This window comes from Balearica regulorum, chromosome 6, assembly GCF_011004875.1.
Source record: "Balearica regulorum gibbericeps isolate bBalReg1 chromosome 6, bBalReg1.pri, whole genome shotgun sequence".
Classification (NCBI taxonomy): Eukaryota; Metazoa; Chordata; class Aves; order Gruiformes; family Gruidae; genus Balearica; species Balearica regulorum.
This window is the reverse complement of record NC_046189.1, coordinates 40,762,886-40,907,064: the sequence shown is the minus strand read 5'-3', so window position 1 is coordinate 40,907,064 and position 144,179 is coordinate 40,762,886. Positions and strand designations below refer to the sequence as shown.

The window sequence follows — 144,179 nt, the reverse complement described above, 5'->3', positions numbered from 1 at the left end:
GAAGCATCACAGGGGATCGTGCGGGAGTTTGTACTCCAAAAAACCCAAAAGCCCAGGTAAACGGGGATGTCCCCGTCACTGGTCTCTGGCATGACAGCGTGCGCTGATCACGTCGGTGACCGGGACGAGCTGTCTGGCACTGCCAGCACCTTCCCCATGTGCTGATGGGTGACCTGGCTCTTTCCTCATTAACCCAGAGAGCTAAATGCCTCTTCAGTGCCTCTTCTCCCCATGCAGGGAAAAAGAAACAGCTGAAAATGGTACATAACAAGATTAAAAATACTTTTATGAAAATCATCCTTAGTTTTCTGTTGTTGTTAAAAACTTTAATCAAATTAGAGGACTGGTTCATGAACCAACGGAATGGAGATAGACAGCAATTGATTTTAATCATATTTATTTTTTTATAGCTGCTTAAAACATCTTGTTGCAGTTCTGGCGTATACAAATGCATTCTTGACCTTGGAGCTAATTGCTTCGAAGCTGTGCTTGTGACTAATGCGTACGTGCCCATGTGTCTCTGCCTCTATGTCAATGCCATTATAGTCATGCACGTAGAAATACATATATAAGAGGAAGAATGACACAATACGGACTGAAATAACCACATGTAAGCTGGTGCAGCTGAAATCTTTACTAAGACACTTGTAGCAAATTATGTCATCTTTTTCTGAATTTAGGCTCTCATGCAGACAACAGTTGGACGGATAAATAACTCAGCGTCCTGTGGTTTCCCTGGCAGAAGAAAGGATGCACGAGCCGAACATGGGTCCAAGAAAATAAGAACAAAGATAAGCAAACTCAGGGAGGGACCAGGAGGAGAGTAGGGGCGAGCATGTTTTAGGAGAGGAAGCTGGAAGGCGATGGCACGCCTGGCCGGGCAGAGCAAGGCAGAGAAGGGACATGGTGCATGAACCCATCAGCAGCACTGCACCAGGGCATGGTGCTGCTTCCCCTCACAAAGGCTTCACAAGGACTGAGTCGCTCTAAGCCCTTCTGGTCTTCTGCTGAAAGACTTTGGGGATGGATACGGCGGGAGGTCGATCAGGAGAGCTCCAGTCAGCCCTCTGCAAGAGCAGGCACAGGGAGGTCTGGTGCAACATGCTGTGAGAGAGGAAGAACCAGGTTCACGTTGAATTCCTCTTAGCATATATGTGCGCATGCTAACAGTTATGAGATCTACTTAACATATTTTCTTCTTTAAAGTAGAAATGGTCAATTCTATAGCTTGGGGGAATTTAGTCAATAAGAAACAGGATATTTGTCCCCATAAAATAAAACAAATTTTCCAACACATGGGCAGAGTGATGCTCTGTGATGATCCTGAGCTTTTCATAGTCTCAATATATTTTCCTAGGACACACATACTGGTATTCATACCAACCCATTAGGCACTGCATTTCCCACACTTTTCTAGAATTGCTCTTTATTGCTGGTTTCATTTTAGTTCATCTATTAAAAAGGTGTGAGTTGAGGTGTGTTTTTTGATCTCAAAAAGCTGAAGCAAACAGTCCCCTTTTATTTCACGTCCTTGGAGAACATTTGTAGCAAGCATGAAAAGCAAGCCAGGCTCTTCAGCAGGGGACACATCTGCACGGGCAGCTTTGTAAAAGCACGGGGATTTAGCCCATTTTGCTGAAGCTACACCTAAAGAAGAATAATTACCTGGATCAGGGTAAAGCCTTCTCACTGCTGCTGGGTGCTGGTGGGTCCTATCCATCGCCCCCGGGCCGGGGAGCAGATCAGCAATAACTCGGTGTCAGCCGGAGCCCTCCTGCTTTGGATGTGGCCAAAGAAGATGCAGTAATTCCTGTCCTTAAAGCTTTGCGCAAAACTGTGCCCAAGGTACGCATGGGTCACCCGGCTGATTAACTGCTCATTAGCTGATATGGGGCTGCAGCAACATTAGCGAGTCGTGGTTGCGGCATCCCCCAAAAACCACATTTGAGGTTATACCAGAGAAATTCCTCCAGGAATTTCTTTTCTTCTTGAACCCCTCACATCTTTTGGAAATATACTTTTTACTCTATTTTCTGTAGTTTTCTCAGCAAACAGAGCAAAGACTTCATTGTACCCGCTGTAGGATTTCCAAGAGCGTGGCTGCTGCCTCGGGGTCTGCCCGGGACCACGTAAGCCCCAGGCATTCCCGGCGTGCTGGGACTGCAGCCTGTCCAGTTAACATAGCTTCACGCATTCCCCGGCATCCCACATCACCCCCCGCCGCCCCGCCAGCAGTTTCAGCTGCCTTGTGGGAGCCCCACCACCGAAGATGGCAAATCCTCTCCGCATGCAAAAAGCACATCAATCACGCGGGAAACACACAGGTAGTGGGCAGCACGGGATGGGTCCGTGGCTCCTGCCCAGCAAACTGCAAAAAAAAGAGCCATAATATTTTAACTTTCCACTCTAGATATTCTCTGCTGGGGTCTAAGGCACTAAGCATGAGTCTGTTTCTTATCTTTGCTTTTTATCTGGCAGCCATGGGGAAAGCATTTATTAATGCAACCGATGCACTCAGACAAGTTTTAAACAGACTTTCTGGCTTTCTGAGGAAAATAAAAACTGTGTCATGTGTTAGCATTAGTGATTACTGTCATTAGAAATTTTTGGACAAAGAGGAGCGTGTCTGTGGCTGGGATTTCTTGGCTGGAGCTGCACCAGAAAGCCCATGCTGCGGAAGGTGGACACCCCAGTCCATGACATATCTGGAGACTCTTGGACAAGTACAGAAAATTCCCCAAATCTTCACAGACAAAATTTCCAGGTGGAAAAGGAGACATTATTTGTCCAAGAAAACAAAAATTGATGGTAGCTTATTGTTGAATTTTATGCAAAATAAAGAAAATTTGATGGAAAAAGATCTTTCCTCTCACATCACTCCATAGTCTGTTGAAAGATGTTTTCTCTCTGAAAAAAAAATAAATTCTTATATTATATCTGGGCCTGATGTATAATTTTTACATTATGAACAGGATCTTTGAAAGATCGTCTGAAATACGGTTGCAATGTAATCTCCCGGAAAGGATGGGAGTCTGCAAGGTCAGTGCATAAATGAGATGAGAGCACATAAGCAGCTAATGAAGCAAGCAAATATTAGTGAGAAAGGGAAGAAAACAAATTCCTGAAGGACTGAAACCCGCGCGTCGCCCAGCTGCATGGGCTGTGTACAAGCAGGGAAAAAATGTGGGTACGAGGTGGACCCCCCTGAGCAAGGCACCCTCAGGCCAGGCGGAGCATCCTCCGCACCTGGGACATGCCTGTCTCTTGGAGCATCCTGGAAAACCCCATCAGCTACTTCTCAGCAGCTTTTAGACACCTTTCAAAGTGATTTCACTTCATACATGGAAAAACTGGCAAGGGGCAGCTCCTGGGCTTGTGCAGACGAGCTCCCAGGGACCCAGCCAGGGCTGGACCCGCTCGCAGGATGGATGGTTGGAAAAGACGGTGCTGCCGGAGCCAACGTGGCATTAACGACACCGAGCAGCTCCTGTGGCAGAGGCTTTACCTGACACAGTAATTAACGCAGGGCAAGCACGTTGTGTTCCTGTAGGTGCAGTCGTTCTTCAAATGAATAATTTATATGGGTATATTAAAGTATATCGCCTGTAATTTCTCACCTATCACCGCCTGAGGGGACCATATGAGCGTGGTTTACAAGGAAGCGCTACACAGACACCACGCGGTGGTCTGTGAATAACAGATTTATTTTTTTTTTAAAAGATTTTCAGTCTTTAAATAGTTCTACAAGGCAGTGAAACACCCTTGCAAACCCAAATCCCCTGTGCATCACACCCTCACAGAGCGTGGGGATACGGGAGTCCTGCTGGGAGATGTTTGGCAGCTGCTGCTGCTCGCAGGTGGTTTGCAAAACCTCCCAGATGTTTTTCTAGATGCTTACCCAGCACTGAGTGAGGACTTTGTGGATGGGTTCACGTGCACGCTGGTTGGGTTCACCCTGGCACTTTGCAGAAGTTTTATGCTCTCACGTGCATCTTCTCCCCCAGGGATGCTCCAGGAGCGCTCCTGGACCTGTTGCATCAGGCTTATCCCACACAGTTAATTCCGCATTTATTGTCTCACCTTCCAGTTGTTCTTGTGGTTGCTCAAAAAATCTGAATCTCTGGTGCGTAATGCACAAAAGTCAAATTTGATCATCAAATTTTGAACCTCAGATATAGATCAATGTCTCGTTGTGAGGCTGTGATGTACAACAGCAGCTGTGGCTACAGTGGAAGGGGACCATGAACTCATAAAGTGTCCAGAAATTAATATAATGTGACTAGTCTCAGCCCTAGAGGGTAGAAGGAGGAAAAACAAACACTATTGCAACTCTACACCCCAGGCATCCCAGTTATGGGGGGGGAGACTGCCTTTCTTGCCAGCTCAGAAGGAAAAACGAGGCAGTACAAATGCCACGGCCAAAAGCAGGAGGACATGGAGCACCCAAGTCAGAAGCCACATCACACTAACTAGTATATATGTTTAATATTACCCAGTAAAATCTGCTTGCCATCATGACAGCCTCAGAGAGGTGTTGCTGTTTTTTTATACTGATGCACACTCAGCATGAGACTAATAGAACGAAGCAAAATGTTTCTTTTGACGAGCTTTCTGCTTTTTCAACCTCTTGGGAAACACAGCAACAAAGGTCCTTTAAGATGTTGCGATTTTGCATCACGTTGAAATGTCATGGACTACCACAAGACAAATATATCTTTTGTGCAATTTAAATGGCAATCAGGGAGCTATTTTTTCTGATTAATATACAGAAAGTTGGCGGTCACAGCAGGGGACTGATGAGGCTAATCTGTCAATGTCCTTGATAGTGGTACACTTGATTGCTCCAAGCCAGTGGAAGTGAACAATGACGATAAAAACCAGGGTACGCCATCCCTCCTGCTCGAGTCATTTGGATGTTTGCACCCGAACTGATGTTACACGAGATATTTGGATGGGCTCTCAAGAGGGCATTGCTAATGAAATTAGGAGCAGGAGAGGATATCTACATTCGTGGGAGATCAGATGCAGTCCAAAAACACAAGAGACGAAATTTAGGACATTGTGTATCTTTGGCTCTCTGTATGACCCGGAGATGGACCTAAAGAACCTGAAAACATGAATAGCTCCCGGATGCACCTGTCCTTTCAGTGCTTCTGCAGCAGATACCTCCCACGGCCAAGTAACCGTAATTAAATGCATAAACAACCATCTCTGCTGTCCTTTTATCAGAGGGTTTGTACCCTCAGCAGGGAGCAGGAGAGGGGGTTTGAAGGATCGCCACTGACCACCCTTCCCTCTTACACTCTACAGCAGCAGATGCTCGTGGTCCCAGGAGGCAGCCGCACCTCTGCAGTTCGCTGGCTCAGAAACCAGCTGTGACAAGAAGAGGTTAAACACCAGTGGAGAGCCAAATCTGCATTTTCTTCTCCATCCTTGGAAGCCAGTCTCATCTCCACCTGGGTTTCTCAGTGCTCATAAAGGTATGGACAGCGTGAGCTATGGGTGTTTAATAGGCGCGGGTAGGCAGGCAGGGAGCCCGCAATGCATCACGCTGCAGTCACCCACCGCATCCGTGCTGAGAAATGAGAAATTTCATGGCTTATTGAACACTGCAAAAAGTCACAGCAGATAAAACACAGCACCAAATGATTTAATTTTTATTTTTTTTTTTTAGTTGTTACACATTAAGAAATTCCTGTTGTGCCACAGCCATACTTGCTTTCCTCCTCCCGAAAGGCAACGGGCTCGGTGCTCTGAGCTGGGTTAAAGAGCAAAGCCTCCCATGCCCACAGAGAGGACTGCAGCACAACTCTCCACCTCCAGGAACTCTCCTCGCCTTCTGAAAACCAAGGATCTCTGTGCACCGGCAGCAGTACAACAGCCCCGCGTGTGACAGCTGACCGCACACCGTTAGCGGTGGTTGGACCACTAATGGTGGCATCTTCCACCGAGAGCAGCTGGCGGAGGGTCTGCCCACTTAGCATTTCATTTGGAAAGCTCTGCACATCTCCCCAGCTCTTGCAGGCTTGTCTGCCTGCTGGGGGAGCTTCTCCGGGGATCAGAGCCAGGGTTTGCTGAAGGCAGCCTTTACTGTCACTGTACCAGCCATAGTACGATGGACACATCCGTGTTACTCCCCAGAAGGCGGAGAGAAGGAATCATAACTAAAATACAGCTCTTCCTAATTTTTGCTCTTTATGGCGTAAAACTTTCCTCACTTTTGCTTTACCTTCTGACTCCAAAGGGTGGGTCAGGCGTGTCCAGACGATGCTCTCTTTTGTGGGCTGTGTAAACTAGGGAGGAGTAGCTGGCCTTGAACCCCCATCATGGCATCTCCTCTATACATTGGTGCGACTCCTGCCCTCCTACGGGCTGTTCACCTCCGAAGTACACACATCAAAAGCTCCACCAAAGTGCTAAGGATTATTTCCCACTACATTAACTTTTATTCTAAATGCGGTAAACACTCACATGTAGAAAGTCTTAGACCTAAATAATGAACTGAAATGGCTTCATTTCTACCCAATTCTACCCAATCTACCACTATTTGAAATAATACATAGCAAGAGATAACAGTGTAACTAACACTCATGTGATTCCATCTCATTTTTTCTTCAGAAAACAAAACATTCCTGGATTCAGACATCCATCCTACTCTGGCAGCATGTGGAAGGTTGTGAAGGAGTCGCAAGTGCCCTAACGGGTACCAGAGACCCTGACACACGTTACACGGCTCGGCTGCCATTTCCAGCTAATTTTCCGGTGCTGCACCAAAACCATGCAATTTGATTCACCTTCCCAGCAACTAGATTCCAAGAATGCTCCTGAGCATCGTATCCTTTCCTCCACCTCTTAGTGGCCGTTGATCTTGCAGCGTGTTTGGTCGCAATGGCTAGCGCCAAGGAAGAGAAATGTCCCAGAAGAAGAAGAGCTGGGAAAGCCTTGGAGTGGAACAGGGTCTGCTATGCTGTGGGTGAGCAGCGCCCAGCCCCGGATGGGGCGTGCACCCAGCGCTGGTTTGCACGGGCAGGGTGGGATGCTGGCTGTAGCAGGTCTGCACAGGCAGGGCTGGCTGCAGAAGATCACTCACCATCTGCTCATTTGCTGGTGCAGAGCAATTCAAAGGGAGTCACAAATTTGTAATGGCCTGAATATTTCAATGCTGGCACATTTCTAATTAGTATGGGCTAATTTGCTTTCAGATCTTTTTCTCTCCTGTAAAGCTCAACCTGCTTTGCAAGACAAATGATAATTTTTCTGAAATACCTTTCTTCCCCTCAGATTGCAAACCAACCAGCCCTAGGGCTCAGCCTCCAGCAGACTGCAACCCTGCCACCTTAAGATAGCTTTGGAAAACTGCAGGCTTCTGCTGGCAAAACCAGCCCTGAAACCCTGGCGTGCACTCCTCCATCCTCCACCTCTCACCCTCCACCTTCCATCCTTCATCCTCCATCCTCCACCCTCCATCCTCTATCCTCAACCCTCCATCCTTCAAATTCCACCCTCCATGCTTCATCCTCCACCCTCTCGGCTTTCCTGGAGGAGGGGGGGACACCTTCACACATGTGACGTTGCACATCCTGGACCTGTTCCCTGCTGCAGATCCTGGTGCGGGGTTGCCAGACTTGGCTTTCTGCTGCTGGAGCGGGTTCTTCCCCAAAACACCCCAAACAGAAGAGTTTTGCTTAGTGCTGGAGGAGCATTCCTCCGAAATACACCCAGCCCCTGTTCCTGCACGTCTTGCAGATGACAGGCACTTTTCCTCCAGGACTATCGGTGGTGGACGTGCTCGGTGGAGGGGACCTGGTCCTTTCGGTCCCAGCCTGGTACCTGCGGTGGGTAACACCTCCTGTGACCACGCTGCAAATCAGGACTCAATGGGACAGACTCGGTGCACGCACCCGGTCAGCTCTGATGCTGGGAGAGGAAAAATGCAATCCCAGTGGCCCTTCCCCATCCCTGAGGCTGCAGGAAAACAGTCTCCCTTCAAATACTGCTGAGAGCAGATAACATGGATGGATTTTACCCTGTGTGCACTCACGGGCTGCTGCAATGGCTGAGTGGACAGTCAGAAACGTGCTCGGCCATTGTTGTTCGTGTTTGTAAGTCCTTCGATAAATTAGTGGCCCACAGCTTCATTTTATCCATCAGCTCTAATGCAGTGATCCTGATTATTGGCTGAATATCCAGCTTTATTTTCAGCTTATTTTGCAGGGGGAATAGCAGTTCAAAGACAAGAAACAGAGCAGGACACAAGTGAATGTAACCACTGCCCAGATGTTTCTCCTTGGTCAAGAGCAGGAGGGAGATGTCCCCATGGCACAGAGACCCTCGTGGCCGGTTCAGTCCTTGCTCTGAGCTTAACGTGCACGGGAATTACCGAATGTCCCCAAACCAGTCCCCAGGAGGGACCTTGGGCTGAGTGCTCAGTCTCAGAAATATTGGTATGAAAATCAGAAATGTAGTATGGGAAGGAAAGCTTTCCCCTGAAAAACCCCGCGCTCATGTCCCCGAGCAGCTCACCTCTGCAGCTGGCAGTGTCCTCAGAGTTTAAAGCTGTAATATAAGAAACAGTCATAATAGCTCTGTAGACCATAAATACGATCCTACAGAGCCACAATTAAGCATATGACTGATCAGAAAATATTTAATGCTTGCAACAGGTTTTCCATCTCAGCCCCATTAGATAAAGAGATACTGGTGGGAAAATCCAGGGAAGCTGTTGCCGTAGTTCAGCAAAAGGGCTAATGAGATGGCAAACAATGTTCCTTTTAGGCCCTGGGCTTCGGGAGTCCCAAATTCCCAACATTAGAGCTAACACATTTTAAATTACTTCCCAAGTCCCAGCCCTGAAGTATGTTTACATTTTGGCGAGCAGCCAAGAGGTAGCTTAACGTCGGTAACGAATCCGTGCTGAAACAGGACGCCTTCCCGGAGGGACTGCCCCTGGGTTATCGCTGGGGGTCCAGCCCTTGGCCCTGAGCTAGCCCGGGGACACGCTCAGCTCTTCCAACACCCGAACCTGGCCGGCTGTTCATCCCCAGCGGTGATAAATGCACGCACAGCCAAGCAGCCCGTGCCCCGGCCATGGAGCACGGTGGTAGGAAGGATGCTGGGCACAAGGAAGCAACGCAGAGAGTTCTTTAGGAGAGGACAGAGTCCTTCAGACCGAGTCAGGTACTGGGGCAAACAAGGGCTGACCAATGCCAGAGTACAGCCGTGCTCCTTGGAAGTCCCTGTCTCTGCAGGGGAAAATTTAATACGAGTTTTGGGTTGGGTTGGTTGGGTCTTTTTCCGTGAAGGTGGTGAAATTTGACTGCATTGAGAGCCGAGTCAGATGACCTTCACAATCACATCTTCTCACATAGGGAAGAGGGTGGAGATAGTTCAGAAACAGAAGAAGAGAAAATCCAATTTAAAAATAAAAACAACAAAAAACAACAGAAAAGAGCTTCACCTGTCTCACAATTCGAGCTGATGGAGTTTCTTCCAGTTCTTCCAAATTCCTTGCCCATGTTAGAGGGAGGAGAGCTGTTTCTCACAAATCTTATCAGATCCCCCAGACTTAAATAATGGTCATGAAAAAACCGTCATTTTTTCAATAGGTTTTGATGCCTCTGCAATTCATATTTCCTTCTGATATATGGAGGTTTATATGTTTTCAACAAAAAAAATATGCATTATCTTTGTGCAGAAGCAGTGCTCCAACATTTACGCACCGTGGCAATATGCAGCGTCTAACCAGTCATTCAATGTTTTCTCCTGGGACCTGGGGCTATGTTCCCCATCGTTCTTATACTCCATTGTAACTTCGGCTGACTTTGGTGCTGAAGTCTAAATATTTGCCAGTTTGTAGGAAAACTCAGAGTTTGTAGCTCTGTAGTTGCTGTGTGAGACTATGAGTTCGCATCTGTACATTCGCATGGATGTGCTACTTGTCAGGGTACTTGCAATGCAAAAAAGAGGCTTCTTCCAGACCTGGGTTACGTTTCAGCCTTTTCAATTATGTATTTTGCCTGTATTAAATCAGTAATTTATTTGCTTTTGCGAGGTGCTCTTGTCTTGCTCGTTTTTTCAACGTTGCTCTGTTTTAAGCTGTTTATAAGTGAGAGGACTAAAAGGCTTATACATTTATTGCTCAAGGTGCTCATCAAAGATGACAAGATATCCTCTTAGACATATTTTTTTTAAAAAAAAAATTGTCTATATGAAGTATATAGGTACATTTCCAGAGTCTCAGGTAGAACTTGGACAGAAAAGGGTACCTGTTAGCAGCCAAACCAAACACCACGCCGGGGCTGGACAACTCAGAGTATGATAAGATGTGGTATGAAGTACCTACCCTGGGACACAGAGTTGATACAGCAATCTGAAATCTCATACTTTAGAGAATCAGGTCACCTAATTCATCCCTGCTGTCAGTGCAGAATTGCTCTTTATATTTTTGAATGCATCCTCCAGAGTACCGTTAAATAATACAATTAATTTGGGCTGTATGCAAATATATCACGGAGGCTGTTTTGGGGACACCCAGAAGCAAGAACGTTTTCTCCCCTCCCTCATATTTAATGATAGGAGACCAGTTTCTAACCAGCAGACCGAGGGGTGCTGCCTGTCCCCCCAGCCCACCATCATCAGAGACAGACACCTTCCAGTTTGCAGCCCAGAACTGTGTTTATGCCCCAGCTCATTTCAGACGTAAGGCTTCTTTGGGGACCAAATCCTGCCAACAAGAGAAAGACTCCTGTTGTGATTCTTTCTTCCGGCATCACTTTATACCCATCCGCAACGTCTAAGATGACCTTCAGTCTCTCTGAAGTTTTCCCTGGGGAGCAAGATGGAGAGGCATTTGCATGCCCAACCCTTGTTTCCTGACATTTTCTGGCATGTAGATAGAGCTTCGTTAGTTCCACGTTATTTATTTGATCTTACGATTTTTATCCTTGGCTTTGATTGCCCAACATCACTGGAAATTATTTTGAAGGCTACAAGGGGGTTCTTCATAAATAAGAAACCTGCCACCTGACCCTCATTATCCGCCGGTTCCTTCTGCAGTACTACATTTTACATACGCAGTACATGAGCGGAAACATAAAGGGGGAAAAAACCCACAAGAAACGATGTCGGGCAGACAAATGCACGCACCCGCTTCAGCTTTCATGTACGGGAACGCCGGTAGCCCTCAGATGTCTACAGCAGCTTTGCATGCCGAGCTGTTAGAGCACGCTGGCACGATCAATAGCACCATTAATCTTTTATATGCTGCCTTCTTCCGTGCCCACTCCACAATTAAAAACTCAGAGGAAAAAAAAAAACAAAAACCTAAAAAACCCTCAACCCAGCAGTGGGTGCATTGGGAAGGTTTTGGTGGAGCTGGCAACCGCGCTGGGGATGGCACAGCCCGAGCGTGAGCGAACGACACATTAGCGTGCTAACGGCAGCAATTACCGTATATCATGCTCTTTAAGTATTATTATAAGTGTTATTTAAGAGACGTGCTGTCCTCAGATAGATCCCCATCTCCCAGAGGAGACCGCTGGAAGCTGAGGGGAAATGCACCAAGTAGAAATGACTTTATTTAATAATCCCAAGATTTAATGACAAAGCGAGGAATGTGGAAGAAGGAAGAAAAGGGCAGGGTCATGACACTAAAGCAAAAAGGATAAGAGTAAAAAAGCCTGGGAGAAACAAAGCCGAGGAAATACGGGATATTTTGATGGGAACTTTTTCCAAATCAAATAAATCAAATGCTAAGTTCTTACTTAAATGCAAACCTCTCATCTGACAACTTCCAAATCAAAAGCCAATTAGGAAATCAAATAACCCTTCATGTTTTTCAGATGGGAAGATCCCCGAGTTACAGGCTACATGGCGTGGGGCGCAGACGCTGCGAGCCCTGTCGGGCTGGCGAGCGCTCCCAGGCAGCTGAACCAGCAGGGATGCTCTAAGCGTGAGCAGCGTTTTAAACAAGTAGTAGCGAGAGAGAAAGGCAGGGTGAACGCACTTTAACTTCTGCAAAAGATTCAGAGTCTGTGAAGGCTTAAATTACAGCCGCCATAAAGCCGTGTGGGGGTAACACCTCGCGTGGAGCTGCGGCTGTGATTTACGTTCCCTGACGCTGCCCCAGATGGAGCTTTGGGAAGAGCTGGATTCTTGCTTTCCTGCTAGTCTGAAAAAATGGGAGGGAAAAATCATTTCAAGTTCATTCACTCCTTCATTGTCAATCTTTTTTTTTTTTCCCCCCATAAAAATGAAATAGTTCCATCACAGCTCCTCGTTGGCATTTTAGGATTAAAATACGCAAATGAAACGCTGTCTTGAAACCAAATATCAGAGTGATGGACTTGGGAAATGCTAGAGTGAATTTTACATGCTTTTTTTCAGCCCCCCAAAATATCTTGGTAAGTAACAGAAGACTGGGCAAATAATGTTGATGGATCTGATTTTACCTTTTCTCTGAGGAGGAAGTATTTGACCAACAAATTGCATACAGCTCCTCTTGGGAAGATGCAACGACTGTAGTTCAAAGCTGGGTGAAAGCATTCTGCTCGCCACAAAGTGGCTTCCTACACCTGCAAGGCAATAAAACGGGAAAATAAATGCCACGTACGGTGAAAACTAAACCTAACAAACACCAAAATTCAGCTTCATTTATTTTGCAGTGGAAATGGTTATGGCAATGCTACCTGAGCTGGTGGATGGATAGAAGATGTCCCTCTGGACCAGAGGAGGTCCCAGCTTGGTGTTGTCCCCCCAACACACATTGGCCTGTGCACCCCCACAACCTGCCTCCCTTCCCGAAACGCCTGCGGAGATATTCGCTTTGCATACATGCAAACAACAATTGGTATTTCCCCTGCTGGAAACACCAGCTGCCTTCCCCTTTACTGCGTTCGGCAATAAAGGTTTGCGAATAGCGGAAGCCGCAATAAAACGAACATCACACGTACAACACTTCAGAGCGAAGAATCAGGACTTTTGAGAAATTAGGATTAATTAAGTTGAAACACGGTACAAAAAGGTGTGAGCGCAGTAGGGTGCTGTGAACCAAGATGGGCTGTTTTGCAGGATGGAGTACCACCACTCACAGTAATAAGAGCAAGGCTGCTCGGGGGGGACTCGTTTACAAATATACCAAAGGTTGGAGGGATTTGCTTGGGGCTGTGATTTTACTGTCGTGCTTAGGTTAGGAAAAGACTAACCACATCCAAGGGCATCATTTCCAGCTCAGGGCTTCAGCTGAACTGCTGAAACAGGAGCAAGAGGAGCAATTTTAGCTCCTGCTAAAATTATTATTATTTGCAATTGGCTGCATTCAGCGTGGAGCTGTTAAACCCTATTTCCTATTGTTGCAAGGTCCCTGGCTGGGCTGTTTCAGACGCACGGCTGTATCGATCTGCCCGTACCAGCCCCCTCCCGCGGCTCCGCCGGACAAAAGGTCTCATTTCACACCCAGCTGGATTCGCTTTGGGAAGGATGCTCCTAAACGGGCTCCCTGGGGTCGGCCACGCACCACTCAAAATGGTATTTCTGGGAAAATAAAATAATTCACAATATATTTAGTGATTAAACCTGGGAAATAGCTATCAACTATCTATTTTATTTTAAAAGGGGGGGTTAAACAATGCTGGAAACCCTAGTGGAAATCCTACAGCAGTATTTAACAGGAGGATAACCCTGTTGAGGGGGGGCTCAGCCAGCCAGGGCAAACTGGAGGTCGAGTGGGAGAAATACGGATCCCGTTCTTTGTCCATGTGAGTCGTGCTGGGCAAGACACTTTGGAAATGATCAAATAACAAAAGTGATTTAATTCGCTTTCCTAGGAAAGCAACTAGCCCAGAGCTCACCATTCGGCATCCGGAAGGGCTCTGGCTAGCAAGGTTCGGGTGGAGCGAGCCCACCTCCCGGCGCTGCAGCCCCCAGCGCGTTATCGCCTCTTATCTTCAGCCAGGCTCGACACGCGCTGCTGGAAATTTTAACAAATTCACAGCCCTAAGGAAAGTTCTCCTGCTCGGGTGCGTCGGTTCTGCTCCAACATCTGCTGCCTCACCCACGGGGCACATGCTCAGCACCGAACCCGCCTCTCCATGCCCGCGCCGGGGCTGAAAACCCTCCTGATCGCAGAAATGCCTGTCCCCCGTGGGCAGAGGCAGCCCCGCAAAGCCCGGCTCCATCCTCACCACCTCTGTGCCCCACAGCCTTCCCAGCCAAGCCATGCCATTTTCGAAAAACAAAAGTTATGCAAAAGATCCTACAGAGGCACCAGAAATAATGTTTTCCTCTTTTCCTCTTTCTTTTTTTTTTTTTTTCTTCCCCCCCGCCAACATGCTCAAAATAAACCTGGGGAGGTGACTTGGAAATACACGGGCTGGAGTCAAGCCAACAACATCTTTGCAATAAAAATGTAGTTGTGATAAAAACGTACCCTGGCAAATGCAGGATAACGGTGGCCTCTGAAAAAAATTTTTGCATTTTTTTTTTCTTCAGACACCAAGTGCTTGTGTCAATTAAGCAAGGTTGCAAATGCCCACAGTGGACCTTTGCGGTGTCCATCCTTCGCAGCAGCACACACGGCCCCCCCCACACCCCACCGTCCAAGGTCGACTCACAGCGTACGGTCAAGCGAAATGAAAACTCTTCCTGCAAATGTCAACAGAAAAATCAAAGCGGGAAAGACGTTATCAGCGCTGGCACAAATGAGAGATTATCGCATTTCTGCGGCAATAACCTAAAGATAAAGGCAAAAATTCAAAGCAAGCTGATAGTTTATGTTGCTGTAGGAGAACCAACACTGAATAAATTCATCTTCAGCAGTGACACATGAAGCGAGGCATGACCTCCAGACTATCCGAGTGCTTACAACAACACAAGGACACTGATGAATTTGAAGCAGATGTCACTTTGACATATGAGAAAATCCAATGGATTCTGATTACAATATCCCATGAAGCCATAATTAAGGCCTTTATGGCAACAAAGAAAATTGGATTACATTATTTCGGTGCTAAACAGCCAGAAGATTGCGGGAAAGCCAAGAGTATAGAGCGTTAGAAGCCATAGACGTCTCCAACAAAAAACAAAGACATGGGCAATTGCAGGACATTTCTAAGCGGTCTTGTGTTTTCGAAATGATATCAGATCAACTCATGAGTGGCTACAGAGGAAATCATACCTTCATTTTCTCCTGGTCTCTTTGTACCCCATTTTTCATAAGTAATATGCGTCATGTAAATCAGAGGAACTCTGAATGCAAACCACATGTATTCTTGTTTCCTTCAATGCCTTTGCAGCAAGAACAAAGTTTTCCATCCCTGCTTTATTTAAATGAATACATCATCCGTACCACAATGCAGGTGAGGAATGTTGAAGATCCCCGATTCACACTGCGACTCCCCGAACTCTCCATCCTTTAAAACACCAAACCGACGCTATAAGAACCAGAATCACCTGAATTAAAATCACGAGTGAAAAGCAGGCATGGGACAGGTCTATCAAACTTTGCGTTAGTTTAAAACCCTTTCTGTTGGGTTTGTGTGACAGGGAGGAGCATTTGAGAATCTGCCCATGTCTCCTCTTTGCTGCCTTCCTCCATCAAGCACATCAGCATCTGCTCCCTCCTCTCCATTGTTTCAAAGAAGGTGGTTCCTGGTCAGCAGTTCTCATTTTTGGTTTGCAGTGGTCCAAAAGAGCAGTGATGTGGCTCTTGCCAAAATGTCCTTGTCTATGTATGTCCTTGCTCTGAATGCAAATCCAAAACTCAGAGCAGAGCTCAGCCAAAACCGCTGATTTTCCTTGGTTCTTTGTCAAAGCCTTGTCAAACTTCACCAACATTTTGTCAAATATTCCTCCCAACCCTTGTCAAAACGTTGGCTGATTTTAGCGCAAGACATCAAATTACAAAACGATCTCAAAGTAGGCAAACTGTGTAAAACTGTACCGAGGATCCCTTTTTTTACAACAACCCAACAGAGTGAGAGTCATGTTTTACGTAATATGGTGCCACCACAGTTCCAACTGCTTTTCAAAACCCCACATTTTACTTTTCCACCACAGTCCCCTGGCCCAGGTGACCGCCTTATTGTGTGGCCCCCACGCTCTGCATCCAGCTGTGCCTACAGCTGTGCCCGTTGAGGAACATGGATATCGGAGGCACTGCAATGTGTCCTCACCACAGTTCAGCTACAAATCTCAGATACCTAAAGTAAACAAAAACCATGTACTCTCAAGCCAGAGAATAAAAACCATCTTACTCTTCAGTTATACGATAGATTTGCAGTGCACTTCGTAAAACATGAATATAATTTGTTTTAATAAAAGGAATCCACCAGGGAGTTGGCTTCATCTCGGCTCTCAATTCATCGTTTGCAGGTCGTATTTTGCTAGGTTTCCCAGCTGATGTACATCAGTCACATCCCATCAGATCACAAACAACAGTGTCGGCCTTCTTTAATATTGTTTTTTCTAGCATTCTCCATCCTCTCATACTCTTTCATAAAAAATATGAATGTGTCAAATACTTTCCAGATTTATATTGATTTGTGAGAGATCATAAACATTTCATCTTCTTCACTTCTCTTCACTGAGCAAAAAGAGCTGTGAAAAATTCCTACTGTGGGTTGTTTTTTTTTTCTCAACAGAATTAGCAAATATTCAGTTTGGAAATAACATCTGAAACATTATCAAAAATACATGAATTTTATCAGATTATTTCAGTGGATGGCCTCACCACCATTCAGATTTCAAGACAGACTTAATGTTGCTGTGTTTTTCTCTTGTTTGCTTTTCTAAATGGGACTCGGATAAAGAGAGGGGTTCTATCAGTGTGGGGCAGGGGGAGAAAGTGTGCAAAACCTCTCCGAGACCCCCGAGGTGCCGTGCACCTCTCCTGTGCTCCCGCGGGACCCACCGGCATCTTGCAGCCCCTCCCCAGCGCTGCATTTCCCAGGTCTCGGCAAAAAATAACTGAAAGTCTGTTCTTCACACTTGTTTCCTTCTGAGGAGCATAAATTCAGAGATTAGTTAAAAATTAGCAGAAGAACAGTGTTTTGGGAGGAATGAAATGATATATGAATTCTGCCTGAATTTAGCAAATTAGCAAATTCAGAAATGCCAGAATGGTTCCTCCTGACGCTTCATTCGCCATAAATGGCAAAATTTATTCACTTTAAAAAGAAAAGAGGTTAAACAGCAAGATTAACTAACCTCCAAATACCTCTCAGATTTCATCTAGGATATAATGAGATGTTTTGTGTTGAACATAAAAAAAAGAAAGTATCTGATTTCACTTGAATCTACTTTTTCTCAGTTTGGCTATTAAATGTCTTTAAAAATCCATTATTCTTCCAGATTTACTTATACCCTCTGCTTTCAGTTTGAGCAAACCCAAGTTACCTGGAAATCTAATTTCTTTAAACATTCACAAGTCAAGAATTTTTATGGCATAGCAAAATTTTTTTTGGGGGGAGGTATAAACTCCTCCCAAAACCACCAGAAAAACAAAGCATAGCCAGAAGTGCTGATTTGGAAGTCAAATAACTTTGAGAAAATTGCGCATGACATCAAATCAGAAGTAATGTCAGGATATCAAATGTGTACCTCAAGCTATGCTGGAGTCAGTTAAAAAAAAAATCTACTCTGCGTTTATTGGATCGCTGAAAAATGGCAGAGATGGAGTTGCTGGGTACATACATGGTACATGTTAAAGGTTGAACAAAACGGCCTTGTGTGTTGATGGGCTGTAAAAGTTTCTTCTTTAATATGTATAAAATGAAGTAATAGGCACTTTTCTGTCTTCCTCTTCCTGTACACAGCCCGTTCAGTCCTGTCTCTGCAGACTGCGGCTCCCACCCTGCTGCCCCTGTAGCACCAGAGCATCCCACTGGGGAGCAGGGATGCAGCACCAGCTGTGGAGGCTCGTTCCCTGCACGGGCCAGGTCGGTGTCTGGGATGATAAGCAGTGACCATCAGTAGTACTTATACCCTCTCAGGGCATGGGGTTGTTGCCTAGCTCAAAGTACAAGAGCCCAAGGCGGGCAGTAGACCCTCAACCTCCAGGAAGCCACCACCAGATGCTGGGACATCCTGGGAATCCAGGACCCAAGACCACCAGAGGTTTCTTTAACACCAACTATCTCCTCCATTAGATATCTAACCTGGCCTTTAGTCCCTAAGTCAGCCCATTTTGGTTACTGATTAATGCGTTTGTTAGTGGTCACCATCATTAAGCACACCCCTCGGTGGCAGCCCCCTCCATGCTGGCCACACAGGGACCAGAAAACCTGACAAAAGAATCACAAATATCTCCTACTGCTCCGTGCTTTCATTTTCCATCCAAAGCTCATCCCTATTTCCCACCCCACCCCATTTACCCCCACCCGATCTGCCGAGCGGTGCTGCACACACAAGACCCACCTCCAGAATCGCCAGCTTCCCGCAGGACAGCCCGCCCAGCCCTGCCAAATCCCAGATAAGCATTTCCCAAGGAGAAGGAAGGTAATTGCCATTGCTTTATGATTCATTTAATTACCTTGTGTTATGAGGATGATTATATTTGATTCACACAAAAGTGACTCAGATTGCACACAAAATTATTAACTGATAAAAAGAGAATATATTCTCTGTAATTAAATTCCTTTTTTTATTTTTTTAGTTTATTATTGACCAATATTCTGCTCTCAGGAAGAACTACAACAAGCTAAATCTTAACAATAGTCATTCTGGGCAGGAAAACTGAGACTGTCCTGTTCCCTTCCACACAGACCCAAAATGAAGGTCTCTGAAATCTTGAACAACAGGGCTAGGGACGATTCAAAGCAAACAGGAGCCTTCTCCCACGTTTCCATGAAGCTTTTTGTGCAAGTGTTGAGGGGATTGCAGGGAGGAGGATGCTCAGAGAGGGGGTGGTCACGCTCTCTTGGCAAATTATTTTTCTTTTTATCCCAGAACCACTTTCAAGAATCCTTCTAGGTACAGCTGAAATCCTTTCAAGCTAGTAAAAGATTGGTTTGACTTTTATTGCTTCGATTAATCAGTGTGGTTATTCCCCATCCCAGGCTGGTATTTCTAACCTCCACGTTTCAACACTCTACAGCAGTGTTTGCCTGCACACGCGCAAGGAGCCAGCAGCCCTCCCTGCCCTGGCTGGGGGGAAGAGCACGCTACAGAATTGGCTCTTTTTCTTCTCTTCTCTTCTCTTCTCTTCTCTTCTCTTCTCTTCTCTTCTCTTCTCTTCTCTTCTCTTCTCTTCTCTTCTCTTCTCTTCTCTTCTCCCTCTCCTCTCCTCTCCTCTCCTCTCCTCTCCTCTCCTCTCCTCTCCTCTCCTCTCCTCTCCTCTCCTCTCCTCTCCTCTCCTCTCCTCTCCTCTCCTCTCCTCTCCTCTCCTCTCCTCTCCTCTCCTCTCCTCTCCTTAGTCTATCCTATCCTATCCTATCCTATCCTATCCTATCCTACCCTATCCTATCCTATCCTATCCTATCCTATCCTATCCTATCCTATCCCATCCCATCCTACCCTATCCTACCCTATCCTACCCTATCCTACCCTATCCTACCCTATCCTACCCTATCCTACCCTATCCTACCCTATCCTATCCTATCCCATCCTATCCTATCCCATCCTATCCTATCCTAATTTCCATTATTAGTTTCTCCGTGCCAAGCAGATGCCAGGTACCTGCTCACACCAGCGCACCGAGGGACGGCACACAGGCTTCAGCCGCAGTTTGCAGAGAGGAACCCTGGAACACCAGCGAGCTGAGAGCGCCGAGCGATCCTTCCAGGGATCTTGGAAAGAAAGGAGGGCTTTAGTATTTTGTAGCGAAATAGGCAGGTGGGGAGTTTCCCCTGGCAGTGGCTGTTGGGTGTGGAGCATGCCGCCGTCGCCATTAGCAAGGGTTTTCTCCAGTTTAGCTCGGATTCCTACTATATCTGCCACGTGAGTTACCTAAACCAGCTGCCCTGGCACGGCGTTGCAGGCAGTGCCAGCACCTTTCTCGGCTGGAGCTGGGAGATTTTGCCCATTACAGTGAAAAGCGTGGCCAGCCCCGAGGTGACAAGCGAGGGGGATGCTCTCAGACCTGTTCACCCCAATGACGGACGCATGAGGGAATAAGAGGGATGATAACGTGGTGCAAATTATATGCCAAAAAAGACAGAAGATGATGCAACATCAAGACTTTCAAGCCTTTTCGTAACATGGGTTACATCTTCAGAGACAGCCTATTTTATATTCCGTCCTACATCCCTCTGGCAGGTGAATAATATCCCTCCGGCAGCCGAAGTGATTGCTGCCACGGCACAGCAATATTAGGGAAGTACTGATGCGTTTCATCAACTTGCAAAAGTTTGGCCCAAGCGAGAGAAGTCGACACGAGGTGAGCAGATGCATTGCGTTAGCACTTCCACGTGACCCAGAGCCCACAGAAATCTCCTGTAAATTAAAGAAGGGGTGACCTTTTCAGTAATCCCTTTGCACCGGGTGTCAGCACCAGCTGCGTACGCACGAGAATGGACCCAAAATCTGCATTAGAGGCCACGACGTGAAAGAGGAAAAGGGTGTGATGGAATTTAACATGAGATAGCATACCTATAGCAATGGAAGAAAGTGAAGCTTGTAGATTTATTAAACTTCCCCGTGATTTTGGCCCACAAAAGCTTTTGGATTTGATTTAGAGAGGAAGCTGACGGCATTCGCTAGTGGTACAAACAACAGGACAGATTTATCCTGCTGTATTCCCACCAAACATCTACCCCACGACCGTGCATTTATACTTCGTTCCCAAATCCTGCTATACAGCGCGCGGCGATTTCTGGGCCGTGCTGCAGCACAAGCCACGGGGCAGCAACTGCGCTCCCTTAACCCGCCAAATGACAAAAGAGCTGTTCCACAAAGGCACGCTGAGAAATACGGGCAGATCATAGGCTTTAGGCAGCTACACGGGTTTAATTTGATGCACTGTTGTGCAACCAAGGTACTGGCATAAAAAGACATCTGTATCGTTCAGGTGTACCTCACTGGGAAGCAAATGACATCATTTTCTCTTCCCTGCCAGTGCACGTGCTTTGCCCAAGCATCACTTTCCTCGCTTACAGACGACAGCCACCCGCCTGTCGGCTAGAGAGGGAAAATGAGAAAATAAAGGCTGAGCAGACGTTACCTGGCGTGACAGCGGCACGCTGTACCTGCATCCCAGAGGACTGGCCACCAGACCTACGCAACCGAGCTGTGGTACGCAGCATTAAAATTCATTTTTTCTAAAAACGCAAAACCTGAAAGCCACTTAAACACTATTAAAGATATAACATTGGCGTGCTTACTAAAAAGCACAATTAATTCCAGTTTCCAAAGCCTCTATGCAGGACATCAGGCAAGAGGGCTGTGAAATTTTCCCCGACGTACATCTCCAAAGCCACGCCAGCAAGGCAGGCTGTCTGCAGGACTTAAGGCTCAGAACAAATTGAAAATCACTAATGGAATATTGTGCAGTTTGTTCATATTAGGAGCAGTCAAAAATCATACATAATGTAACAATATACACGCAACGGCAGGCTCACGCGAGATAATTTAACCATGAGGAAATGGTCTTTGAAGTGGTCCCTGATGAGATTTTGCTTGTTCCTAAGAGAATCCAGATGTATTCCAGAACAGCATTTTAAAACCACTTTCTAAAATTACACCCCCTCCCAGTCATTACGGTGCATTATGGTGACACTCCGCAGTCGGGATTTCACGGGGAAAATTACTTCCAAGTTGTATTTTTCTGTTAAATGCTCCCCCCTCCAGTACCTGGGCCCCCACTTGGACAACCGCAGGCATTTCGTTACCTGACGTACACACTCCCCGGACCTTGCACTTTGCAGCAGATACATCGTGGGCCAAATTCTGCCTTCTATTAACCCTGGGAAGCTCATTAAAGGCTATTAATCTTGACTTCATGGGGGTTATGGTACGGTCACTGAGGGTAGAAGTTGGCCTGAACAGTCACGGTTTCACCCCAAAACGTTGACTCATGGTTTTTACAGCTGCAGAGCGGACCAAACCACGGGGAACCAAGCACCCTTCCTCTCTTGCCCGCTCCATGAGAAGGGAAATTAAGTGCACGACTGAAAGGGCTCCCCGGTTTTGCACTTTGCTGGGGATCTCCCTGTGAAGCCACAGAGCAGACGGCCCAGGAGATTTGCCAGCCAGGAATACATAATTTTAATATTTGTCCTTTACGTTGCTTTGTCTCGAAGCGATAGACGCGATGCGTCGGATGCACCGGCTGGCTCCGACTGCCTAAGTCAAGGATGCTGCAGCTAAAACAGAGCCCAAACCGCTCTGCTCCAGGCTATGATTCGGTTCCTTACTGGTATTTTAAGGAAGACACAGGCTCCTTGTGTGTATAATTAAGACCTGCAACCTTGCCCTACCATGGCAGGGCTAAGAGAGAGCCTTGCTGTCACCCCCGTGACTGCAATGACAGCGGGTACCGGCGCCGCAGACCCCATCCCCACCGAAGCAGCGATGGCAGGTCCTTCCCATGGGAACGGCAAGTGAGGGGATGTGCCGGGCATCCGCATTTCCCATCAGGATAGGGGTCACAAGACCTCTTTTCTTTCTTTTTTTTTTTTTTTTTTATTTTTTAAAGATTTGACCTTCAGAAGGAAATTCATGGGCAACCCTAACAATAACCGACTTCCCCCATCTGTGTTAAGTGCTGGGGAAAGCTATCAGGCAAAGAAAATTGATTCCCTTTCAGAGACAGAAACAGACTCGGAGAGGGATTTTATTTCCCTGTAAGGTTATTATATTCAATGTTAACATTATTTAAAGGGTTTTGAATGGAGCTGTACTCTGCAACATCTCATTATGGAGTAAAATCATCTTAATGATTATGCTCTGCCAATACCCACTGCTTTATGGGGTGCTTTCATTACCCTTAGAGATGTTCTCTGCCTGGGAGTGACGTGCATCCATCACAGCAGCCTTGCGAGGATGGGAGAGAAAAGGAGGACATGGCTGTGCAATAATTGTTAGCGTTCCTGTCTGCAAAATCCCCAAAGTTGTAACGATTCAGTTCAAACACGTGGGATTTTGCATTTTCCTGCAGTGCTTTTTAGCACTAGAAGCCTTCAGAGATTTTCATACATTAAACATAGGTTCTGCGCTTAATCTATTTGTACTGGCTGTTTCCTTTCCATACGGAACCCGTCAGGAGTTTAAAATAATCTGAAATGTGGTCATTTATTTCCACACTGCATTACTAAGTGTATGAACAGCACTTATCACCCAGTAACACACCTGCAGTGCCGGCACCTTTGCATTTGTGGAACTAAACACGTTTATACAAGTGAGTAAGTAACATGGACTCATAGAGCTTTTCTTAGGCTTAGCCAGGAAAGCTGTTCCAATTTTTTTTTTTTTCCCCTCCTGAAAAAGTCTTCCAAGAAAATGAAATAACTGGATTTTATAAAAATGTTGTCTGGAAATGTTTGCGTTTTCGGTGAAAACTCCAAATCCTCTGACCAAATGATGCAAATAATAACCAAAACGTAAGAGACTAGGAAAAGATGCTTTGACAAAATGCAATATTCTTTATTAAATGTGGTGTTTGACCTAAAGCACCCGCAGCAATATGTCTCCTCGGGAGGAAGGTGTGAAGGGGTATTTACTTGAACTTTGTAAAACTGCTACAGGAGAAATTATCTCCCACTTCTGGAGCCAAGAATTCAAGGTGCTGGTAGGTTGAAAAGGCTCATGGTTCACTCAAAGAACAATGTAAACCAGTTTTATAGCAGAAGACTTGAGCTCAATAGATTAATCTTCACATGAAGGAAACAATTAACAGGTGACTTGGCCAGAATATCTAATGAATCTAATACACAGTGCTCTGCAGTCTAACAGAGGGGTGCTCTGCAGCCTGGCAGGCAACGCCATCAACAGTTGGAAGTCGAAATTCAGTCTGGTACGACCTAAATTAGATGGATTAATTTCTGAGTTTAAGTGCATTTAATAAAGGGAGCAATTTACCCAGGATTGTGGGTAACCCATGTAGCAGGTCGAGGGAGGGGATTCTGCCCCTCTACTCCACTCTGCTGAGACCCCCCTGCAGTGCTGCGTCCAGCTTGGGGGTCCCCAGGACAAGAAGGACATGGAGCTCTTGGAGAGAGTCCAGAGGAGGCCACCAAGATGATCCGAGGGCTGGAGCACCTCTGCCATGGAGACCTCAGGTTGAGAGAGTTGGGGTGGTTTCAGCCTGGAGAAGAGAAGGCTCCGGGGAGACCTTAGAGCCCCTTCCAGTCCCTGCAGGGGCTCCAGGAAAGCTGGAGAGGGGCTGGTGACAAGGGCAGGGAGTGACAGGCCAAGGGGAATGGCCTGAAGCTGCAGGAGGGGAGATGGAGATGGGATGGGAGGCAGAAATCCTTCCCTGTGAGGGTGCTGAGGCCCTGGCACAGGGTGCCCAGAGAAGCTGTGGCTGCCCCTGGCTCCCTGGCAGTGTTCAAGGCCAGGTTGGATGGGGCTTTGGGCAACCTGGGCTAGTGGAGGGTGTCCCTGCCCATGGCAGGGGTGGCACTGGACGGGCTGGGAGGTCCCTTCCCACCCAAACCAGGCTGGGGCTCTGTGATTCTATGAATCAGGCATTAGGTCTGTGTCAGCCTTCCCAAGGGCTTGTACCAGGGTCCTCATCCCTCCCCAGCCTTTCTAAAAGCAAAGTCCTGGCTTTCTAAGCTTTTTCCTATTAATTGAATCCTATTTCATGCAAGTGTGCCTCAATGAACGGGGGAAACGCTTCTGCAGAAGTGTTGGTACTTAGTGGAAATACAGATCTGTGTTGCATCGCAACTCATAACTCAAACGTGTCCCTTGCAAAGATGTTGTACTGCCCTCGGAAGGAATGAATCCGGCACAGTGTGTCCCTGCAGCACCCTTGGCAGGTCGCATCCCCCCACAGACACACAGCAGCAGGGGATCCCCAGACCCCAAAACCCAGCGCTTTCCCTCCCACCCTGGGGCTTTGTGTCCCCACTGGCAGGGAGGGAAAGAAATGCCTTCAATTCTGACGTGTTCCTACAGACAAATAGAGATTTTTGAATTCTTTTTTTCCCCCAGTCTGCTATTAGTGTGATTAATGGAAGCAGAGGAAAACTGGGTAAGGACAGGAGAGAGGCGTCCTGCTCCTCCGAGCCGCGGCCGCCCGCCCAGCAGCCCACCCCTCCGGCTCAGAGACTGATGGGGTTGCTGCGTGCCGGGAAGAGGAGCCAACGGGCCAAGCTGCAATCCCACCCCAAACCCGTGTTTAATATTTATAGCTGGGCTAGAGCACCAGGAGGCTAAATCACACACGGGTTTTGAATTACTTGCAACTTTTCCCCACTCTGTCCTCTTCACCTCCAGCAGCAGCAGCAGCAGTACCTCCATATGGAAGCACCCCAGCTACGCACCCAGCCAGCTCTGCAGACAGAAAGCAATTTGCCAGTCAACATATGCATTAACCAGAAAATCCCCCCGGGCAAAATTCCTATATGAGGCTCAATGAGCCGCAGATACCTTAACGGAGTCCGCGAGCCTTCCGACGACTGGGTTTTAATAACTTTAATAACGCCAATGCTGTTAGCTAAAGTTAAAGATTAGGTTTGTAGTTTTTATTGTACTTATTTGGGTGCGGGAGTGTTTTGAATAGCTTGCGAGCGGCTTTAGATGTTTTCTTTGTCAGCATGCTGGCCCTGGGCGTTGCAGTTTGATGCCCAACTCAATTGCTTCAGTTCAACAATTTTTCCTTCTCCTAACTGGTTTAGTTTTCCAAGCAGTCCTAAATCGCAAACTGGAAGAAAGAGAAACACGGGGGTTTTATGGGCATTTAAAGTTCACAAGGAGGGAGGTCCCCGCTAACAGACACGAGCAGGTCCGCCTGCAGGCATGAGTAGAAAGCCACTTGCAGTGTCTCCTTGCACGGCCCCGCACGGCTCCCCGTTGCCTGCTCTGAGGGAGGCGGCATCCAGACACCCGGCACTTACCAAAACCTCAGCAGAGTTTATGAACTGCTGCCAGCAGCCTCCACGCTTGTTAACGCCTCTGCATCTGCAAATCTAACAGCCGGAGAGGTCGGCCCCTCTGCGCACGGGAGACACGGGACGCTGATGGAAGGTGCCCAACCGCGCCGGCACGCAGCAGCCAGGTCGGCACCGGTATTTTGTGCTGGGGAACAGCGCGGCGTGGCCAGCCCAGGGGCTGCGGGTCACTGTCCGCAGCGGTGCTTCCTCCGGTATAGCTGCACTTCTGCAGGAAACACGTGGCTTGCAGAAGATCTTTTCTGCCCGAGCCTGTTTCTAGCACACCAGTACTGCCATTACCACTACAAATAGAGTCATCGGATGGTTTGGGGTGCAAGGGACCTTTCAAGGTCATCTAGTCCAACCCCCTGCGATGGGCAGGGACATCTTCGACTAGATCAGGTTGCTCAGAGCCCCGTCCAACCTGACCTTGAATGTTCCCAGGGATGGGGCATCTACAACCTCATCTGACCCACAAACATTACCAGCTTCAAAGGCATTATATCACACATCCATGCGGCATGCAGAAACAGGCAAAGCAAAAGTAAAACTGTAAATTATCTCTCTCCTAATGTGAACATGTTGAGTCACAAGTTAATTAACGGGAAGTCACATGAGAAAACTCCATAATGAGTCTCCAAAACTCTGAGTCAGAGGCCCACAGGTTGGAGGAGGGATGACAGAGGGGGAGAGTGGCTTGCAAAAGGATGCCCCAAGGAGCAGGACCAGGAGTAACAGCCATTCATTCGTCATACAATTCCCAAGAAAGAGTTACATAGAGCAGGATGAGAGATGTCAATGCTTAAAAAAAAAAAAAAAAAAAAAAGAGGAAAGAAAATACCAGAACTCTACAAGCAACAATTTGCCAGAAAAAGCAAAACAGCTGAGGAGGAGTAATCTGATCCACATTTTTTTCGCATTTTCTTCATTAATTTTAAATACCAAAACTTACAGGAAAGCAAGCCCTAAGGAAAAAAAAAAAATAACTCTTTCTTTTCTGCATGAATAATGCAGCATAGATTTTTCCAGTGATGTCTCCCCGTCTCCCTCACATTTGAGAGGATGGGACCAGAGACAGCAGGCTGCTGAAGAGGCAGGCACCCATGGCAAGGTGGCTGGAGCTGCAAGCTATGCCAGCTTAGATGCCGGCAGGGGCTTTAGCCCAACACAGGCACATGCCTCCGGATAGGGAAATTTGGGAAAAGCCTTAAAATCATGGGACAGTTCCGCTTTCCCTTCACAGGGTGGCTGGGAGGGCAATGGATAGCTTTCCCTCCCATCGCAGATATCGGGACCAGATGCTTCTCCTGGGATCTGTTCTTTGCCTCGGAATGCCACAGAAATGAGTAATCTTCTAAAAAGTGATTTATTCACAAGGCAACCTGTGAGGGCCTCTCCGGTGTGATCTGCCTCTGGTTTGGGATCGAGTGCAGAACCTGTCCTTCATCCGCTCACTCTTCTCCTTTCCTTTTCCCTGTCTCCTCCCTATACGTAGCCAGAGGGGTCACCACAGTTTGATGAGCAACATCCTAAATTATTGGGGTTTATTGTGTTCTGCGTTTCCAACAGGTGATGGGATAGCTGGTGCTGAAGGAATTGCCCCCTTTTGCAGCAAGACTGGTACGAAACGAGGGTGTCATCCATTAGTGGGAACACCTTGCAGTAAAGAGAAGGATACTTGGACCACAGTGGAACCTGGGACTCTGCTGTGACACCAAGCAACGGCCGTCAGGAATATCAGAAATGCCTCAAAAGCGCCAAATCCATTGGGTATGCCAAGTCCTGCAGCCTCCACCACGCAGATGGGAGCTCCAGGTCCCTCTCCGGCTAAGCAGACATGCAACATCCAGTCTACTACGTGCATCACCAAAGGGAAAAAAAATCCTGAAAATCTTATTGCCAAAAAGATGCTTCACTGGCAAGTTGTAGAGGCATTTCTCTTTCCAGATCTGACCCCAAGACACACCTCCTTACCCTGTACTTCTGCAGGAGGATGGTCACAAAGATGTAACCCAAATGTCTCCAGACAGCAGGAACCAGTTGGCTTTCATCTCCCCAACAAGCACGGGCCAGCCCTGTGTCCCAAAGCTGTTTTCATCAAAATTCTCTTTGACCTGAGTGATCCTTTTATTTCCGTAAAGGTACAGTGCTCAGAGCCTGTCTAAGCTTTTATTCCAGCTGAAACCCAAACCAGAGGTGCTCCAGGTCGGCTCGGTCAGGAGAGGTCTGGGAAACCACAGTCCTCCCCCTGCAGCCTCCTTTCCTTCCAACTGGTGGCAACGCTCTGACCAAAGCCATGGTCATTTTGCTTAAAATTCAGAAATAATTTCCTAACTAAGAACCGAAGCTTTTGGAGTCCCTGTTTCCACGTCCCTCGATCTGAAAGCGAAGTGGGGGGTGAGCCGTGAAACACCTACTCCTGGGTGCTCTGCCTTTCATTTGAAGTTACACTTTTTCCCACCAGCGAAACCATGATGAGAAAAAGGCAGGAAATAAAAATTCATGTTCAGTATCTGTTTCCATAGAAACACCGAAATTAAGAGAGAGGGAAGACTTTTAACATCACCCAGTCCACACACCTGCCAGCACAGTCCTGGAGTTTTGAGATCCATTCACACCTGAGTGACAAAGCACACCTCCGCGGGAATTCTACAGACTTACTGACAAGAGGGACTTGAGAGCTATCCCAACCAGAGTTACACGCTGCCATGATTTCATCAGGGAGCAAACGCTGCATGGGACCATCTCCCAAGGGCGGTCCTGCTGCGAGGAAGCCGTGACGGGCACAAGACACCCTCACGCTCAGCCCTTGCCTTAGGAGCTCACGTAGGTATTGAACTGACAAGACGCATAAAAATCACTCACTGAGCAATGTGAGCATGGGAATTATTTGGACAGGGTTAGCAGGTTTGCAGTATCCAGATGGAATACACAGCTCCTCCAAGAATGTGAAGATCATCTTTTTTTCCTTTTTCTTTCTTTTTTTTTCTTTTTTTTTTTTTTTTGAGCAAATTAACATGGGCCACGAGCCAGACTGTGTCAAGAGGAACACTCACATAAGGGAAGCAATCACGCTTCGGCCCTTTGTCCTAACAAACCATCTTCCTATTTCCCCTTGCTGCTGTTTTAGAGGTAGAGCAAACAGAACAAGCCGGTTCCCAGCCTGCCACCTGCCACCACGGTCCAGGGATCCCCGGGGTTGTGACAAGACATGTGCTCCATCGGAGGCTAGGAAGGAGGAATTTCATCTTCTCCTTTGCCTCCCATGTGAAGGCTTGGAAATGAAAACATACGCGCCAAGAAATCCCCGAAGCATTAATGAAAACTGCATGCTACTTCTTGTTACTTTCTAAATTTGATATATAACAGGAACACCAAAAAATGTGCAAAGGAATGTTCTTCCCCCTCTCCACTAAACGACAACAAGCTTTTCCCTGGTAGTTTGCAATGCCGTCTCTGCTCCATAAAAACACAATAAAAATCACAGTGAGAAACACTAGAAGAGATTGACAGAGTAAAACAGGAACAAAGTATAAAACTGAAAGCATCAAGAGTAAGCTCTTAAGTCTCTTCTTCCTAATCTTCCCAATGATCTTCTCCGCTGTTCTGTTTTATTACCTCTCAGAAGGGTTTTAGCTTTAATATATACTGGAATTACTGGGGAAAGGAAGCATTTTAAGCATTTAGGCACCCTAACTCTTTCAGGGCAGGTTTCTTAACCTTTAATCCTCCTTCCTCCACCCACAGGCCACGCAATTCGCACGGCAAAAGGTCACCGATGTGGACAAAGGCAATCGCCTGAGCCTAACCCACTTTTCTTCTACCCAGGCCATCTGCACTCAGTGCACAAACACACATCACTGACTTTTATTACTGCTGAGGGCCAACGCGCTCCGTTTAAGTACTGGCAAGTATTTAAAGCACCCGAGATCCGCGCACGGCCAAGCGGAAGAGCTTGTGGGCTTACCCGGGCCAGCCGACGGGAGGGAGAGCGGCGCGGCTGGCAGGCCGCAGAGCTGGGTGCTCTCCCCGAGAGCTCACAGTTTGCCAGGCAGGTCCTCAGCTGGTACAAATCGGTTCTGCTCCCTCTACCCGCACCCTGGGGTCTTTTTTGGGGTGATCAGTCTATCTATGACCCACAGATAGCTGTTGGCCGGGCTCATTAAGGGCAACGACTGTCACGAATGTTAACGATGGACGCGGGGTCTTTGCCGCCTGTCACTGCTGCGCACTGAAACGTTTCATCTGTGTTTTGGGACGGTTCCTGGCATGCATTTTCCAAAGTAAACATCAGCAGCAAAATCAGCTCCAGATCCCTAAAGGCTAGGCAGCTCAATAGAAATGCTTAGCGCTGCCACGATAAATATTCACGAGGCGCTCCAGGGAGCTGTGCTTTCATTTCCTCTGCCCTCTGGCTGATGGGGTGACCGTTCTGCCCCGCACGAGCTACAGACACTTCCCCTACATCATCGGGAAGACCGGAGGGACAGGCGAGCTCGAAGCGAGACTGCCAGGCAATAACGCACTACAAAAGAGATGTACACACACGACAGCCACCCTGCCTCGGTGACCTTTCAAAATGCATCCGCTTTATCAGTTCCACAATCTCATCCCCTCGTGCCCACGCTTACAAGAAATCTCATTTTCTCCATAAGTCACTTTGCTCCCCAAAAGCTCTCAAAGGAACCGCACAGAGGTGTGGAACAGGAGCGGCCACTGGTGTGCGCAGGGACAGAGCAGCACCAGCCACCCGCTGAAGGCAGCTTGCCAAAAGAGCTTCTTCCCGGTGAAAAAGTGAACGCAACGGAAAGGGATAAAGGTCTCGGAGAGATTCAGCCCTTCTGCTGGTTTTCCACACCAAACTGATTGACCCAACTAAATATTTGGCCCCAAAGCATTCTTCCCTCAAACTGATTCACCCTAAAACTTAACTTATCTAAGGCAGAAAGGATGGGCAAAGGCTGGCAAGTGGGAGCACAGGTCTCCTTTCTCTCGAGCTATACATTGCTATATAGGTTGAGCAGAACAGGCTGCCAGCAGCTGAGCTGGGTTTGCTCCCAGGGGCCGCTGCAGATGCGTTTCAGCATGATGAAATGATGATCTTACCATGACCTCATGGGAGTTCTTTGTCCGTCTACGGAGAAGCCTTTAACGAGCTCATAGCTCATATAGTTTATCACCATAGTTGGTGATGAGCAACTCTGGAACCATCACGGGGAGATGAATAAAGATGCGAGTTTGAATATTCAAGTACACAGAGATACGCTTGATGATGGTTTTTGTTAGACACCCCAGCCACTGATTTATACTCATTGTCAAAAGAAACCTAAAGATAGCATTGGGAAGACAGCATAAAATGTTGGGTCTGCTGTGCGGAGCTTAAATAAAACTATACGTTCAAGAAAATTGTATGCACGTTGCTGTGTCTCTGGGTTTCACATAGTTCATCTACAGGTTTGGAACAAAAATTAATTCAACTCTAGCTAAATGATACTTCAGCCAAAGCTGTGGCTGTCCAAGTTGTGCATCGACAGTGCCTTAGCCCGTTTGGGAAGTAGTTGAAGATGCAACTAAAGATTCAGCAGGGAATGATTAATACACACCAGGAATGATTAATAACTTCCAAGGTAGCACTGCCGTCTGTCCCCACTAGACCCATTTCTTCTGATCAGTATTTATCCAAGAGGAAAACAGGATCAACCGATCATTTACACCAGTGACTTTCTATATTTTTTTTCAGTAGTTTTAAAGACACTGACAAATAAAATGCAGAACGATCTGTACTAAGCAAGCTTTCGGCTGCTCTTTGCAGTCTTAAATCTGAAATGCAGCACGTGAACCCATAGCATTTTTGCCGTTTCATCACATGAGCAGGGCATTTCAGCTAACTCAAGTCTCCCTTTGATCATCTTATGTGTCTCATGTGTTCATATCAGAACTTTTGAAGAGGATGTCTGATGTTTTCTTCTGAAGTTCATGTAAGAAAGTGAAGAGCCTTTATTTTAGGTTACCTTTAGAAAGGAGGAGGCTGACACACGCAAAATATAGTTTTCAGTCATTTGTTTTAGTCATTTCAACACCAGGAAAGCAATCTGTCAGTGACAAGTTAGTAGGTTGGTTGTTGTTCCTAAACTGGTAAAAGAGAATATTAAACCTACGAGGAACGTGTTCTGGAAATGAGACTATTTCTTATTCTTTCTGAAGCATAAATAGGTGTTGTGCCATGGAATCAGGCCAAAAATGCATTAGCAAAATAGCGAAGTAGGAACAAGAGTGCGGTGACAGAAGTGTGTAATAGCACCTAACCAGATTTGTCAGCGGGAGCATTTTGCTCTCAACAATAAAGATGCTCTCCAAGTTAATAGGTTTAGCTCCAGATATATTACAAGGCAAAATGCAATAACTCGAATGATTATTAGTTCATCTCGTCGTCTCTACCCAAGGCTGCTCTATAATAACAATTTTACCCTCTAAGTACCAGAGCAGTGCTGGGGAGCCTGGGCAGAGGGACTTCACACGTGGCTTCTGTCTCAATGACTCACGAGAAGAAATACTTGGGGAATTACTAACGCGTGACATGCCTTAATGTCTCTTTTTTATTCTAATTTTCACTAAAATCATCGGAAGGTCTTCTATTGACTGTAACGGGCTCTGAATGTGCACAACGAAAATCCCGATGAGACTTTGCAAGAATGTTTTCTGGACTGATCCCTGAAATTCTGGGCTGATCCCTGAAATTCTGGGCTTTACTTACCTCCCTCTCCCCAGAACCGAGCCTTGGATTTGCTCCTAACGCACAGGACAAGAGGGCAGGATTTTAAGCGTTCCTGCCATCGCATGGCAGCGGCATGCTTCACAGTGACTGAGTCCCCCAAGCTTCCAGCCGGTAAATTTTTTGTAGAATGGCCCTCCAACTGTCCTGACTCACATGTCAAAAGAGATACTTTATCACAACATCCATCATCCATCCCATCTCCTCAAAATGGGAAGTTTTGTGATATCTGGTTTTACATACTGCCAGATGCTGGGCTCTTTCATTCACTGCCAGACAGGAACAGAGTCTCATAACTCACAGGCAACACACGATGCCATAAACCTTTTTGCGAGACATACTTCATAACCATGAGGGTTAAAAAGTATGACCCCATATATTTAAAAAACAATAAATGAGGAGTTTAGTGGAGTAAGTAGCCCATTAGGCATGGCACCATGTTTAAGCATGAATTTTGATTTCTCAGATTTTCTAAGAGAGCACTTTCCAGATGGAAAGATAAAGATTTACCAAAATAGAAACGCCCTATAAAACCACTGATTTTGATATTGTTCTGATGGGAACCTGTCTCCTTACCTGCCACCTAGCACATCTGGCACGCAGACTGAAGCCAAGTGCCTGGAAGACCACGTTTCAGAGCAGATGCATGGCTGAGGACCACCGTGGCCAAGAGCCAGGACTCGGAGAGCTTCCAGCCTGCTGAGCCCACTGTCTTTCCCACTGGGAGATCGAGGGAGAGAGCTCCATCTCCTCCTCCTCGTTCTCCTCCTTGCAGATCTCTCCAAGACCTGGGAGAGGTGGACCTCAGTCAAGCAGAACAGAAGCGCTCTGGTGTAGTCCTGATGCAAAACAGTCCCCTTTCAAGTTCAAGTTCAGTATAGAACCAATTCAGGTCACACAAAGGCTACTGCAGGCTACTTCTGACCTCCAACCTTGGTGACAGTCTCACCACTGAACACTTAATACCTAAATTCCCTATTTGCCCTCAAAAAGAGGCAGATTCAGAGCGGGAGCAACACCTCCCAGTTGCAAATGGAAATACCGCCCGAAACACCCAACCTGCGCTGGGTTCCACTTCCCAGGCAGCCTGGCCACGTTGGATGTGGCACCATCCCAGAGGCGCTGGTGGAAGCGATGCCTGGAGAGAAAGGAGACAGGAATCCCCCCTCTCCCTCCTTCAGGGGAGGGCTGAAGGCAGGAGCAGTTCATGCTGCCACCCCAACAAAAATATCCCTTTTTAATCCCTACCAAGCAGATTATAAAGCTTTTAAAGCTCAAGCTCCCCCTCTTCCACCAAACATTAAAAGCTACAATAAGAATTGAGATGAATGAACATCCGCCTCACAGTCTCAGATCCACGTGGGTAACCACACATCAGGGCTCCTCTTCGAAGGAGGTCACCACATCTGGAAACGGCACATCCCAGTTTAGTATGGTTGATAAAATTTCTCTCTCTGGTAAAAATGTAAACTGGTAGTTTACAGATACAGGGGAAGTTACGCTGGTAAAGGATTTCCAGTAAAGCTCCCTAAGCTCCGGCAGAGTTAGGCCCAGACAGTTATTGGGGAAATGCTCGCTTCCTCCGTCTGTTCATTCGGATGTACGTTCAAACGGGCAGGGGAGCTGAGCGGGACACAGAGCAACGCCCTGAGATAAAGGAGGAAATCCCTTTCAGGTCCACAGAAAGGGATCCGGGGGGGATGTCTTTCCAAAAAGAAAACAAACCACGCTAAGACTTATCTTGTGCATTTGCACCACTTACTAAAAAGCCTCTTTTCCCAGTGGTAGTGAACAAATCTCCCAGGCTAGTATCTGGAAATGCCAGAAGAAAGAGATTGTTCGTATAAACACATACATTTCCAGGGGAAGTTTACTCTTCCTATAGCCAGAGGATGTTTACTTTTGTAGAACGAGAGTATGTTAAAACCTTTCTTCCCTTCTACTTCATCACCATTTCACTGGCACTTAGGAACAGACATTCCTCATTTCAAACAGAAGGTTTAGCAGGTCAAGTGAAGGGGGAGCCGCAGTTGTATATGCAAGAAAAAAAAAAAATATGGGGAATGAAATGAATAAACAAAGAGGCTGAGTTAGAGCTTAGAGACGAGAAGTTCCCCGACTGGGGCAGTGGCACAGGCAGGAGATGTGATGGCTGAAGACTGTCAACGCAAAGAGCACGAGCCCAGGGCTAAGCTCTGCAGATCGGACCCACGGCGCTCCTAAATGTCACAGGGACCACAGGCTGAGACCCCCCCTCTCTCCCTCCCTCCCTCCCATTGCTTCTCGTGAAGCACTTCCGAACCACAGGGAATGTGACTGGCACGCTACGAGAGCCGGCTGGCTTTCGGTATGCTCAGTTACTGATTTGCTGTGAGCAGGTTTTAGAGATCAAAAATCAATGTCAACGATCTTAACTTTGGTTTAACAAAGTCCTAATGAAGTTTAATGGATGCCATTAGGTAAATTGCAAGTGCCAGCACTATCCATCATTGCACAGAAACAGAGATACTTTAAAACGCATTTTGAAGTTTCTTATATAAGTGCAATAAGAATAAAGAATATCTCATTATTTTCATGACCCCTTAACAAGCTTCTGCGTATTCAGATAAGCACCCACAAAGGAAAAACCACTGCATCATTAAGGCTGACATCCTGGCTTTGGGAAAACAGGCAAAAGCTGCAACTCTAACGCTTACGGAAAAATTCCAAAAGCCTCTCTTTGGACAGGCTTAAAAAAACTGTTACCTTGCAGCTAGTGAATAAAGATGAAGACAAAGAGGTTTTGATTAAGGTCATTTTCATGCAAAAAGCAAAGTGGACAGGAGAACCCCCTCGAGGCTGGGCTTTATAAAGCTGCGTACGTGCTTCAGGAACAGCGCACGGTTCACTGCAGCAAGACAGACAAGCTTCCTCTGTACTGAGTAGGACAGGAATCCGGGTCCATCACTCATAACCCAGGTGAACAGGTTACAACAGCGGTGCCAGAAAGCTGAGCAGATACTGAAGACGCCATGTCCATCTGTACCAGCGCAGGTGCTGAGCTGTCCGGGAGCATTTGATGTTTGTGTGAGAAGAGCCCTCTGATTATCAGGAACACGGAAGCACTTGATCACAGAAAAAGCCACATTTCCATGCTGGATCTCTGGAGGTCTCCAGTCCAACCCCAGGACTCATCCCATTGAGTTCTGAAGGTCTCCAAGGGTGGAGCTTCGATAGTTTCTCTGGGCCCTGGAAGAGCAGAGTGGGGAAGGGGTGAAAATTCACCCTTTGCTTGTCTTAGGCACCAAAACAGCTTCTCAGAGGCGCCTCTGACTCCTCTGCTTGCAGACCAAGGCATCCAGCAAGTCTGGGGATGGTGAAGGAGAACAGCATCTAGGGCCTGGAGTTTGTTTTTCAGGCAGAGGATGGTGGCAACCAGGAAAGCTCCCTTTCACGTCCCTCTTGCTCTGAAGTTGCTGGAGCTGCTGAGACTCTTCCCCGTGCTGCACCTCGTTCAAACTGCCGAGAGGAAGCCGCTGTCACCAAAAAAAAAGAATGATAAGGAAAAAGAGCATCTCAGTAAAACAGGAAAAGCCGGTCGTTAAAATTGCTGCAGGTTCCTGGAGAGAGACTGAGTTTCTTCCATCTTTGTGGAAAGAAGTGTCCAGTTAACTGAACTTATGTGTATTTTTCAGGAAAAACTTTAAAACGACGAATTAGGTATCACCTTATGTGCATTGCTTCCTCTCCCCTAAACTGAGAAAAGTAATCTCTGAGGGAAGAATTTAATCAAAGCCAGCTGCTAATTACTTTCCTGACACCAGGGAAGAGGAATGTTGGCATCAGAAAGATCTGGAAGATTTTCATGATTAATATTTGATAAATCTGTAATTGGATCATTTGATTTTGCAGTCTCCTTTGAATAGAGGTAGAAACTTTATTGAAATTAATCCTTATGAATTCAGGCCACAAACTTGAGGGGATGATAACTCATTGATTGATTTGAGTATCTTGAAGTGCGAACCCTGGAGAGAAGATAAATTGGGATTGCCTAAGGACAAGTCAATACAGACCGAATGTAATCCAGCGTGCTTTGCTATTACAGGAAATAAATTACATTCTGTAAAGAGTTAAAGTTGAATTTCTCCAGCCTTTTTTTTTTTTTTGCTGAAGTTCAGAGATTCAACATGAATATTTAATTTAAAAGTAAATGAGAATCAAGTGTGCTAACACTGAGTTAATAAAATAGTTGGGTAGCATGCAATAGTGAGCAAATGTTCTCATGAAAAAATCTGAAAATCAAAATTGCAACATTATAGTTATCTAATATATCATATTGTTTAGAATTGGATTTAAGAACTTTATCCTGATCCTAATAAAATAAAGCAGAAATTCTATTAAATGCAATAAGAACACTGCAGGGCTGAATATTATTACTATGAACAACAAACAATTTCTTGCTCTGATTTTTAGCTATTGAGTTATGTATTGAAACCTTTAGAACTGGTTTATGCTAATAACCCAGCAGCAAGCAAAAAAAAATTATCCAGAAATATCTGGTTTATAATAAAAGTAAATTAAAGGCCATGTGCACATTCACTGAGGGATCTGAATGCCCAACCTTTTATTTTGAAAGCAAGAGATTAAAGTTTCCTTTCCTTAACCAGCTGCTTTGAACAGACAGCAAAGAAATGGCAAAAAATAAGAAAGAGTCGTCTTAATCCTAATATTCCAATGTGGCTCATGTGCGTTTCCCCTCTACTGCAGAAGCAAACAGCAATACAGCTCTTTTATATCAGCTTTAAAGAAGATTTAGGTTTGGGCACCTCTCCCCTGGTATTTTTAATTCAGCATTTAAATAGTTGCATTAGTATGCACAGCGCTTTCCACATATGCAAGTAGGGAGGTTTTTGCCTCAAAGAACTCATGATCTAAATTAAATCACAATATTGAAAAAATGACAAAAAAGCTACCTGAAAGCAATACTGAGTTTTAAGCTAGCTACAAAGCTTTCTCCCTTCCCCTTTCCATCACTGCCAAGATTTATGAGAAGGCAGGATATAGAGGGAAATCGCTTGTGCTAGGCAAACAAAAAAGAGTGAACCTGAAGACAAAGATGATGGGGCTGTTCAGCACGATGCCCGTGGAAGACTATTCCGGACTCAGAATTAGAAAATTGATAGCTTTGTTAGGAAAGCTGAAAAGACGTAACATATGAGAAGTCATGGGTTTGGTAGATATGGCATGATGGCTGAAGTGTTTGAAGTGGATGAGGAAAAAAAGCAAATACAAAGATGAAAAAGAAAGAGGTAAGATGATCCTTCCTACAAACACACCTCAGCCCACAGTCAGACAAACATGTCATGTTCCAGGTGACATTAAAAAGAAAGAGGACAGCAATTCTAACCCAGGTTACATACTGGAAAACCAGTACAATTCTGCGAACGAGGAGGGAGCACGTGCAGGAGAGCTACACTTGGGCAAGGACGTGGCTTTGGAATCATACTCTAGCTGAGCCTCACTGCGTACATATCCAACATATATTCTGTAGGCAGCGATCTACCTATTCAGCAGAACCCCCGTGATCAGTAGGGTTCACCATCAAACAAAAGCTATCGTGGTATTACCCGTTTTTCTTGGAGCAACAAGAACTTGCCCACAAACACAGCTCGGTGCACCTTCAACCGCAGACGAGGAGTAGTGCGGAGAAAAACCATGACGTCTTCTCTTTGCCGTGGAGAGTCCCTCTGCGCAGGGCTTCCAGTCAGCGCCCACCGCCACGCCGCCGCCTCGCCACACGAAGGAGAAAGCTCTGGATGCGTACCTATGCGTTTGCATTAATAGCTTCTGCAGTTAATTGACTTTACGTAGCAGCAAGAACAGAAATTTAAGAGCCCTTCCCACGGAATTACCTCAATCTAGCTCATAATGGAAAAGTTTATTTTAAATAAAAGCTGGCTTCGTAAGCAAACCTCACCTCAGATCACAGTAAGTAGGCCCAAGGAGAAAAGGTGGAAAAGCAAAGCCTTTCCACAACGAAGTGGGGGAAAAGGAAAAAAAAACAAAAAAAACCCAAAAAAAACTTTGGTTCATTGAAGAAGGGTTTTATTCTTATTTTGTACAACAGTTATTTGAGGACAGTTCTGGTAGCAGAAGTGGCATTTGTGCTCCTCGGCCTCACCGACCTTCCAGGAAACCCCCGGGCCTTGCAGTGGCCGAGCAGCTCCCCCTGTATTTCCGTCAGTAACAACATCCTTCTTTTATTCATGTTCGACTTCATTGTACTCCCCGGCCCCAGAAAGTTGGGGGGGGGGGTGGTGTGAGGTGTGTGGGTGACGGCAGCCCGGTTCGCGTTACGTGACTGACTCCTGGTGCACCCAGCGGGTACTGCACCGCCGCTGGCAGGCCAGCCGGGGCCGGTCCTGACACCGCGACCCTGAGGAGCCCCGCAGAAGCGGCCGCGGGCGCCCGTCGTCGCACCAAGAGAACGAGAAAGGCCCCTGAGGAGCCGCCCCCTCCCCGCCCACACGGCCCCGGCCGCTCCCGTAGGGACGAGCCGCCGCTCCGCTCCGGGCCTTCCCACGGCCCCGGCCCTAAGCAATCGACCGCCGAACGACTTGCCCCGCTTGTCTGTCTGTCTGCTCCCTCGACGCGCCAATCGAGGTGTCGGTGAATCGGCTCGCTCGGCTTGGGCACCGGCGGGGTGGGGCAGACGCCCGTCGCGCGGGTGCGCCGGGGGCCGCCGCCATTTTGCAGGAAGAGGTGAGAGGTGCGGGCGGGGTGGTGGTTCCGCTGGCCCCGGTGCTCCCTCTGTGGGGGCCGCGCTGTGCCCCGCTGCCCTCTCCCCTCTCTCTCCTTCTCCCCTCCCGTCGCCTGGCGCTGGCAGCTTCGGCCGCGGGCGGCCGGGCCCGTAATGAGCGGTTCGCGCCGCGGTGCCTTGTGGGACCGTTGTCGGGGAAACGGGGGGCGGCCGTGAGGGGTGACAGGCCCCGCCGGGCGGGTGAGGGGCGGGCAGGGGGCGAGGCCGCCCGGAGACCGGGAGGTTTCCGGTCCGCAGCCTGCCCGGGCGGTGCTTCCGAGGCCAGTGCTTTCGGTTCTGTTCCAGGGGCAGCCGGGCCTGTCGGCGAGAGGGAGCCCAGCGTCTGCAATGGCCAATGTGAGTAACGCGGATCCCGGCCTCCCGGGCCTTAGCGCCGCAGCGGCTGCCTTCTCCGCCGGCTTGCGGTACGGGGGTGGCGGTAAGCCCGGCCCTGCGCCTCGCCCCGGTGAGAAGGCAAAACGGCGCCGTCGAAAGAGAGCGCTTCTCAGTGCTAGGCGGGACGCTTGCGTTTTAGTTCCCCTTTAAAGCTGTCTTTAAATCATCGTGCTTATGGGAGAGCCATTGATAAGAATCTCAGTTATGCCAAGGTACACTTTTATTAAAAGGTGTAGTATCATCATCTGTCTAAGTTTTGGTAGCCGATTTCTGGGGGTATCATGGGAATAATCAAATTGAGGATTAAGTAGGATCTGGTTTAGTTTTGGGTTTTTTAATGTTACGAGTTAAGATGAAATACTCGGGTTCACCAGGGTACTTTCAGACTGGAGAACACAACATACTTTATTGATTTAGTCTTGCCATGGAGACATGAATAATTTATTGATTTCAGCAGTATTTTTTCACTTGTGTAATGCTAGGTATGTAAATATTTGTGTAAATGAGCTCAGTCAACATATCTGTAATTAATGCTAACATCTCCACATTAAGTGATCCTGATTATAAGAAAAAATACTCTTTTATTGTAGTTATGTGTCAGCTGTAATTGTTTGCATCTGTTTTATCTATAATATCATTATGCAAAAATTAATAGGGGTTTTACATAATAGAGGAAAAAACACATTCAATTGGAACCAGCAGACTTTTGTTACGGGAACTTTTTAAATGTAGTTGTGTTTTAGAACTAGACAGCTTAAGGCCTTAACCATAAATACTCGATTTAAATCAGAAAATCAAATGTGCCTTGAGGCATTTCAGTCTTCGTGGTGTTGCTAGAACTTATTAGATGTTGTGTGTTTGTGCAAAGGGGGTATGTAAGAAACTGATGCTTACTGTCTTAGGTCCTGATACTTTGAATAGAGTTTCTATCTTAAATATACAAGTAGTACCATTATCTCACTTTTTTTTGAAGTAACCTTGTTGCATACATATTTAGTGGTAAACATATGCATAAACTTCTATAGCATCAAGTGTGCAGCACTTGAGGAAAATCCCTTAATATCAGTTTCTCAAAAAAATTTTTTTCCCTCACCGGGAAAATAAAGTTTTATGAACGCACACACGCTGTGGCAGGTGGGATTTATATTTCCCAGTAATGCATGCTCTCTTGCAGCTGTAGGCAAGAGTATTAGTGGGTTTGTGTTAAGAGTTAAGTAATCTTTTTTAAAAATTATACTTCTAATTCTCTGTTTTGAGTGTATGATTGGTTGTTTTTCAGTTATGCCTGTGTAAGTGCATCATGAAACTTGTCAATCTACTTTTAAAGTGTAAAAAAATAGATCAGATCTTTCAGTTTAATCACATCACCTGGATATTTCTTGTTTAAAAAAAATACAAAACCCAACAAAACCCCCCAGTAACACTTGCTCATATTACTATTTAAGATAATATCATTTGGCCTCAGAGTTAATCTTCATGGTAAGGAGCTACTTGCTCTTTGGAGCCCTGTTGCTGAGACCATTTGCACGCTGAGGGAGATAGGATTGCATCATTTTCTGTTTACTGTGTGGCTGAATCAGTTTCTGATAGAATCATCTTCAGCAATTGAAAGTTTTGTTGAGAGTACAACTCCGTGGTGTGAAGCAGACTTTCTGGTGCATTACAAGACCACAGAATTCATAAAAGTTTTATGGCTTATTGGCGTTTTGTTCACCATACTGATCTGTTTGCAGTATCGCTTGTTTGTAAACATGTGAATGTACTGAGTTTACAAATCTAAATAACATTGGCTGCACGAAATTGTTTATAAACATGTTAAAAGTTTATGGATTTCGAGGGCAAAAGAAAGAAGCTGAAATTACCATACCTGCCTGTTTTGATACGCACGTCTCCCTGTCTAGTTCAGAGTTGTTGGTTTGTGTCCTTTGCTGGTGAAGAAGTGTGTGTAAGCACACGTGTACGCTGCTTCTACAGGAAAGCTACAAGATAAATCTGGAGTGATACTGTCTCGTGTCTCCCTCCAGTCTTTCAAGAAGTAGGAATGTAGGCTGGCTAACATTTGTGCCACCCTTCAAGGCAGACGTCTTGGATATCAGTGTTTACTTAATTAACAATATTTCTAGGTATTTCGGATAATCTGTCCAGTGATTGAATTGTGGCAATCATGGAAACAGTGACGTGCGTGGAAATAATCATGGGAACAATCCTCATCCATAACTTAGTTTAGGTTTTTGGGTTTCAGTGGTGCTATTTAAACTTTTCAGGGTGTTTTTCCCTCAGATGAGAAGGCCTTTCTATAAGTGTATTCAAGGCTTTTCCTTTACTTAGAATACTATTACTAGTAAAAGATAAAAGTAATAGTAAAATACTTTTAAAACTTGATTTTACAGAAATACAGTTGATCATAATTAAAATTGTAATTAATGAGTGAGGATTTCTCTTGTGATCCACAAAGCTGTACTTAAACTAGTATTTTTGCTAGCAGAATGTAATACTTATTTTGTTTTTGTCTTCTCAGGTGCTCTGTAACAGAGCAAGATTGGTCACCTACCTACCAGGGTTTTATTCCTTAGTCAAAAGAGTTGTAAATCCCAAGGCTTTTTCTACAGCAGGTTCCTCTGGCTCAGATGAGCCTCATGTTGCAGCTACACCTCCTGATTTATGTAAGAAAAAGCAAATTCATTTTCTTTGAATTCATGTGCTGTCAGAATTTTGCACCCCATATAAATTTGGGAATTCTGAAGTGTGCTTTTTATGTCAGGGCCCTTACTTCTACTTGTGCGTTGTGGTTACTTTGGTTATATATGATTGTGATCAAATACAGATATTTGTATGGGAGAGGGGTTTTTTTCCTTTTTTTTTTTTTTTCTTTCTTTTTAAATGTGATGACTAAAGCAAGGCCTTGACTTTTGCAGGTCCAAGAACTGTATGGCCAGATGAAGTAATGGGTCCATTTGGTCCTCAGGACCAGAGATTCCAGTTGCCTGGTAATATTGGTTTTGACTGTCACCTAAATGGCACTGCTTCTCAGAAGAAAAGCCAAATTTCAAAAAGTCTGCCTGATATATTAGCAGAGCCTTCAGCGAGTGAAAGGCATGAATTTGTAATGGCACAATACATAAATGAGTTTCAGGTAAGAACAGGCTTCTCCTATGTGAGACTGATATTTCTTGTCTAAGAGAAACATAACTAATCTCTCTTCCTCCTGAGAAAAGCCAGTGTTGATTTTTCTAGATGGTTTTGAAAGATGAACTTCAACTGGGGTGAGTGAGAGATTACATAGAATTGAGCTGACGTTTTTTCTTTTAGGAGAAAGAAATATTTCGGGGTGTGGTTTGTTTGGTTTTTGTTTTTTTTTTTTGACTGAGCGGTGCTTGGTGAAATAGCAATTTAGTAGTGACTTAATTATATGGATATGGGAAAAGCAAACTTCAGTTTCAAAACTTGCTGTTTACCAAGTCTCACCAGCTTTTATCAAATGAAATTGATAGTTTCTTCAGGATTTCATGTAGTGGATCTGAACTTACATAGTTTGGACAGTGTTTAGATCTACCTCCTTAGTTCTGACAACCATTGGATTTACACAGGAGAAGCAGATTGACGTACAATGAGATCGCATTTTGATGACAGCAGATCTTGCAGCGAGTCAGATGCATTATTAACAGCAAGCAGCTTGATAATTGCTAGCATGATCACAGTGTTTCACCAGATGTTTATTGCTACTAGCTGCTGACTCAACTTTCCAGGCTCTCTGAGTTTGTGACATGCTCAGACTTTGAAAGTCAACTAGCAAATCTCCATTGTAGAAGCGCTGTATAGTGTTTTTTGTAAATGTAGCGTTGTATTCCAAAGTGTTCAGAAAACATAAAGCTTCTGGTGAACTCCCTACATTCTGTTTTCAGCTTGTGTGAATCATACTTGCCATTGAAAGCCCAACAGCAAACTCTAGTCTGGTTCATTTAATGCAAACTAGGTGCACTGAATGCATGTCTGCTTTCTAGCAAGGTTACTTGTATAATAAAGTACCTGGTGCAGCTGTTGCTGTCTGGAATGGAAGGGAGAAACTGGAAAGAGCAGAGGCAGGTTTTGCAACTGGTATTCAGAAAGTCAAGAAGAGTTATCTCGCTTCGTACCAGTGGTGTTTAGGAATCCATGAACGGCATTTAGCTAACAAAAATGCTGAACTACTCATCCTAGGAGAGGACCCAAATTGGAATGATCAGCTGAATACAGGAACTTCCCATAGGTTGCTGCAGCAAGCAGGAGAAAAGCTCAGAGCTGCTGAAGCTCAGACATCAATCCTTGAACCAATCAGAGAAATGTCAGACTTCTCTGACCTCTGTGTACCTGGGATTGATGTATTAGTTTCACCTGAGCAGAGTAAATGGGCCTACCAGCCGATCAATATCAGAAAGTGATACTGATCTTTGGAAAATGGCCATAGTCTCTTGATGATGGCATGCCTGCTAAGCATGTGTACTATGTAAGTGGTGGTTAGCCAGCTAGAATGGGAGTAGTAAGCAAGAAATCACCATGACCTACTGTTCTGGTAAGAGAAGCATTCTTTGGTTAGGAAGAAAAGAAGTTTACTAGCATAACTGTGTGGTTCGTGCAGGCTTACAGTACCAGCTGGTCTGTCCAATGACTTGGCAATCATAATGTGGATATAGGTGGAAACGTATGTATTGAAACTGGAGTTAATGTCTGTTGTTTGCCTATTGCTTTTTATTTGTTTGCCTTTTTTTTTTCTCTATTCTTGAAAGTTAATCTCTAGAACAGAAATGCCAGGCGCACTGTGTTTTCAGTGTAATGGTTTTCTCAAGGGAGAACTTTCACATACAACAGGTGTTAGGTAGCACTTAATGTACTACTGAGGTGTAATTTCAGGCTTAGAGAAACTTACTAAAATTCCTTGTAAATTACAGCATAGTTAGAGCTAGAAAAAACTGTATTAAGGCATTCTGTGCCTATTGCATATTATTTGGTATCCCAAAGGAGGCAACTGTTGTTACTACCTTCTTAAGGGCATTTTAAGCTTAAATATCTAAGGTACCCACAAGAAGTGGGTGTGGGGTGTTGGGGTTTTTTTGAACTAGAACTATAAAACTGTAAAGAATGAAAGTGCTATTATTGCAAAACTGTTCTGCTTTTCAAGCTACAACAGCTAAAGCTAAAAATACTGATAGTTCAGAGCTCTAGAACTGTTGCGTAACTTTACCTGAGCCAGAATAAAACTTGGTTTTAATGTGCGTATGTCTGAAATCTATCAGTTCCTGTTGTATTAAATACTTGTAGCCATTGTTTCAGTAGGATATTTTTCAAAAATTCCTGTATTGGTTGAGGCTTTGAGATACACAGTTACAATAATACATAAAGCTTAAAATTTCTCTGTAGGTTATACCTATATCTGTTCTGCTTTTAATATTTGCAAAAATGAATTTTAAGTGTCACTGCAAAGGATCTTTCTGTGAAACCGCTTGAGCGTATCAGAGGACATTTAGTCACAAAAACATCATCTGGTGTACAAAGTTACCCCTGTTGTAACTTTCCCGTTCATTAATACATAACTTTCATTTTTTCTCAGGGTGCTGATGTTCCACAGAAACAGCAAATAAATAACGCTGAAGCTTACTTTGAAAATGCAAAGGTAGAATGTGCAGTGCAAGCTTGTCCTGAACTGTTACGAAAGGGTAACACTTTTTTTTTTCCACTTTTTTTGATAGCTAAGAAATTATAACTTTTTAAAATGTAAAAGTGTGTAAGTAGTAAATGCTCTGATGTAACTGATGCCACAGAATGTGGAACAGAAAAGGGTAATCCAGAGTTAATACTTTGCAAAAGAAAAACACATGCTATAAAATGAAAATTGAAACTTGGCTGTTGACACTACTTTGTATCTCATATAAAATTCAGTGCATTTAAATTCAAGATCAGCTGGAGCAGGGAGTAACTTTCACCTGCTTCTTTAGTGTTAGGTAGATTCTGGAGCAAATTCACTATCCAAAAACTAGTTTGTGACAAAAACAAGTCTTTTGGCACTGCTTCTTAGTAAAATAGCAAATTGAAATTACGAAACTACTTAAAAGCTTTGGGTTTGTATCTTTAATTTGATGAAGGAGGAAATAATTGAAATTAAATTGGAATAAAACTTCCTAATTTTAAAAGTGATCTACTGAAAGAGAGAAGATACTGAAATCTGGCTGAAATCTTGGTCTAGGTGCTGAAGAGGGCATACTTCTCAGACAGTAAGAAAGAATGAACCTTTGGGCTTTTAATTCTGGAAGGTGGTTTTTTCCTCCCACGCTGAAAACAAGGCTCCGTGAAGCCTCATCATGACTTCAGCGCTTCACGTGTGTTCCTGTTTGTAGTCCAGTAGGTGATGTAGAGACAGAATCCTGATGGGTTTGGGCCTTTTCTGCCCCAGGGGACGAACTCTCACAACTGTGCCTATAGTATGCTACTGATACAGAGTTTGCTGTCATGACTTAGGGGGTAGATCTGAGGCATTTCTAGTGAAAGATTTAATGTAAAAATCAGTGTGCATCACGTAATATGGCTGAGCCAGAAAATAAGGGTCTTCACACCTTATGTGTGTGGACAACCGTAGTGGTGGTCAGTTCAAAGTATTACTATACTTAGTGTTACAGGCATAGAAAGGCACTTGTTTGCACATTCTGAAATGCGCAGAGTAGCGGGGCTTTTATCATCTTGCAATTAAATAGGAGGTCTTGAAATAGCAATCTCTGTTGCCTAAGTTGCTTTTAACAGGACCTTACCAAGGTGCATTAGTTTCCACAAAAGCAACATCAGCACTTCAGCTGTTTGCTGGATCTGACATGAAAAAAAACATGTATCTTGGATTTAAATGAAGGGAAGGCTCTAAAGTAGGGTCAATAATTTGTCTAAAACTGAAAGATCATAAGTAAAATGTAAGAGCATGCCCTAACATGCCAGTTTCACTTTTTAGACTTTGAGTCAATGTTTCCAGAAGTGAATGCCAACCGTTTAACGGTATTGACTGTCACCCAGAAGACTAAAAATGATATGACTGTATGGAGTCAAGAAGTGGAGGATGAGAGAGAAATGCTGTTAGAAAATGTAAGTAGCTGACAGTAGCAATGGCTTTTATTTGTAGACAAATCTTCTGTGAACTATGTCTGCATTTTGGTCCATTTCAAGCTCTGCTACTAATATACCGTATTACTTTTTAGACCGTTTTTGAGCTAATCCTATGTTCTCTTACTGATAACATGGGAGATAACATTTTTTTCCAGCTTTGTAGCTTTTTGACTACATGAAATGTCTCATAGAACTGTTAAATTCTTTATAGTGAAGTGAGTCAAAAGTATTCTAAAAGGTTGTAAAATGTTACAGAGAATTAATAAAGATACTTGATTGTTGTCCTGTTGCAGTTAAAGGGCAGCAACTATTTTCTCACCTGATTTCAGCTTTAGTACAATGCATTTTGTAGAATTTCACTGCTCTCTTTGTTTTTCTGTGACGTAATTGATATTCCAGTACGGCGTCTGTTGATGAGTGCTTCCTTAGTTGTAAAAAGTGGTTGCTCTGTTTTGGTTTTTGGTTTTGTTTTTTGGGGGGGGTTTTCCCCCATTCTGATAATGGATACAGTTAATGCTTCTAGCCTGGGTATCAGTTGTATTTATTACATCTTAACCATCCTCATGAACTTTGCCTTCTTGTTCTGTTGCCACTAGAGGTCTCACTGAAAATTGCTTTATTTCATATTCTTCGGATTTTTTGTGTGTGTACTCCAGCAGGTGTCAGTGTTCACCACTGCTGGCATTATTTTCTTAGCACCTCAAAGTACAATGTTTCTATATATTATTTGTCATAATTTTTCTAAAACTAGTAAAAATTATCTTATGGTATTTTCATCTGTATTGTAATGGTTGTATTTATGTTTGAAAATAGTCTGGTAATGTCGTTTTCAATCCTGTAAATTGCAGATGTGACCTGTGTAAAGCAGTATAAGGGTTACCACAAAAAAGGAAGAAGCAGTCTGAAGGATCAGCATAAAGATTACACACAAATTAAAATTCCCTTCAGTTTAGTGTGTTCTTCTCTTTGAATTATTTATGGTCTGTTGGTCTTTGGCATTGTAATCTGGTCTAATTATATGTTAATTGGCATCTTGCTTCCTTGTGCACCTCCCTGTCAAGTCTAATATAGTCATTGTAGGGGTGTTAGGATGTTGGATGTAACCTCCTGGCCTAAAGGTTACTAACAGCAAATTCACAAGAAAATGGTCTGTTTGTTTGCTTCATAGATGGTTAGAAGTAACCTTAAAAATACTAATTTAATGTGAGAGGCTTGTGCTACAGTAATGAGAGTTATGTACAGTCAAACCTAAATGTTTACAGTAGTGAATCTCAAGTGTTGATTAACCACACCCTAAGTGATTGCTGAGGGGTTATTACAACACTGGATCAAAAGAGGTACTGTATCAGAAATGTGGTGCCTAAAATGCTGTCTTCAGATGGCTTGCTTATATTTGTGACTTAATTTATGGTTGAAATATACTTAATCATCAGAACCATCAAACCTCAAAATATAGAACAGATCACTGTAAAGGATAAACTTCCCTTGTTTCGACCATTAAAGGACTGAAGCTGGGTGACTATAATAATATTTCTATAAATTTGAAACCTTGAGCTGCTATGGCACTAATTACAGAGAACAGTCCCATTTTTATAATGGAATTTAAATAAAGTATTATATTTACTCTGAAGTTAGAAATATTTATGAGACTAGGGAATTTCTTTCACGTTTTGAGGAAGCTATGTGAATTCTGTTTGTGCTTAACTATACATCAGTGTATTCAGCTGTTTAGATTTTTGCACTTGGACGTGTTTTTCCTCGGAGAGTGTGGATGGTTTTAGAACAATCACATGTCTTGAGTTTTGTGGGGTTTTTTCCTTCACTCACCTTTGCTGGCTTTGTCAGAAGTTTTCTGTGGGCCCCTGCTGGCCCTCATAACATGGGTTGTAACCTCATAACTGCTGGTGTAGGTGATTAAAAGCTCATAGCTGAAATCTCCTGTTCTTGCTGATTTATGTGTGGAAAAAAATGTGCTATGTAATCTGTAGGTCATATAATTATTTTGTGCCCTGTGTTGTGATGTCAGAATACAGGAGCACAGCTTTAAATCTACCTGGTGGAATTTTCTTCTGAAAAACAGGTAACTGTAACTCAACACAAAAGATTAAAAAAAAACCCAACAAAAAGAACCTTAAGTTCTCAAATTAAAGTTAGCTTAAAGAATCTACTTTTTTTTTTTTGTGGCAATCTTTTCAGAAAAGGGAGGCTTTTGATGACACGTTACAGAGCAGGGAGCTTCTTGGCATGTTGCTTACTTGAAAATACTATTTTCAGGAACATCAGCTGATGTTGTCCAGTGTAATTGAAACATGACTAAAACTTTGATTGTCAAATAGTGGGAGAATTTGAAATAATCATACATCCTGACCAGGAGTTCATTACAACAAGACAATTGGTGTAGATTGGTGTAAAAGTCAAGTGCTTATGGAACTGTTTGCTATCATGATGCAAAACTTAAACGCTCTTTAAAATCATTTGCAGTTAAATATTTGTAGTGCAGAGGGAACTCCATAATACTGTCCTGTTGGCTGAGATAAGACCTTACAGCAAAACTATGTTTTTTGTATATTTATAAAAATATATTTAACGGTACATTTAGTGTCAAATTTGTGGAGTTTAGGTGAGATCTGTAAACTCGTGGAAATAACACAAATACCTGAAGTAATGGTTGACTTCTTAAAGAGGATAACAAGTATGCTTGCAGTTGATGAATAATCAAAGCAATTACATTATTCCTTGTACAAGCTGTTAATCCATTACTGACTGGCACAAGGAACACTTTTAAATCTCATACGATTGGAGTAGTCTAATGTATGCCATTAATTCTAATCCTGTTAATATGATTAACATTGTTACTGAAAGTATGCTGAATTTCTCATTTATTAGTAGAGGCCAAAAGAAATCTGTGCTTGTTCATTTTCAAAATATTTTATATGTCTTACTTATATATATATACACACACACACACACACAAGAACAAAAATCTCATTTGTTGTCCTTCTTTCCTTTTATTTTCTTTAAGTTCGTTAATGGTGCCAAGGAAATCTGCTATGCAATCTGTTCTGAAGGCTATTGGGCTGACTTCATTGATCCATCCTCAGGACTGGCCGTAAGTTCTGTGCTGCATGGAATATGCAATGGATGCTGCTGTGTCCTAACTAGCAGTGGTATTTGTATTCTTCTATATGGGTTAAATTCAACATTTTCATATTGCTCCAAAGCTGTTACAATAGGATAACTCATTTTGTAAAATAAGATAGGATAGTAACCCTGAGCCAGTTTCCATACTGTGTCAGCTGTCATTGCTGTTGGCCGGTGGGAGAGTATTGTTCAGCAATGGAGTTGAATTTTGGGGAACTGTGGAAGTTTTATGTCAAAAGTTCCTGGTCACTGCTGAATAGGCTGGTTATGCCCTCCAAAGTAACTTTGTAGTCCTGACACCTATTCGTGTAGATGGAGGGGTTTAAAAAGTCTCTTTGCACTAGTCAATGATACCTTTGTTACACAGAAAATATGAATAGCTTGTTCCTATTAAACAACGTTGGCATTCATTATCAGATGACACCAGTTCTCTGGAGGAGCTGACAGTTTTGTACCAAGACATCTGTGAAACATAGAGAGACTTAAAACTTAAGAGAGAGAATTGAGAAATATGCTCATGCTCTGATAGAAGCTATGTATTTATGTCTGAGAACTGTTAAAACCATATCACAGTTGAACATAATCATGACAAAGCTCAGTTTATTGGGTTTTTACTTAAAAACATGGTGAAAGGCAGTGATTTATCGTGTCAACAGAGGCAAATAGGTTTAACAGGGGGTGTTTATAAGGTGAACAGGCAGTTGAAGGTGTGGATAGTTGTTAAAAGCTTCCCAGACATTTAAGGCATAGTTACAGGTTGAAGGTAGGGTTCTGTCTTGGGCTTCAATTCAGTAGTAACATCCTTACCAATAACCTGTTCATTAGGAGTACGCTTTTGGTCAGGAGCTTCCTCCTGAGATACAGCAACTGAAATACCTGTTTCCAATTCACACGCATTTTTGCTCCTCAAAGCATCTTTCTTTATAGGGGCTCATTGAAAAGGTGCATGTCTTATTTTTGCTATTTCACAGAAGGGTTCTATCCTTTATCCTTAATGCCTGTAGAAGTAGGAGAACCTTTCCAAAGCACTTGAGGTTTTTTGTATGTGCGATTGATTAGACATTCAAACACACTGTAAGGCCTTCAGTGCTCTGTCAGTGACAAAGGGAGATCTTTAAATATGGGGTACCGGTATAACCAGAGGTGGTCTGCTTGGTTTCCTCTGTAGATTTCATAAACAAAACTTTCTCCAACAGATGTAACTGGTACTTCTGGGTTTAGGTTTTGTTTTAAGAAGAGGTACTTCTGACATTTGAAATGTTCTTGGAAATGTTCACATGAAAAATTCTCTTTTTTCTTTTTCCACCTAGTTTTTTGGACCTTACACAAACAACACTTTGTTTGAAACAGATGAACGCTACCGCCACTTGGGATTTTCCGTTGATGATCTTGGCTGCTGCAAAGTTATTCGTCACAACATCTGGGGTACTCATGTGGTTGTAGGAAGTATTTTCACTAATGCTGAACCTGACAGCCCCATCATGAGAAAACTAAGTGGAAACTAGCAGTCATCAGGGTTTAACAAGTTCTTATGACCCTTGCATTCTTTTACTTGATGATTCTCCCTAAGCATTGTCAGGAAATGCCACACTTTAAAGTATTCTTAGATAATAAAGTAGCTGTTATTTATTTTAGTTTTTGTGAATATGTTCACCACATGTGACTTCGAGTATTAATTCATAACATTCAGATACCTTTATGTGCCACATGAATTTTAAGCTGTGAGTTTCTTTCATCTTGAATGAATTTAAACATACATGTACATAGCTATCTGCATATCCTTTTTAATATTCTCTTACAAACCACACTTCTTAACCATTTTGTCTTTCAGTGTCTAACAAATCTGTGCTCTTAATAGTAAAAAATCCTGATGCCACTGAAGTTTCTAGGAATTTTGCCACTTACTGAAAGAAGTGGCAAAAAAAGTGTAAAAGTAAATACTTATAAAGTGAGTAAGTAATCCAGTTTTTCTCGCAGAATGTAGAACTTAATAAAAACCGCAGAAGTTAATGCTGGACTAATCACTCATTTGCTGTTCTGAAATGAGAAAAATGAGACAAGCTTTCAGTGGTCACAGCTACAAGTAATACTTCAGTAGCGAAGTGTTCACTCTCCTGCTGCATCCAGACTCAGCAATGTAAGACTTTTTAGTCTTAAAACTACTCTAGAATCAGTCATCTCTTAAAGTTTTTTGTCTTCATGTTGCTTGGGATTTTATTTTATCAGTGTTAGCTAAATATATTTAATTGGTTTATATATGTAAATGTAATTTAAAGTTGCTTTTGTAACTTTCTTAGGTCATTAAATACATTGGGGGGAAGATAATAGGGCAGTGCTTGGATATCATCATTGTTTTTCTGTACTTGGATGCAATTTAGGCTCGTCTCTGTGGAATTTTGAAATGCCTGTGCAAAGAGCAATTACAATCAATTATTGCAATTATGATCAATTATAAAAAATACTTCAACAGGAAGGTTTCAGTAAACTAGTCTCTTCAGGTGTCATGAAAACAGTTTAGTTGAAGTTACTGGAGGGAGAATAGTGAAGAAAACTGAAGGCACCTGAAATTCCACAGCTCTGTCAGCTGCCTCACTACAGAGACTAAGTAAGGAACTAGATTTTAGTCTCATCATGCAACAATGGGAATCCTTCAGTCTTGACTCGGTCAAAATTTAGTGCAACTTTTGTCTGGCTAATCTAATGGCTGCACAAGATGATGATCTGAGAGGTTTAGCTTCCTTTCAGGTACCTAGGGATTTTAATCATTGTGTCTTTTTCCAATGTTAACTATTACGGATTTAAAACTTGTTCTAGGTTTGTATATGACTTCTATTCCCTACTCAGGGTCTAAGCCACTTATCACCAAAGTCTTTTTTGTTTGGTTGGTTTGGTTTGGTTTTTTTGGGGTTTTTTTGCTTTAATGGGTTTAGAACCAGATCCTTTACCAAGTGCCTGTATCTGTCCTTGTTAATGATTGCTGCAAGGCTGTAACTTTGCTGGATCACAGAGGTGGAAGTGAGGAACGCTTTCCACCGGAGAAGTGGGTGCTGTCCACCCTAAATTCACTCACTAAGCCCGCAATTCAGAGGTTATCTTCCTCACCTACTGTCATTGTCATCGCTGTTGGCTCTAGCCTGCGCACATTCCAAGGTTGACGTGTACGGCTGTTGAGGCAGGATTTATTTATCTCTTTGTTGAGGAATTTGTGCTGCATTTCCAGAACCCACGTTCTTGACCTCCTCTCTACTGTCCAAGAAAGCTGTATTACTTTGAAGTCTTTTATTGATTTTTTTTTTCCTCATTTTCATCAAGAGGATTAAAAAAGCTTGAGAAGCTGCTATGTGTCTTGTCTGTTTGCAAAATACAATCATTTTGCAGAACACAAATTAGCTCATTTTTTAAAAGAGTTAGTATCTCACTGGACAGTAGAGTACACTGCTGTGGAGAACTTTGGACAAATATTAGAAAAATAAATTCTGTGAAATGGTTCAGATATATTTTAACTATCTTGATGCTATCTTTTCTTCAGGTGACTTTGCTGTACTTACCTTTCTGTTTGAGAAAGGGTGGGAGCTGTCAGGCAGCTATTCAAGTTAAGCTTGGGATGCTAGTTTTTGAGTTTTGTGTCTTTCAAAGATTTGTCCTGTAAAGGGCTTTTCACAATGGCTTTTCAAATGGCTTCAACCCGAGGCAAAAATCTCACTGAAAGTAGTGGGAGTTTTGCCTTGACTTCACTAATACTGATGTTTCATGCCAGAATTTGAGGGCAGGTATGATTTCCTGATATTTTTCTAAATGATATTTTCGCATACATACTGATTCTCAAAAGAAGCTAGAACTGTTCCAGTTCTATTTCCCTTATCAGAAGAGCTGTACTGTATATTAACTTGTGACTATGAAATAAAAGTTCTTGAATACAGTGTGATTAACTGTGCTTCTGATAATAAAAAACAAAATAACTTTCAATGTTACAAAATTATATTCCTTTCTGGGGTAAAGAAAGAAAGGTGAGAAGAACTGGTGTATGTAAGGTCACCTCTACCTCCTCAGCTAAGATTACTCTTCTCTGGGAAGTACTATTTCTCTTAATTCAGAGAGGCTATTAATTGCTAAATGTTGCTACTTCACTACCAAATATACTAGAATTTATTTTTTGCAATAAATTCCGTAAAAACTTATTTAGAGGGGTAGTGTTGAGCATCACAAGAGCAGTGCTATCTTTGTGCAGTTACATTTACAAGCACATTAGCATACATGGAGATTATGCTTGAAATGATGCAAGTCTAAATGTTATCTGTAGTAGTAGTCAAAAGGCTGCAGAAATGTCATAGGTGAAATGTCTGTCATTTAGGTGCCCTGAGGTAGGAGGAACTGAGCTAAATGTCTTTACTAGGAATTCTGTGGAAAGGCGAGGAGAAGAATGACGGAGTTGTTTTTTCTCTCCTAACGTATCTTTGTACTGATCTTAACACAAGCTGTTGTCCTGGTGATGTTCTATACCACCATAGTCTCCTGCCATCACCGCTAAGGACAATAGCGGTGACAGGATTTTATTTTAATTTACAAAATTAAGTTTGAAACCAGGCTTAAAGGCTTAATAGGGATAAATAAGCAGAAGATACTTTTCACAGCTGGGAAGAGGTGTTTGCCTGTCCTGTGGAAGATGGGAGTCCTCACTGTGTCTGAGCCCGGTGAAATAGGAAGGTGTTGCTTTGTTGGTTGGATTAGTACAGGGAAATAATTACCTTAAGGTCTTCAGTGCAGTGATGGGGATCTTTCCACCTGAAGGCTCCTAAAGTTTAGACTCAGTGATGATTTTTACTCGGACTCCAGAAGAAAGGTCAAAGTAGCAAGTACCAAAAAAATGTCTGTTTTCAGTAAGGGGAAAGCTGACATGGGTTTTGGTGCCGTGAGTGTTCATGGTTAAGCTGTGCTACAGTAAGAGCTGATTGTAAGAGTGGAGCTGTTACCTAAACAACAGGTAACAGATGTCCATGGTGGGTAGGACCGAGTAAGGTATTTTAATAGATTGAGGGCTGCGCATGGAGGAGTCTATGCCAAATCCTCTACTCAACCACTTTGGTACAGTTCACTGAACTCATTTATTTATGACACATCCTCATGTAACAGTGCAGGTTTTAGAACTTACCTTTGTATTCAACTGTGCTTAACTTGTGAGAGCGCAAATAAACCAGTCTTTCCCTGATTCACCAAGTTAAAAATTAACACTGCGGTCTGTCATGGGGAGGGAGTTAAAATACTGGTAGCGATGTAGAGCTGAAACATAATAGCAAAGTAATTGTGACTTGCCTCATGTGCCCAGTTCTTTTAAAGCTTCTTTTTATTAAGAGTTGCTTCTTTTTTACTCGGCACCCTCAAAATTGTCATTCCAACTAATGTTCACTGCGCATACATTTACAGAGAACAGGAAAAACAAGCCAGGCAATCAAACTGCTCATTTAAAGAGCATAAACAGTGAGGAACTCTGTTCTCCTTCTGCTAGCAGCCACCTGGCTGGGAAAAAAGCTCTCGAAATAATCCAGAGGGTCAAAGGTATCTCTTGGGGGAGAGGGCCCCTTTTCTTCGATGGCCACCTTGGCTGCAGGCTTGTTGCCCTTCCTTGCTAATTGCGTTGTCATTCATCAAGAGACGCTCTGGTTCATACACCCGCAGGAACGCAGGGCTGTAACGTTAGACAGCTCCAGGTAGCTGATGCAGAAAGGTGAGACCGCAGGACGTAAACTACTTTGTCACAGTAACGTACATGAAACTTGGTCTGTGAGCTTGTCTTGCTCCAAAAGCTTCTGCCCAGTCAGGCTAAGCTAATTGCAGAAATCTGGATATATAGTGGAAAAACAAGAATTTGGAAGAACTCAGTGTGCGGAGCCTGTGTTGGTGCAATTGCTCAAATAATTTGAAATAAGTATGGAGTGGCAATATGATTTGTGTGGTGCGAGATGTCAGAACATACTCACCATGCTCTTTTTTCCCCTCGGCTGCACCCGCAGACAGCCGTAGGGCGGCTCGCCATGCAGTTTGCCTGCTGGGCTGAAAGAAACGGGAAAGCTGCTGACTCAGAACACGTGTGGAATTGATTTTCATGGGTGCACGGTCTAAAATGCCTGATAGATGCAGATCAGGAGGTTATGTTGTGATGCTCAGCATATATTTCTGAAGTCACGTACTTTAGAAACTAGGTGACTTATTAAACCACAGTGCTATATCTTAAATTAATTCCCTCCCTTGCTCTTGAGCTAATACTTGGTGGACACTGATAACAACCCTTGGATTTGATAGCAAGTGAATGCCAAGATGCTCTGGTAGCACCGCAGCAGAGATGTGGAAGGAGAATGAACCGTGTCTATGTGAATTAACTGGGGAGAGCTGAAATGCATCACTTAACCCCAAAGTGAAACATCCCAAATATGGATATTTGTACATATTAATCTTTCTATCAAATTAGGGTGTTTTCACACAAAATTTTCCAAAATTTCTGAATTTTTTTCCAATTTTTCTTATACAAAGCCAAAATCCATGCCCAAGTACTGAAGTTTTCTCTGAAGAGCTGTTTTTACCACATATGTGTCAATATATATCTTTTACTTGAGCTGTCCCTATGCACATAAAAGTTGTGCTCAGGAAAATGCTGTGGTTTAAGCTTCCCTTTTAAACAGCAGGATTTTACAGTGGTTAGTTAGGACCCGCTAGCAAATCCATAGCGATAACCCAAGTTGCATTTTCATAGCTCGCGTCTCCACATCCTTCGTGGCTCTTGACAAAGTCTTGCTGAGTAAACCCGGAGTGCAAACACTACCGCTGTTCTTGAGTTTGCTGACTCCCGTTGAAACCAAGGTATCCTCCTGTTATCACAGACCTGCGATTAGTTATTAACTCACTAGGACTGTAATGCAAAATAGCGTAGCGGTGAATTATTTCCTAATAAAGACAAAGCAGAATTCGTTAGTGCTGCTGCTCCAGGACTGGCTCGTGTGTGCTATTGGAGGGGGGGAAACCCCTCACTAGCACATACGCACATGCTGGCTAAATAGTTTTGTCTTTTAGTATCAATACTTTGTTGTACGTTTAGAGATTGTTCTAATTGGATGCAATTCTATGTTGTTGGGTTTTTTTAGCTTGAAAAAGCGTGGGATGGGAAGGATGCTTATAGCTAGGCATGCTGTGAAAGGGAACGTGCTGGTTGGGCCAGAAAGTATTCTCTGCTCAATCGCTGCGTCAGGAATGAGCGCTAAGGTTGGTTGGAACTTCCAGCAGAAGAAACTAATTATGGATAAGATATTAATATATAGTAGAATTCCTGCAGTTTAAGGGATTACTTTTCCTCTTCAAGCATAACTTCAGCAGGGCTAACTAATTTTAATTGCAATTAGAGTGATGCAGTACTGAAGTTTTGACCCTGCTATTAAAACCCTTGGCCAAAGAACCTCCATCAGCCGAGCACCAGTTGCTGCTACTGATGTGACCTGGACTTTGGGTTTTTAAAAATCTTTGGGGGGGGCGGGTGGCTAGCTGTTTTAAATTATTTCATTAAAGCCAGCAGACCTGCTCTAATTTCCACCAAACAGAGGTACAGCTCATCATACGTCAATGCATCAAGGAAGGTTGAACATTGCCACGCGTGCTAGCTTCCAGCTTGCTGTTCCAAGCAGGTCAGTCGGAGCTTTTTTGTGCCCTGAAGTTTTCGTGCAGGCTGGCACTCGCCTAGGGGAACTTTTCCATAAATCTGGAAGTTATCCAGGAGGTACATGCCCATATGCACACACGCACCCGAGGCTCGCAGCAGCTGCTTGATGACAACAATAACAGCTTGTATCAGCTGCAAGAATAAGTTATGTGTTGGTTTTTTCACAGGATCCTGCTCTATTAGAATTCTCTTTGTTTCCAGGGGAATAACGGCATCTGACAGCCGCCTTTGTCAGGAGCAGGTCTTTGCCAGGGGACGCATGCGGCATTGACGCTCTATACCGCTTAGATCTGTTTAGAGATGCCAAGTTTATTTTTGGTGTGTGAGGGCTTTCCATGCCCTGTTAATACGCAGGGTCTAACCCTCTAACCTGGTTAAGGCTGATGCATCTTAACCAGATGGCTGAGACCGAATTGCACCCTAAAAGCGTTACACTCGAACACAAAACCTCTTAAAATAACAAATTCTAGCAGCAGCTCAGCAAAGCTGGATTTGCCGCAAGACACCGAACAAACCCATTCTCTCCGTGGGGAGTGTTGTGTGGCATGGGTGTTTCAGATCCAGAAGTACATAAAATTTCAAGAATATGAAAAATGAAAGTTGGTGATGAATAGTAAGATGAGAAGCCCCAGAGGTGCAGGAGCAAAGTATATTTGTGTAGAGGTGTGGAACAGAAAATAAGTGTGTGAGAGGAGAGGGCAGGATCGTTGCTGACTTGGTACTTTGGGAGAGAGGAGAGAGAGAAAAGTTTGGGATTTAGAGACAAAAGTGTAGGTGATAACATTAGTAATTCTTACTGGCAGGAATCAGAGTAGGAGTCAAAGGAAACCCAGGCATTTAACTCCATCCTGTTATTTATGAAAGTCGTCCTGAGCAGCACATGACTTTCAGCCCCGGGATTTCCCTACAAGCTGACATCCTCCTGGTGTGCCCACAGAGTTCGGGTGACGGGACCCCCTGTTCCTGCCCCTGCTCCTCCTCTAAGCCCCACCAGCAACCTGAAAGGTGACCGTGTCCTTCCTAAAACCGCTCAGCAGAGTTCTGCTTGTGCAGGCATGACTCTTTTCCAGCATCTTGTCCCTTCCCGAGGGGACATGTCCCATTTAATGACCTAAATATTCCACAGCAACGGGAACGAACGCAGGGCTGGCTCACCCGCACACGGGCTTTGGTCTTTGCAGCCCTCCAAGGCCGCTGCTCTTCCAGCTAATCTCGTTAAAGACATGGGATCCACGCACTTCCTATTGCTTTTGCCAAGTTTTTGTTTTATTTTGTTTTAACTAAACCCTCAATAATCACTACCTATGTAGTTAGTTGTGCTATTTGGAAAAGTATTTATTACCCCCTACGGTGTGGACCGTAGACTTTCACTACAGACTCTGCATGTTTAGCAACGGTTCGCAACCAACTCCTCCTTCTCCATATACATGTTCTGTCCTCATTTTTCTGAAGAGACATATCTATATATATACACACACACGCATATAGATGCATGGCGTATGCTGTATATAAATATGTGTGGTACTTACAGACAGATGGATACTAGTGTGCCTGCCTGGCTCTTACACAAGTTGAGGTTTTACGTGCATGCACAAGACTGAAAATCTGTCTTTGAACGTAGGAATCCTTTATAAAGGAGGATTTTCACAAATGAGACTAATAGACCAGCTTCACCGGTATGTACGCCACATGGGCAATCGTAGAGTATTTCCTCGCTCCGCCAGCTGTTTGCTACCGTTGAGGTTTTCTGCTGGGTCTGGTGCTGAAGTCTTGCTGCAGACTCGCTGAGGAGCTGGTGTTGGACGGGGCCGCAGGTGGCCACCAGGTCCAACCCCTGCTCCCTGTGGGGCCAGCTGGGAAATCTGAGAGTCTGAAAAAACACTGAAAATGTCAATGAAATGTCAATAAAATGAAGCCCTTCCACCCCTGCTCCTGCCTACCCCTCAAAATAAATTGGTTCTGAAAACCTGTATCTCAATGAAAATTTGACTGCAAAAGCATATATTATTCCCAAATTTCTAGTGTAATGAATGAGATTTTCTGCTACACGCTAACGCCCACAGTGAGGACAAGAAATAGGTGAGGTTATTTTTTTCTCTTGACGAGTATCCTGCAGTCGTCCATTAAGGAAAGAAACTGTGCTCTTGCCTGGAGTAAAGCCGAAGGCTGGTGGCGGAGCTCTGAGCCCAGCACCCAAACCTACAAATCCACATAAAAAAACGGGACTAAATAATAGTTGCAAACTGACTGTAGCTTTTGTCTTCCACGGACTGCTGCAGTGCCTTGAAAATAGTAGCCTTTCACCTTGGCAATGGCAATTCTTGCTTTAAATTTTTTTTTTTTTTTTTCAGTAAGGCTCAGGCTGCTATTTCAGGAGCTGCACAAACACAAAGGTCTCATCGGCGTGGAGGGAAACCTAACAGGATTATCAGACTGAAATTTCATGCAGCTGGGTGTTATGCTTCACCGAGAAAGTAATCTCTACCGCTAAAATTGCAGCGTCTGGCGGATTGGAAAAGCTTTAAGACAAGCAAATGTAGTCTGAGGGCTGGACTTTGGGGAGGGGTTTGTTTCTAAAAGAGATACAGCGATATCCCATAGCCACTAAGTGATGGCTGGTAGAAAATGTTGGGAAATGAACTTGTTGGAATATATTTCCCCTGGAGAAAACTCAAAATTTTGGTTAGTGGGATGTTTTCAGGTGACAACCCATCATTTTGTTTGTGAAAAAGCCATGTGCGGGCACACATGTCGTACCTTACCTCATGCTTAGGTTGATAAGACATTAATTGAGTGTGAACAATAAGAAATACCCATCCCAGGTGGTCAGCTATGGGGTCAGCAAGATCAACCCCACGTTCTTCTGTTCCCCGTGACCCCTGCCATGGGCTTTAAGTGCAGCTCTTTTCTTCGTCTGTCCAGGTACAGCACTGCATGGCACACAACCTCACAGCAGCAGGATTATTTACTTTTTTACAGGAAAAACCTGAGCAAGTTACTCCCTGGAAATAGTTACCTACTTGAAATATTCTCCTTCCTTGCCGCAGTCCCAAATCAACGCTTTTTGGGGAGGAGGTTGGGGTTGGTCATTTCTAAAAACACATGGACTGACAAGCTGAGGCTTAGCCCGGCTTCAGTACAGCTTGATAGGAACATCTGTAGCACAACTAAACCGTACTTCAATTTTACACTGGCGAGTAGTGAAATGTTTATAAGTGTTTATAAACGTCAGCATAAAAACCTCTGTGAGATTTTTTTTTTTTTTTGACAGCTTGGCGTCACTTTTCTTTGTTTTTCCAGTATCATCAGCCCTGTGTTGGCTTTGTTTGCATTTATTTTGGATAGACTCTGTCGTGTCGAAGACATCCATCCTGCTATTTTTAGCCTAAGACTTGTAGGGTTGAGCTCCGTGTGACGAAATGTGTAAATGTTATGTGTCTAAAACCTGCTCAAATCATAAAAAAGGGATAGGAAACCTTTAACTCCATTAATACATATAAGTTGAAATAGATATATTTAAAATGCTTTCAAATATATAATGTCAGCACTAAAGAAACGGGCGTTATTAGATCAGCCTTGGCAATGGGTGGCCGATGGTTGGCTAAAGAGGAATCGGGACTTTGGGATTCAGGACAAGGGGAATCCCACCCAGAGACAAGCAAAGGAAATTGGTACAAGAACCGATCAAACGATGTAATGAGGTTGGCATCGTAAAGCATATATTAGCGAGATGCAAGAAAAATTGGAGGCTCATTTTGACATGCAGCAGGAAGCGTGATGCTGCGGGGTGTGCTAGGGCTTTGATTCAGAGGGTCGGTTCCCATCTTGGTTTTTTTAATTCTGCATTTGATTCCACTTTGGGCATTGCCATTTCCAAGGTTTGCACCTTCAGAGCATGGTTAACTTACACTTGCCATTGATTCCATAATATAATGTATTTTAAGTACATTTTCCATTTCTTTTCCCTCTAGCTAAGTATAGGTGATACCATTTGCCAGAATCAGAGTTCAACTTGTTGGCAGTCTCTCGGTGGAAGGAGCGAGTGGTGATGCTTGACCGGGAATATATGGGAACCTCCAGGCATCAGCGAGACGCTTGGGGCATCACATTTGCCTGTTTGGGGGGCGGGGGGGGGGGGGGAAATGCTCTCAAAGCTTTGCCCTGCCAGTTAGTCCAATCTGGGTTTTGTGGAACTGTGCTGGATTTTGGCTGGCAACGGAGAAGAGGTTCTCGGGTCTCAAAAAAGTGTTAGGAATTACAGCTGCTGCGATGGGGAGGTTCAGCATCGCTTTGGGTGCCTCAGTGCTGGGTGGGTTTTGCGTAAACTGGGCTGCTGAAAGCTGCGCTGTGCTGCTTGGTAATCTGCCCAAGAAAGCGGGTGAAGGCTGCGTGTAGCGTCGTTCAAGGGGAGGGAAGGAGCTACACGATCGCGTTGCATTGTCTTTACTGACAATGAATTCAGCCGCTTTGCAGAAATGAAAGCACAGCGTTTGTGAACCGACATCTGCCTTCAGCTCGCTGCGCCGTAGTGCCAAATACCAGTAATTCCAGCAGTGAGCTGGAGAAGTGTGCAAGGCTGTGTGTCCCGAGGGTTACCTCGGCCCCCCGCAGCCACTGCTGGTTCCAGAGGCACCTCTCGGGCCGGGCTAACCAAGTCCCTTACCTCAAGGCATGGCCGTAAGCCAGAGGGGCTCCAAACGCTGAACCTCCGGAGAAAAACTTATTTTGGGACTAAGGGGAAGTTCAGGAGCTGTGAGTGAAGGTGTTGTGGGTTTACTCTGCTGCCGTAAATTGCATTTATTCAGCTGAAAGCTGCGGGAACTGGGGCTGTGGAGAAACGCCGCGGCTGCCTCCAGCTGCCCCTGCCCGCGTTCAGCTGCTGCCAGGCGAAGCCGCCGGTGCTGGCAGCAAATCCTGCGTCTGCGACCCGACCCTACCGCACCGCGGGCTCCGAGAGAGCCTTCTGGGTGCCTTTGTGCGCCAAGTGCTGCCATCGGCTTGACCTGTACCATTAGTCTCCGTCTGAAAAAGAAAACAACATCCCCCTGAGAAGTTCAGACAGCTATTTTGCAAACCGTTAATGAACCTCACGTCTAAGGTACCATCGGATTTTTTCATTACTAAGAGAGACCTGTTGACACCCTCACACAACCCCCCCCCCCCCAAAGCTCCTCCTGATGCTGTAGGCACAGAGCACTAATTGCACAGCGTACGCTCCAGTCAGTACTGGTTCCCTCTTATTACACCCTTGCAAACATTGATTTATTGTGTTTTGCCTTTGCTGTGTCTTCACCTTCTGCAGCCAGGAGAGCCTCGGCTCAGCCTTTCCCCACTGCTGAAGCGGCTGCTGAGCTGGAACAGCCTTTTCAGAACTCAGGAAAAACAAGTAAATTCACTTCTGTGCGCATAACATGAGGGAATATCCCATACTACAGCTATATTCTTTTATATCTTTAATTTATGTATCTCTCTTTTTTTTTAAAGTTGAGCTACACTCTCTTCATGTTACCATGAATAACTTTGTCCAAAGCCTTTCATTAGTTACATGAAGTTGTTTACATCCAAGTAAACGCTGGTTTCAGGAGTGGAAATTAGAAATAACTGCATTAAAACCTCCAGAACGTACTGGGACTAAACTAGTGTGGCAGCACAATCATGGAAACTGTGAAGCGTTCCCAGAGCAGGCGAGGGAAAGGAAGATCTGGGGGTCACAAACGAAACAGGCATCTCCTCAGACTGACTTTATTTACATCTCCAATATAAACCAATTTGCAACAAATAACCATGGGAACTCAATAGGAGGAAACCATGGGAAAGATTCATTAGCTACAGTGGGAGTTAAACCAAAATGCCCTAAATACAGCGCTTTTTTTTTTTCTTTTACTTTTTACTTTTTTTTTTTTTCCCCTAGTAGAACATCAGAGAAAGGGAGAGGGGACAGGGGAGCAGCCAGCAGTGTCCCAGCGCAGGGGGTGGCACCGCACTGAAGAGCAGGGCTGGTGATGGCGATTGTACGTTGTTATCAGACACCTCAGGCATCATCTGAATACTTAAAACATTTATTTATACAAATGTACAGCATTTACAACAGTTAAAAAAATTTAGACATTTAAAAGGAATATCACTTATATAAATACGGTGCAGCTCAGCATTTATGCGCTTAAAAAACCCCCAAGAGCTCCGTGGGCAGAGGGACCTGCCGGTACGGGGAGGATGCTGTGCGGGTTCCCCACCGCTCTCAGTCGCCTCCGTTTGCTCTTTGACGCTCAGCGCCCGTAATCCTCGTGCGGCGGCCGGAGGTGAGCAGCCGGGTGGGACGGTGCTCGGGTCCCTTTTGAAGGGCACAACCGCGGCACGGCAGCGGGGGGAGAGCCACCGGCACAGCACGAGAGCCGGGACTTTCTCCGTCCCCAGCGACGCCAGGTCACAGCGAAGCTGGTGAAGCGCTTGGGAGCGGCTGCTGCTCGGGAGTTTGCGAAGCGCTGGCCTTGGCGTAACCGCGTGGCTGGCAGCTGGGAGGTAGTACTCATTTCCAAGCTACTTTCTTTAGGCACATCCACAATTAACACCATTTAATCACCCCCCCTTAGCATACAATGAGTCAGTCCCTGAAACACCACTTTTCCCTTCCCTGACTACAAGCGGAGTGGAAGTAACCGGCTTGGTTTAACACCTCCACGACGCCGAAAACTAAATTTGATCAGTGCCATCCCAGTCTTTGTGGGTAGAGAGCGCTACCAGGGAGCCAGAAAAGCCTGGGGTCTGCCTGAGTCACCCGAATACGGCATGAAGAGCCTGTCTGTCAGCGCACCGCACCTGGCATGGGGTGGAAGTGGTCCTAAAAGTCCGACATCTCCTTCTGAAGAGACCTGGCCATTCCTGCAGCTCAGCCCAGGTGGTTATCCGTATCTCAGAGTTACCACACCACGGGTTAGGCTTGTTAAATAACAATGAAACTGCAAAATATAGGGGAAATAGAGGGAGATGATGTACGGAGAAGCCAGAAGACGCAGAAACCTGACTGTGAGCTGTTGACCAAGGCAGCCAGCTCAGCTCAGGAGGTAACTTCTGCTTCTTGCTCCTGGTTAGGTATCTTACCGACTCCTAAATGCACACGTTTAACAGCAAGGCCCGAAGTAAAAATACAAATTCTTGAAACATCCAGCTGAGCTGCCACCACCAGCGCGTGAGCCCTGAGACGGCTGGGAGCTCCCCACGAGGTGCTACTGCTGGCCACCTGCAATACGGCTCCGGCCTCGAGCCCACCTCCGTTGAACAAAAAAGCAAGACGTTCCCGCGTAATCCCAGATTTCCCACGCTTCCACATCACGCCGGCTTTCCAACCCATCTTCTCAAAGCGCGTGTCCTGGGTCTGGTCCTGCTCCTACACAGCAGCGCTGCCGAAACGCTTGGCCGGTGCAGAAACCCTGTTTAACCCCCACCCTGGGAGAGCAGCCGAACAAGGTCCTTCCAGACTTAAACTCTACTGTTTCACAGAATAATAATAATAATAATAATAAATATTTCAATTGCTGCTGGAGAAGTCATTACCCCCTCCACCTCGTTGTCCCCCAACCCATACAGAGTAAGCACCTCTCACCGCAGAGGACGGGGACAGGCTCTGGAAAGACGGCAGGGCTGATTTTTTCAGGGTTTCCAGAGACAGGTCTAACTTCCATAAAATAACAGATTGCAACCACCCTCTTTACACTAGAGATCTGTCAGCAAGTCGCAGGAGAGCTGAAAGGACATCAAAATGCAAGGTTGGTCTGTGAGTGAGATCATCTAGCCTTTCCTCCAAAATGTTAGTTTTATATAAAAACTTTAAAAAAAAGGAAAGAAACAATGTTCGAAGTTCAATTTTCACATGAAGTATGCATACATTTTAAAAACCATCGCTCAGCAAAGCACACCGAGGCTTCCAGCGGGCTTTCCTTCCCCAGAGAAATCACCTGAAACGAAACTGTGAGCGCTGCTCTCGGCTCTCCTCCTCCTGTGCCTCCAGTAAAGCTCCCTGGAGTGCCAGCAGAGTTCACTCCAAACCCCACAAAACTCAGGACAGGGGTTTCCCTGCTCGGGTCTGCAGTTTTCCGGCTATTAACGGTATCGCAGGCAGATGCTGCTAGGTGGGGGTTTGCTGGTACCCTCCCGGAGCCCTTTCAAAGCACCGAAGGTGTTTACAAAGTGTTTGGGTTCCAGCGTTGGCTTCCTTCGTCTGCCTTTCACTTATAACTCACCGCCCCCCCCCCCAAAAAAAAAAGAAAAATCACTTCAGAGCACAAGCACACCGGAACTTGATAAAGCGCAAGTTACCTTGGAGCACGAGGAGCCAAAAATTAGCTCATAAAAGAACAATTTATGATTATAGCGGTGTTTTCAAAAAACAAGCAAACAAAAAATTATTAAAAAGTTTGGTTTAACTTTAAAACAAGTCCATGGATACCCTGCTTTTATTACTGACCCTGCAAAACAAAGCTGATTCTCTTTCAATAATGATGCAAAACTTTATATATATATATATATGATAATTTATATATTACAGGCTTACCTACTTGCAAACCAACCATTTTACCTGGCAATATCAGTATTAAGAATCTTTTAAACACTTTAGATCTTACTCAACATACAAAAATAAATATTGCATACACGATTTCCGAGCAAAACGAGCAACACAGGTCACCCAAATACAGCTGTAGCTAGTCCACGCTCCGGAGGGAGAGTGCATTAAATAAAATAACAGAAACTATTCCGGATGAATTCTCTCATGCTGTAGGACCGGGTGCCAAAATGTGAAAATATGCAAAGCCCCAAACCACCAGGAACCTGTCGGCTCAGCCAGCGCCGGCGTCTCAACCCGGACACCGCGCAGCGCTGCGTACGCCTTCCTCCTGGAGAGGGGGCCGGGGACCGCACACCCACCCCCCTCTCATCACGCTCCAGGAACGGAGATTTGAGAGTTTTTTTCTGGTTTGGCTTATAAACCCAAGCGATGCCCTGCACATCCCAGCGTGCGTGTGTTATTGCTGGTGGACAACCTCGGAGGAAGCATCTGTGTGCGACGCTGGCCCGATGCAAGCTGCTGCTGCTCCTTTGACCTCCTCCCTTCCAGCTACGGCTGCCTTGCTACAAAACCCTCGCCGAGAGCAGGAGATGCGGGGAGACGGCAAGACATACTGACTTATGTATGATGTACCCTGTGTTCTCAAAACAGGTTAACGAGACGCCAGAGTTAGTGCTGTGACAAATTATAACAAGAAAGTTTCAAATGTGTAAGTGATGATAATAGCAGCTGGCAGTGATAAAGTACTTTTAAATAATGTTTCTTCATGGAGAAAAGACAGGCATTAAGAAAAGTGTGTGTATCAGTCTCAGCCACGGATTCTGGGAATATTTGGAATGAGTTTCTTCAGAAAAGAGTGGAGAAACGTGACGGGTTTACCCCCTTCGGATGCGTCTACATCCCGGGCTCACTAGTTCATCATTGCCAAAAAATAAGGAGGAAACCCAGTCTTTCTAAGGCAAGCCCAAAGCGCAGCTCCGTAGGGAGAGGTTGAACGTTCGCGCAGATGACGTCACCCAGCTCAGCTGTCCAGACCCGCCACGCGTGGCAGCGTGACCCAGCGCTGTGACATCAGCCCCAGCCAGAGACACGCCGTCGTCAGCAGGACGGGATGTGAAAGCCTCTGTGTTTTGTTGAGGGGGGAGAGGGTTGTAAATACGGCGTCTGTTGTGTTCCTCGGCAGGGGCAAGTTGCAGATGCTCCCTTCGCAGCAGGAGGTGCAGATCTGAAAGAAATCCGGTTATGACTTGGTTATTTGAAAAATACCAATACCACTGAATAAAGACGTAGGGAAAATAGTATGACGTTTGCAAAGGAGCACAGTGGCCAGTCGGATTTATTTTATCCTTTTTTTTCCTTTTCTTTTCTTCCCCTTTTTTAAAAAATCCATCTACTCAGAGAACAATTTCACTTGTAGAGGAACAATATGTTGGCCGGTGCAAGGAGAATACATCCATTTCAGAGAGGTTATTTTCTTTCCTACCCCAAATCAGCAAACTGATGAAACCCAGTGTTGTCTGGTTGAAGTAGAGCTCACAAGCCAGAACTCACAGAAATCAGTATTTATTGATATAGGGGGTTTTGTGCTGCCTGTCACTGAGTACTCAGTGCCGGTACCCTGCCCCAGCACACAGGTTTAGAGCAACAACACGAACTCGCCCGAGGCCGAGAGAGCACAAAATAAAATTAATTGCGAAACAGAGACAGGGCTGCAGTGTGCCTGGCCGCTCCGAAAGCTCTTTTATTTTAACCCATCGGAGAAGTTCAATAAGGTCGACTGTTGACCTTCAGAAAAAATCTTTTGTAAATAATTGTTTGATTCAGATATCAAACGTTTGCTCCAAAGGTTTCAAGGCTTTCCCCGACACGTTTCGGTAGGAAAAGCACGGGACGGTCGGCGAGCATCCGTCGCAGAGCAGAGGGGACCAAACACGGAGCGGTTCTGCAGGCAAAGCCCTCAGGGAGTGGTTTGCTCCCCTGAGCCGCTGGCAGGAGAGTTATTTAAAGAGATTAATCTTTTGTTCTGTGAGAGGTTATTCTTTTGTTTCTGTAACAAATGGAAATGAGCTCGTTAAGAAGAGAAACTTCATTTTTGATGATGCTGATTTACCCACTGAACCAGTCAGACTTCTGGCAGAGGCCAGAAGGATTCTGCCCAGTTTTCGTATGAGAAAAAGCCAATTTTTATCCTATACCTTGTATTCTTCATGCTTTACATATGTGCAACCCGTAGACAGACAATCCTCTAATGGTACACAGCGTTTGGTGACAGATACGCTCTCTCCAGTAGCTTTCATCATGTGTTGGCTGAAACAGTATCTTGTACCTAGAAAGACAGAAAAATGTGTTTACTTGTCAAATTCAAGTTTTGTGATAGTGTGCAATAGGAAGAAAGAGGAAAGAGTTCTTAGTTTTTGGGTTTTTTTCAAATCTTGGCATTTAAAAAAAAAAAAAAGATGATTTTGATGTATTTATTGCAATACATAAATGTCACTAAATACCCAGACCCACACCCCAAGTTGTGGCGCAAACCTGAGGTTTCAGAGCTCTCTGGAACGTGGCGATTGGTTCCCAATACTAACGTGGGTCTCTGCAGTACAGATAAAGAAACGTCTGTTGGATGAGCAGGTTATGGAGGGAGGTTCGGGTGAACACCCCAGATCTGGTGCTCTGTTAGGTTTTTATAGGAATTGTCTTTAAAAAAAAGAAATCATTCACAATACTTGTTTATGTCTGAAGCTAACTTTCATTTGTATAGGCTTAATTTTTTTCTAGCTTCATGCACAACCATTAGCTCTGCAGAATTACCTAAAGCATTGCACACTCGAGACACCTTTCCCTATATCCTGACAGCCCGTGCAAGCTGTCCTCGCTGCTCACGCTCCCATCCCGGCTCTCCCACAGCTCCTGCACAGCCCACAGAAGATCCTTCACCCTCTCTGTCCCTCCATTTTATCATCCATAAAATAATGCCAAAATACCGGCAAAACATTTGCGAGGATTTATGTATTTCTCAGTTCCCCAGCCTTTGGGAAAAACGCCATGAAATGAACTGTGTTCCCGGTATTCCCATCGCATCTTCCGCACGCTTCTCCTGTGGGGTCCCTCATCCCCGAGGGAGACCATCCTCCTCCTCCTCCTCCTTTTTTAAGCTATTTCGCTAGTGACACTTGTAACACGCACAGAAAATTCCAGGCAGGATGACTGAGAAACGCGGTGGTTATCCTCAGGCTTAAAGGAATGTGGGTTTATTTCACGCTTTAGTCATCAGAGGGAAGTTGAAGGTGCTGTTCCCCTTCCTAGCACTCCAAGATAAAAACACTGGATTTTTCAACACAGGAAACATGCCGTTATATATTTCTTCTCTAAATTATACCTGTCTTCTTATTAATCAACCTTATTATTAATAAAATTGTTGCTTTCACAAGGGGAAAACAAGGAGTGTAATTAATTTAAAGTGAACATTCCTGTTCAGCCCTCACCTCCGACGGGCAAAGCCCTGCATACCTCTCATGTTTTAGGCATTCGGCAACAGCCGAGCGAGACCGCCGACCGAACATGTTATTCGTTAGGCAATAAAACCCCTCAGACATCTGTCATATCTTTGACCCGCTCTTAACTCAAGCGCGATACCCACAGCAAACAGAACTTCACTTATCGCCGGAGGCTGGAGACGCTGGGTGTGCTGCCTTCCTTCAAACCGGCCGGAGCCGCAGCACGCGGCTTTTAACGCGTTTTCCAGGCTCTCCTGCCCCAAGGGGTGAAGCTCCAGTTTTACCCCAAGGGGAGCACTCTCTGCACGACGGCTTTGAGCTTCTCCCAGGACCTTGCCTGGAAGTGCCGTTCCCCAGCAGATCTGGGCGTGCATCGCTGGAGCTTTATTTCTCCTGCTATGGCTCTGGTTGTGCAGCGGAGCTCACCCCTGACAGGTCCCAGATGGAACAAATAAAGCTTCTAGCACCCCATAACTCTTTTAAGGCTGTTTCATTCTTTCTTCAAAGTGTGTTTTTTTAGGAAATATTGTGCAATCATCTTGGAAATATGTATTTTCCCCTGCACAGAGGGACCAAGCATGCCTCTCCTCATACAGGCATCGCTGATGGCTGTCATCTCCTGCAAGGTAGGGCTGCAGCTACAGAGTAAGTCTACAATAAGCAACAAAATCCACTCACTCAGATTAATATTAACTTTTGCATTGCACTCTGGTCTGCCTCTCTTTTCTCAGAGCAGGCTGAGAGCAATGATGACAGGCGCCATGAGAAGGATCGGACCGGAGAGCACCAGAAGAACCCAGAGCAAAGCAGAGGTGGGGAACATCACCACGGTGGGGTACATTAACTGCTCTGCAGATAAGCAGGCTGAGGGCTGGAGGGATGGAAGAGGGACTCCAAGCTGACCCCGTGAAGAACACAGGCCCAACACTATAACAATTTTACCAAAAATAACAGAGCAATTTAGAGCGATTCAAACAAGCAGCGTGAAAGTTGACCTTCTATGTACAGCGATGCCGGTGCCATATGGCCACAGGGTGAGGGTGGGTCTCGGTGGTATCGTATCGAAAAAGCATGGATTTATGTTTCTTAGATTTTGCAGTTCCAGAGTGTCTTTAAAGGCACTTGAGAGCCAGGTGGATCCTGGTGTAATATTCAGGCTGTCCAGCAACACATTCCGCTACAAAAGCATTTGAAAATGACGTTGTTGCTCTATGTGATTATTTGGGGGATTTTCAGGGCTGTTGGTTTACACTGACCCCCGGCATGATAAGTGACACTGTCACCTCTTCTTTTGCATTTTTCCTTCCTCTGGTGGAACTCTCTTGCAAAGACTGCATGACGTGCTTCAGCTACGAGGTATCTCCAAACGCCTATATACAACAGACAGCCTCAGTCTCGACCTGCCGGGAGTGATGCTGACCTCCAGCGGCATCACCCGACGGCTGAAACGCGCGTTCTCCATGGGGTCCACCTCATGGGCATCTCCCTCTGCCCTTAAAGGGAGCACGAATGAAGAAACCAGCTAGTGAAACCAGAAGTCACGGTGCAGCCAGCCAGCCAGGCTAAGCGTAAGCAAAACCACCCCGTACGTTGAGACCCAGCAAGGCTGGTATGTCTCTGCAGTAGGAGAAAATTGTCCTCTCTGCTTTAACCTGGGTAGAGAAACACTGAATCTGATATTTCAAGGGGCCCAGAGTCACGCGTGGACTTTTGAGAGCCCGTTTCCCAAACCGCAGCCTCTAACAGCGCTTTCGGGTGGAACATCACCGTGGTGGTGGTGGCCATCATCGAGGTGTCAGCCTGCCCACGGGCCGTCCAAAACAAGAATACTGGGAGTATTTTGAGTGCAGTATTTCCATACAAATTAGATCACTAACACCGTTTCTGCTTGAGCTGAAGCTAATAAATAACAGAAAACAAGGTTAATGCACAGCAGGAGGCCTGCCTTCTAGGAAATGCTTTTTCTAATCTCTGTTCAATACAGCGATTCATGGGTTTACTCTCCATTATAATGAATTTTGTTACACACAAAATGTGGTTCCCTTTAAGTCCTACTTTACAGTTAATTAAAATATTTTGGGTTTAATAGCATTCTACCTAAAAAAAAAAAAAAAAAAAAAAAAAAGAAAATACCAGGATGGAGTTTTCTCTTTTTCTCCCACCACTTAACCCATGCAAACCAACAAGGGCTTGGGTCACTGCAGCGAGGGAGGCAACACCGTAAGCGTACCGCTGTGACTGCCAGAGATAAGGTAATTACCCGAGCAGATAACCCCAGCCCCCAGAGCACGCCTGCAGTCACGCCTCAAAGCTGAGGCTGCATTTCTGCGGCTTCCTTACACGAACTCAAAATCACATCTGAAAATTAAAGCAACAAAGGAAAAAGCTGGCTTAATAAAAGCTTTCTGATGTAGAAGTGTATGAGATGCAAAGCTAAGAGATGCCAACAAAAGCCGTCGGTGATGAGGCATCCCGAAGCAACGGCTGATTCCTGCCGAGTGAGGAGCAACGACGTTACCAGCTTCGCTTCCACTGCCACAGAATAAGGACAGAGCATTTAAGCCACAGTGCTCGTCCCCTTTCCCCAATTCCCTGCTCATCTGAAACACAGCGACTGCTGACTCAGCAGTTACTCCTTCGTGGCCACCATTGCGCTGGCAGCAAGGGGCTGGGGGTCCGTGCGGCAGGCAGAGCCATGCTCCACCCCAAGGCATCGCGGTGTCGGGGCAGTGTGGGCACCACCGGAGTAAAAAACATCATTGGTCCCTCCAGTTTAAGGAGAAAAGAGGTCTTCTGTGCTGAAGATTAAAGATAGATTTCCAGCTAGCCCCTTCGCATGGCTAAAACCCCATCCTTCCTTCATGAACATGCAGTGGGCGTTCGTACTGGCAGGCAGGAGGGCTGGTGACCATGACCAGCAGCTCTGGTCTGGACAAACACAGCTGATGAGTTACAGACCCACCAAAGCCTGGTTTGCCCTTCTCCTGAACTCCATCAAGTACTAACTTCGCTTTTCGGATTAGCATATCTTTTTCGGTCAAGTCATTTCTGCTGGCTGTTACTAAAGGCAGATCTTGGGGTCGCGCCTCTCTCCTTGCCTTGTCATCTACAGGCAACACTGTCCTTAGTCACTGAAATACCACCTACTCCTGCCAAAACAGGGAGCGTCCGTGAATGTTGGTCTCATCTGATGCCAGCCAGCCTGGGATCTTTTATCATTGTTGATGTTGTGCAGAGTTGAGCTCAAAGGAAATAAAGCCTGGGACAGATAACACGCTCTGACACAGGCTGCAAACGCAGCTGGCTCATCCCTGCAGTGCAGGTTACAGTCTTTCTCTTTCCAAAATAAATATTTTCTGAGGGCACTTGTAGTGTCCCACAACAGACCACAGACATTCTGGGTAGATGCTGAACAGCGCTCCCGAGCCTACAGAAAGCACCAGGGGAGCGGTGAGGCCCGGCAGCATCCCTCTGCCCGCACCGCCCCAGCTGCCGCGATGGCTGCCTCCTGCCCGCACGTGGTTCCCACGCCGGTGAGCACACAGCCCACCCAACCCATGTCCAGAGCTTCGTCAGAGGCTGTGCGCAATCTTAATGCCTTGTGAGCATCTCAAAAAGACAAGGGGTAAGGGAGTGGGAGATCTGGGGACCTCACTGATACCTGGATCTTTGGGTGCCTGTATCCCAAAGCCCTTTCTGAGCTTCAGACTCCGATGGGAGTTATGAGCCCAAAATGTTGAAAATACCTTGATGTCAGCTGAAAAGAGGCTGTCTCAGCTGCCCTGAAGCATGGGCTTATGCCACAGGGGAGGGGAGCGAACAAAGCAAGAACCGGTCCCATACTCACCGGTAAAAGAAATACAGCCCTTGATAAACGTCAGTCTGATTTAATGTCCAGCTGAGCTAGACGAGTACAGGGAGTAGATGGAAAGTCCTAAACCTCACCCACCACAGAAGACAGAAAAGCTTAAAGGATTACTCGTATCGCTTACACATCTTTCTTGTCGAGGAGGCTTACAAGCGGGAGCAGCAATCACCAGCATCCGAGTGCGCGTAAGGAATAATGGGGGCTCAGTGCTGTCCCCGCAGCGGGGACAGCGAGCGGTTGTTGTAAGGTGTTAAATTAAATGCTAGCATGCAGCTGGTTACCTCTTGGACAATAGACATCCGGAGCCCATCGGTTGCATTCGTAATTATCTGCTGCCTTTTCGCAGGTGAAACATTTAAATCCGTGAGGATACGGTGTGGCTGAAAGGAATAGACAATATTCAGTTAAAATGAGCCAATTAATCCCGTTCTACTATGCTTTTCAGAGGCACACAGCAGCATTTGTTCTCTTTAGACATATCTTCCTACAAGCATACCTGTCAACTTCATCGAGTTGGTCCCGATTCGTAAAAATCCCATCACCAATAGCAATGGTGGGAAAGGTACGTACAGATACAATCAGGACTCGGTTCAACCGTGTTTACCTTGCAAAAGTGCCCGCTGCTGACTTCAAAGGGAGTTAATGTGAGCAAGGAGTACTTATTCTCTCGGTATCAGCGCTCACATCCAATACTGCTACTTTATCAGTGCTGATAACAAAATATCAGATGGATTAAAATACTTCTGGAAACTGTCCCACCGAGGAAACGAGCTACCCCTTCTGAAGGCAGGCTGATGTCCCCAAAGGAAAGAAAAATCAATTTGCTGAATCTCCAGTTTTTAACAGCAGACTCTGCGCTAATTTATCTCGCCAAATGAAGAGTGTAACTTCTTAAGTGGTCTCCTGGCAGGGCTTCTGCAGCACATTCAATACATCTTCAAGATGCTGCCACCTTCTCAGAAGCCAAATGGTGAAGGGGGTCACGTTTATCTCCACGGGGCAAAGTAAGCTGAACCTCTGCAGCCCCGTGGGCCACGTCTCACCTCTCTCTCCTCATCACCTCCTCCCGTTGCCCATCAGCTCCGGGCCAGACCCCGTTCAGGCAGGAGAGGTGAAGCAAGAGGCACTCGCTGCTTGTTTCCACAGGCTCCTCTGGGTAAGGGCCAGCAAGTCACCTGGGAGCATCTCTGGTGGGGCTGGTGGTGCCCTCAAGGGACAGCTTGGGATGGGACAACACAACAGCACTAATTAAATTCACCCCTCTCACCCTGGACCCCTAGCAGGTCGTGGTTATGGCGTAAAAGAGGAATTTTTGTCTTGCTTGTACAGAGTATAATTTTTTCAGCCAAATTCGGAAAGATGGTGAGTTTTTTCTGGGAACAGATGGCAGGCACAGCTCTCCTCTTCTAGAATTAAATAAAAGTTTGTATCTGATGAATTGAACAGGCTAGTGAAAGGAGAGTCCACGGAAAATGTAAAAATGCATAACTTTGCATTGCTTCAGGGAGTTACTGAAATAAAACCAGGAGCAGTTGGTGCCACAGCTGTGAACGGTTGCGTTTGGCCCTTGCTCACAGCTATCGATGTGCTCGGGCAAACCAGGTGGCCATGGGGCCTGGTCTTATGGCCAGAGAGATTATTGAGGAACAGAAAATAGTGAACAAAAAGCTCCTGACACACTCAGCAACTGCCTGTAACCCTATCTGTCCTTTAATCCCTTTGGGAAGCAATAGTCTGGGTTTATATCAACTAGTTTTATGAGTACTGGGGATATTTATTTAATCTTTGCTCAGCACTCAGCCCAACCCCAATGTTTCTGCTGCCTTAACACACGTTCGCCCTCGTCCTTACCCCCACGCCACAGCCAGTCATGGCTTTGCAGCCCGCGCAAAGGTGGCTTACTGGAAGGGTGGAGGTAGACGATGTCCTTCACGGTGAAGTCCTTGGGCTGCGCGGCTGGCAGGCCGCTGGCCAGCAAGCTGAGCAGCAGCACCCATGCTGGCGTGGGCTGCGAGGCCATCGCCGGGCAAAGCCGTATTCATGCGGCGGCTGAAGATCCTCACCTGGGCAATAGCGGAGAACAGGGGTAAGTAGAGCAAAGCCGTGAGGAGCCTGGCCACCGCCTCGGCCCCCATCAACCCAATCTCACCAAAACCACGATGGTCCCACGAACATTCAGCTGCCCTGCCGTGGGGACAGGCAGCAGTGTGGTTACTTTGGCTTGGCTTCGGTGACATCCCTGCCACCGCCTGGGAAAAGGACTCGGGCAAACCCTCTCCCAGCTAGAGAGCTGCAAATGGGAGCCAAGGGGAAGGGCGGTGGGGTTTGCCACTACAATTTAACCGGTTAGCAACTGGTTTTCAAAAACCTCAGTAGGACGCTAATAAAGTCATCACTGGTCTCTACTCGGACATCTAGCCGTTGACCATCCAGCCAATTCCTTATCCACCAAGTGGTCCATCTGTCAAATCTGTATCCCTCCATTTTAGAGACAAGGATGTTGTGCAGGACAGTGTCAAATGCTTTGCAAAAGTCTAGGTAGATGATATCAGTCATTCTTCCTTTATCTACCGATGCTGTAACCCTGTCGTAGAAGGCCACCAAATTTGTCAGGCACCATTTGCCCTTCGTGAAGCCATGTTGGCTACCACCAATCACCTCTGTTTTCCATGTGCCTGAGCATAGTTTCCAGGAGGACCTGCCACATGATCTCGCCAGGCATAGAGGTGAGACTGACCGGCCTGTAGTTCCCCGGGTCTTCTTTTTTTCCCTTCTTAAAAATGGGGGGTATGTTTCCCCTTTTCCAGTCACTGGGAACTTCACCAGACTGCCACGACTTCTCAAATATGATGGATATAGTGACTTAGCAACTTCATCCGCCAGTTCCTTCAGGACCCATAGATGCATCTCATCAGGTCCCACGGACCTGTGCATCTTCAGGTTCCTTAGATGGTCTGGAACCTGATCTTCTCCTCCAGTGGGTGGTTCTTCGTTCTCCCATTCCCTGCCTTTGCCTTCGGAGGCTTGGGTGGTGTGGCTAGAGCACTTGCTGGTGAAGACTGAGGCAAAAAAATTCTCTGAGTACGTCAGCCTTCTCCATATCCTGGGTAACCAGGTCTCCTGTTTCCTTCTAGAGAGGGCCCTAGTCTTCCTTTTATCACTAAGGTACCTATAGAAGCTTTTCTGGTTGTCTTTGGCATCCCTGGCAAGATTGAATTCTATCAGGGCTTCGGCTTTCCTAACCTGCTCCCTGGCTGCTCGGACAGTTTCTCTATATTCTTCCCAGGCTACCTGCCCTTGCTTCCACCCTCTGTGGGCTTCCTTTCTGTGTTTGAGTTTGCCCAGGAGCAGCTTGTTCATCCATGCAGGCCTCCTGGTGTTTTTGCCTGACTTCTTCTTTGTTGGGATGCATCGCTCCTGAGCTTGGAGGAGATGACTCTTGAATACTAACCAGTTGTCTGGGGCCCCTCTTCCCTCCAGGACTTTGTCCCATGGTATTCTACAAAGCAGGTCCCTGAAGAGGCCAAAGTCTGCTCTCCTGAAGTCCAGGGTAGGGAGCTTGCTGTGTGCCCTCCTCGCTGCCCTGAGCATCTTGAACTCCACCATTTCATGATCACTGCAGCCAAGGCTGCCCTTGAGCTTCACATTCCCCACCAGCCCCTCCTTGTTGGTGAGAACAAGGTCCAGCACGGCACCTCTCCTCGTTGGCTCCTCTGCCACTTGCAGAAGGAAGTTATCATCAATGCATTCCAAGAACCTCCTGGACTGCTTGTGCCCTGCTGTGAAGCTCCACGTTACTTTCCACGTATCTCAGGAAAGGTGAGGAGCACCAGCTGCTGCAGGTTGTCCCTACCTTCAGCTGGCTGCTGTTAGTAACATAAAGTGATGATTACATTTTCCTCTTCTGTGCTCCAAAGGGTCTTATTCCCTCTGTGACACTGTTGACAAAAGATGCAGCATATTTTTGCCACATCCCTGAATGAAGGGAACTAATTTCAGCAGAAACAAATACCTGCTGCAGTACCACTTGTTGAAGCCATCCCAAAACCAGCAGCTTTCAGGAGCATCCCAATCCCTGTACCCAGGCTCCGGGGAGCCATCCAGGAGCACACAACGCTAATGCATTGTTAAATACACAGCTCATATTATTACAATTCCTTAAAAATTATGAAAAAGTGCCTTGAAAACCAAGCAGAACAGGAAAGCCCTGAGAGGACGTGGCTGCTGAGCCAGGCAGGAGCCGCCGATTTCCCCTGGCCACTGGCGTCCATCCAGAACACACAGGGCTGGGGTTTTTTTTTCCGCTCAGACTGACCAAAAGATCTGCAGTACCCAGCTATTTCCTAAGCAACTTTGAAAGTGTGGTAGCTATTATTTAATAAATCAATGTTTTGGGTTTTTTTCAGGAAAGATGTTCCAGGGGCGGGGATGTAACCTTCCACCTCTGCCTCCAAATGTTTGTCTCGCAGTGGAGACCCACACAGGACTCACGGCGCAATGGCCATCGGGGGGGACTGTCGTTATCCTTGGCTTTTATCTGAAAACAGCTCTTTTATTGAAACACCACAAAGTCCATAAAAATAGTGCGGGAAACAGATAACACATAACATGGTGCATTAAACTTTGTTGTTTTAACCTTACGAAGGGGGAAAATGCCAATTTCCATTGGTTTTACTCCACAGATGCCTATCAGCCAGGGAAAAATGAAATCCGGATTAGAAGCAGAAAGGAAATAGAACAACCTCTCCCAGCCACGAGAAAGACAAAAGAAACGGGACCTGCGGCTCTCTGTGGGGTCTGGAGGAAGAGCCCCCAGCAAAGCCACTGGAGCCCACCTTGGCGAGGGAGCCGGGTCCATGTGTAGATTTAGGACTATTCACGTTTTTGAGTTCCTCACGGCTAAAACCACACGGACCTGTGGCTGAGCTGGCCAAATGCCGACACTGTCCCGACGGTCCTGAGCTGAGGACAACAGGAGCCATCAGCTGCACAAGCAACGGCACTGGGTAGACACGTTCCAGTCCGGGAACATTTGCTTTTGAGGCACGTATCTGTATGTAACACAAGTCACACACAGTGCTCGGCGCAAGGAAACAAGTTGTGTTTGGACTCCTGAGCCAAGTCTCTCCTTTCCTACGCAAGAGGAGACCTGTCCATCGCCGCACACACATCAGCTTCACCAGAGCCACTCAACAGCAACTGCGTTTTCACACGTGGAAATTGCTTTGTAGTCATACTGTTAAGATAATGAAGGTTTGGAGGAGAGAGAGGGCGCTTTGGATTATTTTTTATCCCAAATAAAACAAGGCAGATTTAATAAGCCCTATTATTCATTTCAAGAAACCAGCAGTTTGAAACTCTTTGTCAGCTCACAGGGTCTCAGCAGCAATCCTGTGATACAGTACAAAATATTTAGGACCCCCACCCCAAAGAGAGGAGCTCTTCATAGCTCAAGGCAAACTCCCAACAGCAGCCTATGATTAACATATGTTATCAAATGAGAACATAAGGGACAAATAGCAATATTTTAAGTTAAAACATAGCAAGATTAAAATAATGGCAAGAATTCCTCCCAGATATAATAAGAAAATAATTTGTTGAGTTTTCTCATCATAATCACAAAAAGCACTTGTATTTACAGTACTGATCAAAGTCTTCCAGTTGAGTACACCAGTTTTCCCTCTATCCTACAGGCTCCCTTTTATGGGGCAAATCGCTCATTCAGCCAATCTCCAAATGTCTGTATGTAACTGTCAATACTTGCCTCGTCGTCAGATTCAGAAGACAAGTGGCTGTTAGTCCTGCGTGAAAGGGTGGCAGAAATCCTCCAGCTGCACGCTAAAAATACTCACATCACGCCTCTTGTACTTACAAGCAGCTTAATTTCCAACACCACTTCTAATCAGTTGCAAGAACCACAAATGAATATATAGAATTCACTTCCCCATCTCTATTTTATATTTTTGAAACAGATTTAATTACAGGTAAGGAATTAAAATTAAAAAAACCCCCTCTGTGTTACAAAACAATCCTGAGCAGACCAAAGCAAGGCCAGCCTGGCCACTGTTTTGAACCGTGGCAGTTACTGAAGTAGAAAATACTTATGGAAAAAACACACCTGACAGCGTTACAATCACTGCGCTTCACAGCGAGCATGTTCTCCCTCATCATTTCATACAAGCACAGATAGTATAAAACCAGATATTTCTGTGTACGTAGAAGTACCTACTGTCAGAAACCTCAATATTTCACAAATACTTTGAGGATGCACACATAGCTCTGCCTTTCACAGAGGGCAAAATACACGTATGAATATGCTACATCTGATTGAGAAAATATTTATTGATATGTAAGGAAATGCTGATGTTTCACACAGTGGAACATACGTTCTCCAGTGTATGGGCACGCATTTTTTCCTTCTGAGTTAACTCGGCTCCTTTCCAGATGTAGTAGCCTCTCGTGCATAGTAGTGTGCAGGCACCAGCCTAATAGAAAATGGCATGGCCCGCTCTGAATTTGATACCGGATTGCAGTTAGGGGAAATAGTCACATGGTATTTAGATCATGCAGTCTGTTTATAAAAGGTCTTGGGTGCTGACACAGAAATCCTAGTTAACTCAATCTTTCCAGCTTCACCAGCACCTTTCAGACGGAAAGGCATCCCCAGCCCCGCTCTGCAGCAGGATTACTTCTTCCTGCCCTTTGCCCTGACACGGCGCTGTGGAAATTAACCATTAAATTCCCTAAGCAGCAGCCCAATTGCCTGTTTGTCAGGTCTCATTAGAGTGGTGGCATGTCGTCCTCGCTGTCACCAGCGCGGGGGACAATGGAAGGTCCTTGTCCTCCAAGGAAGGACCAGGGAGCACTTGAGCAGAGGCTCTGCCAAATGTCAGACCACCAGTTCTGGGGGGGAGACACATTGCTGGAGAGCACAGGTATTTGTGAGGATGCAGTTGTCCCTCCTGTCCCTCTCGCAAGCTCAGTAGATACCTGCTAGCTGGTCTTCACTGACGGCCACGAGCTGGGCTGCTGCCAGCTGAAAGGTTGCAGCAAACGTTGCAGCATTTCAGGAGAAAAAAAAAAAAAAAAAAAGTCAGACACCAAATCTTCCCATACAACCATTTGGCCAAAGCCAGGCAGGAAGGAATTCCTGGTTTGTGGGCGTTTCTGTGGTTCTCCTCCTCGTGTGAGTACAGCACACGGTGTGGTGTTCAGTGCCCCTCCACATCCCTCCCACGGGAGATGAAGTATTGCCCTGCTCTCCCCGGATGTCTGATGCAGATGGAGGTTGCCCAGTCTCACAGGAGGTTGATGCTCTGCTGACATCTCGGCTCCACCTTCCGCCTACATGTCCTCCTCACTGTCTGGGCCAAATCACAAAGTTTTATGGCTTACTACCTCATCTCATCTTGAAGACATTTCCTCTTATCTCTTCACTTGGAAGAGCCTCCGTCTCAGGGTGCCCTCAAGCAACACTTCTTTCAGATAGATAAAATAGTAAAAACAAATAAAAGCCCCCTCTCAGCAGGCAGGAGACATATCAGCCCTAAAGTATCAAGCACAACGTGCCAAAGCAGCAACATCTGTGAGAAACTGCAGAAACCACAGCACGAGTAATTTGCTCTTGCAAGCTACACTGTGCAAGGTCAGCAGGACCATCCTTCTACTATGTTATGATGATTTTTCATCAGTGATAAACCAAGTCAAAGCAGCTACAATGCTGGAAGATCTGTTTCTGGATGGAAAGTCTACGCAACAGTAGTTCCTCCTTTTGCACGTCACCAATGTGACTTTCCCAACAATTGCAAGAGTTAATTCACTTTTTTTCTTTACGTTTCCTCCTGCCTTTCTTCCAGTCCACGTAAAGCTACAGGTTTCTAGATTCAGTAGTGGAAACTCCATATATGTATTCATTTGCAGCTCTCTACAGCTTCAAAAACTAATCCCCACATCTCTATCTGTGTAATGTCAGCACTGTCCAAAGACAAATCTGAATTGCAATGGAAGTTTTCCCATCTACCAGCTGTGCAGGATCCTGGAAAGCAATCCCAGAAACTATTTGCAACTTTGACAGCTCTAATGGCAATTTTCTCCCCTCATGTCTCTCCTGCTGAATTCTTAACCTCTTTTTTTTCTTTTTTTTCTTTTTTCTTTTTTTTTTTTTTGTCTTTTCTGTTTATATCATGACTTTTAGTTCCTACCTCACACATTAGAAAGGTTTTGAACAAAAAATGGAATTAATTTGAATTGCCTTCAAATCCAGCTTCTTTCCACTTGCCACTTAGAGAATTTTCTTTGCAGTTTGGCCCTGGGAGTAGTTAAATATATGTTACCCTCCTGATAATACAAGATGTAGTGAAACACATGCAACTTCTATGTAAAGAACCTGTAGGAGCTCTTGCAAAGGGGTTTGCTACCTCTCCTCAATTACAGTAAGCAAGAGTAATTAAACAATCAAACACAATTAGTGCACAAATTACTCCCAGAAAAGTGGACGATCTAATCGCCTCGCTGCTAATTACAAAGCCCGTAGTTCATTGAGCTAAAAGCCCACGTCCTGAGGAAGTGAAGGGGGTACAATATGTTCCCTCTCACGCCGTCTTCCCTCGGATGGAATTTAATCTTTAACAAGATGTGACTTCAAGATTATTTTAGAAGTCCCACATTGCTTCTATTTTCAACTTGTATTATTTATATTTTTAGTCTGGCTAGAAAAAGCTTAACTTTTCTTAGGACCTGTACAGGCCCCTTTTAATCTTCTAATGAGTTGTAGTAAAATGTCACTTGTATTCATGCATCCCCAGAGAGTAGTTGGGCTTCAGATAAGCACAGAAGAGAGTTGAAACAGATGTATTTCACTTGAGTATTTCAGATACTTAGTATTTAGCATAAATGACAGAAAAAAATTAGCTTAAAAATCAGGCAGGCCATGATGTTCGTATGAGAAAATACAATATATGCAAATAAAGTGTCAAACTGAGAAGGAGAGATATTAAAAGTTAGATATTCATTCCTACTTCACTCCACCCCATATAACACACAGGGGTGCAGGGCCATGACTGTTTTTCTTAATTAGACATAATATACAAGACTGTGACTATGAAAGACAGACGCGGATGATCTGATCAATCACTTCAAGACCCACCCCCCAGGTTTTCGCATTGCGTGCGAAGGAGGCAGCGGGGCAGCGAGCCCTGAACTCAACAGGATGCATAAGATCAGGATTCGGCTCAGTCTGGGAATTTTGGATGCCGGCACTCACCCCTCCCGTGTCCGATGGCACATGGGCTGACCTCAATGTGCGGGGAGCCCCAGACAGCCCGGCTCCACGCAGACAGAGGATAAGGAACCCATGCGTGAGCACAGAAATCGCGGGATTTTCCTGCTAAGAAGAATCAAAAAACCAGTTGTTGAGTTCCAGCAGCCAGGCTCCTCTGCAAAGGGCAAGAGGGGGTGTAAATCCTTTCCTAAACAAACATTTAGGTTCACTGGGGCAACAGAAAGGGCTCCTCTGTCCAAGGGAGGGATGCTGTTTGTGTGGAACACACGTTGCATACGGCTCCTCTTTGCTCCTTGTGAAAGTCTCGTAGAAAAAGGAGGTGCCAGGCTCCGTGCAGCCAGCCCCAGGGTGCCCGGCCAGTGCGTTTCGGGACGGGGGGCTGCGACTGCCGGTCTGGGGTTGGTGGCCACACCATGAAATGGCCCTGGCAGCGGGCAGGGTGGTGGTCCTCTCCAAGGGAAAAGTAAAATGAGGTCCTGAGCTTATGCGGTAAGTTAAATTTGGGTGAGGCTCAGTATGGCAAGAGCAGTTGGGATCGTTCTGGACCATCTTTCCTATTTACATTTAACCCAATAGGCAAGAGCATTCCAGTTAAAATACAGGGAAGCACCAACGATACCACTGTGCAATGCATCTGCTAGGAAAAAAGGAAAAAATTTGCATCATGTTACCAGCTAAAATATAGCCAAAGGGTAAGAGATGCCAGAGACACAAGTGAAATCAAACAAACGAGAAGGCACCCCATGCTTACGAAGAGATAGCTGGTAAATGATCTAATCTGCAACCAAGACATGAAACTTCAATAAAATAGTTTTCTAGTCTATATACCAGCCTGGCATATATATTCACAGCAGTTTTGAAAGAATGAGGCGATCCCACTGAGCTTTTATTAAGCCTAGAAAATTGGGATGATCTAGAGACCAGGAGGATCATCAGCACAAACTCAGTGTTTTTAAAGGATGAAAGGAACGACTGCTTAGCCTAAGGCCAGTCCTAGGTAAACTCACAGAACAGTTTATTCGTGCTACAGCAACAAACGTTTCAAGTTGTAAAAAATTGCAAGAGGGAGTTGGTAGGACTTTGTGGAAAATAGGTCTCCAAACAAACCCGTCCTTGTCGAATGGGCAGGATTACGGCTCTGGCTGTGAATGGAGACTGTTACACAGAATAATTGGGGAGAGACCAAAGCAGAGAGCCAAAGCACCGAACCCTTCTGATTACAAAAATGTGTTCTACCCAATTAACCAAGCATGCTTGGGCCAAATTAAAAAAAAAAACAAACCACAGCTTAGTGACATCTCAAAATCTAATTGGTGAAAAGGGCGTCTTCATATGAAAACACTTTTTTTCCCCCCACTTTCCTGCAAGGCTAGGTTCAGCACTTTTGTGCGAAAGTACTGACAACAAGAAACTTCTTGTATTAAACACCGAGGAAGACGTTAAAGAGTGAGTCGAAACGCTTGTCCGTCATGCAACAAACTGTGCTTTAATAAAACCATACATCAATCTGCGCCATTGTGTCCTCGCTCTCCTGATGCCTTCCCCCCCAGCTCTCCAGAGCGATTTCTGACAGTTCTTCTCGGACATCACCCCACACATTTGACATGCTAGATTAGGCACCGAGTCACAGACTGCTCGGCATCGACCCAAAGCAAGCTTTGTGGAAGTTCAGAGATCAGCCCTGAAAACACAATATTGTGGAAATGAGATTTTATTACTATGAACTAATTCAAAACTTGAGGTTTTTCTCCCGCTGAAGAGAGCTTTGTCACCAAAAGCAGCGTAAACAGGATCAGGCCATTACTATTCCTTGTGATGGGTGAGATACTAATGAACTCCTTTGCTCTGCCCGTTCACGCTGTAGTGCCATGTTTTTTCCCCAAACAATTTAACATATTTCTGTAGTAGTTAGTGAACACCAGGTGGTATTGTTCCAGCCCCGGACACGCATAGATTAGGCTGCAGAAGGGCTCGTTCCCCTGGCAGCTCACCCAGAGCTCATGCCATTTTTTCATTTCCCAACCCACGCGTGAATTCCCGTTGGCACAAGGCATCAAAAATACCATCAAGCCACAAAGGGAGGGGGACACGTATGAGGACAACACGGCTGCTTTTGCTTATTTCCAAAGAGCGCGTCTCAAACCGGGCTGCAGAAGATGCCGCGCCAATGTCGGCAGCTAACCCTCAAGAAAATAACTGGGAACGGGCTGACCATTCCCAGCCATACGCTTTCGGCGCCTACATAAAGTTTAATGAACAACGAACCGAGCCTCGCACAACGATCCTTTAGATAAGTATCTCATTTTCCTTTTCCTCCTGATAGAAAAAAAAGTAGTTCATGTTTTTGTGTGTGTCCACATCTAGCCGAGTCAGAGGTGGCATCCAAAACCTAGTTTGTGCATCAAAATAAATAGGACCTTTCTTTATTATTTGTACTGCCACTCTTTTTGCTCCACAAGGACCATAGCAGAATTTGTAGGAAATCACTCTTTGCAGAAATTTCCACAATTAGTTACATGAAAAAAAAAATTTAAAATTAATCTGCTTTCATATTTTCTATCATATGATACTGAAATTCAAATAATTTTCTCATAAAGCTGTACTCAAAGTTATTCCACTGCCATCCCTCTGATTTTAATGCATATTTTATTTGGTATAAACATTAAAAAAGCTACATATCATTAAAGTCATGTAAAAGAAACCCGAATTAGAACTGACCAATTAGTGTTCTTTCAGCCATCTAGTTAATCCATGGAGTAAACAAACACTACCATCATTAATTCATTCAGATTTGCAATAGCTTTTCCAGAAAAACAAAATGCAGCATAACCCGAAACCAAACAACCCCCCCTCTGCTTCATAAGGCTTTCAAGTGCTATTTGAATTCCATGGCCAATTAATTATTTGGCACTTGTCCTCCCAGAAAAAGCCATTTAATTCCTTTATTTTTCTAACTTGTTGGTGAAAAAAAGCCAATTAAAAAGAAAACGACCGTCTCCACTCTGATGGGAAGCTATAAAGTACCACCCTCATTTTAGCCACCAGCCCCGTGACCGTTTCGAGCCTCCAGCCCTGCACCGATGGGTTCCAGCGGATGTTTCTGAGATTGAGACCTCGGTGTGCTCCCCGGTACTTATCCGTACATACGTGGCCTGTGAAGCTGAGCAGCAGTATATATTTGCCTTCCTACAGAAAGCTCTTTACCCTTTTCTTTCACAGAAATCTTCTCTGCAATAGTCACCCCCCCCCTTGTTAATATCGCTACAACTTACGGATGGACAAAGTGCTCGCCCTGCAACCTGACTCAAACGGAGCTGAGCCTTGGCACGCGCTATTCACTGAATAGCTGGATTCGCGCTAGTTTTAATTCATCTTTCCGAAGCTAAAGTGATCAGAACCACTTCGTTGCTCTGAGTTCACTTTGGAGGCTTATAAAGTGAATTAGCTGTAGGCAGAAAACTGTGGGACTAAAGTGGAGACATATTAATTCCCCATTGTATCAGTTTCTTTGTGTATTTAATTTTTCATTCTGTTTTCATACGAGCTGTGCACGCTCCCTACATTTCGCTTATAGCTAATTACTGTCAATCATCCCTCCATTTTACTGCATACAAATCGCATAAGCAAGGATATGGGCATAACACAATAGTCTCATTAAAAATACTGTTATATGACACAGGTAAACAGGAAAACATTCCCATGATCATTAATTATCTACTAACGTGTCATAAAGTTAATGGATTAATTTATATTTGTTCTTTTTTAAAAACAGTAAATCAAGATACTGCACAGAGGTAAATCCCTGTTGCAATGGAATCACTGCAAGCACAAAGCCAGACTCTCAGCCTCCTGGATTTCCCACAAAAACAGACCAATTCGTTTGTAAGCAATGTCAGAAAAGTTTTTTTGTTTTCTTGTTTTTCCTGTTATTTGGTTAGGGGTTTTTTTTTTGTTTGTGGTGGTTTAGTTTTTTTCTTCCAATTGTTAGTTTAACCCACCAGAAATAATTACCTGGAGTTTGTGGGTTATTTACCGTGTTGATCGTGGTTAGCTTCATATAACAACAGTGTGCAAGGACAGAAAAAGTGAATCTCTCTGAAACAACAATGCCTGCCTGGCTGATATTTTCCCAAAATAACAAAATTATATTCATATGTTCATTTTGTCTCGTGGCAGAAATAATGTATACATGAATAAAGCTACCTAAAAAATTGCTAAGAGGAAGAGGGGGCAGGAAAACCACTGAGGACCTTATATGAAGACTCCGTGGGCTAGATCCTGCGAGTCATGGGACCACCACCGGGTGTCCATCATAACGGGTAAACCCTGGTTCTGGCAATAAAACCAGAACAAATCTCAGGAGAGCGAAGCACACGGAAGCAGGAGCCTGGGAGCCAGGACACCGGGGTGTACGTGGCACGAGATCAGCAGAGAAAAGGAACAGGAGCTGAGTGTGAAGAGATTGGGTTGTCCAGGATGGAGACAAAACCACATTCATTGAACAATTTTACCACATCCCTTTACACTTCCTCCCATAAGAAAATGAGGAAAATGCAGAAGCTGGTGGGTCTGCCCTCCTGCCTCTGTGGCCCCGCTCACCAACAGGTATGGGTCTCGCTCGACTTGCTTTGCTGGGGTAAACTGGAGCATGCACCTCATGGATCGTTTTGCACCTGGCCACGCTGGGTCAGTGTGTATTGCTCGGCAAGTTTACCGACCTCCAGTACACGACTTAAAACATAACTCCTACTTGGTATTAGTTAAGCTTTAAATTTTACCCTCCATCCTGGAACATCTCTGTAATGTAGGAGTTGTCACCCCTTCGGTCTTGTGCCTTCGATAAGCCCAGCTGGGGCAGGCTCCTGTGCGGGGTGGTCAGGCAGCCTCTGTGGGGTTTTGACATCCTCATCACCCCTTTGCCGTCAGCTGTAACCAGCCCCGCTCCCTGATGTCTCATGCATTTGTCCTAACACCTCCGTTAACGCCTTCCACACACCACCTTTCTATGCACTGTCATCTCTGCTAGTGTCCATTTCATTCAGCTGAGATGCTTTAATATCATTAGTTCACCAGATGGAAAATATATCACGTAAGATACGAAATAACATGTTGCGTATCAGTAACAGGGAGCTAAGGCAGACCTCCTCCTGCTCCATCTTCAATCTGCCCCATCAAACCTCTCACCTCCTGGAGATCAAGCTTCACTGCAGACTCCTCTGCTCCTTCATTTATCTCTTCATCTCCTCTGCCTCTTGCTAGATCCAAATGTCTCATCATCTTGGCATCAGAGTCCACTTTCCCAAGGTTCAGAGTGTTTATGGAGTATCATCAGTAATTCAAGTGTCTGCCAGCTAAGAGATGTTATCTTCAGCATAGCTGAAGAATACCTCAAAATCATGCTCCGACTCATCTGCCTAAAACACTCACCTACAGAACATGCTAAAAACAGAAGTAATTTTCAAAATGTGCCCCCCTGATTTAACCAGTTGCTTAATTTTCACAGATGAATCATCTGGCATTCCACAGGCCACGATATATAGCTTTCATTATGTCACTGCTGACATTTTCACCGCTGGAAGACCATGATTTACTGGTTTTCATTAGACCTGATCTCCACTCTTGGTCCTACCCCAACTTGTTGAGGAATCCATGTCTGATGGGTGAAATGTTGATCTGACTTGAAAATACACTGCCCTTCATCTACTGTTTTCTCTAAAATTTACCTTTTCTGACAATTACTTCCAATGCTGACAGTAAGAATATACTATTATAAATAATGAACCCGAGAGGACATCTCTTCCTCCAGCCTTGGGAGAAAGTAGGCTTCTAGCAGAGACCCTCCACAATCATAGCCACAACACTGCTGTATTTTTATCACAACAAATACTAATGAATATTTACAATTAAATAAAACCATTTTATTCAAAACATTTGAACTGAAACTTTTTGCTTTCCAGCTGAAGCACCAGGCCAGTATCAGCATTAGGCGGTGGGATTAATACTACCAGAGGGGATGCTTTTTTCCCTGCAAAGGCATTTTTTGTCAAAACTGGTATTTTTAAACCATCTAAAAGGGTCCCAAAGTCCAGAACACATGACTTCACATTTTAAACTCTCTCTGATTTTTTCAATAGACATATTTGCCATTGCGCAGTTCCATAACTTTCCAGCAATTTTCCCAAAAGCTTGCAAGAAACCACCTGCTGATTCTACCCATCAGGATGCTGCTTGGGCTCCAGCAATTGACCTTCTTCCACTGTTCTGTTCTAAGCCAAACTGCCCTCCTCATTTTCTTACCTACAAATTATACTGAGATAAACTCTAAACATAAATGTTCATGAGCACTGAAAACTGAAGTGCTGATGGAAAGAGAAAAGCTCAACTCACACAAACCAGGTAATCCAGGTCTTGTGCTTCTCCTTCCTTGGAGCTTCCATGGACTGATCCAGTTCTCCATCACAAGTCACATCAACTAACCTGTGTTGGCTGTGAACAGCTGCAAGTCCTGCCTGTTTGAGGCCACACTGATTTCATTGTACTTCTTTCCTAGCAAAGACCTCCCTAAGCATTGAGAAACCTCCTCCCGAAGGCTGAAGGCTCCTTTGCATTAACAAAGCATTGCCCACGGGTCAGCACGGCCAGTACTGCAAGATATATAGCTGACAGCACAACCATGCCAGAAAATGTGGCCCACATCATTATTTGAAAAGAAAGGGGGGGGGAAGCAAAAACCAAAACCAACAGACAATAAGTCAAGCACTAGTAAGAAGTGATTATTGAAAATTGAAACAGGTCATTGAAAACCCGATTAAAAAAAAAAAAAAGAAAATTAAATCAGTCTAGAATAAAGTATGATAGACGTTTACTCCCTAAAGCCAACAGAGAGGCTAACTAGCAAATGGGCTGAAAACTCAAAAATCTTACTGGTCCAAACAATACATGAGAACATGTCTGATGAGAGGAATTCCAAATTGCTTTCTATGGCACTATTTTTGTTAATTTCTCTTCTATGTGCAATTGAGACCTCATGAAAAATTAAATCAGGCCAAGGTTCTTATAGGAAATTATGGCCTTTCCAAGAATATTATAGATAAAACACAGATTACTCAACAACGTCTATTATCATTCACACCCTACTCACCAACAGATACACATTTTGGCACTAAAAGACTGATTTAATTTCTGTAATGTCTAATTATGTCACAAGTCATTGGCTGTAAAACCATCTATGTGCTTAAATCCATATTGGGTTCTAACTAAAGAAAAATGGCATTTCTGTTTTATTTTTAAGTAAAATATGCACTAGCTGTAAATATCTCAAACTACTCATGCAAGAAAGACATTAAAAAATGAACTATAAACAGTGAGACTATGTTATGGAGCAAACCAGCACTACAAACAGACGGCAAGATTATCTGATATAATTCCATGGGAAGTGCCGTAGAAATCTACTTTGTCCAAAGAAGAGCCCCCAACTTCTGCAGCACTGCAGGCAAATCTCAGCACTGGTGGCCTTTCTGTAAGCTCCGGGCACTGGCCGCTTCCACCCAACTCATGAGTGAAGTCATCTCTGGTGATACTCAGAAACGAAGGCACGGTGTTAGCACGTGCTAGCGTGTCTTTGCTGGTGGCAATGATTATCTATCACAACCCTGGGCAGGGGCTACAGGAGCTAGAAGGAACAGTGCCAAGGAGTGAGGCTCACCATCGGCTGCCTGTTCACCAGAGAACCATGGCCAGAGAACCTTCTCCTTTAGTATCTTGAATCTTTTCACATAATTTTTGAAGGGTCAACCCACCCCTGCTCCCCTTTCCTATTTGTTTCCTTCTTTCATTCCCAGGAAAACTGATTGATTACCCATGATTCCTTCACTGGTAGATCCCATTCCCAATAATTTTTCTCCCTAAATAACTCATTGGGGTTAAGATTTCTGGGCTGAAGTGGGCCAAGAGAAGGCCAAGAAGGGCTGGCCACACACAAAGCACCCGTGGTTAGTGGTGCAGAGCCCTGCTTAGCCCCAGCATCGTGCCCGGACATCGCCTGGGAGAGCCACACGAGCAGACAGCAGCCGAGACCGTACCATGCAAGCGTGCTCGTGGCACGGGCGCTCGAGCATGCACAGCTCCTGCATTTGCACACTGGGGTCACTGGTAGCACACAGGGGTCACAAGCTAAGAGATGTGTGGTTATCATCTCGGTGATTACACCCTCAACGCTCCTCTCGGTGGAAGTCTGGCAGGGTTTGCTTCTATATTTAAATGTAAAGCCTCAGTAACTCCAAAAACATGAGGAAACCAGAAATTCTCATGAGAAGACCTGCTCTGTTTTCCTCTGGTGTTCTGAGGCTCACTGCAATGGCATTCGGGTCAGCAAAAAAAACCTTCTGTTGACCTCGAAAAGCGGCTCCATAGGGCTGCTGTGCCACTGCATGGCAGGATGAGCATCCTCCCGCAACGCCTGAACAAAGACGTTGTTCCCACGGAGAGCTGCAGCACCCACCCAGACCTGGCACCTCCTGCACCCACAGCAGCTTTACACATAAGGTCATCATTGCAGCCGCAGCTCCGAGCACCACAATTATGAATACACCATAAAAATAGTTTGCTCACACCCCACTTAGCCAAGCACTGGAGCCAAAGCAGTGCCGTCGGGTCTGGCACCAAGAAATCATCGCGCTCTCACCCACCATCAGTCAGGTCCCTTGTCTGCAGCGCACAAAACCCCTCACAGCACAACAAGCGCTTTTAAAAATATACCTTTCTGCAGAGAAGGGACAGGTAACCGAAGAAATCTAGGCCTGCCAAGATGCGGCAGGATAAGGTGCGCAGTAACCAAGCCTCCCGAACCAGGGGAACAGTATCTCTCTGAACTCCTTATAAAGTTATACAGCAGCATGAGAAGCATCAGGAATTAATTAGAAAACAGGTTTCCACATCTGATCAGGTGTCTGCTCTTTCTGCTGCAGCCTTGTTTACAAGGAAGACGGGCACCAGAGCTGACTCCTCCAGAACAAGCTGACACCTATTGCTTTATTTACACTCCTGCAGGGGGGGGGGGGAACATCACTCAAGATAAAAGAGGTAGAGAAATAAAAGAAAAAAATACTAGATGGAAGTTTGTAGAGTCTGCTCTTGCATTTACTCTCTGCACACATCCATGACTTCTTCCCTATGCAATAAAACTAACTGGAAAGCAAAAAAAGGTCTCACCCCATCTACAAGGGATTTGTTTCCTCCAGAAATATACACTATGAAAACCTAAATAATGAAAATTATTCACCTGAGAAAACAAAATAATCAGTGGTTTAAGTCTCTGCTTTATATTATTTCAGCTAAAAAAGAATTAATAAAATAATCAATTGTATACCAGAAACAAAGTAGCTACAACTCTTTGAAGATAAACCCCTACATGGCCTTATCTGCCAGCGTATATATATGTATTTTTTTAGCTTAAGTGGAAATGTGTGAATCTTCACAATTACAATTCTGCAGGAGATCGGCAGGCCCAGGCCAAAGGGGAGGCACCGCACCAGGAGATCAGGCGAATTTGCAGTCCCAGCAGCAGAGGGGTACGGGGCGGGTACCCAACCCCAGAGCACAAACCCGTAACTTCATCCCTTGTGCTTGCTCAAACTCCAGTACCCAAATCATTGCAACAGCTCAGAAAATCTCGTCTTTCTTCTCGAAGCAGAAGAGAAGAAATAAAAAATGTGCCATACAACCTTCTCTTGTTATGACAGACTTGCAGAGCTATTTCAATTTTTGATTTAGTATCAGGGGGGTTGGTTTCTACGAAGCTCCAAGCCATGCTGCTGTGCCAGAGATATGATGTCATGTAACTAAATTTCTGATTCCCCGCCAGTTTGAGCAGTGATATTAAATGAAGCCAAAACGAGCTTCCTGTGTGTGCTAAACTGGAAACAAAAGAGCACTTTTACAACGCTGCCCTCGGGGTTAATAGAAATATATATATGTCCAACTCAAGGCACAGTTACCATCTTATCACACTATCAGCTTCTACATGTATCGAACAAAGTACAGTGTGGGCTCTTACGTAATGCGGCTATATTTAAGTCAGCGTAGACAGATGCAGAGACTTCAAAACAGGGGCAGGCACCAAACCACCAGCTCAGATCCACCCACCACAGGACATGCCTGCCCAGCTGCTCGGTTCCCAAACGTGGAGCCCGTGACACGGGGTAGAAGACGCAACCTAAAACCCCAACTGGAGATGGAAAAGTCACTATTTGTTTTGAATTATAAGAAATCATTTGGATCTTAATTTAGCACCACTGCCAACCAGTCCCGATAGCTGTAGACACCTGGGAGTTCTAACCACAACTAAATCAAGAATGTGATTATGGGTCAGATTTGGAGAGAATCTGCAAAGTAGATGTTACAGCTCACACTGAGGCCAATGGCTGCTTAGCTTTAGCAGCATTTTACCTGCACCGATGTACTCTGTTATCGCCCAACCGTTCCTGAGCATTGGCCATGGAGGATGCCACCCCTGAAGGATCAGGCTTGGTAGGTTCATCTCACACGGCCTGAACTGGGCTCAGCAATGGCCGTGAAAGATGATGGCCAAAGATCTGGCGATGGTGATGCTTTCTTTAAGCAATCTCAAAATGTCATTTTAAGTGTCAGAGAACCAAAACATTTCAGATGACACAGAAAGTGCTGTATTATACAGCCAAGTATCATGTCTGGCAAGGTCTGTCCATGGGACATGACTTTTCCAGTATTTCAATGGCACCCAACTGCTGCATGCACAACTGTGCATGGACCCCAAATATGTCCCATGTTCGGTGAGTCCGACAAGATGGACCTGAACCCCAGCAGACAGGGCAACCAAGGACTGATAAAATAAATATACCTGCCAGAGTTTCAAGGAGACTTAGTGCCCCACTGGAGACCACAGATACAGCCTCACTCCTGAATAATAAACCAATTTTAATGGAACTGTTGTGACACACGATGCCCTGAGAAATATCAAGTTAACTGACACAGTTCTGCAGGTATTTTGGATTTGAAAAGAATGAGCAGATATTAAAGTCTGTCTTGAAATGCTTGAGAATAATGCAAAAAAATCCAACAAATGAATGGCGCTCAGACAGATCTAGCTAAGACTGCTAACTGGTGGTCCAGCCCTGCCAGATGCTGTTGACGGCTGTTGAAAGCACATGCAATCATTTCAAGACAAATCATCTTGAAAATAATCCTCCCTCAAGAAAGCTTATGATATCCAACAAATGTAAACCGTTTCAGACAACCGTGGAAAGAAGAGGATTGTAAAGATCTCAGAAAAGCAATTACATCAGAGAGAAAAACAGAGTGAAGACCAAGGCTGGCATCAACAAACACATCTATCAAGTAATCCCCGAAGGGGACAAAAATCAACTAAATGGGTTTCAGTGTGGAAGTGCTCTCTGTTCCTGAAAATGCTGTATGAAAGCAGGTATGGGACGAGCCTCAGGAATGTGAGCCTCCACGGCCAGTTCCATCAAATTGTCACTGGACTACAAATGCCGGAGTGAATTTGGATATCCAGTGCACACCATTTTTCCATCATTTGAGATGTCTGAAATGCAAGAGCCTTCCCTGCCTTCAAAGTAAGTTACATTTTACTGAAAGTTACTATATTTTTCAAAAATTCTACAGATAATGCATGTGCTAAAGACATCACCAGAACTTGCCCTGTTGAGTAACAGCAACAGCTCAGTTCCTCTCTTTGACTCGCTAACAGTCAACAGTTAATCAGTAAGCTGCGCTGGTATCTGCAGAAGCTCTGTGTAGCTTTCCGCCTTTCTATACGATGGAAGTACCAACACTTTTAAAGACTGTTTTTCCATTCACAATAGCAACACAGGAGTGTTTCTGCAAGACCTTAAAACCTCTTCCCGTAACATGTCCTGTGAATGGATCCCAGATAAAACTTGCTAAATACACAACAGTCTTGAATTGAGATCAGAGTCAGAATTATCACAGCAATAAGTGTCTCCATAACAAAGCAGTGGTTATAATGTTGATCCTACTTTTTGGACCCTCAATAGACTTTTAATTCACGGGCATCAGACAGAATCCTTCATGTTTATTTTGACTGTCAAGCCAGGCAAATGTCTTCATAGCACAAGAATTAAAAGCGGGGGGGGGGGGAGGAAAGTGACAGATGTACAGCCACACACACCTTGCATGGCAACAATTTGGTGCATGGTCCAAAGCACCAAAACCTGTACTAATCACCTTGAGCTCATTAGTTTACAAAGCTTTGGCCCAACTCTAGCGGCTGGCAGATGATCAAGCTTTTAGTTGATGTGAGTCAAACTAATCCACTAAAAGGTATTTAAGAGCCAACTAGGAAATAAGTATTTTTGTATTATTAGAAGTGCTAAAAAGTTGTAATGACACCAGACTCTCAAGGTGAGGGAAACAACACCCAGCTCTATATGCGAGGATTTCCAACCTCAAATCCCACCACCAGTCAATGCGCTGGGTCACCCAATGGTCACCCCACCATTTCTGTACCCTTTCACTGGAGATGGGCGAAAAAGCAACCTGATGCATCTATGTTACTGCGTCTCTCTCTTTTTCAGCCTTCTTTTGATCCCATCTTCAGCATGATTTCCTAGGGAAAGGAGGCTTTTGCCATCGTACGCGAGTGTGTGTCATTATGTGCCTTTCTGCTCCCTTCTCCATTCAAAACAATGCTTGGACCCATCAGTGGCATTCGGCCAGGCTGGACATGGAGGTAGAGGCTGGGAAATTAGTGAACACACACACACACACTGGAAACATCCTCCAGGTGACTCAGTTGAGGAAACACTGGAGCTTGCATTAGTACTTCATTAGACACAAAAAAAACCCCAACCCAAAAAACCCACCAAAACCTCCCCCCAAAACAACAACCAAAAAACCCCAATCCCAACAGAGAAAGTAAGAGAGAAAACTTTTATGTGCCCCAATCATGGAAAAAAATTGAATTACAAACCACACACCAGCATAAGACACAAAGCCGTAAGAAAGCAGGTTTCATCAGACACAGGGCTCATGGTCTACTGGGGCAAAGTGTGTTGCTGGCTAGTCTGCTGCCAAACCAGGTCATACTCAAAGATTTTTATTTCACCAGTTCCAGAAAGCCAGAGGTTTGTTGTCTGAACACCAAACTAAATAACACCAAATGATATTTCCAGAGAAAATATTCTACCTTTGTTAAGTGGGTAAAAACTCATTGGTTTAACAATGCTCTTCACTGCCTGAACTGAAATTTTCTCAATAAACCGGTACCACAGAAAAATGGTCACAAGAACTAAAAACCATGAGAAAGTCTTTTTCCTTTTTGCCACTCAAATATCGGATCTAGAACCAAGGTATATCGAGGTAGAAGCTGTTTAAAACCTCTTTTGTCTGGGAAAAAAAGAAGAAAACTGTAAGAATTTTAAAAACATTTTAAACCCACAAAAACCTCTGCACGCTGTTCTACATTGAAGTACTGTACAGTTTGGCATAAGCAAGCTAAACTCTTGTTGAAAAAACCCTCAACACTTAATAGCAATGAAACTTCCATACTTACATAGCAGCTTGCCTGACACTGATAAAACAACTTTAAAATTTTTTCAATCCTTGAAGACCAACTAGTGAACACACACACACACACACACATATATATATCTCTATATATCTCCACTCATCATTCAGCAGAGACAGGAGGTAAACCAAGGAGGACAAGGGCACTTACTCTTTTCCTGGGCTGGGAGGAATCAATAAAGTTTTCAGTCCCCCCAAAACTACTTCTTGGATGCTCTGAAACACCACAGTCATTATCCGCCAAACGAGCTTGTTCAGAAGCTATGCAAACCTACCCCAAGTCACAGCCGTTACCCCAACGACCCAGGGTTCAAGTTCAACATTGACGGTTGGCTCTGCACAAGACAGACGTATCCCTACCCTATGCTCACCCGCTCCTCCGGCGCTGCTCGACACGGTGACGGAAGATGCTGGCCACCGCCCTCGCCAGCCCCTCTTATCTCGCTCCTGAGAAGCCTCGCTGGGGGCTGGAAGCTCCTTAAGAGAATGAACACATCTCAAGAGATATTAACTCTTAATATCTGCAGACTGGCATCTGCTTCCTCAGCAGTTTAGCCCCAAATGTTTGTCTGGAAAGAGCGCTCTAAAACCAGTAGGGATTTCTACAAAATCCAGCCCCGTACTGGTTTAGCTTTAGACTCTTGTTATATTAACACAAGGAAAACAAACTCCCTTGGCTAAATATTTAAGGCCAAAAAAGTCTGAAAATGCTTTTGACATCCTTTCCTCATCAGCATCTACAAAAACAAAGAGCTCAATAGATGCAGTAAAAAAAAAAAGTATGTAAAAATAACTTAAACTCCATTAAATATTTAAGCATACACACTACCGCAATAACAGTATTAGCCAAATTGGTCATGAAAACCCACTAGTGCTCATGTCAAAACCATCTTTATCTGAAGTCTTGCCTTGTTTATGAAGATTCAAATGGTCTATTTTATTATGCCACAAACCTTATGTCGGGACACTCACGCAAACATCATCTGAGATGGGTATTTATACAACACCCATGGATCGAGTCTAAAGCAGCTGCACGTGCACATCAGAACCATCAAACCCATTATCCTGCCTAAACACACTTTACCCATCAACTCCAACAAAGTGAGCATCGCTGTAATTCAGGGAAGCCTTTCCAAAACAAACACGAGTATCACGTGTTTCATCCCTGGCAACATGCATGAGACAGAATTAAACATATCACAACATATCAGTGGTCACTCGATCGGATATTGTTTCTGCTTATTGCATTCAAATAAAGCGCATGCACTCACCGGAAAGGTGAGCGCCAGATGAAAAGGTTCAAGTTTATTTGGGATGCTGAAGTTAAACTGCTGCTCCTTGGGATTTTGGTCGGCCGAAGCCCACGAGACCCTATGACTTTAGCAACAGATGCACAGAGCGATATCTTAAGATGCTAAAATTTTGTCAAGGACTTTCATTATTCTGGAGACAAGAGCTATTGTTTCCACTCACATCAGCACTATTTTGGGAAACTGGTTACACACACAATTGCCCAAATTTGCTTTTATTCAATTATTCAAAAAATGACATCGGAAGAGTAACCTAGCTGAATCTACTCCATCTACTTCAAAGTGCCAATGCGGAACAACAAACAAATGAAAATCTGCACAAGAAAGCTTGGAGCTGGCAAACGGAAATCGAGTGGTTTAAGTGAAGAATATTTTGGTTTGATTGTCCTTCTCCTTCCTACCAACCTTATTTTCAGGTGACTGAAACCTGTATGGCATACCTTTACCTTAGCTTCCAAAGCACAGCTGTAGACACACATCATTTGCTTAAAAACATCCATTCTACAGCTGATTAAACTCCTGAAATGAGCTTATCGGGTCCCTCCCTCCACCACCCAGACAAAAAAACCATTGATTTCCATAACAGTGATGTGAACATCATGGCATAAAGGGACAACAAGCTGCAATCACCCCGACTGCGCTTCAGTACGAGTGCTGGAGAATAGCGTGGACTTGCATTGCAAAGTGATTTCAGCTGAAAATCTCTGCGTGAACAAAGGAATGAGAACAGCGAAAGGGAATGGGGACTGGAGTTCGCAATTCCCAGCCATTGAAAGGGAGGGGGGAAATTTAAAAAACACAAACACTAACACAGCAGCCATTCATCTAAGTTCCTGTGAAAAGCTATTTTTTAATTTTTTTTGAGGGATTTTTTTTAATTGCCCTTGGGCACTTCATAGCTGTATCTAATAAGCTCAAAATTAGGCAAGGCCATGAATATACAGCCTTTAGCATTTCTGAATACAAAATACTAGGAAAATACCCTGTTCACTTGACTTCCAGTTTTCCAGAATTACTTTATTCACTGCACTATAAACCAATTTCTGAATCCCAAGAATTTGGTTTGTTAATCTGTTTACATACTTTTCTTCTTTTGCACAGCATAACCCTGAAGTATGGAAACACCCTTGTCAATACAAACCCCAGTAATTTTGTAACCCGCCTAATGCTGAAATATTTACATTAACATTTTACCAGCCAAATACCTTCAGTATACAAAGGAATCATCCGACAGCTAGTCCGTCAACTACCTACAAGTCATAATTCATCCGCACAACAGCTAATGAGATGAAAGCAGACACACACAAAAGCAGTAGGTTGACTGATACAAAGTAATTGCAGGCAGAATTTGATGACAGTAATTTATGTAATTCTATCAAAGGAAAGGCAGTTGTACAGGAAGAGGATGAAAGGTCAGATAAACCCCCTAGAATTTAAATAGATATGCAGAAGGAATTTTATATACTATATGAACGGGAAAAAAGACACAATAAAACTTTTAATTATAATTGACTCTATTCCTCCCGTCCCTTCCTAGCATACTTAGAAGTTTATATAGCATACACAGCAGTTTATATAGCATACATAGCAGTTTATATAAAGCCAGGCAAGGCAGCAAGGCGAGCCCCCACAACAGCTTACTCGTAAATACACGCCAACGGAGGAGCACGCAGGATCCCTATGTCCTCATCCCAAGTCCAGCCCAATGTTTAACTTCAAGGTTCCCGTGAAGAATTTTCTGAGTATTACAGCAAAGTGAAGTCCTGGCACGCGGCGCAGCGCCTGCTGCGTGCATCTGCAGTAGCCCTTCTGAGAGAGACCCAGTCTTAACGCCCTGCCTTGGCACTGCTGTGAGCCAAATAAATAGCAATATTGTGGATTCAGACCCAATCACGCCCTGCAGCACTGCAGAAGGGTCTGAACCGGGGATCACGTAGGCACAAAGCTGTGCAACGTACACATGAGAGCGTGATTTAGAGAGAACTTTTCCCTTTTTCAACATGTGCCAAGTGATAAACTGGGATTTTATTCAGTTTACAAATGTAAAAAAAAAAAATTCAGAAGTTAACGGTGATATGTGGTCCGTGGTGAAGCAGTCCCACCTACATAGATACATCTCTACAACGAAACCCTCACAATTTCCACCACAGCTTTATAAAAACTATATCCGAGACAATCAAGTCCTATGTACGCACAACAGATCGAATACTGGGACTTACGGAAAATGATGATCATTGCTGCGAACATATGGCGACTGAGGGATAAGAACTACGCTCCTCTCTGAGTAGGTCACACCACACAACAAAGAACACAATAAATTCACCGGGGAAAAATGGGCATCTAAGGTCTACTACAGCTATTGAAATGCTTGGCAACAAGGAAACCTGTGAAGAATTAGTCACTTTATAAGAGGAAGAAGGCTTTCCAACAGGCAGGCAGTCTCGTTGTTCAAACCGACCCATCCTCTCAAAAAATCACTGAGTCCAAAATAATAATAAAAAAAAAAAAAGATGAAATAAACATGGGATATATTTGTACTCATGTCCTTCCTCACCAATTATATCACAAGAAGGTATTGTCTAATGTAAAAATCTATTCAGAGCCAAAGAAGTACCAGCAATTCTACCTTACCGCCTACTTTGTGCTATTCTCAGTAAACATCTTCTTACAAAAGGAAGATACCTATCAGCAATCGAGATTCGCCATGTTTTACCCAGGGACCACGTCAGCCACCCTAGGATTAAAATAAGAGTTTGTTTTCAAGACAAATGAGTTCATTTTAACTAAATACGTCTTACTGAGCTTTATCAAACCAAACCATCAGCCGCACCGATACATACTTCAATCTCTTCTGCAGAGTTCACCATCGCCCAAGCTCGGCTGTTGTATCCCTTGACCCCTGCGAGTAGTTCTGCCTCTTCCATCACATCAATTTGACAGACGTTATGTGCAATGTGGGGGCCGGGAAAAGGAGGGGGGGTTATAGCTTACCGAGGTCAGGTTCGTACACGGCTAAATAACATCTTGAAGGATGTACAGCAATTAATTTAGCACTCCTTCAACAACCGTACTTGACGATCTATCCAGTTTCTAAGGGTAGTGGGAAGCCTGGACAAATCGGGGGATTCAGACTTGGGTTTCCGGAGGAAAACCCCAATCTTACTTGGGAGCAAAACCAGAAAAAATAACTTATTCTATTTCTGAACTACATCGTAACTTATACTTTACCTTTTACACCAGAGAGTTGGAGGAAATCAGACTCAAGATCAGACACACGAATGCCAGATAATTAAACAAACAGATCACTGACGCATAAATAAAGATTTAGATTTACAGCGAACAAGTCTTCTACTGTAATGCAACCAGGATGACTTGTCAGATGTTTTTTATGTCAGCACTGGCCTAAAAAAATCCTCTGGAAACTCGAAGGGTTGGATTCCCTCCCCGCTGGCACCTCCCAGGGCTGTACAGGAGGCAGCAGGGTTGGACCCGAGGACCGGCCTGATTAAAAGCCTCTCCTCAGTGTTTGCATAACTGATCAGTTGAGTGTTGGGAATCATTTTATCTGAGCAGTACTAATGAGCTAAATCACTATTATTATTGCAGTGATCACCCACCCGCAAGCGCCTCACCGAGGCTTTATTTTTACCTTCTCCCACAGCAAAGCGAACGCGGACCTAGTGAAGAGACCTCATCCTGACACCTCCTCTCTACCAACACACGGAGCCTGCAAGCTCTTCGCTCGCTAAAACACAAATATCTACGTTTTTCATTTCAGCCGCCCTTCCTTAAGCGCTTGTTCCACAGCGGACGGCACCGTTACATTTTCACACCAGAAAAACCAAACACGCAGGACCGAAATCCTTGGGGCTCCGCCACCGTGAAGCTGGAGCAGGACGCAGGAGCCAGCCTGACCTCCTGACACCACCGGCCCTCAGCTCTGATACATCGAGATAGTTGTATCTCTGTACAAAATGGGGTTTCCACAGCAATAAAAGCAAAAAAAAAAAAAAAAAAAAAATTTAACAAAAGTCTAAAGGTATGTTAATGGCCACGCTGGGGATCTCCACCCAGTTCACACTGAGATCTCTGTTATTCGCCATTAATTTCCACAGAACAAGCTCTCTGAGGCAACATCATTTTGTTTTGAGAGAGAATACATATATTGTGCCAGTTCTGCCCATCGGACGTTCACAGTCCGTGATAACCATCAGCCCTGTGCTCTGGTGTGGCCTGACAATGAATCTCATAGAGACCAAAAAAGACGAAACACAGCCCTTCTGCGTAGCCTGGACTTCTGATGCTATTAAAAAAAAAAAAAAAAAAAAAAATCAACAAATTTACACCTAACAATGAACCGTATTAAACACAGCGGATACTCCTGCAGCTAGTCCCACAATTTGTGCAGGTTTTCATACCTGTCAACATCCATTACCAAGTAAATTTTCAAAAATATAAAAGAAATCACGTGGACGCATGAAAGAATTATACAGCTCGCCTATTGTACTGGCAAGGGATGTAATTTAGTGTTTTCCACCATGCTAGCTATAGAATGTAATTATAATTAAGAAAGTGTTAATATTCCCTCCAACGAAAGCATGTTTAGCAGAAAAGAGCGCACACGCTGGCTACAACAGGAAACACAACTATTTGCCTAAGAAACTAATTTCATTTTTTACATAGGGATTTTTTTTTTTTTTTAATACCAAGGAAGAGCAGGAAGCTCTTTTGCACCAGCGACGCGGTTCTCTTTTGCAGACTCACGACGTGTTATTTCATTTGCTTTTACTTGGAAAACAATTTGAAAAGAACCGCATTTTCATAAGCAGACTCTCAAAAAAAAAAAAAAACCAAACCAAAAATACAGATTGCACGCACACACACACACACCCCCCCGTCTCCTGCTAAATCCAGTGGGGATTTGGGGAGCGGGGCAGGACCAGCCAGACATACAACCCCACCTCGCCCTCTCCATCACCCCACTTTTGCTTCGTTGCAAAAAAGCACCCGGACAAACCGCTCCTGGGGCTGGACACCCCTTTCTGCCCCGGGAGCACCCACCTTTGGGTGTCAGCGTGGCGGAGCTGCCCCCCGCGGGCTGAGCTCCCCCCTAAACCCCCCAAAATAAATGAATCCGCCATAGGAGGGTGTTTCGGGGGGGGGGGGGGGGGGGGCGGACTCGGAGGGCGGCGGTGTGTCACCCCGGCTGTCACCCCCAAACCGGGTGGGCAGGAGGGGGCTCCCCGGGACACCCCCCTCCCCCCGGTCCCCTCTCGCCCGCTCCGTACGCGGAGCTGGAATTACCCGACGGACGGTGGAACGACCCGACCCGACCCCCCGGGTTCCCCTTTACCTGCCGCACCACCGGCACCTCTGCCTACGCACACGCCCCCGACGGCACCTGTAGCCTGAGACCGCAAGATGGGGTGCGGTTTGGGTTGGGGTTTGGGGTTTGGGTTTTTTTTTTTGCTGAAATAGAGGAAAAGGTTAGAAAGAAGAGCGTTCGCGCGGTAGGGAGAGGCGTACCTTTGCAGCGCGTATGCTCTGGCTCCGGTCAGGGAGTTTCCATCGCGCCCTCGGCGGAGCCGGCGGACGGGGGACCCCGGGAGCGGCCCCCCGGTGCTTCCCCGCGGGCGGTGCCGCCCGGCCGCTGGCTGCCCGCTCCCGGCTCCCGGCTCCCCCGGCCCGGCGGCGGCCCCTCGGGCTGCGGGCTCGGTTACAGCTCCCTCCCGGGGCCGGCGGCAGCCGCGCTGCTCGGTCATGGAACGGCTGTGCCCGCCGCTGCAGCTCTCCGCTGTCGGGAAGGGAAGATTAGGATCTTCGCCGGGCACGGATTGTGCTGAGCTCTAGTTTTCTTTCATGCTTCATTAAAAATTAGATGGTGGATTATTTCAAGCATATATATACATATCAAACAATTATGTTGTTATTCTGCTCTCTTACACGAGTCGTCTTTGTTTCAGGGGGAAAAAAAAAAAAAATATCATCTATGGACTACAGAGCATAAATTCGAAAGCGTGGGGAACGAGGAGCTCTGAGCCAGAAGGAATCGCATCCCACCGCAGCAGAGCGCGAACCGAGCGCCTCGCCAGCGCTATCCCCACGTGAAACGCGCGCACTCCTGGCTGCAGGGCTACCTTCTTCCCAGCGGGTTTGCCCCTCTGAGGGGCTGATGCCGCTCTTCCCAGGGGTCAGTCCGTAGGGAGTGAGTTCTAACTATCTGCTCCTGCTGGGAGTGTCCTTCCAGCGATGAATCACGCCGGTTTATCCCAGCATAATGTTACAGAATGCTTTACTCAAGCAAAACTCCATATATGAGGCTGCAGGTTTTCATCTCTTGCCAATTTCAAGTGGGTTTTGTTATCATTAAAAGAATGTAATTACGTATATCTCCCTATATTCAAGTCTGTTTCTCAACAGACTGAACATAAATACCTACACGTATTTAGAGAAGCATGACATCACGTTTTAGCTAAGTGGCTTTTAGATAACAAGCAATGCCCAGTCCCTGAGAATGCGAAGATTAGATAAAATATTGAAGAAGAGCTGCGACTTCCAGCCGTTTGTTTGCACGTACTAGCGTAAAGTCTAACAACACAATTTAATTCATTTCGGTACATTAATTAGTCATGCAGAAAGTATTCAAAACAGACTAAGCAACAATTCATCAAAAAAAGCATTAGTATTAAATCAGCATTGGCTGCTGGTTGAAAGCTGCTAATAAAGCCAGGAATGCTCTTGCTGATGGGAGAAGCTACACAACCTGTCCCCCGCTCCCATCCCAAACACAAATCAGGGGCAGGGGCTCCGGTGGGAGCCTGGCGTGGCACCACCGGTCTTTCCTGCTCCATGCTGCTCCCATTTCCTCTTGCAAATGTTTGTGGGAATATCATCTGCAAAATACAAGTGCTCTCAAAGAGTTCTCCAACATGGCCAAAGATATTTTTGTCCTCTGGGTTTTGAGCACTGCCACGTGTATGCTCCTATGTATAATCTCACATTTTAAGAGCTGCTCTGTTGATATAATCATTGTTCACCCACTGGAAAGGCTGCAGTCAGATCCAATTCTTGAATTAATTGCTTATTATTTACCTACATGGCATCTTGGAGAAGTCCATGTCTTCCTCTTAGGGTCAATATGGTATAAAGATTCATTTCAAAGATTCCTTAGAGTTTTGCAGGAAAAATATTGCATAATGGAGCAATGACTCAGGGTCAAAAAAATAAAAGTCGAGGGCAGACCTCCTCGGACCATTGTATCCCACAAGTCAGGTGGAGGCAGAAGGAGGACTTGAAGAAATGAGTGGGAAAGAGAGAAGTGGTTTAGCAGAACAGACGATAAATACAGAGGTCTGGGAAAGCCTTTAAGGGACCGAGGACCAAACCTTTGTGTGGGCAGGGCAAGATCCCCTCCCTCGCCCTGGTGCAGGATCAGAGCTGCTGGGTGTTTCTGGACGATGAGCCGCTCGGGCAGGTGATTTGAAAGGCAGATGCCAGCTCTGGGCGTAAGACCTTAGTCAGGGCTGGGTGTGGAGGCAGCGTGCTTGGTGCTGAGCAGGCAGCGCGCTTGGTGCTGAGCAGGCAGCGCTTGGATGGAGAGGACAGGAGCCAGAAAGCCCATGTGAGGAGGAAGCTGTGGCAGCCCCAGGTAGATACAAGGCATTGCTTGGACCAAGGAAGGGCATCTGGCTGGGTTTACTCGCTGGGTTCACAGATTGCATCAGGTGGTGGCTGTAAGACTGGCTGCGGCACAGCAAGTATTCAGTGGTCCTCTGTGGACTGAGGTGGTAGCTGGCCTTACCCCAAAAAAGAAATGGGGAGAGAGAGAAATCTCCTCTTCAGGGGAGCTAATGAGAGAATGAGGTTAAAGGAGTGGAGAGGACACTGAGTGCTGCTAACAGAGGGCGGACACCCTGGGACTGAGGTCCTGACTCAGCTCAAAGATCACCCTTTAGACTGAAGAAACCCTAGCCTGATACATAGGATTTAACAATGCATAGGTAATTATATTCATATTTATTCCCACGAATACCATGAATAGGAACAGACTCATCTGGCTGGAGCTTTCAGTCCTTGTGAATCATCCCAACGAATCAATCATAACAATACAGACGAGGAGCTTCCTGAAGAGAAGACAAAAGGAACAGCAAGGCCATGAGACAGCATCGTGGAGATGAAAAGTTTAAGAGGACAGGAAAGAAATCCCACAACAGTACGGGGATTATAAGGGCTGTAAGTCTCGTGAAGGTTACAAAAGCTTTGTGTTTCTGTAGGGAGATTAGGAGGTCAAAATATCCAACTGAAAAGGGTTTTATATGAATCAGATTATTCCAACTCCATCAGTATCCGTAGAAGTATACCTACCTGACCATACGCGCACACATAAAATAGAGTTATTTCAAACAGCCTGGAAACTTTGTATCTAAAACCACTGTTAAAATAACTCACAAAATTATGTAAGTTACAAAATAAATTGTAAAGCATTGTAAGAGTCCCATACAGACTTGAGGATTAAAGAAATAATTGACATTAACCATAAAAAAGTTAGGTAATTTATTGTGAAAGACATTTATTTCTTCTCCTAAGGAGGGTTGCTCACGACAGCCAAGCATCATGTTCATCCCTTTGCTGAGAGCTGGAGCACTGACACGTGATATTTAAGGCAGGCTCACAAGCAGCAACTAACCACGATGCTCCAAGCACGTGCTCTGGTGTCTCACGCCAAGTTAAATCCCAAAGCATTGAAGGCCAGCTATTAATAGTTACTATTAATTCATTAATTGAAAAGATTACATGAAAGAATTAACAATTGTAGACAAGGCTGGCCGGCAACATTAGATCTGTTGATAGCAAAGCCTGGTTTTGTCTTTAGGGAGAATGAATGAGTGAGATCTGCTCCTTCAGAAATGGTTTGGGGGTTTTTGGGGGGGCCTTAAGCGCTGTGACCCTGCCTTTGTGCACTATACAAAAATAGATTTAAATCTCCACATATCTTCAGACACTTCCTAATTGACCAGGCATGAAAACACATCACTATTTAACAGCATCTTCAGTTCAGCCCTTGGTTTCAGTGCCAACTTTCAATGCATTTTATTCATCCACTTGCTTGTGATGGTTTATGAATGATCACTTCAGAGCTGGGGAACATGAAAGCCAGTCCTTTAGCTGCATATAGCTTGTACGAGCAGCAGTGTGCATCTGCTAGATCGGATTCCTCAAATTCCCCATAAACACTGGGAAAAGAGCTAAACTGGGACCGCTATCGTTTCGTTCTCTGTGCCCATCATGACCTACTCTAGGCACAACTTCTTTGTTGCTGAACTTCTTTGCATCTGTATCTCGAACAGTAACTCCCCTAAGGAGTGTGTACCTTATTATTACTATTTATAGTTCTCCTCTACCAGCATCAGATATAACATGTCGGTCTAAATTAAATTTTACTATATGCTTTTTTAAAAGCCTTCTGTCGGTTTTAATCACCTTTATACCGTCGCTGAAGCCTTGCCAAGAGCAGCCAGCATTTGGTGTTTCTGAAGGGATAGCTCAGTTATTGCAGGAGCAGACAGCCCCCAGAAGGCACGCTGCCTATTTTCTATAACCTCCTGGATTTAGATGAAGATTTTGGAAGACAAAGTGTTAGTAAATCGTTAACCTTTGGGCTTGGCGGATTTAGGGCTGGATATCCATAATCAGGCTCTACAAAAGCCAGGGCATGACAGAGATGCTTGCACCCTTCAGACCTCTGAGCAGCCCCTTCCAGCCCACCTTCCCCTGGCTGTTCACCGTTTGGGGCAAAAAAGACTATAAAGAGATGGCGAAACACAATAGTGCGTCCAGGTATCCTAAGTCTGGATATGGAATAATGATCATTTTGATGGGAACTGGATCTCCACATCTTCAGAGATACAGGAGAGGGCCTTGACACAGAGGTTCTCCAAATTATAACCCTCCACCTATCTTCTGCTTCCTACAACCCTCAGGGAACTGAGGTGTTTGTGTGCTGATCCCAGAAAGCGCTGCTCTTAAAGAATGGCAGTCTCAGCAAGAAAAAACTCAAAATCAATGACAAGGATATTAAACTTTACATCAAACGAAAGCATTGCATTTTGAAACTTCAAGTTCAGTTGCTACCAACATTCTACCAAATTATCTTAGTTTGGTAGAAGGTTCAAGGACAATAGCTTGGAGACACATTCCAAGCTATCGGTGGTTTATAGTCATATTACAAATGTAAGGCTTAGGTTCCTGCATGCCCAAACAGTCCTTGGTTTCACATGGAATTAGTGACATAATTAACAACATTTAATAATGTTCAACAGATACTCAGAGCCAGAGTGGAATGAGCAGTCTAAGTGGGCGCCTTTCTATGATATCAGCAAGACTGAGTTTTCCAGTCCTACAAAGCAAATTAAAGTAAATATCCATGGTGTTACTGGTCTCTTAGCATTTGGAAATTACTTTCCCGGCAGTAAAACTGGGAACACACTATTAAATCACAGCATTTTGTGAAGAACAGAACATAGTGGGCATTCTTGTGTGCATTATTTGACTTCAGACTTTCCTGGTTTAAACATCTCTTGAAGAGAGAGACCAGTCTGATCAAATACTTGTTCTAATTGCATTCAGTCTAACACCCCAACCACCAAAGCAGTATCAAAAAGAAAAAGATTTCATACCAGTTCAGCATCCCTTCATTTTCAATGGTAACTCTCAAATACGATTCCTTTTGGACGTCCCTTCAAGAGAACATGGCTTAATAGAACAAAACATAACATCTATCTGGTGTATTAAAAAAAATAAAAATAAACAGCCCTCAATACTTCAAAGAAACAAGAAAATATTATAAGAAAGACTGAGGTAAGGTTTACAGAAAGATGGGCAGGTAAAGAAAAATTGGGGGGAAAAAGTAGGAGTGCTTCAAGGGCAAGGGGGTAACATAACATGGAGAAATAAGTGTGTGGGGAAGGGGAACAGAAGACTTTAGACAATCCATGGTTCAGTGACAGGGAAAATCCCTATATCCTCAAGGACCTGCCGTCCTCTGCCTGACAAGAAACTAGATTAATTAGCCAGTGCAGGGTTCTGTGCCACAGCAGAAGCACGGACATGCCCAAAATCTTCTTGTACAGTTTTAGGCCATGGACAACATGAGTTGGGTTTAAAAAAAAAAAAAAAAAAGACAAAAAAGTGGCCACGTCACTAAGGAATACAAGACAAAAGCTCTAGCCAACTAGTAACCACCAAAACACTTGCACGCAGCTACGTAACGTTGTGTTTCCTACTAGAAGGTACTGAAGGCGTGTGGCATGTTTTAACAACACGCTCCGCGTTTTATAAACCACGGTTTCAGCGTGCTCGTTGTACCCACCAAGAACAATACTTCAGCGAACGACTTCCGGCGTGGTTTTCCTTCGCTGCCAGGCTTTGGCAGGAGACACCTCTGCGTCAGGAAGGGAATTCCAGAGGCAGGTATCAACCGTAGAATCTGTAGTCAGGAGCCTTTGTGCCGGATGAAGGATGCTTCACAGAAAGCGCACTTCTGGATCAGCGGCAGCCATTAAAGCACGGAACCGTGAAATAAAGGATTAAAAAAAAAAAAAAAAAAAGGCAAGGAAAAAAAAAAGCACAAGAGTTAGTGGAATAAAAAGGAGGTTAAAATTTTTTTCCACACGCTGGGGTTTTTTTTGCACAGAGCAAGGCGAAAAGTGACAGGCATGAAAGAGACCCTGATTGCCTATTATTAACTGCTAGGAGCACCATTAGTTTATTTACTAGAGTGCAAACTAATAAGGAGACTAATGAGAGGTTTGGTTTGAGGCATTGCGGCGTTTCATTACAGGCTGGTGGAAAATTGGAAATGAACCTGATAGCTCTGTGCTCCACAAACTCTTTCTCTCGGATCTGTGTGAAAATGCAAACACACATGCCTGGGTTCAGCCGTACTTGCCAAGAGAACTCCTAAGGATATTTTTTTTTTTTTTTGGACAACTTTAATTCCCCCAGTAGAAGATTTCTGGCTATTTTTTCCTCTTTATGCCTAGCATTGCAGTATTACAACATTAAATTTTGTTTACCATCAACATACTACCAGTTTATAGGACTGTCGTGCCTTTGATCAGGGTCTGTCAAAGCACGTCATGAAATGTAATTAATTAAGCCTCCTGATACTCCTGGGGTCGGTAGTGGGATACAGCGGCATCGCTTCACCTCCCCAGCACGGGGGCAGCCAGCTTCATGGTGCAAGGAGACATTAATTCCTTTAGTAACCTGCTCGGTGACGACAAACACTGTCTCCGACTCAAGAGATAGGGAGAAGATAGAAAGCAAAATGCAGTATCTGCTGGGACTGGGTAAAGAAATTAAATTCATCGCCTTTGCTCGATAAGTATCTTAGAAACTCCAGTGCAAGTGAACACAGAAATAGCACCCCACAAAGAAATTAAAAGATAATGAAAACTTTTCATGAATATATTAGAGAACCAGGAAGCAAACAGGTAAGGGTCCCTACAGTTTAGGGTGATGTAAGCAGTAAAACTGTTTTAACGCCTTTGGATAATAATATAAATAATAATAATAATGCCATTTCTTTTGCCAGGAGCTATACATTTACAGAAGACTGACACATCATCTACCTCTTTCCCCACGTGCAGTGTCCCTGTGCATACATCATCTCTGATCGCGCCAGCAGATCTTCTGACTGCTCCATGTTTTTATTTCTGGTGGGGTTTGGTAAATAAAACCCCCACAACTCTGTTTTGGGAATTAATACCAACTTGAATCCTTGGTAGAACAGCAGTGTCCATCCCCCCAACCCATGCATTTCTGGTTTTTCCCTGAATTTAAAAGAGTGGATGGGCTAGAGTAACTCATCGCAGAGCTTATTTATACGAGCGTGTATGTACGCCATGCGCGAGGGAGCATTTAGCTTGCCTGATAATTTTGTGAAAATGCTAGGTTATTTAACAAATTACATCTTTCGGTTTGCTTGGGTTTTCACCATTCCTTCTAGAGGAGCAAGCAAACCCACTGCTATCAAGTGCAGCCTCTCTGGGTAAAAGTTCCATGAGGAGCATCTCTGCGTTTGCAAATGCACCAAAACATCTGACCTTTCCGGAGATGATCCATGTAGTTTCTTAGGACGAAAAAAGATCATCCGCAGAAGATTGACAATAATTTCTGATATTCATAGCTGACTATTAATAATTTTGGATCCTTGATTAAGTACAAGGGAAATGCGTGTATTTAAGTTCTCAGGCTTTTCAGCATAACCAGGTAGAGAGCACAACCAAGAAAAAAAATTAAAAAGAAAAAAGTAAAAGATGGATTTAAAAGAAAATACCAAAGGGGGCTAAACTGACAAGTTTTATATTCTTCCCTCAGGGAAAAAGTCTTCCAAGCAGGTGCAGAGATAAGCAGCAGAAGGCACGGCAAAGCGGTGCAAACATGACATGGAAGAAATAGCAAAAAGACATGCACATGCAATTACATCTCCTTCCCCTGGAAATGGTGTCAGACTGCATAAATGAGCTGGGCAAAGAAAGCGGTTCCAGAACTGCAAAATAGCATGCAAGTTGAACTCCAGCCTCTTCCTTTGACCGTTTGTCTGTGTTACTAAAAAATATCATTAATGATTTCACTGATCCCAGGCCAGAGAGCTGTTGAAGGAGTATTTGTACACACATTCGCTTCAACTCCTCCTCTCAGGCTCCAAAAAATGACTAACGTGCAATTTTTCCCTAAAGGATTTTGCAAGATTCTGGGAATGGGAGAAACCTCCCAAAACCCCTTTGCCAGCATCACCCGCATGACCTTTTAGCTTGGAGACAGTTCCAGCCTTCAGTAGGACCATTTGATCCGCACGGTGCCCCAAAGCATCGAGCCCTTGCTCAGTTTGAAGCCAAACACCTCACATTATTAAGCCCCTGATCCAATGTCCACTGAAGCTGAATTAACGCAAGTCTCCTACCAACTTCAACCTTGTTTGATTAGGCTGTTAAAAAAAAAAAAATAAAAATTACAAACTTCTCTGTTTTTTTCCTTATAGCTAAATTCCATCAATGGATTAGTATTTTTTTTTAATCATCAAGAACATCTTGGGTTTTGCCTCTCGCTTTTAGGTCAAATTTACTGGATATCTAATGTCAGCAACCCAACCGTATTGCTTGTTGCCCTTGTTTTACAGATGCAGTTGCTTTTCAGCTAGATGTCTTCTTTAGGCTTATACATTTTCATAAAATATGAAATGATGGAATGACAAGCAGATTGAACAATTACTGCTGAATTATTTTATTTTTTTTAGACTACCATATTGGCAATTTGGCAGAACTGTGATGTGATGTTGCCGTGTTTAATATACAGGATGAACAAAAGCTTTGAGTTTAATAAAATAAGAAAAATAAACAACAGAAGGGGGGAAAGCCAGTGGGAAATACTTCACATGTCTATAGTTAAGACATTAATGGTCCAAAATAACATCTGTGTTCTTCCTACATTCTTAAAAAAAAAAAAAAAATCACTTGCTGATTATGTTAGCTTGCTTTGAAAGCCCACAGCAGATTTATTATTTCCTTTGGAAAAAATGTACTTTGTTCTTCCTACAATATCATTCCCATCAACTGTAGCATGCCAAAAGAAGTTGCTTTGGGAATAAGCCAAAAAGATTGAGACAATGTGGTATACTCTAAACACAGACTGTTTGTGGGCTATGAGAGAAAACCTTTTTGTAATTTTTGAAGTCTGCATTTGGTGCAAGTTAATGAGAAAGTTTGAGAAACTGAAAGGTCTCATTATGATATGTCACTCCAAGATTGCATCTTTGCTTTCTTAATTTTCTTTTAAGCTGCTCCCAAGTTGGCTAAAAAGAATCTTTATGAGAGAGGATGAGATAAATTTCAATGCAAAGATGGCCAGTCCAGATTTGATCCAGTTATTTTGGTCTTGCTGGAGTGAATGAGCATACGAGTCACTGAGAAGAGAGACTGTCGACAGAGCTATAAAAACCCAGCTATTTCTTTCTCCCACTCTACTGGCATCTTGTTGGGCTGAGTAGAGAGTTTCTGGTTATTTACAATACTGTGCACATTGATACAAAGGTAGTCCTCTCTTCTGTTTGGGAATCTCTCCTTTTTTCCCAGGATCCCAATCATTTTTCCAAATTATTTACTAGGTAATGCTGTCCTGTGCAACAGCTGTAATCGTGTGGGTTATCTGCAAGATCATTAATCTTCTCATGTAAGTAGAATCCTCTGAAGAGAAGCCGTTTCCTAAGTGGGCAAAGAAAAACCTGTCGTGAAAAATCAAGATGGTCAAAAAGAAGAATTTGGGATGCAGAGTGGGAAGAAACTGCTACAGTTGTTGATTAGCTCTATGACCTTTGTGTTGAGTGTCTAACTACATACACATACAACTCTGGGTATTGATGAAGTAGTTCATCCAGCAGCTTCATGGGAGTGCTGGCTCCACTCTTGCAACCCTCACCGTCTGGGTGGCATTACAGCAGTCTGCGCTGGGCTGCTAGTTTATTTGTTTCACCCCGGCATTGCAGTTCCTTGCACGCTGCAGTGCTGTTCAGGCAGGCAAAAAGGAAGAGTAGCTAAGCTAGTGGCTGGCACACTAACCACAGAGGTGATCAGAGGGAAGGGTGTACGTCCCCTTATGACGCAGGGGACCTACGCATGTAGCATCACACCCTTTGCGCGATGGCTTTGTGACCGTACCCGGTCCAATAGCAGTCCCAGATTTTGGCTGGAGATAATGTTCTCATGGAATGTTTTTTCTCCTGAACAGAGTCCTGGGGAAAGCCAAAACGCAGAAGTCAGGTACTAGAGAGAACGTCCTTCGCCAGCAAACTTCATCCTCAGCCATCGCAAACAGTTTTGTCATAAAATCTGTTTCACGTGGGGATCAACTTCCACATTAAACACGGAGCTCCACCAACTGGATGGCTGTTCCTGAGTCTCACAGATATGGTGACCACCAGAAACACTGCCCTCCACCCAGGGTATCCATGGCCGCGCTGTATGTCGTACTGCGATAGCTTGGATTGCTCCCAGCGGCGAGGAAGGTCAGCAACAGGCTTTTCAACCCAGACCTGCTCTTTTTAGTACAACCTATGTGCAGAGGAAGTCACCAAGAAGAAATCCCTTGAGGTTATTTCTTGTACCTCTTCTAAAGGGCTAAGGCAGCACGTCTTTGCCTATGCATGACTCCAGCAGGTCCCAGTTGTTCTTGTGCCAACTTGTCCTTTCAGCAGCGCAGCCCAGTGCTGCTTCCCCCGAGTGCTCCCAACCCGTGGGGCTTCCTCTGTGTTCTTCCCCTCCTCTCAGTCTCCAAACTACTTACCCAGCAGGAGAACATGTTCCCCGGAGCGGGAGCAGTTGCTGGAAGTGATGTAGCCAAGGTTGGGGAGGAGCTGAGTTACCTGCAATGAACCTCACCAGCACGGTTATACCCCAGACCCCTTGCCCGTGCCCTGCCCTCGGCCCTCAGGGATCCACTAGCAGCTTGCCCTACGTCTGCCTGATTTTCAAGAACGAGTTCAATTCTGAGCATACCTGCTGAGAGCCATGGCTGTTCTCTCCAAGCTCCTTGCACTTCTGGAGCTACTGTTAAACTAAGCTGGCAGCAAAAGTTCCCATATTATGTGCAGAAGGAAAAATGGTAGAGCTCAACCCAGTCCTTGTTGAAAGCCCAAGTCTGAAAGCATTTCTGAACACTCGCTGCAGAACTCGGTTCCTAAGCAAACACTCGGATTTAGTGATTTTCACACAGAACGAAGGACCCAACGTCAGCTGCTTCGATGTGCTCACGCGCTCTGGCTTTGGACATGCACGCGAGTCCGCGGAGGAGGGCTGGAAGAGGTCTGCAGTGGCTTAATTGTTCAGCTCAGAAAAAACATTACACACATGATCGATAGAGTAATTCTGAATAAAAGGACAGAAAATGTAAACCCATCCAAAAATACTAGCAGATGTCAGCTGTCAGTCAGTAAATAACTTCGGGTTTTTGTACTAAATTAATAACAGCAACTTCTAGTGAATCTTTAAATTAGGTTGTGGGATTAAAACTGTACCTAGGAATCTTCTTATCTAATGGGTGAACAAGCAATATTTTGAAGGATTTATAATGAACCTGAAAAATAAACACAACTTCTCCTATCTGTTTACTTCTCAGTAACCAGTTTATGCTAACAGCCGTGGAGCCAAGCAGTCTGCTTCTCCGCAGAAATCAGAGGAGCTGTAAAATTGCATCAGTGTAAAGATAAATGCCCTCACCTGGGAGAGACAGGGATCCACAGCGAGCAGAAAAGAATGTAAGATGAGATCTTCCACAAATGCCTCAACGATAGTAGCTGGGCAACACGCAAACGCTCCCCAGACTGCAAAACTCGGGAAACGCAACTGAAATCCAGCCCTTTCCCCATCGCTGAGCAAAATACTTGCAATATCAGGCTGAAAAGTGCTGCTTTCCAAATACTGTCAATTCAGTAGAAAACACAAATTCTTTTAAAATATTAAATGTGCTTGTGTGTTTCTTCCTGGAGTATTGGAAATTCAGATGTTTTTATTCTTCATACCTTGGATATGAATATCAAAGTTTGAATATTTTATATTGCTTCGGTGGAAGAGACACCAGTGGAAGTTAACCCCTTTTTGCACTTTTTCTTTTTTCTGGTTTTTTGGGGGTTTTTTTTGCATATTCTTCAAGCTCATTAGCTGTCACTTGAATGATTCCTTTCTTAAAATAGCATCACGACAACTGATCATCTCTAGTCTATTTTCATCACAAAAATTTTCATCACCGAGATTACTTGGTTTCACACAAAACGTAACAGCTACAAAACTCCCTGTTCAAGAATAATTAACGCTCTGACAAACAGCAGCAGCCATGGCTCGGCATTGGGAAAGCCCAGCACATTAATCAAGAGCGCATCTGAACAAGGATGGGAATGCCTCGTTCATGGCCACAAAGCTCTCCAGCTCTTCTACCGTGGCTCAGCCCCAAAATGCAAATTGGGCTGCTCATATGCTTAAATTTACATGTATGATTAAAATTGTTTTAGATTGGGATCCAGTCTGGCTGGCAAGTGGAACAGACTCATTAAAGGGTTCTCTGGACCCACAACTAGAAGGGGAGACAGGCTCTCACTGTGGTTTTGTAACTATTGGCGAGATGGAGGACTGGCTTAGGCATCCTGGAAGGTCAGAAGGTGCAGAGGATCTACAGCTACAACAAACAGGGCTGGCGAGCATCACACCCCAGGCCGCAACAGCAAAAGCGACACTCACAGTTAACGCTTCCACATCAGGAGGCTAACTACAAAAAAGTCCATTACTGCTAACAAAAGATAGGTAAGAAGCGAGCTGTACATAAAATACTAGAAATTCTGCAAAGCTGCGTACTCTTAGAGAATCAACACACAGCAGCAGCAGCGGCACACGCGGGGGGTGGCTGAGCAGGACGGCAGCACCAGGGTCTGCAAGAAGTACGACAGCACTATCTCTAGGAAAAGCAAAGGTAACGAGGTAAGAAAACCACCACCAGCGCTTTGAAAGGTGAGAGCGTTGCCTCTCTTGGTTCTCCCAAACGTGAGGCACTGCAGAACCCAACACGCTCTTGGCTTGGCCCCGCTGGCCTGCCCGCAGCACATGCGTGCCCCCTCCCAGAAGATGCCCTCATCTCTCTTTAGACAAGCCAGGTATTGTTGCTAAAGCGACCCTTGTGCTCTCTTGAAGGAAACCTGCCGCAGTGGAGTTGTTCTCCAGAAAGGCACACATTGCTGCAGAGCAAAGGACTTCACAAAGGAGAAAAGCAGGGCACAGCCTGAACAGGGCTCTCCAGCGCTTTCTCCATTGCCTTCAGCCTCACACACACACTCTTCCTCCCGCCTGCCCCCATCTCCTACTGCTTTCACCTCTGCCCACCCCCGTTCTGCTCCCCAGAGCCTCTTGCCCTGAAGGCACTCACATCCTCCCATGTCATCGCTGTAGGACGGGGCTGGACAGGAACAGGAGAGGCAGAAAGAGAGGCTTAACCAGCAGAGAAGAAAAAGTGTCACAAAAAGAGCAACAAGAAAGAACAGAGCGCTAATACCCATGACCTACAGAGGAAGGTCTAATGAGTGGGAGCTATTCAACCTACGGACATTTTCTGACAGAATGAAAGGGCCGGTTCATTAAACATCTCCCAGGGACGATCTCTTCAGCCTGTTCACAACAGAAACGAACACTTCCAATGCAGCAAAACCTACTCAAGCTAGACAGGAGCAAAAAACCTAGCAGTAAGGGCAAGGAAGAGCTTTCCTTGTCCTGAGTAGAGGTCTTCCAGTCCAGGTTGGACAAGGACTGCTGAGGAGGACACGGAGCAGAGTTGCCTTCATACCTATCTAGCTGAGGCTTCTTGAGGTCCCTAATACCAGTTGCACCTACTAGCAAGCTGACTGCAGATGTTCCCTACCACGTGGACACCAGAACACCACTGGAACATCCTCTGCGCATCTCTGTGCACCAACATCTGCTCCATCTCTTGCTGCTTGGACAGCACTAAACTTTATGATGATCAGCTGTCCCAGCCCCTTTCCAGAGGTGCGGGACACTCCAAATAGTGTTTGAGAGTTCTAACTTGTTTTTCCAATTCATTAATGAATACTTTATTGTACTTAATCTGAAAAGCTGGAAAGGGATAACTGTCTTGAAGATTAATAGCAGAAACTGGGGGCGAGGGGAACGTGAAACAAAATTCTCTCAAGTCAAGAACACATTTTGCTAATGCAACATGATTAATGGCAAGGATGATATTACATTAATGGAGATATTTATTAAAGTACACTTTCAAGGATTCACAATTAATCCCATTCTCCTGGACTACAAATTAATGGACATTTTCCCAGACTCCAACAAGAGCAAAGTATAAATCCCACAGGAGAGGGACTGGCTGTCCCATAGCCAAGCACATCACTGCTAATGTCACGTTGACCTCACACTTACAGGCCAACTGCACGTGTTTGTATATGCAAATCAAAAATCTTTGTATCAGTCTGATGGTGTCTAAACTGATTTATAGCTGAAGAATTTGATGTGTGCTGAACAGACTAAGCTCCAAAAATCTGCTGATAAAGATCATTGCCAGTGAACTGTCAAAGATGGGGTTTTTTTTTCTTCCTTTTATATTATAAATGAGGCTATGACCAAAACACATTCCTGTAAAGCTAGATCCTGTGCAAACCTGGTCTTAACAAAACATGAACACCGGTTCTTTTAGCAAGGTATTGTACAGGGAAGATGTTCAGGCCCTTCCCTTCCTCCAGCTGACTTTCCTTTCTCCGGATGTTTGAGCCCCAAACCTGCACACAGAAGGGAAATTATTGTCCCCAGGGAAGACTATTTAATCTCATCCCATCCCCAGATTCTTTTCCCTCCCCCACCTTGTTACAGAACCCAGTCTCTGTGCACAAGCTCTGGTTTGCACAACTAACAGCAGCACGCTCACGCCCCGCTGCGCCTGGTCCCTACGTTGCACGCTGGCAGCTCTCCCAGGCCACACCGAGAACCGGACACACGGATCACGCAGAGATAAGGTCTGAGGAAAGAGCTTGAGGCAAAGCACGAGACTTCTCCTGCCTACGCATGGCCGTCTGCTTGGTACGCCGCTGAGCATCCTGGGGAAAGGCTGCCCAGGAGAACACCAACACCTCCTTCTCGAGGGGGACACACGGTCCTCATGGCTGTGCTGCACACGTGTCCTTTGGCTCCTGATGGACCCTGACGCTCGCTCGCCCATCCCCACATGAGCCATCTTACACGTGCACAGCTGCACAGTCCACCAGCACAGCTGGCTTTTCCATTCACAACGAACATCCTTGCACGGGGGCAGCTTAGAAATGTGTGTTTCCAACGTCTGAAGGACTTCTGCAGTCATCCCCAACCACGTCCCTCTTGCTGTTGCCCTTTGATCCCTTCCTGTTACCCTGATGTTGTTCTCCCCCGCGCCGCAGAGAGCTGCAGAGACACTTTTGTTCAGGTACAGAAATTCCCCCTCTTGCAGGCAGGTTGTCTCCTCTTGCAAATCATCCTCTACTATCTTGAACTACCCAAAGATCTGGCAGCCTATGCAAGCGCAAAATAGCCAAGGCATTTAGGTGTGCAGAATAGTGTCCTCTCCAATCGGCCGTATGTATAGATTTTATTCCATTATTCAAGGTAGTGGAGTGAAAAAGAGAGGGTTCACCACATTTTCTCAGCCGCAGCAAGACAGAGCATCAATTTAGGACCTTGGCTCCTTTCGGAGATGGTATTTCACCCCTCTGCCCCACATCACCAGATCTGTTCTCCTCCAGACCCAGCTCGTACCAAAGCTGGAGTTTCAGCTGTGCTGGCTCCGACGTGGGGAGCCTCGTGACAGTCCTGTGCTCTCCAGCAGCGTTTTGACAATGCTTCTGTTGACTTGGACTCTTTGCTCTCACTTTGCCAAACTTTGCTCTTCTAAGCAGAGATTTTTCTCTCCAGTTGGTCTTTTCCAAAAGTTAGTTTGCTGCTATGAAGGCATTGGATCTATTTTATTCAAAATCTTCAGGGTGTAATTCTTCCCACAGTGGTTCACAACGTTCTTCATTCAATACTCTCCTGAAAACCCAAACCTATATTGCTCTTGCTCTTTCTTTTTCTGCAGCCCTTGTTTTACCACTGGTACGTTTAACTCACGCATGCCCTATATACCCACAGCAGCTCAGTGCTTTTCTGCATCTCTGTAAATAGGTTTTCCTGACATTTCTGAGTGCATCTGCATCCTTCTTTGGCCTTCCCAAGCCAGCAAACCTCTCTCAGGTGGGTGTGGTGTTGGCTGCAGTAGCCAGGACTACCTGGGCTGAAGCCCCAAGCCCTCCTTTACAGATTTTAAGTGGTGGTGGATGCAGCAATCTACAACAGCATATTTTTAAATAGGAAGGGAAAAAAGGCCTAACACAAGAGAAACTCCTGCTTTTTGATCCAAACCTTACACAGCCTCTCAGTTACGCCCTACATCATCCTGCGTGTAAAACAGGCAATCGTTCATACCCAGACAGGCGTTATGAAGGGCGATGCCGATAAAACCCATATTCTCAGTAAGAGAAGCTCAGTAAGGGAAATTTCCCTCTTTCAGATACGTGAAGTTGTAGCTTTAGCAGATTAGTTACACGGGAACAGGAGCAAAATCAAAGACGGCAAAGCTAAACCCATCAGGGGTGTACACATAGGCCTGGGCAGGCAGATCCTGTACGAAGAGCATGGGAAAACTATGCACGGAGAGCAGAGTCTGAAAGCAACACGAGCAAACATCAGGCAGGACCAAACCAACCCGAACATGCTGAACGCCGTTTGAGATGGCTCAAAGCCACACGGAGTCGGAGGTTGAGATTTCAGCCCTGGAAAGACAGATGCAAAGAATAAAGCACAAACCTAAACCTTAGCGTTTTCAGCGAGAGTTTTCCTACGGTATCAGCTCTGAAACGCTTCTCCAAAACCTACCTTAAGGCTGCGTAAGCTGACTTTGGCCATCTCTCTCTCTGTAGTAAATGATAAAGTACTTTTTTTTTCGAGGAAGGATGATGATAGTATTGTCATTTGTTGAATTTAGGAAAACAGAGGTGGGTTATTTCGTACATTCAGGAGTCAGTCTGAATTTCAAACCTGCGGTGCGAGAGAAGTCAAACGTGGTATCCCAGCACTCGGGCTTCATCCAGGCTGAAATCGTCAGTTTTAGCTTTGATGCCGCAGAGAATAAGATCTCAAATGGTAAGGTAAAATAAAGCAAACCCCAACCCCTCCCCCCAGACCCCCCCCCAAAAGCTGTTTAGAAGCACAAAGGATTAACACCGATAGGCAGATTAGAATGAGTTCAGCAGAAGCAGTGTTTTGTCCAGCTTATTACCAGATGCATTAGATACAGGTTCTGCATCTCATCTGCAGTATTCCCAGCACTTAGGAAATCATTTAACAGCCAGCAGTGGACCTTGCTTCTCCGTCTGGGGATTGAAAAACGCTATTTTATTTTTTCCAATACCTTTTCCTGTATCAATGTGGAAAGGAACATAGTCCCGATTTTCTCAAAGCCAGAAGGCAGACTACTGAATCACGCATTTTCAGTCTTTGAAGATCAGCATGAATAACACCATTGTTGCACACGTATCAGTGCCCAATGCTAAGGTTACACTACTTTTGGAAATAAGTAGCCTTTGGATTACCCCTCCTAATAAGTATCATGTTTGTTTTGGTTTTTTTCTTTTTTAAAGGCATAATGGCATACCAAACAGTAGAAAATTAATTACTAGCTTGTATTCAGAATAAAAAAAAAAATATGAATTTTGTCTAGCTATCAAACAAGGTAAAACACTATCTTTCCTCCAGATAACCAAAATAGCCCAGCCTTCCATTTGCACTATCTCCTTGCATTTATCAGGTTTAAACTAACAATGGGAATACTGAAGAAATCCAGCGAGGAAACACAGAGCTATTGAGCCGCTACGGCCTATCGAGGATTCTATCAATCTTAATGTCTAATGCCACATTCTTCCTCGCTTAGATTTCAACGGATATGAGAACGAGTTGAGCAAATTTTATGTAATTGCTGTGCACTTAAGAGCTTCAGAGGAGACTGCATTTCACATTTAGTGACTTTACAAGGCTCAGACTAGAAGTATTGCGCGCTAAGTCACCTGCATCCACCTCTTCCACCCGTCAGAGCAATCTCAATGCTTCCATATTAGCCATGCAGCATTATTTGACCTTCAGTTATAATATCCAGACAAGAAAAAAAGAAGAGTATTAACAATTAAAAAAAAAAATAAATCAACAGAGAGGTCCTTACCAGCGCACTTTACCGGATCTTTAGGCGAAACTCGTGTTACTGCGCTACGGCTGGTGACAACCAGCTCATCAGAGGGAGGAGTACAAAAACTAGCAAAGCTGCTTTTCACGTGAGACAAATTACTCCGTCTTTATTTGCGCTGAGAAATGCATGTTCATGCTAGTTCCCCTATTTGAGTTCAGCCAGGATTAGTCATATGATTAAAACACTCAAAAATCTGTTCCTTAATGCATTTCTGGCAGCTTTAGCAATAAAACCACAGGGATTTATTAGCAACAGAAATTAGTATGATTTTTATTCTCTGTGGATAATATTTTCAAGGGTGTTTAATGACTTACAGCCTATTGGCCAGTCTAAAAATTTGGCTTTGATATTTCTGTCCAGGGTTTTAAGGGTATTGTAAAATTCCTTAGGAATGGTTTTAAAAAATGCAGCTAAGAAACAACTTTAAAAATCTGTCCCTGAGAAACCTGTCTTTTACTGAAAGTGAGAAGAACTTTAGCCATCCCTTCCCTCATTTGGAAAGGCCACTTTGGTATTTCAGCGTCCCAGAAATTAAACTTTTAACAGCACGAGCAGCCCGGCTTGCAGGGTGACACAGAGCGGGCTGGGGTGACGAGCGTGCCCAGCTAATTACACACCCTGGGACGGGTTCTCTCCACACTGCTTCTGGCGAGCAAAAACACAGGTCAAGGCTGTTTACGCAATGAAATGTTGAAGCCTTCGGCGGGCTAGGTGCCTTCTAATATATCCTCGTAACACCTCAGACACACACGAATTGGTATTTCACAGAAGAGCCAAGAATTACACGGTGCAGTTGTGGAAAAAAGAATTAAAATCACCCAAGCATTCAAAACACTCGGTTCTGCGTTTGGGTTTTTTCCCCAATGCTTTACGATGGGCAAACCTTTTTCAGTGCTACTTTATTAGCCGTGGCCAGAGGTCTAATTACTAGTTAATCCTAGGGAGTATTGGGGGCTTAACTGCCGAAGCTCAGTTCTGGAGGGTATCGGTGCAAGCCAAGGCTATATACAGCCAGTGTCAGTGCACAGATACTGTGTCATCTGGCTAAAGTGACCAATAAATAATTAATAAGGTCTCATAAAAGCCAGTGGCACAAAACCAATACTATGACTTGCACTTTGGAGAAACAAATGGGACACGAAGATTATTACCATTTTGAGACCACACACAAATGGGTTCTGTAGGGGTACTTCTTGCTTAGAAATGAAAGCAAGCCATGAGAATAAAACAAAAATGGGATTTTTTTTTTCTACAGAGGGATTTTCCTGCACAACTCTCCTCTGTAGTTTATTTCCTGGAGAAGGTTTGTTTTTGTCAGATGGATCCTTCTGCTTCGCTTTGTAACTGATGGGGAAACCTGAGCATTTCTAGCCTCAGGCCCCACATAAATTCTTCCCTCCTTGATAGATGTTTACCTCCAGCTCTTGGACAGGAAAAAAACCAGAATAAAGTCCCACGTGTCCCACGCTCTTTGTTGTCATACATAGCTCGTGATGTAGAGGCCATGGAAATAGTCCCCGCAGAGCCTAAAGCTGGCATCCTCCGGAGATTTCTGTTGGGTTTCAATTACAGTTCAAGCAGACAGGAGCTATAGGTTCCATCGAGGTTCATCAGAAGAAAAAATAATAATAATTAAACAAATTAATTAATTAATACCTGTAAATGAGGTGGAGAGACAAGCAGGGGATGCTGAATGAGTACCAGGGCTTGGTGCTGCTCTCGGGGAGCACGGGCTTTATGGCTGCTCAGGCCAAACAGGTTTCGCCCCCCCGACTCCAGGCAGAGCGAAGCAGGGCTGTGGAGAAGAGCCTTTATCCCCACTTTGCAGAAAGGGAGCTGAGACAGAGTTAGCTGAAGTCACCTACGGCACACGTGCGGGTATTTCGCGCAGGCCAGTACTGTGCCTAGTCACAAGCCTTTGGCATCTCATTCAAAAAAAAACACGAGAGTACGTGAATCTATAGGGACCACATAAACATTTTGTGCCTTTGTTTTCTGGGTCTGATCGGCGGCTAATTCAGCTAGCCTAAACACATCAGAATCTTTTCATCTCAATTATAATAAGGCCTGAAAAAATTAATTTAATATATTAACTTCTGAATCCATCAAGCCCTTTAATCCATCAGACTATTCTTTCATCCACGTCACTACCATACAAAGATCCACTCCCTCATCTTTCTTCAAAAATGACAAAAAAATCCCCACTGTAATTCAGTCACTATTACTACCTCCAAAATTATCTACCTGTGCTGGATTCACAGGAGAGAGATTTACAGGATTTAATGGCAGCAAAGGTTGGAGGTCAGTTAAGGAAGCTCTGAAATTACTTGCCTTAGGATAGCAAATTCCACAGCAGTTGCAGCAAAGCACAGGCGTAATGACTGCTATGAACGTGCTGATGACAGATGGAAAAAGTTCTGTTACACGTGGAGTGCCAACGTCCTTGTATATGATACGCTTTTCCTCTGGATAACCTTCCTTGAATCGAGGTGTCTCGAGAAGCCTCATGAACGGCCGCACTCTCCGTTCACCCGGAGTGTCAGCGTAACCCCTGTTGCAGCTGGGACGTACAAACTCATCCCTTCACACAAGCGTTATCTCTTTGCCCTAGCCACAATGGTTTTAGGTTTCAAATCAAATTTACACCCTGCAGTTATGTGATGAATTGCTGAGCTACCGCAGTTTCAATAACCAAGATTGCTCTTTCATCCTTCTCTGTGCTGAAGATTTCTCTAAGTCAAGTTTCCTCATGCTCCTACTGTTCTTCGCCTTTCCTTCCCCTCATTAACTCTCAGATTTCTTTGTAATTGGCTTTTCCAGAGAGTGTGGCTACCCCTTCCTCCCCCCTACGGCAGGCCGTGTGCACGGCTCGGCAGCTGCCGTCTCACCACGCTTTCGTGCTACTTCTCTCCTAATTCTTGCACTCTCCGAATCCCCGTACTCAGGCAGGACTTCCCTTTTCCTCCATCCTTACTTTTGATTACGTTTCAGGGAGGAAGGCAGTGAAAGAAAGCTCCCCGGTGAAAGATCTTGCCAGGTCTCCCCAGGATCCAGGAGATGCTCAGGCTCAGGGTGATATTCGACGCTTCCTCTGTGACGTGCCATAGGGTACTGACCTCACCAAACATCACACGTCCTGCCTGGCTCCCCACAGTGACCTTTCCCGTTTCTGTACCAAGGAATACAGAGGAGGATGGGGGTGGGGGGAAGAGTTTAATGTTGGCTTTTTTGGGTTTTAAAAAATCAATACTACATTTTTCTATAGAACCACATAACCTCTGCATGTTTCCAGCCTACACAAGAAAGTGCAGAATATTTTAAAGATAGCGTACCATAAGTTGAATAAGCTTATATCGAGCCTTTGCAGAAGCATCTACTCTAAAATGGATAGCACAACAAATTGTTGTGTCCTCTTGAATTCACCTTTGGCTTCTATAAGGAAAAAGATTAATCTTTTCAACAGAACAGTATTTTCAGTAGCCCTCCTTTGCCCGTGGCCACCTAAAAATTCTTAGCAACTTTCTAAGGTTACTGGTTACTTTAAAAGCAACAGGCCAACCATGCAGAATACCGTTGTACGATAAACTGAAAAAGGCACGTTATGTCCACAAGGCCATGCCAAGGAGGGAAAAGGAGAAGGGGAGATTTCCACTTTGCTGGAATTAATTGGGAGCTCCCCAGGATGGGGCCATGAGAAAGATAAAGAAGATAAATAAATGAAATGCTTACTTCTTCAGCAGAGCAGATAGAGACCCTCTCACTTACTAAAGAAAAAAAAAAAAAAGATAACCATCTCTTTCAGAAACTTAAATAGGCAAAAAGGAGCTAAAAGATTTTATCTGAAGTTTAAAAGGGGACTTGTATAAAGGCATACGTAAGGGCACACTATCTTGGCCAGCAAAGCTGTGCAATATCACTTCCATAGTGTCGGTCACCCGAGGATCCAGAACCACCCTAAAACCTGAACCACTTACACCCCACGCGTGTCCCGAGGAGTCAGGAGGATCACCACGGCTGCGCTCTGAAACACTGGGATGTGTACGAAAACCGCTGCTGTTTACACAGCCTTCAGGACACGGTGGTACGAAGCACACGCTATTCCATTCGAAGAGCAAGGCGACTGCAGAAAGGCAACTCGTGAAGAGTAAGGGCAGACCGTACCGGAGAGAGCGCTCCTCCGGTCTTATGCAGAATCCTGCAGGGATTCCAGCGACCAGACCTCATTTTGCAGCTAATCCAAAGAACATCTTGAAACCATCAGTTCCTGTCCCACAAAAGGGAACACAAACTGGTTGGAAAAAGGTGTTAAGTGAAGGGGGAGGTGCATTTTTTAACCTTTTCTGACCCGCACATCCCTTCAATTTCCTAAAAGACAGAGCACCTCTAGGTCTAATTTGAGCCTACCAAGAATAACCTTCCCTTCCCCCCTCGCCATTAAAAAAAAGTTACCTTTCTGTGGATCCTTTAGAGAATCCACAGACCCCTCCGGTTTTAGTTTACAGCCACAGGCTGAGACCAACCTTTGATCCAAAAATGTTGATCCAACATGTTTCTGGAGATTCCTTTAATTTCCTATCATCTGGCCTCAAAGAAATTTAATGGAATGGAATTAGGAAAACTGATTAGAAGAAAAGAGAACGTTTGAATTTAAAAAAAACAAAGCCCTTGAAATGCAATTACAAAGGTCATTGATCATGACATTTCATACGAACTCTAAACTTTTCCGGAATGTTCACGGAGTTCAGAGGGAACTTTACCAAGTGGCGATCCCAGGAGCCTTCTCTACTCTTCCTAAGCTCAAAGAAGGAAACTTGGAGCATAGCTGCTGGCAGACACAGGCACACAAACCTGCCGGTCTGACTTCATGCACAAGCTATACTGTAATAACATTTTAAAATCCCTTAATGTTTTGCATTTGCTTAAAATTAGGGGGATAAAGGATACTTACACATATGTTAAGGCAATGTAAATCTTAATCAATGGTGTAGAGTTGCCAAATGGTCCAAGGTGTGCATGTCTACGTGTGCTTATTTTTAAAGCATGCCAGGCATGGAATGGGCAACAGCCCAAAGACCCGGCCAGACCTCAACTGCCTTTATGCTCATTTAAATTAAACTTTTAACATTTAATTTAAAGGGGGGGCAAAATTTCAGCTGCTGAAAATCCCGAGAATCAGAGGCGTACAAACGTGATTTAGTACCTTCACTCATTAGTAAGTATTAATAGTATACGTGAAGAAAAGTAGAATGACTGCATGTCAAGAACAAGTCTGGGATTTCTTGACATGTCTTAATGTGTGTAAATGGCATACTTATTTATAGCTGCAATAACAGAAAAAGCTAGTTCTGGAAATAATTCACAAACAGAGAGGAATAAATTGCGAGTCAAATGTCATTCAATTAAACCCCCTAGCACTGCTGATTTTTGACAGTTGGAGCATATTAGATTTATATTACTTTAAAAGAGAAACTTAAACTTCGATTAGTAAAGCATTTTCTGAGCTAACAGAAGGAAGCTGCAGAGAGATGGAGATTTCTCTCACTGATCGATGAAGCCCAGTGACACCGAAACCACGGTACCCTGCGATCTTAGAAGCCAATGCTGACAGCAATCCCAGCCGTACACAGGCATCAACCACAAACAGGGTTTTGACGTTATAATTCCCCAAATGACTACACACACGCCGTCCGAGCCAATTAAACAAACAAGCTAAAACAAGAAAACCAACTGAAACCATGAGACTTGCAGATTTCTATACTAAGTTTCATACGCAGACTCCCTTGAAAGGGTCTATGATCAGTTATTCACCAGATTCTTTTAATCTGGTAAATCTAACTACTTGTAATTATACTAACTCTTCAAATACGGAGTTAAAGCAATATGAAAATCACCTTAAGTTCATAAACACTGGATAATTCCATTCAGGTAACATCCAGCCATTACAACATAGCCTAAAAGAGAAAAGAGTATGTATATAACACACACAAATAATAAGTCTGCTACAGAATATTATAGTAAAATAGAGAAGTTTTAGTGATAGAAGAACATAGCCTAGCCAAGACATCTGTACACTGAAAGTGGAATAAGGTAGAAATGAAATGTTTTTAACGATTCCTGTTATCTGCACTAATGCATTCCAATAGATCACTTACTTAGACTTGAAACTCATTTTCAAATAGAGAATCACATTAATAAAAATGTTCAATGTTCCCTCATTTCACAGTGGAATAGACAGATTTCTTACCGAGCTGGCTACGCTGTTCTCTAGGTGCCTGGTAAGACCAGAGCCTAAGGGGCTGTTCTACAAGGCTTTAAGGACCAGAAGTATCAATGCATGAAAAACCAAGATATAAGATCATAAAACCAACACAGAGATTAACCTGTAATTAACACTATGGCAGGAATGATTTAAAGCTAAATGATTACCTACATCAGCCACAGTAATAATTAACTTCCTGACAGAATTATAAGCCACTACAGTCCTTCACAATTGCCCTAAAAAGATAAATATTCATGCAGACTTTCTTCCTTTAAGACTTCAAGTTGAGATGACAAGATGTTCCCCAAACCAGTACGCCATCAAGAACCACGTAGGCTGGAAGAGACCTCTGGAGGTTATCCAGCCCAGCCGCTGGCGCAAAGCCGAGCCAGAGTGCAAGGGAAGGGCACGTTCTCCAAAACTTTCTTCCTATAAAGACAACAGTTTCTTAATCTGGTTCAGACTCTGGTTCAGCGGATGACATGACTACTTATGGAAAGTGAAACAGGTAGAGAGTCAACGGCATCAAGTTCATCAATCTATCATCTCCAACGTCACCATCTGCAGCCATACCCTGCTCACCGCAGAGTTCAGCTCTGTTAGCTTTGGCAGATCGTGTTTAACCAAAAGCCAAGAGAAATATATTGGAGAACTTCTGAATCAAATGGCGGGGGTGAAAAAGAAAAAAGGGAGGGGCATTTTATTTAAACGTACTTTATTGTGTTTCTATGGCATGAATGCACCCATTTACAGTTTCAGAGGAGGCAGAAGAAAACTGGCAATCAGCTGAAAGAAACCAAAAATTAGGTTGAAGTAAACCCTCTAAAACTTGCCTGCAAATGCACAAATTAGTTTAGGCATGGGTTTATAATAAAATAATATTCCTTTAAAAACAAGCAAACAGGTTTTCTGTGAACTATTGTTGCTTGTACTTCTAAATAATTTAGTAAAAAAATCCTATAAGAAGCCAAAGTGGAAAGAGTAGAGAAGGATACTTTGCTTTTAAAAGTAACAGTCATTATCAGCTCCTGGTATCTTGATGCGGTTTTCCGAAATCTCTCTTTTTTTTTTTTTTTCCCCAATTCAGTCTATTCTTTCTATTTACTCTAGTGTAAAGTAGCAGAAAATTTTCTGGCAGGCAGCAAGAGATGATATTTTCTAAAGACTAAAGACAAACTGGCAAATGATCGTGAACAATAACACAACAGAAAAGCTCATTAGTAAAATACGGCTTCCATGAGAAGGATTTTTATTTTTCTTTAAACGAACTTGAGTAAGTGCCAATATGCACACAATAACTACTGCCCTCTTGAACCAAATGGTGACCCTCAAATGACTGGGTGTTACGGATTTGCATACGCATTATCCTGGCAGTTCAGGCAGTAAAAGTTCTAAGGCACCAATTAATATTCGAATCTTTTGCATATCTATATTTCTTTTTTCAGGAAAGCAGCTTTATTCTCCCCACCGTTTCTTGCCCCTGACACATCCCAGCACCATTTAACAAGACAGAAGTGAACCACGAACAGGAGCAGGCTTTGCAACAATTTCAATAATCTCTTCTAATTCAAGTCCTACGTTCTCCTTTAAGGCAAAATAATTTTCTTTTAAAAAGCAAACAAACCAAACAAACCCAAAAAAACAAACTGCCACAACCCCCACCGATGTTCTGTTCTGACCCAAGAACAAAGAGAGAAAAAATTAATTCCAGGAATTCCTTCTTACTGACACCTTCCATGGGCTGCTTTCCAGACTAGAGGAATGATGTCCCAGTTCGGGGGGTTCTGCAGGGAAAACTCATTAATATAGTGTTCTCTGTGAGACATTTCTAAAAAATTTGATTTACGGCCAGTATGAGCTGACTAACTACGCATGACAAGTGCCCTCTCAAACTAAATGAAAGCATTTGCACTCAGCGCAGTTCCTAATCCATTATAGTAATGAATTTTCTACTTTCAAGTATTCAGGATTGAACTCTAGCACTGCTCATGGACAACGTCTTCCCAAGGTTCTGCGAAAGGCACGTTTCCTGATTCCTGGAAGGTTACTGGCATTCATGAAAAAAAAAAAATGCATAGTTGCAAGAATACTTCCATATTATCTCCATTGCTGAGTTTAGCAAAGCAAAATGTTATGGATATTCTCTCTCTACATCAGGAGATACAACAGGCAAAACAAGTGAATAGGCATTATTCCAGGGGTTTTCAGCACTAAATAAATGAAACGTAAAGTCGATTCAGTAATAGAAGAAATGCATCAGATATTTAATATTGGAGGGAGGCGCTTTTAAAGCATTTGTCCTTCACAGAAATAACACCACTATGATTTTCTGGATTTTAAATATCTGCACACTTTGGATCTTGGGCTTAAATCATCTCACCATTAGTCAAGATTACCACAAGATTATTTGGGCAGAGCTGCCGTGTTTCAGCCCGACAGCCTACCTATATCGGCATTAATTTTCAAATGGAGATGAGTCCTGACAAGAAGTACGCTGTCAGTCATGAGCACATTGGACTGGTTTGTGTCACTGAGGTCTAACAGAAGGCAGGACACACTGCGTGTTCTCCGATAAAACACTTGTGACCTCATTTAGTTCAAGAGTGCCAGACACAGCAGTGGTTTAAAATTCCAGAGCAGCCTGTAACAATGATACGTATATCTTTATGGAATAAGTGTTAATAGAAAACAATGGAAAAAACCCAAACAACAAAACCCCCAGCATCTTTAATTGCTCTTTGTTTGGCTTCTTTACTTTTTCTATATGACTTTTACTCGATCACAAATGTTGCTATAATCTTCAAAAGAGGACTGTGAGTATTCAGTCTTGCCACTCCTCACTCAAGAGCTCATGAGCTTCCAATGAATTAATTTATGTACTCCATGTCGTAACCTCAGCTGATCTGTGTGATGACCCCCAGCTACAGACCCCAGATACTTGTACAGTCTCTTCCCTTCAACAGAGATTTTGTCTTTTTCACATCTTTCAACCGCCCAGGCTGGTTTGATATTCCATCTCCCTAAAATGGCTTAGGTGGGTTGAGGCACCCACTGCTTCTCATGCCTGCTATTACCATAATGTAAGTTCAAAAACAACCAACCAACAAACCAACACCAAAAAAAACCCAAAACCCTCAAAAACCCAAACCAATTTTTTGTTTGTTTGTTTTTTAAATTTTCTTCTGTGCACACCATTCTGAAAGGACAAGGACAGGAGGGAAGGAGGGAGTGCTTTGCACATCATATAAATGACGTCCCAAAAGAAGCGTTGGGGGGAAAAGGCTGAGAAGTTTGGGAAACACGAGAGCTCCAAATGTGAGAGAATGTGAAGGGACAAGAAGGGCCTGGCAAGAAGGGAGATGGCCACTTTTCAAGCAAGAATCACAGCCTGCAAAATGATAACTACAAGCTAGAGATGTTGAGGAAGAGCTTCAAATTCACCTCTGAAAATAATGTAATTTTGGTCACATTTTCTAGAATTTGCTGTTTTCAGATTACTTCATTTTTTTTCCTGAAATCAACCCAGTGTTTAAACTTCTAAGGATTTCCTGCACCATAATCTTATTAACATTAAAGTAAGCCATATGTCTGATTTTTGTTATTTTTTAAAACTCCATCTAGTCAGATCCATGCAGCATTTCAACAGTGATGACCATTAGGCTTTTATTTTTCTAGAAAGCCTTTGTTTTGCCACTCCGGCTATCATTTCACAGGCCGACTTTCAAACAAAACTTTTCAATTAATGAAAATGAGCACGTATATCGTCTGCAGCCGATCTTATTTATAGTCATTGTGTCTTTTTAAAAGTCCTTCCTAATGATGACATCACCATGACTAATCTCCAGCATAATTTACTGCAGGCCAATATATATATTTTTTTCTCTTACTTAATTAAAGCAATAATGTGAATTACTTAATTGCACAGCAACACCTGCATGTGAGCAATGACTATATATATGTGTGTGTGTGTGTGCATGCACTAGTTAAAGTCTTAGTCCTACCATGGTAAAAATCCCACCAACTTCAATGGAACAAGGCATTCGTTCACAGTATTTATGACGTTCCCAGTATTTAAGACGTTCCCAGGTCATGAAAAACAAAGCTTTTCCAATCACATCTCATGAAACCATTTATGTATCATACGGTTCCACAGGAGTATTTTCTTTTTTCCATAGTTAAACAGAGAAGAAACTGCCTATCAGGCTGGCAATACTAGCCCATCAAAGAAGAAAGCAAACCCAAAAATGTATTTCATGATTGATTTCCCAGTGATCCGTACTCCGTCTGCATTCAGCGAGGGGAAAAATAAATAAGATTAGAAGTATCACTATACATACAGAAATATCTATTCTGCCCCTTAAGAAAATAAAGTAGCTGTAGTGTGTTATAACCATTTAGATATGCACAAGGTACTCTACAGGTATGAATGTTAGCAGACAGAAAGAAAAGCCAAGTGTTTGCAAAATATCAGAACGATACCCGACAACTGCATTATAAGCCAAAACTGCAAAGAAGCAGGGGGATAGTCTGCTACTTAGGACTCTGGCTATAGCTCAGGAGAGAGGTCATCACTCCTAACATATACCTTCGGAATAAGTGATGGGAGAAATTCAGGCACAAAAATCTTCAAGGCAGCATTTACTTCATTCCTCTCACCTCAAAGTGCCTCTAGAACCTCGAGCAAGTCTTTCAATCCCTCACTCTAAAACGAGGATAATACATTCCCATGCTCTCAGGAGATAAAAAAATGGAGTAAGAATGCTCCGAGGACCTCTCTGTGATGGATGCTACATTAACGCACGCTTGAATGGTAACCAAAAAGAAAGATGGACAGAAAGAAAAATCAGGTCCACTGTAGTTTCTGGTACAAAATCAGAATTATATGAAGAAACAAGGCTGAAAGGAACCTCTGAAGGTCTCTGGCACAAGCATTCTGCTGCAAGCACGGCTAACTTAGAAGCTGCATTAGGTGGCTTAGGACTTTATCCAGTTTAGTTCTGAAAAATCCTTCTGGCTCCCTGTTCCAGGGCTTAACTGATCTCACCGGGAAGAATTTTTTCCTCATGTCTACTTGTAGTTTTTGCATTCTGAAAAATTATTTTCTCCCTGTAGTTCACAATAACGAATACAAGTGGCAACGTTCATTTCTGATTATTCCCACAAAAGAAAAAAACCCATAAAATCTAAAGAATGCAATATGTTTAAAAGAGACACCAAGCCATATTTTGCTATAAAGAGTATATTTAAACTTATGGGTTATCAGCTGGCTGTAAAAACAAGTCAAACTGACAAATTCTATCAATTGATTTGAAAATACATAGCTACGACCACAAGTTGGAGTTTATTGTTATTCTTCCTTCTGTTCATGACAGACTTTCAGATTTTATAATTCCTTTATGCTTTGGCCACAAATTAAAAGTGAACAGTTTGGGATCAACTGTTTTCATCCTTCATTTAATATGGGTGTACTGCGGGGACCTTATTCTTAACAAATTCTTTGAATCCCAGCCAAAACTGGGCATGGGAAAGCCTAAGACCAATAAAGAAGTGGTGTTTGTAACGAGTTTGTGGGATGTAGCCATGTGCAAGAGATTATTTTTTTCTTTTTTTTTTCCAGAGTAGGGGGAATATACAATGGAATCTGTGAAACTATAACTAGAAAACACTATGACAATTTTTAACACCTAAACCATACATACTTTCTTCAAATGATGGGACATGTTTTGTATTAATTCAGTGAAAAACATTACATTCTACCTTGTCATTCACTTATTTTTCACCTTACTTAACATTGTGTTTATCCCACCTCCACTCACATACGTGTTTTCTATTTAACGCAGTACGTTTTGCCATTCCCGTTCCAGAACGGCACCGTATCACCCTGGTTACAGTGGCAGAGTTCAAAGGGCAGAGATTACAAAAACCCCTAACAATAAACGCTCAGAGTGGGTCAAATTAACACAAGTGAACTGTGCAATGTGACTTTAAACCCCTACACAACAACGTTACCTTTCTTCTGGCATTAATTTATTAGAATGTTAAACATCTACAGTTTTCCCTGCTTTAAAAGCAGCTTCTTAACACGGTACTGACAATGAATGACGTTAAAAATCACCATGAAATTTAAGCAAAGATAATTAACTATGAATACTAAATATATTCATTCTTTCACTTTCTCCAACCTTCTCTCCCAAACCTATAGCTGTTTTTCTGCATCTCCTCGATTTCTTGAGGACAACAGCAGAACAGACGATAAGAAAAGTTCAAACAAAAGACCAGACATGTACTTTCTGCAGAGAGATAATACAGACTAATTAGTTACCTGGTTTCTTTGTTAGCTGAAAACGGAGGAGATACGCAGGCCAGGCTGCTGGCCTTGCTCTCTTACTTTGAAACACCTGCAAAAAGCAAACCCTGTACAAAATCACGCACTGCTTGCAGGGCTTCTTCCAGAGTCAAGCGAAGTTAAACAAACAAATATTTTCTACAAAAATGGCTTTATGCTCCGTAATAGATAGATTTTTAAAATTTTTTTTAATCTTAATCTTCTTTTGATGTTATTTGCTACAAAAATCTGAAACTGGCATTTTGTCCTGTTTAAATGAGTTGACTGTGTGCTGCTCATTTCCTTAATTTGGAATTTCCACCTCTACCTGGACTTCAATTCTTCTGGTAAATTGAGACACCAGTATAGAAGGACATATCTTGCTTTGAAACTTTTCTGATTAAATGCAATAGTAAAAGTTTATTTCCACTTGAATGCTACAAAACTATACTTAAAATCACTTTAGTAATGATTACAGCAATCATGTTTTCAGAAATGCAAATGAAATCTAGTTCTCTTCTTGCCTTTTAAATGCCTCTGGGCACAGCGTGTCTCCACCAGGACAAACTGCCCTCCAAGAAGGGAGGATCGGCATCGGTAAAGATTCCTGAAGCCAGTGCTGGTAAAAGTCAAAGCAGATGAAATTATAAACCCTACTGAAGCCATGACAGAATTTAATTTAAACTAAGATTTTGCTAGCCTTTCCTTAGCTGTAGCAGGAGTTTAACAAGCAGTTATACATAGACACGCACACATATATTATCCATAGTGGTACCTGACAGGACTTAGATGTACCTGTGATCTTTTCTTCAATGGAGCTACATCTGCAATGTAAAGCTACGTTTACATTGCTCCACCTTATAACATAAAGCCAGGAGAGAAGAGTGACTCTCAATTAGAGTGAATTTCTAGTGTCTATCAGAGGGGAAAGAGCCGCAGAATCTGCCCTCAAGTGCAATTTCAGCTCAACAAGTTCCCCAGTGCCCACAACTCATCTCGTTGTCTTAAGCAGCAAAAAGATTTTTATCTTTTTCACCACAAAAATTTTCCACCAGCAAATATTTTAATATTTTTAATTAAAAGTGCCATTTCTGGAAAAGATTTAAAACAGTAACACAGCAGTAAGAAAGCATCATACAAACCAACACTGAATAGTGAAGAAGTTTTTCTGTATTTAAACTTGTAAAAATAAATCTTCTACAGACTGTCCAGTGCAATGTAAAAAAAAAAAAAAAAAGTTAAAAAAAATCATTACACACATGTACCGTAAAACATTTATCTTCCCTCAACTGCACAAATTGGAAGCTGGATGTACACAGAAGCATTAGGAAATGCATTTCTCTTCTGCATGTAAAGTTATGGATGTGAGATTATGGCCATGCATTTACACAAACAGCATTTCCAAAGTTGCATGGCTAATTTAGGCACGAACAAGTCATACATAGTTAAGTTACAACATCTGTGAACCAAAATTGAGATGCCTGGAATACAAACATTACGGAGTGCCTGAGGATTATTTTTCTCAAATCAAACAATACTCTTGTAAGTTCTTCAGTGAGAACTTCAGACAGAAGTACTTCTTCAGACTGAAGAGAAAATATAGCTGATACGTGAATCTATTTAATAAAATACAAGCATTATACCATAAATTAACGTCAAGATTGCCTAGGCAGTCAATCATTAGTCGTGCCAAAAATATGCACTCTGGTGAATTTTAGCACTATTTGCTCTAATAATCAGCACATATTGCTTTTCCTACAAAGTTAGTGTTTAACATTTACATTTAAATAAAATGTAAGCAGAAGCATACAGGTCTTTACATACATAAAAAGCAGCAAAGGGTAAAATTGATATTCACTCTTAAATTCCATATTTCTTCAGCCAAGTGACTACTTGTGCAGCAATAACATTTCATTAACAGCTTTTGCATATTCATTTTTCCAGGAACAATAGTCCTAAACTTTGCAATAACAAAGGTATTGATGTATCAAGATGACTAGAACTCATCCTTAATATCCTCCACTATTGTAATTCTATTATGCTAAAAAATAAACCTTTGGCAACACCAAATCCTTTCATATATCCGGGTTGCTGTCTTTATTGTTAATTTTAAAAAAATGACAATTAAAATCAAGCATACTATTTTGGCACTTCAGTGGAATTCTTCAATTTTTATGTTTTATTTCTTTTATTCCAAACAATTCTTTACCAAATGCATTATTTAAATCACGAGCAGATTTCTTAACTTTTCAGTATGGCAAAACAGGAAAAAAAATAATTCAGTTCAACCAAGAAAAACAAAGACACAGAGACCTCCCCTCCCAAAAGGTCTCTTTTGGCAGTTGCAGAGAACCTGCAGCCCATTTCCTCAGCCTGAGCCCTCCCTCCGGGCAGCTCCCCAGGGTCTCCCTGGCACTCCCAAACGCTCTGGAACAGCATTTGCAGTGTAAACAAATGTCAGCACTTAGATTATTGTAAATTATTTACAGTAAACTCATATAAGACTACAGGGTACTTTAAAGCCTTGTTAAGATTGCAGTAATTATTCCCAGAAACTGAATTATGGCAGCACCTAGTGCTTAGAGGCAAAACCAGGAAAAATACCCCAACACATGGAAGACAACTTGCTTCCCCTTTACTAAGGAATTCCCCATGGAGCAGAGAGCAAACCTTGAATGATTTTCTTCCAAAGAAAAAAGTTCAAGTAACCTGCAGATCATGTAACAAAAAGATGATATTTAATGATGAAAAACATTGAATGTGCCTGTTACTACATCTGACACCAAGATTAATACTACAGATACGTTTCCTAGGGATGATCGCTGAACAAAGGCAAAATATCCTCAGCATCCTGGCCTGTTGGATGGCAGGGCAATGGTCATCAACCCAGAGCCTGGAAAACCTTGGCTTAGACACCAAGAACTATTTTGTATTAGCAAGGAAAAAGTGTTTCCATCCAATTTTTGTAGCTACGCAATTGCTTGTCAACAAATCACAGACTGGCTTTTAGATGTATTTATATATTCTAAAAATATTGTGTAGGCAATTTTAGAATGTAAATAAAACCAAAACCATTTCAAAGTCTGTTTTTCAATTGCTAGTCTAAATACATTTATTGACATAAAATAGCAAATAATTAAGCCAATGTTTATGTAAAAAAAAAAATAATTGAAATTTAGAGTTACCTGAATTTTTCTCAGAACAGTTTTGAATCTCTTTTTAAGAGTAAGTCTTAATGATCCGTCCTTCCTGAAAAATATTCCAACAATCATAATTTTAACCATCTCATTCAAGATGAGAAAAAGCCACTAGAAAAAGATCGGACCAATCTATCTTATTCGTAATTGTATCAGTATATTCATAAATGAATAAAACAGTTTAGAAAAAGTGAAATGCAATTCTTCAACCTTGCTAGGTCAAATCCTCAGCTGTGCTGCAATATCTTCAGCCGTCAGAGAAACTTTATGAAAACGGTGGGGAGCTGGAAGAAACACAACTGGGCGAAAGGAGCAGCCAAAACTTGTTAGGATTTTAGATCACATAAAACCATACCGAGAAGTCCCATAACATCAGTACCTGCTGGTCTCTATGATCGGGGGTTTGCAGTGCAAAGAACATCTGCATTAACGAAGCAACCAGTGCAAAGAACGTCTGCATTAACGAAGCAACCAGTGCAGATGCTGTAAGTCTGACCTCTTACAGACTGTGTTTAGGCCAGTCTGTAAGAGCTCGATCTATCAGAGCCCTGGAAAGCACAGGTCTGTGCTAGAAGGTGTGAGAGTTCACACAAGCAACTTATTTATGCTGGTCTGCATCACGTTACAAAGGAAAACAAAGAAAGTTTTAGTACTTCTAACTGTAATCTCAACTCTACTATTTGTCAAATTTGCAACCGTTCATCTAATTGAAGAAGAGTCATCTAAATGATAAGGAGTCAAATGCAAATAAATCATATTAAACTTCCCAATATTGTGATGAAAAAAAGAATCTTGGCCCAAACTTTTCAAAAGGAGGTGGCAAAGCTACATAACAATGATGTCCAGAGGTCTGGGATATCCAACAGTGCTGACTTACAAGTTGAAGATCCATCAAGGACCGTAACATTTCTGGGAGAAACTTCTGCAAATCAAGAGAGAACAGTAGTACAGCGAACAGAAGCAGTACATTTCCCTCCTTACTTATACCAAGTGCCCACTTACAACGGTTATGACAACGCAGCTCCTTGACCGCAGCTGCAATTTCAAAGTCATGGTACTACCACCACTTTGAACAATATCAAAGACAAAGATTCAGCTGAGGTGAGACTCCATTGCAAAAAAATAATTCCTTTGAGGGACTGGGGAAGAATTCTGATACAGGTGCTCAAACAGTTCATCATTTTTAGACAGAAATTCTACACAATTTCACACTGTTTTAAAATCTGAGTGTGAGACCACATTTTACAGAAAGGAAAGATATAAGTATTATTTTGTATTATTTCTAATAGAAATGATAGCTCTGATCAAAACAGAAAAAAAATTCTCTCATATATGTTCTCTATGAAAACCATACATGTTCTCTATGAACACCATAACTAAAGATAAGCTTAAGTACACCTGTTGATCATGACAAGAAACTCCGTGTTATTTATGCACAATGAAAAACAGTTTAAAAACATTTTCCATTGAGACACCTGTTGGCACATCGTCCATCAAAAGTCCCTTTTTATCTCACCTGGGAAAGTGATTGTCTACAGACACTTTTCTCACATGCCAAGCATATGTGCATTTTCATCATAAAATAGTGAACTATAACAACTTGAGTTCACCTGCTGCCTAGTCAACCAGCAGGCTGTTGAGTGGTTGGTTGTTTTGGTTTTTTTTTTTAAATACTGCAGGCCACATGAAATATCTTCACTAAAATATCCAACTACTTCATGATGTACGCATGTCTTTCCACTGTCCCCTTACATTTTATGTAGTAAGAAATATCAGCGATTTCTCCTTGCACATATTGAACTAATCTTCTTACAGCTTCTTATAACCCACAGAAAGGTCGACTCTCTCAAGCAGATGTAACAGGAGGATGCTGCATCACGACAACGCAATCATCACGACCGATACAAGCACTGCAATGTTGACTGTCCGCCTGTTGCCATCCGATGTCCTCCGGGCATGCAATACAGCGAATACCGCATTTGTGTGATTGGTTGGTATTTCTACATTGCAAATCATGCCTTCACAGCAAGAAACACACTCCTGTTGAGAAAAAGGAGATCACTGGACATAGAGGAATTCAGCAGTGGCTTTTAGAGATGCAGGTTCTTTCAACCGATTGCAAAGGTTACAGCTAAACAGACTCTTCGCTTCCCCCTGGCAGCCTGACCCACGGCAGCAGTGGGGCATGTATGCTACAACTTCTCTTTCAAATCACGCACCTCAGCCTTCCTGGAGGAACTCATCACCTAATGCTGTCACTAGGCTTCAAAACTGCGATGGGATGCAATACAGCCACGTTAGCTGTACTGATCAGCTCACTAACATTGTAGAAAATAGAGAATGCTTTCCACCACGCTCCCCTTCTAATACATGAGCTAAAAGCATGCATTTGAATGTTTCAAGTTTCAGCTTTTTAAGCTAAAAATTCTGATGGCAAAAACTCTGTTCTCATTCATTTTTCCCCTCAAGCTTTTGTATTCAGTGTAGCTTTGCAGGCTGAACTTCAGACTTTCTTTTTCAGTTTTCTAGTGCTACAGAACCACTGACACAGCTGATTTTCAGGAGGAAATCTGAATATAATATTCTTTAATTGACATTCCTTACTAGAAAAGCCAAGAGAATGCCACATTTTGTCTAATCCAAAGGCACGAGAACTCTTGTAAGATAAAATGCAGCAGAAGGCAGGCTGCATACTCATTCCATGCCCTCAGTCCACCAAAACCTATTGAAATCAATGGAAGTTGATTCGGATAACATACAGATCATTTTATGTTTACCGTGGATGTTGTCTGTTCCATTGCTGGTGTCTGAAATCTTTCACGTTAAAAATAACTGAGAGAATTGGGCCTGTTCAGCCTGGAGAAGAGAAGGCTGCGGGGAGACCTTAGAGCCCCTTCCAGTCCCTAAAGGGGCTCCAGGAAAGCTGGAGAGGGGCTGGTGACAAGGGCAGGGAGTGACAGGCCAAGGGGAATGGCCTGAAGCTGCAGGAGGGGAGATGGAGATGGGATGGGAGGCAGAAATCCTTCCCTGTGAGGGTGCTGAGGCCCTGGCACAGGGTGCCCAGAGAAGCTGGGGCTGCCCCTGGCTCCCTGGCAGTGTTCAAGGCCAGGTTGGATGGGGCTTTGGGCAACCTGGGCTAGTGGAGGGTGTCCCTGCCCATGGCAGGGGGTTGGAACTAGATGGGCTTTGAGGTCCCTTCCAAGCCAAACCATTCTAGGATGCTGTATGATGTTATAGCCTTGTGAACCATTAGGGCATTAGTGGATAATACTTTACTGCAGTGAATAATACTTTGGTGGGATATGCTTGATTATTAAAAGTAAAGTTTTACCTAGCATCCCAAGGATGAGAGAAGGCAGCAGTTCTATCTTTTTGTCATGGAACAAAATCTCAGTTGTATCACGCCCAAAGAGCGCGGCCTTCGTGGACAAACACAGCCTTGCTTTGCGTACTGCGCAGAGTTATCCAAGCTACGTTACGCAGAGACGTGACTGGAGTACCTAACTCCCAGACGGGCTTGCCCAAGGGCTGGCAGTGACAAAGCTGCAGCACCGCAAGCATCCGTGCAGGTGGCATCGGGCACCCGGGTGCCTCACTCAGAACTCAGAAGCCAAGGCCCACGAGCACACTAGCAATGCCCCAGAAAGTTGAGGTGTTTCTTTAGAAGTTGTTATTACACCCTGTCACGCAGCAGCCCAAACAGGAGAGAAGGAAGAAGGGGTAGTCATGCTTCTGTTGCAGAAGTTAGACTTCTATTGTTAAATACTGGAAAGTATATCTTGGCAAATCCTCTTCAGCTCAGCAGGAAAAACAAGTACTGAAATGGAAACCTCAAAACCAATGTGCTGCTGTTATACAAAGAGTAGTGCTTACTGTGTGGCCACTTTCTCTGTGATGGTGGCAGCCTACGAAATGGCATTCTTCTCCAGTAGCACATTTTTTGGTGACTGATGCACTCTTCCCATGGTCTGTGAAGAGATGAACTGTCAAACAATACTGAGTACCTACAAAATAAAATTTAAAATGTTTATTTGCATAAAGTGCGTGTTCTTTTACAGAGTTTAAAAACTTCACACAACTTAGCAAAATATTCCCAAAAAAATGACTTATTTGGGCTGTATAAAGTCATTTTTCAACATGATCAAAATACTATTTAGCAAGAAATTAATTGGTGATGTAATCTTAAGCTTAACTGACCCTTCAAACCTCCACAAAGGCAGCTATCACTTAAACTACTTATTGGCACTATAATCTACACATTTCTCTACTCTTTTTTTGCAGCACATTCTTGTTTTCTTTGTTTCAGACATGTTTCCTCACTCCTCAAGTTCATTTCTTCCTCTTTCCCACTGTTACTGTGAACATCACTGCGAAGAAAAATGAGGAAACATATTTCTGTTCTTTTCTATGTATCTATCATTCTTTCATGCAAGTATGATCCCTAGTCATTCAGGTCTTGCTGCTCACAAGAAGCCTAGAGAGACCATTATATCTTGGGATGGTATGGAAAAGGAAGGGGATAAGGCTACAAAGGCAATTCTTAAGGTTTTTTTTAAACAACATCTTTAAAATGACTTCCTAGGAAGCACACAGATACATACACACACACATATATAATTAATATATCATTGATATATTAATTACACATTATGTACTATATTAATCATGTATTGTTACATACTATATCTAATGTTATATACACATATATATAGATATAAATACTTTTTCACTGTGCTTTGCACTGTGAAATGGTCAAAATATTCACTTCAGCAGAAATCGCATGACTCAGTATTACTAACAGCATAACTGAGGGCACCACTGTGTTGGCATGTTAATCCTATTCAATTAAACTTCTCTGAGATGGCTGAGTCAGGGAGAAACAAATTTAACTATCAGAAAGAATCTCCTTACTACAGACGCACTTACTTTCAGGACACCATCTATCTTCAGCCCATCTGTTACAGTTGTAATTGTCCACTGCGTTATCACAGGTAAAGCACTTAAAACTGTTTGGAAATGGAGTGGCTTTAAAAGTATTAAAATATAGTAAGTTTACAAGTACTAAGAAAAAAATTAAGTGTTCAAAATAATACTCTAAGTGCTTGTATACATACTTACAAAAACATATTACACACATTTACATATTTTCAATGATACATCACTGTTAGACAAATAAAACCTATAAAACAAGTTTTGTAGAAAGCGTTTACATTTTTAACTGGTTTTGCTATGCATGAACTTTAAAACATCTCCTCCTGTTTTCATTCTCTCACAATTCAAAATACCATTTAAGTAGTGGTGGGAAAAATATGAAAGAAAGAATTTCTTATATATATGCACATGATAGTTCATGCGTGTGTATGTTTGTACAGATACACAAACACAGTCAACATTCAAATGGCTTTTGATTCCTTTGATGAAAAAAAATACATCTTCAAAACAGCCTCAGATCTTGATCTCCAACCCTGAAGAAGGCTGAACCCTTTGCCAAAGGGATCAATAGAACTATTTTTAAATCTTATTTACATTATATAAATATATACATGGTTTTAAGATGCACAGTTCCCTAGATGCACATATATACCTATTATATCTAGCTGTCTTGACTTTTTTAATGTCAGATATCAGGAAAATCTCCCCTTAAATGAAGGGATAGAACACTTCTGATGCTAGATAAGAGGTAAAAAAATGATGCTATTAGTGACAACTGGCTTCACAGGTCTCACAAGGTTTTTAATTACCTTCAGTTTGACTTAATTGCATACAGCACACCTATTCTTTCCCTTTCAAAAACCCCAATAAGATAAAAGACAAAAACATCAGTTCTGTATTATTTATGAGAAATCCACTGCATAATTTGCTCTGTAGGAAGACATTAGAAAGACAAAAAAATACAATAAAAAGCACTTAAAATGTGAAAACTATTGCCCTCATGCACTCTTCAATTTAGCAGTGCATGCAAATTGTTTGTTTTCATTCAGTCAACTGATAAAATCTTAGAAATAAACTGAACTAGTGTGGGTTGAAAAGCAAAAGTTTTATTTTAATTTTTTTATCCTTCATCTTTGAAGGAGACAAACACCTAAAAACCAAAGGATTGAAAGAATACGGCAATTAACTGAAATGTTAAGCTACAATGGCATACACAAAAAAAGCATAACTGTCTACTTACGGTCTAGTGGAGGTCTCACATTGTAAAAGTTGATGTTCTCAGCTGAAACCCAGTTTCCTGAAAGGATGAGGAACGGAAGAAAGGCTCTGGCCAGCATATGACAGAATAACAACATGCTGAGTATCACTGTACATGAAAAGCAAAACTCTTAGGCCTAGGAAAGAAAGGGAACACATTATTTAGGGGGAATCATAAAGAATTGAGCATGTAGAACAATAAGTCTCCTCTGAACTACTCCTGAAACCCGGAAAATTCAGTCCGTAGATCTATACTGTGAAGATGGCTCATGCAAGCAAGCATGCAATGAACAATGCAAAGCTGAGCAGT

At 44.0% G+C, this 144,179-nt stretch overlaps 3 protein-coding genes and 1 long non-coding RNA gene across 10 annotated transcripts; 1 reads left to right on the top strand and 3 right to left on the bottom strand.

Moving 5' to 3' along the window:
- Positions 1-12,241: 12,241 nt before the first annotated feature.
- LOC142602400 (uncharacterized) lies at positions 12,242-26,407 on the bottom strand. 2 transcript variants are annotated; one of them, XR_012836203.1, is made up of 4 exons: positions 25,995-26,407; positions 25,338-25,431; positions 14,426-14,640; positions 12,242-13,530 (listed from the first exon to the last, which is right to left on the bottom strand). It is a non-coding gene; the product is annotated as an uncharacterized LOC142602400 (long non-coding RNA). The 2 variants fall into 2 exon arrangements; XR_012836202.1 differs by lacking the exon at positions 25,338-25,431.
- A 13,048-nt stretch (positions 26,408-39,455) lies between these two features.
- On the top strand, positions 39,456-54,161 carry MMADHC (metabolism of cobalamin associated D). 2 transcript variants are annotated; one of them, XM_075757294.1, is made up of 8 exons: positions 39,456-39,543; positions 39,887-39,937; positions 42,495-42,639; positions 42,892-43,109; positions 45,561-45,666; positions 46,944-47,074; positions 50,118-50,204; positions 51,547-54,161. In XM_075757294.1, the coding sequence occupies exons 2-8, from the start codon at positions 39,929-39,931 to the stop codon at positions 51,739-51,741; spliced, it is 891 nt and encodes a 296-aa protein (XP_075613409.1). In that variant the 5' UTR covers positions 39,456-39,543; positions 39,887-39,928; the 3' UTR covers positions 51,742-54,161. The 2 variants fall into 2 exon arrangements, with proteins under 2 accessions (XP_075613409.1, XP_075613408.1); XM_075757293.1 differs by having other exon boundaries at positions 39,494-39,550.
- A 10,925-nt stretch (positions 54,162-65,086) lies between these two features.
- On the bottom strand, positions 65,087-134,639 carry LYPD6 (LY6/PLAUR domain containing 6). 5 transcript variants are annotated; one of them, XM_075757288.1, is made up of 9 exons: positions 134,481-134,639; positions 109,403-109,573; positions 108,711-108,770; positions 106,067-106,157; positions 103,561-103,896; positions 75,763-75,923; positions 74,142-74,240; positions 68,694-68,824; positions 65,087-67,723 (listed from the first exon to the last, which is right to left on the bottom strand). In XM_075757288.1, exons 6-9 carry the CDS (start codon positions 75,878-75,880, stop codon positions 67,520-67,522), a joined length of 552 nt encoding a protein of 183 aa, XP_075613403.1. In that variant the 5' UTR covers positions 75,881-75,923; positions 103,561-103,896; positions 106,067-106,157; positions 108,711-108,770; positions 109,403-109,573; positions 134,481-134,639; the 3' UTR covers positions 65,087-67,519. The 5 variants fall into 5 exon arrangements, with proteins under 5 accessions (XP_075613403.1, XP_075613406.1, XP_075613404.1 ...); XM_075757291.1 differs by lacking the exon at positions 108,711-108,770 and having other exon boundaries at positions 103,561-103,828; XM_075757289.1 differs by lacking the exons at positions 106,067-106,157; positions 108,711-108,770; positions 109,403-109,573; positions 134,481-134,639 and adding an exon at positions 104,172-104,190.
- A 996-nt stretch (positions 134,640-135,635) lies between these two features.
- LYPD6B (LY6/PLAUR domain containing 6B) lies at positions 135,636-143,978 on the bottom strand. Its single transcript, XM_010300504.2, has 4 exons — positions 143,853-143,978; positions 142,607-142,705; positions 141,554-141,684; positions 135,636-139,720 (listed from the first exon to the last, which is right to left on the bottom strand). Exons 1-4 carry the CDS (start codon positions 143,965-143,967, stop codon positions 139,556-139,558), a joined length of 510 nt encoding a protein of 169 aa, XP_010298806.2. The 5' UTR covers positions 143,968-143,978; the 3' UTR covers positions 135,636-139,555.
- Positions 143,979-144,179: the final 201 nt, after the last annotated feature.

Bases quoted from the DNA above. Each gene is read 5' to 3' on its own strand.
- LYPD6 (XM_075757288.1), bottom strand. From the start codon at position 75,880: ATGGCCTCGCAGCCCACGCCAGCATGGGTGCTGCTGCTCAGCTTGCTG. The intron at 74,241-75,762 runs GTAAGCCACCTT...TATTCCTTTCAG, and splicing joins CGTCTACCTCCACCCTTCCA to CCACACCGTATCCTCACGGA. The intron at 67,724-68,693 runs GTATAGGATAAA...GATTTCTTTCAG, and splicing joins TAAAGCATGAAGAATACAAG to ATCTGCACCTCCTGCTGCGA.
- MMADHC (XM_075757294.1), top strand. The intron at 42,640-42,891 runs GTAAGAAAAAGC...TGACTTTTGCAG, and splicing joins AGCTACACCTCCTGATTTAT to GTCCAAGAACTGTATGGCCA. The intron at 45,667-46,943 runs GTAACACTTTTT...TTCACTTTTTAG, and splicing joins TCCTGAACTGTTACGAAAGG to ACTTTGAGTCAATGTTTCCA.
- LYPD6B (XM_010300504.2), bottom strand. From the start codon at position 143,967: ATGTTGTTATTCTGTCATATGCTGGCCAGAGCCTTTCTTCCGTTCCTC. The intron at 142,706-143,852 runs GTAAGTAGACAG...ATACTTTTAAAG, and splicing joins TGTGAGACCTCCACTAGACC to CCACTCCATTTCCAAACAGT. The intron at 141,685-142,606 runs GTAAGTGCGTCT...TTTATTTTGTAG, and splicing joins AGATAGATGGTGTCCTGAAA to GTACTCAGTATTGTTTGACA.